Source organism: Pituophis catenifer, unplaced genomic scaffold, assembly GCF_029215685.1.
Source record: "Pituophis catenifer annectens isolate HBS135680 unplaced genomic scaffold, rPitCat1.0.hap2 SCAF_3, whole genome shotgun sequence".
NCBI lineage: Eukaryota > Metazoa > Chordata > Lepidosauria > Squamata > Colubridae > Pituophis > Pituophis catenifer.
The window spans coordinates 71,218,052-71,352,846 of record NW_027256883.1 but is presented as its reverse complement, the minus strand read 5'-3'; the positions used below and the strand labels follow the sequence as shown (position 1 = coordinate 71,352,846).

At 40.8% G+C, this 134,795-nt stretch overlaps 1 protein-coding gene and 1 pseudogene across 1 annotated transcript; both read left to right on the top strand.

Annotated features, from left to right (window-relative positions):
• Nucleotides 1-13,131: 13,131 nt before the first annotated feature.
• On the top strand, nt 13,132-64,939 carry LOC139315987 (lymphocyte antigen 86-like; annotated as a pseudogene).
• An 8,100-nt stretch (nt 64,940-73,039) lies between these two features.
• Nucleotides 73,040-97,628, top strand: LY86 (lymphocyte antigen 86). The gene is made up of 5 exons (XM_070942525.1): nt 73,040-73,163; nt 84,716-84,802; nt 87,631-87,759; nt 94,868-94,920; nt 97,158-97,628. Exons 1-5 carry the CDS (start codon nt 73,040-73,042, stop codon nt 97,239-97,241), a joined length of 477 nt encoding a protein of 158 aa, XP_070798626.1. The 3' UTR covers nt 97,242-97,628.
• The last annotated feature ends 37,167 nt before the right edge of the window (nt 97,629-134,795 follow it).

Here is a 134,795-nt window from a genome sequence, read left to right as displayed (position 1 = left end):
AGAGGTTATAGAAAAAATGTTTTAAAAAGGAAAAAAGGCCTCTGCCAATCAGGCAAGTCAGCTGGGATCGTCAGAGGCTTTAAAAAAAGAAAAAAGCCTCTGCCGATCAGGCAAGTCAGCTGGGTTCGTCAGAGGCTTTAAAAAAGCCAAAGAGGTTGTAGAAAAAAATGGTTTTAAAAGTAAAAAAAAAAAGTTGACCACGCCCACTCAGTCATATTACCACCACCACCACCAAGCCACGCCCACAGAACTGGTAGTAACAAATTTTACATTTCACCACTGGGCATAACTGTACTTAAAATAGTTGATTATAAACTGATTATTTCAAATTTGCAAAGCATTGGAAGAGATATAGCTCAATTAACTGACCCTGGCTATTTCCACATGGTTTTTTTATATACAGCTATTGGGAGGCAGAGCTAAGGTGGTGACAGCACGGAAGCTTTCTTGCTTCCACTCAGCCACCAAAATTTTTATATATATAATGTAAAAAAGCAACTTTCAAGGAAATTGTGTGACCCTTGTAAAAGATGTGCTTTAAAAGTTTAAAGGAAAATACTTTATTTGCAATCCCATGCACTGCAAAACACCTCTCTCAGCCTTATCAATTAAGAGTCAAATATGTAACTGTGATTCCATTAATAGAATTCTATCTTCCAAATCAGGAGAAATAATTGTTTTACTTTACTTTGTACAGACACTGTGTCAAGGGCTCAGAGAAACTGAAATAGTTTCAGAGAAGGACAGCAGGAAAAGAAATGCAACAAAAAGAAACTGAAGGAATTGTGAAAGTTTAGCTTTGGAGGGTGGATATGACCTCTTCAAAAATGTCACTGAAAAGAAAATCAAGACACGTTCTCTTGCATTGCTCAGCGTCCAGGATTTAAGTTACAAGAGGGCGGATTCTATTCATTTAAAAAAAAAACCTTTCCATTTGTAAAAGTACTTTAAGGCTGTAGTCATTATCCAAACAGGTGAGAGGCTTTCCTTTATTGGCTGTGTTCATGTAAAGACTAAACAACTATCTGTCAGGAATGTTTCAATTTGAATTCCAGCATTGAGCATCTATGCTGGACTCATTGGTCTAAATTATTTATTTATTTATTTTGTCAAGCATGTAATAGGTAACAGATATAAGTATAAACATGATTATGAATACATGAAATGGATACGAATAAAAGGACAGGGATGGTAGGCACGCTGGTGTGCTTATGCACGCCCCTTACAGACCTCTTAGGAATGGGGTGAGGTTGACAGTAGACAATCTAAGGTTAAAGTTTTGGGGGTATAGGGAAGAAACCACAGAGTCTGGTAGTGCATTCCAGGCATTGACCATTCTGTTACTGAAGTCGTATTTTCTGCAATCAAGTTTAGCGCGGTTTACCATAAATTTGTATCTATTGTGTGCTTGTGTATTGTTGTGGCTGAAGCTGAAGTAGTCATTGACAGGTGGGACATTGTAGCAGATAATTTTATGTGCTACGCTTAGGTCTGACCGAAGACGGTGAAGTTCTAAATTGTCTAATCCCAAAATTTGAAGTCTGGTGGCATAAGGTATAAGTCCTATCCATGTACATGGATGATGTATATTTCACAGAGCTGTGTACATATTCTATTTTCAAATTTTCCAGCCCTCACCTAGAATTATGTTCCCTCAGAAGGTCAGAGAGGACTAGGAACATCTCTTTAATAAAAAAATTATTTACACACATTGCTTAGTCCAAGCATAAAGATAGGGATTCTCATGATTAACATCCCTATAGATCCTTGTTCTATAACCAATTCATCGGGTAACCCATAGTGCCACCAAATTTTTGACGGACGACAGCATCAGCCTTCTGCCTCCTTTTCAGACATTGTTTGAGTTAGGTTTACTTTCTGATACTGATCTCTCTTATTTCATCTTCTTGACTAGGAAGAACAGGCAAATAATGGAAGAAAGACAAGATCTCTCTGATCATCACCTATCTTAGGTAATCTTAATTACCTCTGATCAGGTCCTAAGAAATTGTGCAGTATTCTCACAATCGCCTTACATAAATGTTAGAGCCAAGAATTAACAAGCTAGAGAGCTTCCCTTGACTACTCCATACCCATAGCCAGTATTAGGAATGTGATATGTGTTCATATTGCTGAACCATGCAAGTGCTGTTGTGCTGGAAAATAGTCTGTTCCACCTGGTATAACAAGGAAGAAGTTGAATGGATAGGGATTGATCAGGAACACTGATGATGTAACTTTTAATATCCACTAAACAGTCAAACTTCTGCCCCCATTCATAAATATAACTATGTAAAGGTGTGCAGAAGAGGCAGACCTCTGATATAATGAGGCCCACACTTGAAGCCAGCCTGTTCTCCCAGCTCACTAAACCTTATTGAAACAAATCTATACCCTTTGCTTTTGCTATCATGCATCATTCAAAACCTGAAATAGTTCGTGCAAACAAAGGAGAAACTGTGGTTTGTGCCTTACTTTATGGGTAGGTTATTAGAAAGATAACAGAAATGTTTGAGGAAAGGAAGAATAGAGATGGATGGGAGAGAAGAGCAGACCAGTAAAGAATGAACAAACCTGCAAGGTCGATAATGATAAAGAAGCATAGGATTTTATAATCGTCTAGAAAGCATAGAATGGTTAAGCAATAGACGATAACCACAAATTATTCAATGCCAAACTTGGTAATTAATATTTCTCCCGTGGGTAGAAAAACTCAGTCAGGACACCACAATACTCTTTCACATTTACACCATTGCAACTTGAACAGTAACTGTCGTCTTAAGCAAATTTGACAAAGTATATAAGCTGGATATTAAAATCTCCTATTAATGCTGGTCTCCGGAGCCTTTGCCTCCAGAACAATAGAATTTGCAAAACCGTTGTATGCCATCATGAATAGCAATCAAAAAGCTGCTGCAGATTACGATTGCAGACTGTAAAAAATGGCCCCTTAAATTCTCACTGATTCTTCAAACATGATGTCTCCTACGATAGATGATCTTGATATTTAAATACCAAATATCCACTGGTAGGATTTTCCCTGCTCAAAACACTGAAATGAATTCCCTTCCTGATAAGAGTTCTTAGTCTTGCTGTGAATGGGAAAGTAGATTTTGCAGATTATTTATTTAAATGGGCATTTGTTTGTGGATGGCGGTTCCCCAAAGCCTTGTACACTGCCAAACAACAGCTAATTTAATGCAACAACTTAAACTCAATTTATGGACTACAAATAAAAGAACACTTTTCCAACAGTGACCACAGCATGATAGACTTTTGTCTCAATATACGCCCTTACAAAAGTCACCATAATAATGGGATACCCAACTACAACTTCAAAAAAGCCAACTATGATCTCATAGACACCGACCTCTCATCTCTTGATTGGCAAATTCTATTCTCTAACTGTAACATTGCCAAAGACCATTATAATATTTTCTTGCTCAAAGTCAATAGAGTTATTAAACTATATGTACCACTAATCACCACCAAAACCAGGAAAAACAAATTACCTATATCAATAAGAAAGCTCCAATCCCCCAAAAAAATCCCTCTGGCGAAAAAACAAAACTGGCTATGTAGCTAACTTTAAAAGACGCTACAAAAATATATGCCACCAAATAAAGACTGAATGCACCAATTACCACATCAAAAAGAAGAAAACCTTCTGTGCACAAAATCCAATCGCACCTTCTATAATTTTGTAAATAACAAACTTAAAGACTCGAGATCCATCCCACCCCTAAAAGGACCTAATGGTAAAGAATGCAATGATGAAGCAGTTAAAGAAACTTCTTTAACACATTCTTCAGCTCAGTCTTTGTTAACAACAATGGCTCATGCCGAACATTCCCTAGTCATACCACTAATGACTACAAGGATCTAACACAAATAGATTTCACAGAAGATAATGTTGAAAAGTCACTATGTAGACTGAAACCATCTCTATCTATTGGGCCTGATGGACTATGTGCATACTTCTTTAAAAAGTTTTCACTGTTATAGCAGAACCCCTAAGCATAATCTTTGAAAAATCTTTCAGGACCAGCTCCCTACCCAACCTATGGTCACTAGCCATGGTTATCCCTATCTTCAAAAAGGGAGACCCCAGCCTAGTCAAAAATTATAGTCCAATCTCTTTATGTTGTGTCACCTCAAAGTCATGGAATCAATCATCAACCAATCCATTACCCTCCACCTAGAAACAAACAACCTACTCTCTAATAAACAATTTGGTTTCAGAAAAAAATTATCCTGTAATCAACACCTTCTACACTGCAAAAACATATGGACTACAAATCTTGATCAGGGGAAAGCAATAGATGCAATTTACATAGACTTCTGTAAAGCATTTGATTCAGTGGTACATGACAAACTACTTCTAAAACTAAAACCCTACAGCATCTCCAGACCCCTCCATAATTGGATAACTGTTCCTGTCAAACAGACAACAAATGGTCAAAATAAGGAGCACTCTATCAAATTCTGCACCTGTTAATAGCGGTGTCCCCCATGGCAGCGTTCTAGGAACAACACTCTTCATATTATACAAAAATGACCTTTGTGATCATATTATAAGTAATTGCGTTCTCTTTGCCGATGATGTTAAACTATTTAACACTACCAACAATGCTGATAACCTTCAAAAAGACATTGACTTTGTGTCAGAATGGTCAAACAATTGGCAACTCCAAATCTCAACCAACAAATGCTCTGTCTTACACATTGGCAAAAAGAATCAGAACACAAAATACAAGCTAAGTGGACATGACCTTGTAGATGACCCTCACTCTGTCAAGGACCTTGGAGTACTCATATCAAATGATCTAAGTGCCAAAGCCCACTGTAACAACATCGCTAAAAAGGCATTAAGGCATTAAGGCATTAAGGGTTGTAAACCTAATCTTGTGTAGCTTCTTCTCCGGTAATATTACACTACTAACCAGAACATACAAAACATTTGCAAGACCAATTCTCGAATACAGCTCATCTGTCTGGAACCCGCACTGCATATCAGACATTAATACAATTGAGCGCGTCCAGAAATATTTCACAAGAAGAGTCCTCCACTCCTCTGCTCACAACAAAATAACTTATGCCACCAGACTTGAAATTCTGGGTTTAGAAAATTTAGAACTACGCCCCTTCGGTATGACCTAAGCATAGCTCATAAAATCATCTGCTACAATGTCCTACCTGTCAATGACTACTTCAGCTTCAACCACAACAATACACAAGCACACAATAGATACAAACATAAAGTGAACTGCTCCAAACTAAATTGCAGAAAATATGACTTCAGTAACAGAGTTGTTAATGCCTGGAATGCACTACCTGACTCTGTGGTCTCATCCCATTTTTTTATATTGCACTAAATCAGGGGTCCTCAAACTACGGCCCCTGGGCCGGATACGTGCAATGAATGTTTGTGTTGCTGCAGAGAGTCTTCCCCTTCGGGATCTTTTTGTGTGGGTCGGAGGGGGACAGAAATTCCAACTTCAGCCTCCTGGTATGGGGCTTTGGGCGAAGGCTGGAGGGAAGTGCCGCTGGTGGCAAAGAGCTGGAGGACCTTGTTCCAGTGGGATTGCATCATGGCTTGGAACTGGCTGACCATCTCAGCCCGCTAAGCTTCCAGGTGCCAGTACCTGGCCTTGCACTTCTGCTTGGAAAGCCTATGCTCATAGTCCTCAGTGAGGTGCTTCTGCTGAGCCTCCTTCTTGGTCAGATCCAATTTGAACTGAGCTGTTTTGCCAACTCTTTCTCATGGTGGCTGCTTAGTTCCAACAACTGCTTCCTGTTGGGGCCCTAAGGAGCCCAGGCGAGGAGGCGAGGAGCTGGCCATGCCCACCCAGTCACATGACCACCTAGCCATGCCCACCCAGCCAGTCATTAGGCAGATCATAATAGTGGTCCGTGGGATTTAAAATTATGAATTTAGTGGTCCCTGAGGTCTGAAAGGTTGGTGACCCCTGCTGTAAAGCACTGTAAAATGATATATATCTAAGTGCTATTGCTATATAAATAAAAGAAATAAACCTTTATCAGAAGGAGATTTATCACAACATTATTTCTCTTAAATAATTGCCTCTACTTTGAGGAAGTTGTCAAGAGATACAAATAATGGCATGATGGATGCCTTTGGAAACTAGTCTAAATGTTACTTCTAGCTTTGGAAATGCTATTTTGCAGGCGGATTTTACCCCTTTTATAGGTTTTTCTCTCTCTTCTCTTTCTTTCCTCTTTTCAGTAATTCTTTCCCCTTGTTTTATTTCTACCCATTTTGTTCTTCCTGTCCTGTCTTGCCCAGTGTCATAATTCTCTTTTTCTTCTCCTATCTCCATCCTGATAGTTTTTCTTATTATTTGCTGTTTCCTTTGGAGGAACAGGAATGAAGATGAAAAAGTACATTTGTATGTTTCTCTATGTGAGTATAGTTTAGGCACAGAGGGATCAATTAATGTTTCAGAGGAGGAACCTTATTTTACAGATCATTAATTATAATCACTAATTATTCATTCAGTTCATCGGTTTGTTTATTTTTGTTTGTGCTTGCCCTTTTTAGCACAACTCCAGGGCTGGTGTAAACTGGAGTGGGTAATCCTAGATTGACAAGGTAGAGTTATTGGGGGTTGATCAGAACATTTGTTTGTGTTTATCATGTTAATCTCCCTGCTCTTGTATTGAGGGAGGCCCATCTTCAACTCAGATTCATCTTCCTTTTGGCAGGTTAGGTCACAAACACATCTAAAAAAACCCCAAACCACAATCGGTATAATGCAAGGGGTCATAGAAACCAGGGTCATTAACTACGGTGACACTGACCAAGGGAGCTGCTATATTTCAGATTTGTCTTTTTCAGAGGCCAGGGCTTAGATTAAACGCTGTCATTTAACGTGAAGTATCACCCAGTGCTATTTCCAGAAATCAACATCATGGCAGTAAGAAGAAGGATATCCATAAACTTCAAGGTTCGAAAATGGCTTCCAAATGCATCTTTAATAAGATTATGTCCCAGATGGTTTTAGAGATCATTTGAGACACAAATCAGACTTTGTCAATATAGAACTACTTATAAAGCCCACAGATATCTGATTATACATAGGATGACATCGGATTAGGTAGCTGTCGATCAGAGGTGGGTTTCAGCAGGTTCTGACCAGTTCTGGAGAACCGGTAGCAAAAATTTTGAGTAGTTCGGAGAACCAGTAGTAAAAATTCTGAAACCCATGTAACCTTCCCATGGAGTGGGTAGTGTTGGAAGAAATATCCTTCTGGGTTCTGCTCCAAGTGGGGAAACAGACACTGGAAACATGGAGACTGCTTAGAAAGATGGTTTAATGGTGGACAGGATCACATGGCTTGAGTTCCTGAACAGAAAAGGGGCAGATACAGTAAATCCTCGAGTTTTTATGCTCTCTCTGGCTTTGCATTTCTTGGGGCCCCAAAAGAGTATCCTGATTGGTTGTCAGACTCCCAGGGGGTGAGGGTCTTAGCTAGTCTTGCTGGCTGATGGTCACATGTGCTTCCCAGATCACATGTGGTGAGTTTTGGTTGCTAGATGGGGCCCATTGTGTTAGTTTCTGTTCCTATTGTGTTGCAAATGTCCTTTGACAAAGGATTGGGTTCCTGCCTCTGGCCCATTAACAAAGGGTGGGGGGCAGGAAGGTGGGAGCTGCTTTGTCTGTAAAATATGCTTCTCCATTTCTCATCCAGGGAAATATAATATTCTGCCTTTTTCATATTTCCTAAAATATTTCACTCTTCCAGGAAAGGGGTGGGTGCTAACTTCCTACAGTGGGAATGGAGATGTTACAGTATCCTTCCCCTGCCACGCCCACCAAGCCATGTCACACCCACCAAGCCACGCCCACAGAACCGGTAGTAAAAAAATTTGAAACCCACAACTGCTGTGGATCCTATTTGGAGGAGATCTTTAGGTTGTTACTTAAAGATCTGTCAGTATGAGCATACTTGGTTATCTTAGGTGGACAAAGATTGTAGACGATGGACCTTTTTCTTTTGAAACCAAACACAAAAGTGTTGTGTTCATACAGGCAACTGAAGGATACTACCTAAAGTAAGCACAAAACTTCACCGCAGACTTTTGTATGGGGGAAATGGCAAATCAAGAGGAAAGGCCTCTGCATGGCTATCATTCAGATCCAGCTGCAAAACCACCAATTTTTTATTGTTTTTAAATTATTTTTATTGTTTTAATTGTTTGTATAGTTTTGAAATTGTAAGCCACCCAGAGTCATTCCCTGAGATGGGGTGCCTATTGCAATGAATGACTCTGAATTGAATGAATGAATGAATGAATGAATGAATGAATGAATAAATGAATGAATAAGCAGAATAGAAACTGAATAAATGAAATTAAGGGGGGGAAAGAACAAGCACGAGCCCAATTTGTCTTTATGAGGAGCATCTGTTGGGATTGTTTTCTTTTTTTGTAATACTTGTAACACGTTATCCTTACAGATTAAAATGTCTCTAAAAATGAAAAAAGATTTTTGGATTTGGTACACTAGCTCATAGACAAGTCTGTTTAATTACAGCAACAGTCACTTGATCGGGCCATTATTGCCTGGGGCAATTGTGGCTAAATAAAGGATGACCATGATGAGTGAACTTCTTGTCCCCTTCTTGTTCTTCATTTTGTTACAGTCACATTGCAATGGGGACTCAGTGTACCAATTCTAAAACAGGGAAATCCTTGAACTGGGCTGCATGATTACACTTGTTGGCAGCTACCTCTTAATTTTTACTGAAGAAGTCCACACTGAAATAAAGGTGATCTCAGTACAAACAAGCACTTTATAAATGTTGTACCAACTCAGACACAGAGCCACTGCTAGAAAAAAACAGTTTATCTAGCCCAATGCCTGAAGTGGCACAGCTACCCGGTTCAATATGCTTCGTTCCTCAATAGGAAATAGAAGAGGAAGAAGGGGGAAAGCATTTGGTATGTCTATAACAGGGGTCCCCAACCGGCACTGGGCCACGGTATGACCGAAACCGTGCCGCACAAACAAGAGAAGCTCCATCCATGGGATGCAGGCAGCACACGAAACCACACCCCTCTGGTCCCTCTGGAAAAGTCTTACATTTGCCTTTAACTCTGATATCTCAATCAACACCTTTTTTTTTTTTTTTTGCTAACAGATGCATTAAAAATAAATACCCCTGCATTTCAAATGAAATTTTTATCAATTCTGGCTCTGAAACTGTCAACCAAAAATGAATATTGTAGATGTAACAGATAGGATTCTGTCTTACTTCTGTCCTACTTCCAAACAACACCGTTTAATCGGGGAATGGGATAGGGGTGTATATTTCCCCTAAAAGGGAGGCAGAAACTCAGCCCCCACCCCACCTTTGTCAATGGGCCAGTCTATTCAATATAACAAAGATCTACCTCCTTCAGGCAGAGCCATAATAGGAATTGCCCAAAGCCAGTGGTGGGATTCAGCCAATTCGCACCACTTCGGGAGAACCGGTTATTAACATTCTGAGCAGTTTGGCAAACTGGTTGTTGGAAGAAATCATTAGGGCAGAGAACCGGTTGTTAAATTACTTGAATCCCACCACTGCCCAAAGCCCTTTCATCACTCAGCAAGACTCAAACAAACTCAACACAGAGACAACCTAAAAAGCTAGCAATGACTTTTGACAGCAGCCAATCAGGATACTCTTCCTATGCCCCAGGAAGTTCAAAGACAGAGAGGGTATAAAACCCAGGGATTCTCAGCATCTCTTCCCTTTTTGCCCAGGACCTCAAAACTATGTGGTCCTGTCCACCATTAAGAACCATCTTTTCAATCAGCCACCATGTTTCCAGTGTCTTTCTCCCCACTTGGAACTGAACCCAGAAGGATATTTCTTCCAACAGCATAAATGATCATTTTTAATGATCCAGAGTGTCTTAGCTAAGCTCCCAACAAGGTTAGGGCTAAATTCATTCCCCAGCCCAGCCCTCTCCTCTCAGGAAGTAAATCATCAGATTTTCTTTCAAGGAATGGTTTCACACTCTTCATTCCCAGGACTGAGACAATAGCCCAGAGAAGCCCCGAGGAAGCAGAACCTGTCTAAAAACCCCTATGGTTGCCTCCACAGTAGTTTTCATCATCCTGGGTCATGGTAGGGTAAGAAGTTGCAGAAAAGAAATACTTCATTTACACACAACCCTTTGGTATTGTTGGAAGAAAAATCCAGTCCAGTTCCAAGTCGGGAGAAAGAGGCTGGAAATAAAATGGAGGCTGATTGGAAAGAAGGACTGTTTATTGATGAACAGAACCAACAACAGCATGTAGTGCTGGGACAGCTGACAAATTTGTTTGATGAGTACATGTATTTTTATAGGGTTGTGAGATGCTGCTAGGGGGTTGCGCAATGTAGTAAGCCTGGTGTCTTTTGCTATTCTAATGGTGGTGGGTTAATCCTAATATGTCCTAAAGGTCATGTCGTGTTCTTAGAATTTGGGTGGAGGATGTAGATTTTAATCCCAGCAACTGGAGCTGAAGGTGTTTTGCTTGTGAATAGGCTGACCTGGATTTCTTAATGGGCACAAAATATCCACCTCTAAAGACTTTGGGCATCTGCTGGAGGCTATTGGGGCTGCTTTCTGCCTTTGTTAAGATGTTTCCTCCTTTGGGGAAATATAATATTCTGCCTCTTTTAATATTCCCCAAAATATTTCATTCTCAAGGGGGGGGCTTCCTACAGTATGTGGGGGGGGGGAATCCACCTATAAACCATCTATGGAGACTCTCAATCGTTCAAGTCATAGTTGTTCCAAAGGCCTTTTCAAAAGGCAACTGGACATCTTGAGCTTGTGCCACACCACAGCAACCCCCTCCCAACTCATGTACAGCCTGAGCTGGGTTTTCCAGGGCCTCCAGCATCTCCTTGTGATGCCCCCATGCTCTTTATTTGGGATTCCTTCTGCTTCCCACATAATGACTTTTACCTGTCTGTAGTTACAAGAACAATCAGGACTGCCCGGGTTTCCCTCACTAAGCATGTGGTGTCCCACTTTATGACTGCATTGCTTAATCCTCTTGTTATTTTAGCTTGTATAAATTTTAATGTTTTATTATTGTAACTTTTAATAAAATTACATTTTTTTAAAAAAAAAAAAAGGTCCATTGGTCCATGGAAATGAAGGCAAGCATTCATCATTAGTATATGATGCCATACTAATGTCTGCTGCCATCCTGTGTCCAAAAGTCTTTTCTTCTGTCCTTTTTTTTTTTTTTGCTTGGTCATATTCCATTCTTTATAATATCCCGCAAGAAAAGCTATATAGAGACTTTTCTCTGATAAGAATCTTCCATGATTATTGAAAGGTAGATAGGACATAAACCATTTCACTGGAAAGTCTTGATTTGATTTTTTTTCTTAAGGATCAAAATAAACATTAATACATTAAAAGCTTGAAAAAGAGTTTTTCTTCTATCTAAACATGGACTTGAAATATATTTGGCAGGGAAAGAAGGTGAGGATAAAATTAAAGTTGATACAAGATGCTAAAATGAGGGGTGGTTTTGGTTTACCTAACTTGGAACTTTACTATCAAGCAACAAGTTTGATGTGGATTAAGTAATGGATAACTTCGAGAAATACTAGATTATTGAATTTAGAAGGACATGATTTGTTGATGGGGTGACATGCTTTTTTATGGTATAAAGGAACAAAAATACAGGGGTACTTTAGAAGACACCAGATACGAGAAGCCTTATTGTTGAATTGGGAGAAGGTTAAAAAACATTATTATTTGAAGATTCCAGTCTGGGTATCTACAATTGAAGCTTTTTCATATTCAGTAGTATTTAAAAGGGAACAAATTATTAGATATAGTGAACTATTGGATGAAAAGGGTGAACTCAAATCTAAGCAAGAACTAGAAGATCAGGGATGTAAGATGGATTGGTTTTCATACATGCAAATACGTTCTAGATATGAAGATGATCTTAAACAAGAAGGTTTTTTAACGTTTTAACTAATTTAGATAAGATTCTAATGGGTTCTGATGATCATGTAATTAAAAAATTATATGGATATTTATTAGAGGTAAAATTGGAAGAAGAACAAGTTAAAGAATCAATGATAGCATGGGGGGAAAATTTTGGTCATGGTATTGATTTAGCGAAATGGCAAAAATTGTGGTTGCATAATTATAAAATGACAATGTCTACAGCATATAAGGAGAATTTGTATAAGATGTTTTACAGGTGGCATTTACCCCCAATGAGGGTTGCCAGAATGTTCAAGAATAAATCGGAGAAATGTTGGAAGTGTCATCAGACTCCAGGATCATATTACCATATGTGGTGGACATGTGTAGAAGCTAAGAGATATTGGACTACGTGGTTGGAAAAAATGATAAAGAGACATATTGACTTTAAACCAGAGATATTTTTATTAGGGATCTTACCAGAGACATACAACAGAGAATTGCAATATTTAATTGTGAATGTTTTAACAGTGGCTAGAATTGTATTTGCCAAAAATTGGAAAGGAGAGAAGATACCTACTGATGAAGAAGTTATTAAGAAAATGATGGACTGTGCTGAAATGAGTAAATTGACATTTGAAATAAGAGAACAGGAGGACAAACAATATTATTTCATATGGGATTTGTTTTATCAATGGATAGATAATAAAACATGGAGATGAAATATGAAATATGAAGTCGAAGTAAATATAAAATATGTAAAGTTCTTTTCTATGAAAAATAAGCTTTGGTCATATATTGATATTTTGAAGATGGGATTGAGCACAAAAGGATGTTAACCGATCGATACACTGTCTGTAATTGTTCAGAATGATGATGGTTTTATGTTTTGTTTTTGTTTTAAAATAAAAAAAATTAAAAAAAATAAATAAGCATGAATACATTAAAAGCTTGAAAAAGAGTTTTTCTTCTATCTAAACATGGACTTGACATGTTGGTGAGGAGCCTATTATGGATTCTTCATTATTAGCAGAAACCAGTATGAAATTGAGTACAGAAAATAACTAACCTGGCTTATCTGCATTTATATTAGAAAGAGGAAGTGGGCAGGCTAACTATCAACCCTGACGACAAGAAAGGCACCATTATTACACAGACTCTCCTCCACAGAGATCATGAAAGCGCTCCAGGTTCTTCCTGTCCTCCTTTCATTGATTAATACCACCATCAGCATCAACCTATGGCCTACAGACATAATCTGCAAGAACAAAAATTTGGAAGTGAGCTACAGAAGCTGTGGTGAGAGCTCATACTTCTGTTTAACTTTTTACAATGACCTTGTTTTGTACTAATACCTAGTGCAGTAGATTGCGCAATAGACTGTTTGCTGGACGTATTTGATACTTCAGGTCTGGATGAAGACTGATTTGGGGCAATTCTCTTTCGGCAGATTTCATTTCCATGAGACTAAAAAAATATGAATAAGACATGATTATGAGGACCCCGATTGTTGGGGGCAATATGCTGACTCCGTAAAACCGCTTAGAGTGGGCTGTAAAGCACTGTGAAGCAGTATATAAGTCTAAGTGCTACTGCTACTTTGTATAATGGTAACAGAGAATAAATAATGTGTGACAAACCTGCTCATTTTAACCTTATCGTATATTCTCCCAGTCTAACATTTCAGAATCTATTCATATATTCTCCAGTCTAACATTTCAGAAGCATTTTTAATAGAGAAGACAAAACTCTGATCTGGTGAATGGAGCTTTAATGCAGATTCATCTTACGCGAACCAACACCCACCCCAAATACTCAGATTCATCTTACACTAACCATCACCCCCACCCCCACTTGGAATGGTGAGAATCCTGATTTTTCCGTCTCCTCCGCCATCTTCTTCTGCCCCTACCTGAGTAATAAACAAGGCAGTGGGGACGTTTCCTCAAGTCATGCAAATCTGATATTTCCCTTTTCAGTCAGCCTGAATCTGCTTTAATGTGTAACTCAGGAAGGGGCCCTGTCATCAAAGGCGAGTCGCCAGGCTTCCCCCATGCAGTGAGCTTCTTAGACTGGCAGCACTTCCCATAGACAGTTGGTTTTTCTAATCTGCTGGCAGAGAAAAGGAGCAGGCACCTCTGAAATGAATGAAAATGAATCTGCTTGGCAGTGCTTCTTTCCAAAGCTTTCCAGCTTGACTGGCTCTGTGCCTCAGCTGCGGCCCTGATGCAGAGGGGATGAAGAGAATGAGCTTCACGGACATCTCATTCTTCTTTCACATGCCCCAAATAAAGAAAAGAACTGGAAATCAGGCTTCTACATATCAACTATTTTGTGTTTAGCTGAAATGTCATCTAATTCAAGTGAATGCAATCTTACGTTCACCAACTTGGAAACACGTCTCACTGAAATTCATGGGATTATTTCTCAGTAAACAAGTTAAGCTCAAGATGTTCATGCTTTTGTAAAGTGTTACTAGCAGAGCCTGTCTTCAGAAAGCTGGAGATTTACCCAATATAATAAATTTAACTTTGGGACTCAGTGTTTCTTGTATGTAAGCATATTGCAATGGGCTAAGTTTTTTTAAAATATTTTTTAAACTCTACAGATTGGATACTGAATACATAAAATGCACAAACTGACTTTAAAGTAGCCTTCAATTTATTGGGTAATGTAATTTGTTCCTTTAATCAATGGGCATTATCAAAATGACTGTAAATTATCTTAATGAGTCACTATTGATATACTGAGTTTATACTTGATTGTTCAACTAGAGAGCGGTAGCCAAGGTGACTAGCAGTAATAAAAATAAAATATAGAAAGCCACTTTATTTAAAATCATAATAAAAAGTGTTTGGGGTTTTCTTAATTAAAAACCTACAATTATACCACTTCAGTTTATTCACCAAAGGGTGGTCAGAACAGAAACGGGTCCATTTGTGAGACAGTGATAGTCAAGAGAACTTGTTTAAAAAAAATATGTTTTTTAAAAAAAACAGCTAGAAGCTACGTCTCCCTAACCTCCCAATGTATTAGAATTACAAACCCTCAAATTCCCAAATGGCACAGTTGCTGCAGTCACAACAGTTATGGACAGCAGCCGCCACAGATGGTTACAAATCTCCCTGCTTCTCCCTGCTCTTATATCGGGGGAGGCCCATCTTCAATTCAGATTCATCTTTCTTTTGGCAGGTCAGGTCACAAACACGTATTTAAAAAACCCAAACATATCGAACCAAACCAAACCAAACCGCAATGGATATATGCAAAGGGTCATAGAATCCAGGCTCATTAACTATGGTGACACTGACCAAGGGAGCTGGTATATTTCAGATTTGTATTTTTCAGAGGCCAGGGCTTAGATTAAACTCTGTCATTTAACATGAAGTATCACCAGTGGTGGGTTCCTCCCGGTTTGGCCCGGTTCCCCCTATTCTCCAAACAAGCAGAATAGAAACTGAATAAATGAAATTAAGGGGGGGAACAAGCATGAGCCCAATTTGTCTTTATGAGGAGCATCTGTTCGGATTGTTTTCTTTTTTTGCAATACTTGTAACACATGTTATCCTTATTGATTAAAATGTCACTAAAAATGAAAAAAGATTTTTGAATTTGGTATACTAGCTCATAGACAAGTCTGTTTAATTACAGCAACAGTCACATGATCGACCCACAATTGCTTGGGGCAATTGTGGCTAAATAAAGGATGACCATCATGAGTGAACTTCTTGTCCCCTTCTTGTTCCTCCTTTTGTTACAGTCAGATTGCAATGGGGACTCAGTGTACCAATTCTAAAACAGGAAAATCCTTGAACTGGGTCGCATGATTACGCTTGTTGGCAGCTACCTCTTAATTTTTATTGAAGAAGTCCACACTGAAATGAAGGTGATCTCAGTGCAAACAAGCACTTTATAAATGTTGTACCAACTCAGACACAGAGCCACAGCTTAAAAAAACAGTTTATCCAGCCCAATGCCTGAAGTGGCACAGCTACCCGGTTCAATATGCTTCATTCCTCAGCAGGAAATAGAAGAGGAAGAAGGGGGAAAGCATTTGGTATGTCTGTAACAGGGATCCCCAACTGGCACTGGGCCACGGTATGACCGAAACCGTGCCGTACAAACAAGCGAAGCCCCATCCATGGGATGCAGGCCGCATGCGAAACCACACCCCCTCTGGTCTGCGGAAAAACCTCTCTCCACAGAACTGGTCCCTGGTACCCTAAAGGCTGGGAGCCACTGCTCTATAAACAATTAGGTCTTAGTGGTTTTGCTGGGGTAGGGACCCTTTAGATGCACTATGAAGTGTATAAGCAAGAACACTCTGACTCACATCACTAAGTGGAGATATTGTCTCCAAAGTCTTGCTCTTGTGACAGTATAGAAAAAGTGTGTCCAACCAGTGGCCCATAGCCCAATGAGGCCCTGGACAACTATTAATATGGCCCCCACAAGATTGTAAACTTTTAATATTATTTATATGTAAATATGCATTAATTATATTATATATTGTATATGTCAGTGATGGCTAACCTTTTTGCCGTCGCGTGTCAAAAGCGGGAGGGAACAGGGGGGGTCATGTGTGCACGTGCCCACACCCATAATTCAATGCACCCAAACCCCCCCAATCCATGCACGTGTGACCCCCCGCACTCCCCCAGCTTTTGGCACACAATTGCATGGTGGACCTGGTAAGCCAATTTTCACCCTCCTCAGGCTCCAGAGCCTTTCTAGGAGCCTGAGGAGGGCAAAAACAGCCTTCCCCATTCTCCCTCAGAGGCCCTCCAGAGGCCAGAAACGGCCCATTTGCTGACTACTGGTGGGCCCAGAAGGCCCGTTTTTCACTCTCCCCCGGTCCAGAGCCTTTCTAGGAGCCTGGAGAGGGCAAAAATGGCTTCCCCACCCCCAAAGAGGCCCTCTGTTTCCCGACTTCCAGTCCCACTGGAGCTGAGCTAGGGCAACACTCACGTGCCCACCAATATGGCTCTGCGTGCCAACTGTGGCACGCCTGCCTTAGGTTCGCCATCATGGGTATATGTGGCCCAGACAATTCCTCTTTACACAATGCATCCCAGACAAGCCAAAAGGTGGGACATGCCTATAGAGAGTAATTTAGCAGAGTCAGAGAAGGGAATTCAATTTGCTAATATCTTGCCATCATATGTACATAAGCAAGGTTTCCCTAAATATGCTTATAAGGCTACAAATCTCTTTTTTCATGATTATTCGTTTAATTTTAGAAGATCTTTAAAAAGATCTTTAAAAACCAAGAAGAAAAACAAAGAAAAATGAGACTTATAAACATTACAAGATTAAATAAAAACCCCACTGTATATTAAAATAACTGATATCCATTTATAAATTCAGAACATTATTACAAGTTATATAACAATTAACAACAGCAGACAGTCTAATATGAATTATAAATCACAGTGAGAAATTATCAAAAAAAATTATGTCTAACCTAAGAATTAATTCTGTTTTTATTTTGCAAATCAAAGGTAAGCAAAAATTTTAAAGCCACATTTCACAGTTCATCTTATAGAACTGTAATCCAAGCATGATTTCTCAGTTGAATTCTGTTTTCCAAAGGTTCTTTGAGGGAGAAAAGGAGATTTTTTAAAAAATAAAGATGGCACCCAGAGCCACTCAGTCAAAGCCTTGTTCTTTTTTATGTGCGGTGCATGCAATGTACATAAAAGAAGCCGGGGCTTCAATAAAAAAGTTACGGCCATCATCTAGATATTTTTTTTCATCCTTTCATGATATCAATACTTTGAGGTAGTCTTGACCAGGAAACCAAGTCCACTCCTTTAATTAGAATTATATTTATAGATAGACATTTTAGGAACAGAATCTTGAAAGCCTAAACTGTGTTTTTCCTTATATCCCAAAGAATTTGGGCAGAAACAGACTGAGTTTCTTCCTAATGTTTTGTTTCCCAGACTTAAGCATGTTTTTGTACATATTCTTCTAACCATCTTTGCATAGGTTCTCCAAGGTCACCCCTGGGCCTCTCTACCCATGGATACCCTGCCCACACCACTTGATCCTTGAGGCAAAATACAAAATTGTATGTGCCTTCTCCTTTCCATTTAGAAAGTCAAAGCACCTGAGGGTAGGACAAGAAGCAATGGGTGGAAACTAACCAAGGAGAGAAACAATTTAGAACTAAGGAGAAATTTCCTGACAGTTAGAATAATTAATAAGTGGAACAACTTGCCTGCAGAAGTTGTGAATGTTCCAACACTGGGAATTTTTAAGAAGATATTGGATAACCATTTGTCTGAAGTGGTGTAGGGTTTCCTGCCTGGGCAGGGGGTTGGACTAGAAGACCTCCAGGGTCCCTTCCAACTCTGTTATTCTATTCTATTCTATTCTATTCTATTCTATTCTATTCTATTCTATTCTATTCTATTCTATTCTATTCTATGAGCCCAATTTGTCTTTATGAGGAGCATCTGTTGGGATTGTTTTCTTTTTTTGTAATACTTGTAACACGTTATCCTTGCTGATTAAAATGTCTCTAAAAATGAAAAAAGATTTTTGCATTTGGTACACTAGCTCATAGACAAGTCTGTTTAATTACAGCAACAGTCACATGAGCGAGCAACAATTGCCTGGGGCAATTGTGACCATCATGAGTGAACTTCTTGTCCCCTTCTTGCTCCTCCTTTTGTTACAGTCAGATTGCAATGGGGACTCAGTGTACCAATTCTAAAACATGGAAATCCTTAAAATGGGCCGCATGATTACGCTTGTTGGCAGCTACCTCTTAATTTTTACTGAAGAAGTCCGCACTGAAATAAAGGTGATCTCAGTGCAAACAAGCACTTTATAAATGTTGTACCAACTCAGACACAACTACCAGATTCAATATGCTTCGTTCCTCAACACGAAATAGAAGAGGAAGCAGGGGGAAAACATTTGGTATGTCTATAACAGGGGTCCCCAACCGGCACTGGGCTACAGTATGACTGAAACCATGCGACACAAACAAGCGCAGCCCCATCCATGGGATGCAGGCAGCACGCAAAACCACACTCCCTCTAGTCGGAAAAACCTCTCTCCGTGGAAACGGTCCCTGGTGCCCAAAAAGTTGAGAACCACTAACTAGACTAGACTAGACTAGTGTTGAATAGAATAGAAAAAGGAAAAAAAGGGAAAAAAAGAAGGCTGCTGGTGCTGCAAAATTACCTACACTGTCTACGTGCAAAGGGGAATGCCACAGAACAGTTTGTCACTGTTCTGTGGACAAATCTGCTAAAATTAAACATAGCATCTACATCAGTGGTGGGATTCAAAATTTTATACTACCAGTTCTGTGGGCATGGCTTGGTGGGCATGGCAGGGGAAGGATACTGTAAAATCTTCATTCCCTCCCCACTCCAGGGGAAGGTTACTGCAAAATCCCCTTTTCCTCCCGATCAGTTGGGACTCGGGAGGCAAAGAATAGATGGGGGAGGGGCCACTCAGAGGTGGTATTTACCGGTTCTCCAAACTACTCAAAATTTCCATTACCGGTTCTCCAGAACTGGTCAGAACCTGCTGAATACTACCTCTGATCTGTATCTCCACAGAATAACAGAAAAGAAAAACTACAAAACATACAAGTATAAAATTATTCTGTATAAGGAAGTCAGAGAAATTTCTGAGATTGATCTATGGGGCTGATATTTAAAGGGAGATCTGAGAAGGCCAACTATCCTGGAGGGTCTGCCAAAAAGAAATTGAGGAAGAACTTGGAAAGTTGGCGGGCTTCTTTGGTGGTCCAGTCACATCCTGAAGAGGCAAGGTGCTTCCTGTTTAAATTTCAACACTGGCATTGCAGAAGTGACATTTCAGGGCAAGCTGCAATGAAAAGTCTGGTCCTCCACATTTGCTTCTACTCAGGAAACTTGGTTGCTTAACCGAGTTATGATGTCAAGAGGACAAGGGCCACAGGCTTTGAATTTCCTTCCCTGTTGAATCTCCCAGACAGAAAGCCGAGTGATCCACAGAGATCACGTCCACAGGAACTGTGAACATGATTGAATTGAAAGCAAGTTTAAGAAATATCTTTCTGGTGTTTTATTATCTACACTATTATAAATCTTATCTAGACTACTGTAAAATCAATCACTCCTGGTTTGTATCTTATTTTTCTCTGCAGATCCTCTGCAAGATGTTGATTTTAGAATTGACAGTTGCACTTATGCCCCCGGCAAAATTTTTACCATGCGATTAGCAACTTTTTAAAGTAAGTACAGGAATTCACTGCTCTGTTGTGCTGCATCACAGTACAAATGGGCAGTTGTTCAATGGTTAAGAGACTACTTTGGGTCCTGAATTAAAATTATCAGCTACAAATTATTTGTTTTCTCATTAGATTTTGGTTCTAAAACAATTCTGTGCAGCTGACAAAATCAAAGAGAAAACAGAATAAAAACACAGTAAATAAACATATGTCATCCAATTGGTCCGTACACACGTGTACAAAAACTTCATTCAACACAGGGAGGGGGGCAATTCATCCTAATCCAAAGCCTGGGGGAAAAGCCAGGTCTCAAACAGTCCAGCCTTGCTAATTTTTGGAGTTCAGTCTGTGGATAATGATGACAAAGATGCAGTAGTACAGAGAGCACCAGTTGCACATTGTCTCTTAACATTGTTTGCAACCAATTCAGTCTCTTAAAATCTGAAATTAAAGTCCATTTTTATTAATTTGTTTGCTTAAATCAGGTTTTGAAAGGTGACTAGGATTTGGAAAACAGAAAAAATGTTTACACAATGTACAATTAAGCTTTGGAATTTGCTACACTGGATGTGGTATGGGCTACAGGCATGGCTGGCTTCAAGAAAAGATTGGGCCAATTCATAGAAGTCATAGGCATCAATGGCTATTAGTCTTCCTGGTAGTGTGACTGCCTGAAGGCTTCCTTCAGGGAGACTGGTTTTTTTCAGATCTAGCCATACCTCCTACCTTGACTTACCAGATTTCAGTTTTGTTCAACTCTGGTCTTGCAAGAATCAAATAGGTTTTTAAGCCAGTCTGAACCACACTATAATTTTGTCTCAAACATGAAAATTACTGGGGATGAATTTTGTACTTGTTTGATCAAAACCAAACTCCTACTACATCCCAAATGTACCGCATAGCTCCCAGCGACCGGTAAGATCCCACAGAGTTGGTCTCCTCTGGGTCCCATCAGCTAAACAATGCTGGCTGGCAGGCCCACAGGGGAGGGCCTTCTCTGTGGCTGCCCCAGCTCTCTGGAACCAGTTACCTCCTGAGGTCCGGATCATCCCCAGCCTATTGGCCTTCCGAAAAGCGGTGAAGACCTGGCTTTTCAGGCAGGCCTGGGCCGTTGATCTTGCTCTTGCTTGATACCATTCATGGCGAGATCCAGACATGAATGGTATGAATGAGTTTTAATGTTTTTAATTTTTAAATGTTTTTTATTAGGATTTTAAATGTATTGTGAGCCGCCCTGAGTCTTCGGAGAGGGGCGGCATATAAATTGAATTGAATTGAATTGAATTGAATTGAATTGAATTGAATTGAATTGAATTGAATTGAATTGAATTGAAATGTAGATATTTCTCTTAAATCATTGAATGTAAGTTGGAATGTCCACTTGCTTTAAAGTTGGGGATTCACAGTAGGTGAGACATGTTGTACAAACCACATTTCGCACAGACGCGTGCATTATCACTCTCTCTCCTTTCATGAAAACTAAGCAAAGTGGCAAAGCCTTGTTCTTGTGTACTTCCTGATAAGATTCACATCTATTCTACAGGGCACCCCATCAATGAACTCTATGTGGATATCAATCTTATTTCTACTTCAGGGCTTATACCACTATACACCAAACAAGTTTGTGAATGAAATCAGCCCCAGTATCATTTCTGTGGAAAGAAAAAAGGAGGTAATTTTTTTCTTCATAAACACGGCATTGAAAAAAAGTGACATGACCATTTTTCACACTAAGGACTGTTGCAGCATCCCCATGTTCACATGATCAGAATTTAGATCCTTGGCAACTGGCATGTATTTATGTCAGTTACAGTGTCCTGGCTCATGTGATCCCCTTTTGGGATCTTCTCACATGCAAACTCAATGGGGAAGTCAGATTCATTAAACAACCATGTTACTAATTTAAAAACTGTAGTGATTCACTTAACAACTGTTAAGGCAAGAAAGGTCATAAAATGGGATAAAATTCATTTAACACCTGTCTTGCTTGGCAACAGAAATTTTAGCCTCAATTTTGGCCATAAGTTGAGGACAACCTGTACTTTCATAAAAAAAAACCCAATTCTGCTCTTTGAGATAAGTGACTTGGCAGTGGCAGACCCAAGCTGAATTCTTGACTCACAAACAAAGTGCTCCACTACTTCCAGTATATTCCCCAGGATATTACTGCCCTTAGCTTCTACCAGGAGAGGTGTGCATACCATTTCCTATAATGGCTGCCAGACAGTGGTGGGTTGCTCCCAGTTCTCCCCGGTTCAAGCGAACCGGTAGTGGCAGCAGCAGGAGGCTCCGCCCACCCACCCAGATGTCATCAAAAATGATCTGCACATGCGCAGAAGCTCTGCGCACTCACAAAGCGAGCACACGTACCCATGCGCTACCGATAGCAAACCCACTACTGCTACCAGAATGCTTCCTCTCGCATTTCAAAAGTCTATTAAGAAACCAGTCCTGTTTCTGAATGCTTGTTTTTTCACTTATTGGAAGTTGTTACTTGCATTTTGCTGATTGTGTTTTATTCTGGGATCTTAATATAGGTGATTTTATTGATTTGTGTTATGTGGCGGTTATACTGTGTTTCTTATGTTTTCATCTCACCTTATTCAGAATCAGTTGTAACAAAGAACAGCCTGGAAATTCTGTAAATAATGAAAAGTAAAGAAAATAGTTAGTAGAAAATTTCAGATAGTCATGTATCCTAAAGAAATATTCTCAAGGCAAATGCTGTCAGCAAAAATATCGGTTGATTTAAGACAGGCCCGTGAAAGTTCTAGCTACTGAGAGAGATTCCTGTTAAGCCAAACGCTTAACAGCGTTTGTGTTATCCAAAGAAATGTCACATTTGGACAATACTAATACATAATTGAATACATAACTGAAAACATAATATGTTAATAGCAATTTTTAACTATCAGTGAGGAAACTGGAGACATCCATCAACAAGAGGGATTTATCAGTGAGCTCAGAGGAACCCAAAGATCTTCAGAGGGAAAGCCCTAAGAACAGGGAAGGAGCCAAAACAACCCACTAGTGATTGAACAGGAACCTTGCAATTCTGGCTAACTGAGGTACAAGAAATACAACCAGATGGAAACATAGAATGCTATATACAGGATGAGTTTCCACTTATATTGCAGTGATGGTTGAGCATCTCTTGAGAATCAAGAACATAAAGTGTGGTGAAGAATACAAAAACAAATAGTTTATCTCTTATTAACTAGGCCCCATCCTGGCTCTGGCCAAACACTGAAGGGAACAAGAACATTTGGGTGGGAATGTAAGGAACTTCTGAGCATCTATGCAGCATGACCTACCCCAGAATTATAAATAGCTTTATGATGATTAAACAAAGAACCTAACTCCCTCAGTGCACTTAAACCGACAATTAATTGAATCATATAGTGAGAGTAAGGTATCTTGGTTGAAACAGTTACTGCAATGCAATGCAATGTTATCTCACTATTACATAAAAATGCTGATTCATTTTGTCATTCATCTGTTTAGAAATCTTATCTGCTTACAGGCAGACATATTTTAAGCAATATGTGCTTGCAGTTTTTACACTTCCTAGAATATTCTGTCCAACTCCACTTTCCTTCAGTGACTGTATTATGACTCTATTACTCCATACCTACAATTATTCCTTTTATGTTTATTAATTTTTCATTCAAGGGCTGAAGACAGCACATAGAGCTTTCCCACATTATATTTTCCTCCATTTTCTGCATCTTGGTAGGGTACTTGCTCTATTCCTTGCAGGATGCTAATGGCATTACAGCATCAAATACAGAGGATCAGAAATATTTTGGATTATCTGAATCCCTTCCAGGAAGAGTTCATTCCTGGACATAGGACTGCAACCACTGAATATCCTGAGTTAGGCCTTTTATAGAGCAAGTGTGCCTAGGTAGAGTTTAGTAGCATTCACCATGATATCCTTTAAACCATTTGTAAGGGTTGGGGTCAGAGGCACTTTCACATGATTATTCTACTCCTTTCTCCTTTCTGAGTGGGTAGTTCTAGTTGACAGTCCTGAGAGAGGAATAGTCAAATTCCTGGTCACTCCACTCATTAGAAATCTGGAGTACCACCTTAGACACAAAGCCATCTGGGGGACCTTGGGCCGGTCCCTCCCTCTCAGCCCTAGGAAGTAGGCAATAGAAAAACCTGAAAAACCTTGCCAAGAAAACGGCAATGATTTGTCCAAGCAATCCCTGAGAATCAGACACGATTGAACGGAAGGCAAAATATCATCAATATATGGATGATACTCTGTTTTATATCACCACCCCGTGGGCCAAAGTGGACATAGTTCAAGTCTGCAGGCTATGAGCAACTGAATGGGACAAAACAAGTTTAAATTGAATTCCAAAAAGATGGGGATACTGTTGGTATGTAGGCTCTCTTCTGGGGTGGGTCACAGTCCTCCTGAAAGAGCAAATTCATGACTTGGTTCATCTCCTGGACTTATGTCTCTGCTTAGGCAGCAGCTAGAAACCATAGCTAGGTGCATAATATCCCAGCTTCAATTGGTGCACGTGTTATAGCTTGCTTGGGCTGGAAAGTCCTACAGCAGAGATCCGTGCCCTTCTACCATGTGATTAGGCTATTGTGAAAGACAATAAAGGAAATTGAAAGACTAAGAGGATGAGAGGCTGCAGATAGACCTCAATAGTGGTCCAGACATTATAAAATAGCTCCCCAAAGATACATTGGCCTCACAGTGCTAGGGGTTCATTGAGTGACAAAAACTATTCCCTTGAGATGGACACCGGGGCAATGGTGGTAGAATTGAACTGCTGCCTTATTATTTCATTAGACTTTTTGGCTTGAGTTACGTTCTCAGTAACCTCTATGCTGACTTATTGCAGGGTCATTATAGGGTTGTGTGGAGGAGGGATTGCCTTTTAAGATTGTCTACATGTGCAAAGAATTAAATATCTATTATTTTTTAAGGCTTGGAAATTTTGATATAATGGAGTCAGTCGGAAGTGGGCTATTGGCTGTGATTTGAAAAACCACTGTAAATAATGTTCATTTGTTAATAAATAATATTATTAACCTTACACAAAGAGACAGGAACAGTACTGTTAAAAAAATTCAGCAGCTCATTATTTCAGAGAGCAAAAGTCAACGTGTCAAGTCTGTATTAGAATAGTAATGTTGCATCTAAATTAATTACTGAGCTGGGATCTGATTCTTGGTTTCCATCCAAGAGAGTGTTTCCCTGTGTATGCATGTGGGGTGTTTTAATCATAGAGGTTATTCATGGGATTCATTGTATAAAATAGGTGCGGCCTCACCCAGTTTTCTTGCTCATCACTGGAAATGTTTGTTTTGCAGACTATGTTTACTACTCAGGGCCCATCTTCCTGAACACGAGCAAGATCCCAGAGGTAAATTCTTCCTAATTCCTTCTAAATTTTATAAAGGAAAAAAAACTATTATTTGTCAAATGTCTAATTGGGTGCAGTAATGCTACTTTTAGAAATGAACGTATTGGAGAAGTAAGACATGTTAAAGAGGAATGTGGTTGTTGCAACATTATCTAGTAAAATGTCATGCATAAGGATCATGTATTCTCATATGACAGCTTGGGAGCAATTGATATCATTGCTCGGCAACTGCGCAGGATAGAGGTACATAGCCTGACTCCCGGGGTTATTTGAATACTCTAGAGATAACTGTTACTACAGTGCATTGTAATTTTTAATGTGGCAGACAAAGATAATTAAAAACATCAGAGGAGAATCATTAACAATTTTAAGCTTTCATTAAGTTTCAGTGTAAATTAAAGCAAATCAAATGTAGATCTTGTCCAAACAAATTGTGAAGAGTGGCTCCAAGTGTGGCATTCAATGACAAATAGCATTTTTGGCTTGGAAAAAAAAAGGAATGGTTGGAATTTTATATTAGAAAATGCTAAAACCATAAGCCAGACTAAAGAAAATTTTGGTTTGATCAGCAGAGCACTTCATAGGAGATCAGTGAAAGCATATGAGCAAATGATTTACTGGTAACTCTCTAATGCAATTGTGGAGAACTTGTGTTGTCAATGACTATTGGTCTTTCACAAGTCATTCGACAGTTTTACTTTTCAGTTTATTTCAATGCCAGTCTCCCTTGCAGAATTGCTTTCGACAATTGCCATATATTGGGTTGTTGGCTAATTTAACTAATTAAAAAAAAACAGCCACAGTAACATTCTGGACGAGAAGTGGTAGTCTCCACAAATTAATTAATTTCTTCAGAATTTATTCATTCCTTTCTTTTTCTTACAGGGAGAAAATCATGTAAGAGTTCTGTTTATCAACGAAGACCATAATACAATCATTTGTATTGACTTTTATGTCAATAATCAATGAGAAATTGATGTTTGCTGCTTTTCGAGCTAGCATTGCCTAGACTAGGGCTTCCCAAACATTTTCTTTCACTACCCAAAATCATTTATTTTAAAAAAATCTTATTGAACTTTGAGGACCAGCTGTAAGTCCCTTCTTTCAGCACCATCATAACTTTGAATGGTCACTGAAGGAATGGACGTAACTCAAGCATCACCTGTATCATAAAAGCAGTATCATTAAATGAATTCATATTATTTTAACAGATTACCATTCACAATTTCATCAATTTTTGTCTTAATGGGAATACTTTGGGAGATTTTTGAATATATTTTAGTACACATGACCATCTTAAAGTCAGTTTAAATATCCCCCTTGTCAGTGGTGGAATTCAAACTTTTTCATTCCTGTTCTGTGGGCGTGGCTTGGTGGGCGTAGCTTGGTGGGTGTGGCAGGGGAAGGATACAGTAAAATCTCCATTCCCCCCACCACTCCAGGGGAAGGATACTACAAAATCCCCATTTCCTCCCCACTCCTGGGGGAAGGATATTGCAAAATCTCCATTTCCACCCCACTCTGGGACTAGCCAGAGAGTGGTATTTGCTGGTTCTCCGAACTACTCAAAATTTCCGCTACCAGTTCTCCAGAACCTGTCAGAACCTGTTGAATTTCACCCTTGCCCCTTGTGATGGGTAATGGGCTTGAATATTATTACCCCAAAAAAACCCACTTTTACCCAATTTGGGGTACAGGGTAGCTCTTGACTTACGACCAGTTGCTTAGCAACCATTCAAAGTTATGACAGACCCCTCCCAAAAGGTACTTAGAACCCAGTTTCATTCCAACTTTCCCCCCAAGTCACATGATTGCATTCTTAACAACCTGTCCGCATTTATAGCTATTTACAGTCACATGACTGCAACTTATGTTTTGCCAGAGACTGGCATTTACTTCAGGTTTCTGGCAAAAAAACACCCATTGGCTAAAGCGGTTTCGCTAAGTGATCGCCGTGTTCACCCAAAAACTGTCACAAAAAAGACAGTAAAATTGGCCGCAGTCACATAGCGATGTCCTTAACAACCAGCATGATTTACTACTGAATTCAACTTTACATAATTCATAAACTGAGGGCTACCTGTAATTTATCTAGCTTTGAGAAGAACAAACCTAGGCAGTTAAAATCAGCCTAAGCTTTAGAAGATCAAGGAGCGCTTACTTCAATCTACCCATTATAACATGTTGAAGCAATGGAAACGGAGGCTGATTCAGTTCAGTTGCTTTTTAAAAAGTTGAATGAACTTGATGTATTCAAAATAATTCAGCATTATACATTTAATTTTACTTTCTGTAAAAGTCTGCTTCCTTCTACAAAACACTTTATTAAAATTGTATGTGTTGTGCCTCTATTAGGTTTATTCACAATAAATGAATTTCCCAGAGAAATTCTCTTTTCAAATTGCTGTAACTCTCTTCCTGGGGGTTCATTTTCCGATTAATTCCCATCCCCATCAAAGCAAGACTGAATGCCCTTTTTTCCCTCATCAGTCCAGCTCAGATTTAATATTTGGGATTTATGCAGGAACACCCAAGGATGGTCAAAAGAGTCAAGATGTGGCTACCACTGTGTGATTAAGACTGCCATCTTGGTTTTTTTGACCATGTCTCCAGGGCAGGCAACCCTGCGTGAAAATGAGTCTTTTGGAAGAGTAAGAATGACCGAGATCCACGCTCCTACGAGTCTGCAGCACTACATTGAAAACATCTTGCATTGAAAAACAAGGCCTGGACAAAGCAAGCTAATGAAGCCACAAATGGGCAACTGTTAATATCTACAGCCAGCTGGATCAATAAACGAGCAATTTTGCCCTCACCTTCTTCCAGGAAAAAAGACGTAGCAAGCTGGTCTCATCTGTGCTTGTATGGAGGGAATGCCATTTTGGAAATCCACTGCAATGTTGGACCCTCTCTGAACATACCTCAGCCAAGAGATTAGCTTAGTCAGATGGAGGACTGCCATTTTGCTCAGGAGACATGAGGGGAAATTACCTACTTACCATAATTTTGTTCTGGTTTCCTGGGCTGAACAACAGGGGTGGGTTCCACTTACCTTCGCTACCGGTTTGCAACCGGAGCGTGCGCACACTTCTGCGCGTGCGCAGATCATCCATGATGACATCCAGGCGGGTGGGTGGAGCCTCCCACCACCGTTACTACCAGTTCGCAAGAACTGGACCGAACTGATAGCAACCCACCACTGCTGAACAAAATAAGAAATTAACTCTGGCTGTTTCCCCACACAAAAGCTACAATTTATTACCTTGCCACATTATTGAATAAAAGGTTCTTTTCTGGAAAGGATTGTATTCTGTCAAATCTCATGGACAAATAAATAAATATATCAGCTGAAGAGAAGGATTCCATTCACAAGAATATATATATAAAAAAGGCTCTCTGTCTTCGATACAGAAGACAGATTGCTTAGTTCTCTACATATACAGAACTAAGCAATATACAATATATAACCTTTATATAAAAAGTTAGTTAGATTTAATGAAAAGTTCACAGCTATGAAATAGTTTTCATTTGGGGTATTTGTCAAATGCTAGTCTCTTGCTTTGGAGATGCATGCATTTGTTTTGTTTTGTTTTTTATGTTAGTATTTAGTTAGTATTTTAGTTCAGCTTAAAGTTGTGCATGTGGTGCTTTTTCCTTCCGTTTTCCCCCACCACAAGAGCTAGGTTGGGCTGATAAAATGAAACTGGTTCAGTCGTATAATGAACTTCCAGCTTCAGGGGGGGGACCTCATTCTGAGTCTCCCGGTGTCAACCCACACACCTCAATTGTTACATTGCACACCCGAATGGCGACACATATTTTGTTCATTTTATTCATTTCCTTCTTCCCCCACAATCAGTTTCTCAGGAAAATGTCTAACTGGATGTGTTGGTTCGAGAGCCTTTTAAGGAGAAAATCCTTTTCTTATAACAGCTTCATAGCATGTTTTAGCACAATGAACAGTGTCCACTGTTCCCTCCAAGAAACAAAACTAACACTGCTAATGAAGTGGCTTCAGAAGCAAAAAGGAACACTACAGGAGACCCAGCACTGTTTTTGAATCACAAAAAGTTATCTTCTTCCAACTTGAGTCTTTGATCCATGTAACTCTCGATTGTGTATGCGGGTTGACAGTAACAACCAGGTCATAGATCCAGGCTCATTAACTATGGCAGGGGTCTGCAACCATAAACATTCAAAGAGCCATTTGGACCCATTTCCAACAGAAAAGAAAACACTGGGAGCCACAAAACCCTTCTCGTGCCTGACTATTTCTTGAGCGGCCACAAAACTAGCATATGTAGTTGAATTAAATGTTCTGTTTTCTTCTGAAACTTTTCTTGGATTTATCCATGGTTGGACTACCGGGGGTTGAAAAGCTCAATAAATCACGTGCTGGCAGGTGTCGTACATTGGTGGTTGTGATGCATATTTTGAGTGACAGGGAGCCACAGCAGAGGGGTGAAAGAGCCACATGTGGCTCCAGAGCCGCAGGTTGCTGACCCCTGAACCATGGTGACACTGATCAAGGGAGGTGGTATATTTCAGATTTGTCTTTCTCAGAGGCCAGGGCTTAGATTACACTCTGTCATTTAACATGAAGTATCACCCAGTGCTTGGCTATCTTAGGTGGACCAAGATTGTAGATGATGGACCTTTTTCTTTTGAAACCAAATACAAACGCATTGTATTCATATAGGCAATTGAAGGATACTACCTAAATTAAACACAAAACATCACTGCAGACTTTTGTGTGGGGGAAATGGCAAATCAAGAGGAAAGGCCTCTGCATGGCTATCATTCAGATCCAGCTGCAAAACCACCAATTTTTTATTGTTTTTAAATTATTTTTATTGTTTTAATTGTTTGTATAGTTTTGAAATTGTAAGCCGCCCAGAGTCATTCCCTGAGATGGGGTGGCTATTGCAATGAATGACTCTGAATTGAATGAATGAATGAATAAATCAATGTATCTATGAATGAATGAATGAATGAATGAATGAATGAATGAATGAATGAATTTGTTTGTTTGTTTGTTTGTTTGTTTATTTAATTTTATTTATATAAAATCCTTCTCCCGAAGGACTCAGGGCGGTGAACAGTCATAATAAAAACAATGTACAAAATATAATTTAAAAGCAGATTAAAATAATTAAATCATAGGCCGAATTTAAAACTCTCATTTTAAAACCAATTTTAAAACCCCATTAAAACCAAATTAAAATCATTTATCCCATCAGAGCGGCTGGCTGGAATAACAGGGTCTTCACTCCATGACGGAAGGCACGGAGGTCGGGGATCTTTCGTATGTCCGGGAGTAATTCATTCCAGAGGGCAGGGGCCCCCACAGAGAAGGCTCTCCCCCTGGGGGTCACCAGTCTACATTGTTTGGCTGATGGCACCCTGAGGAGGCCCTCTCTGTGTGAGCGTACCGGTCGGTGGGAGGCAATCGGTGGCAGAATGCGGTCTTGTAGATAGCCAGGTCCTAAGCCATGGAGCGCTTTAAAGATGGTAACCAACACCTTGAAGCACACCCGGAAGACCACCGGGAGCCAGTGCAGCTCACACAAGAGGGGTGTTACATGGGAGCGACGGGTCGCCCCCATTATTACTCATGCAGCCGCATTCTGGACCAATTGGAGCCTCCGGGTGCTCCTCAAGGGGAGCCCCATGTAGAGAGCGTTACAATAGTCCAGACGGGAAGTGACGAGGGCGTGAGTGACTGTGCGCAAGGTGTCCTGATCCAGAAAGGGGCGCAACTGGGAAATCAGGCGAACCTGATAAAAAGCCCCCCTGGCCACGGCCGTCATATGATCATCCAAAGACAGCCGTGAGTCCAGGAGGACACCCAAGTTGCGAGCCCTCTCTGAGGGGGGTAAGATCTCATCCCCAATAGTCAGCGATGGTGTGAGCTGGCTATAGCGGGACGCCAGAAACCACAGCCACTCAGTCTTGGAGGGGTTGAGTCTGAGCCTGTTCATCCGCATCCAGATCTGCATGGCCTCCAGGCAACGGGACATCACATCAAGGGCATCATTGGGGTGGCCTGGGGTTGAAATGTACAACTGTGTGTCATCAGCATTTAGTTGACACTTCACCCCAAAGCCACGGATGATCTTGCCCAGCGGCTTCACATAAATATTAAACAGGAGGGGCGATCCCTGCGGCACCCCACAAGTGAGGAACCTCGAGGTCGACCTCTGCCCTCCCATCAACACAGACTGTGTACGGTCAGAGAGGAAGGAAGAGAACAACTGTAAAACAGTGTCCCCCACTCCCAACCCCTCTAGCCAACGCAGCATGGTACCATGATCAATGGTATCAAAAGCTGCTGAGAGATCTAGGAGGACAAGAACAGAGGAGCAACCCCTGTCCCGAGCCCTCCAGAGATTATCAACCAATGTGATCAATGCCGTTTCCATGCTGTAACCCGCCCTGAAGCCCGACTAGCATGGATCTAGATAGACAGCTTCATCCAGGAATCGAGGAAGTTGCCTTGCCACCACTCTCGACAACCTTCACTGTGAAGCGAAGGTTGGAGACTGGACGATAATTAGCTAAAACAGAAGGCTTCTTGAGGAGGGGCCTCACCACTGCCTCTTTCAGGGCAGCTGGGAAGACACGCTCATCCAGCGAGGTGTTGGTAATCTACTGAAACCAGCCTCGTGTAACCTCCCGGGAGGCCGGTACCAACCAGGAGGGACACAGGTCCAGTAAACATGTGGTAGCGTTAAGCCTCCCCAAAATCCTGTCCATGTCCTCAGGAGTCACAGGGTCAAACTCCTCCCAGATAACAGTCTCAAGATTTGCCTCTGTCATCCTGCCCGAAACTATCCAATCAGAGTCCAGACAGTGCCGAATCTGAGCGATTTTATCATGCAGATACTGCCCAAAATCCTCAGCTCTACCCTGCAAATAAGCAGAATAGAAACTGAATAAATGAAATTAAGGAGGGAAAAGAACAAGCATGAGCCCAATTTGTCTTTATGAGGAGTATCTGTTGGGATTGTTTGTTTTTTTTTGTAATACTTGTAACACATTATCCTTACTGATTAAAATGACTCTAAAAATGAAAAAAGATTTTTGCATTTGGTACACTAGCTCATAGACAAGTCTGTTTAATTACAGCAACAGTCACATGAGCGAGCCATTATTGCCTGGGGCAATTGTGACCATCATGAGTGAGCTTCATGTCCCCTTCTTTTGTTACAGTCACATTGCAATGGGGACTCAGTGTACCAATTCTAAAATAGGGAAATCCTTGAACTGGGCCGCATGATTACACTTGGTGGCAGTTGTCTCTTAATTTTTTCTGAAGAAGTCCACACTGAAATAAAGGTGATCTCAGTGCAAACAAGCACTTTATAAATGTTGTACCAACTCAGACACAGAGCCACTGTTAAAAAAAAACAGTTTATCTAGCCCAATGCCTGAAGTGGCACAGCTACCAGATTCAGTATGCTTCATTCCTCAATAAGAAATAGAAGAGGAAGAAGGGGGAAAGCATTTGGTATGTCTATAACAGGGGTCCCCAACCGGCACTGAGCCACGGTATGACTGAAACCGTGCCACACAAACAATAGAAGCCCCATCCATGGGATGCAGGCAGCACGCAAAACCACACTCCCTCTGGTCCATGGAAAAGTCTTACATTTGCCTTTAACTCTGATATCTCGATCAACACCTTTTTTTTTTTTTTTTTGCTAACAGATGCATTAAAAAGAAATACCCCTGCATTTCAAATGAAATTTTTATCAATTCTGGCTCTGAAACTGTCAACCAAAAATGAATATTGTCGATGCAACTGATAGGATTCTGTCTTACTTCTGTCCTACTTCCAAACCACACCAATCTGGGAATGGTGTAGGGGTGTATATTTCCCCTAAAAGGGAGGCAGAAACTCAGTCCCCACCCCACCTTGTCAATGGGCTGGGCTAGTCTATTCAACATAACAAACATCTATCTCCTTCAAGCAGAGCCATAATAGGAATTGCCCAAAGCCCTTCCATTATATCATCACTCAGCAAGACTCAAACAAACTTAACACAGAGACAACCTAAAAAGCTAGCAATGACTTTTGACAGCAACCAATCAGGATACTCTTCCTGTGCCCCAGGAAGTTTAGGAGTCTCTGGAGGCTGGGGACAGCAAAAAAACGTCACTTCCTGTCCCACCGGGAGTTGGGAAATGGGCCATTTCAGGCCTCCGGAGGGCCTCCGAGGGAGTGGGAAAGGCTGTTTACACTCTTCCCAGATGCATAGAGAGGATCTGGAGCCAGGTAAGAAAGAAAAACAAGCCTTCCCCATGCCCACCCCCAGGCCCTCCGGACGCAGGAAACAGCCTATTTCCCTACTTCTGGTGGGCCCAGAAGGCCCGAAAATCAGCTGGCAGGTGTGTGCATGCATCCCAGAGCTGAGCTGGTGTGCCCACGGATATGGCTATGCATGCCACCTGTGGCACGTGTGCCATAGGTTTTGTTACTAATTTCCGAGGATCTGACCCAATAACTCCAGCACACAAAGCAGATATTGAATCAGTAAGTCTTTATTTACAACATGTCTATCTATTACAGGTGATCAGCTGGAACAACCTCTGGATTTTGGAACAGCAATTTATATACCTGAGAGGTGGGGTCAAGGTAAGAAGGAGTTAAGGGTGAGATCATGTGGGAGTGGTTTGTGTTAACCCTTACTTTGCCACGCTGTCTGCCTCATGTACTGTGCGTTAGGCATTTATATGTGACAAAACCCCCTCTAAATACCTAACGGGTGATGGTGTGGGTGTTGGTCAAGATGGGAGTGTGCTACAAGTGAACACATAGTTTTGAGGTTAAGTAGGCGTGTTGTTTATGCTGTAGAGGTTTGGTGAGGATATCAGCCGTTAGTTCTACAGTCTCACAATGCGTAGCCTTGATGAATCCAATGTTCGAAAGTTGTCTGACATGTTTGTGTTTAATGTCAATGTGTCTTGACCTGTGGCCTATGGCATCTGCCTTGGATATATCGATGGCCGCTTTATTGTCCTCGTGTATGACGATTGGGTATGTTGGTTTGGCCCAGATGCTGGAGAGTAAGTCATCGAACCAAGTTAAATTGTTGGCCGCCTTGGACAGGCATATGTATTCTGCTTCTGTGGTGGAGGTGGCCACTAATTTTTGCTTGCCCGTGTACCAATGCACTGGACTATTATTGATGAAAAATATATACCCGGATGTACTCTTTCTGCTCTTTACATCCCCTGCCCAGTCTGCATCAGCGTAACAAGTTAAAATTGGCTCTTTAGATTTTTCTGGTTCCAGACATAAGCAAGAGTCTAGACTGTGTTTCAGGTATCTGAGTACTCGTTTGATGGCCTCCCAATGATATGTGTTAGGTTTGCTGACATGCCTGGATAGGAGGTTGACGGGCAGGGTGATATCTGGCCTTGTCCAATTCGCGATATACAGTAGAGACCCTATGGTGGATCTGTAGAGTGTGTTGTCATTGAATGAGTTGGCTTCGTTATGCATATTTTTTAAGTAGTCTGGTTGCATTGGTGTTTCACTGGGCTTTGCATCCATCATATTGCATTTATGTAAGAGCTCCAGGATTTTTTCTCTCTGTGAAAGTCGGAACCCTTTTTCGGTCTTGTTGATTTGGACTCCCAGATACTTGTTTACTTTTCCTAACATTTTTAGGGTGAAGTGTTTACCTAGTTCATCAGCAAATTCATCGCATTTGTGTTTATGGTGGCCAATGTATAGTATATTGTTCACATAGACAAGTACATATTCACTGGAAGTACCCCCTCTCTTGGTGAAAAAGCAGATGTCTGCTGATGTGGCTGTGAAACCCATTGTCCTGAGAATTTTGGCTAGGCACTCGTACCACCTTTTCCCTGATTGTTTCAGTCCATATAGGCGTTTGTTCAATAACCATGTGTCTCCCTTTAGTGTGTTTTTTCCTGGTGGGGCCTTGACATAAATTTCTTTGTCAAGTTCTGCGTATAGGTAAGCAGTCTGTACATCAAATTGATATACCTCGAGACCTAAAATGGATGCTACCACCAATGCACTTTTAATACTCTCAGCCCTGACGGTGAGTATGTATCCATGCAGTTGTTGGGATATTTTTGTGCATAACCTTGCGCCAGCAATCTGGCTTATATAGTGCCTTATTGTCCTCTAATGCCTTGATTTTAAAGATCCTTTTGGTCCCAATTGGAGTTTTGTCGCTTGGGACCTTGGATAGGGTATATACATTTAGCTCCTTGAGACTGGCCATTTCCCTTTCCATGGCTTGCTCCCATTTGACCCTTTCCTCTGGTGGTAGTTTGAGTATTTCTTCGTAATTGTTAGGGTTTAAATTGTTAGTTTGTATCGACAATATATAGTCCTCAAATCTTTTTGGGGTTTTATTCCTGCTTGTCCTAATTGGTCTGGTTGGTTGCGTTTCTGTATCGTGTAAGTATCTGGCTTCCTTTTTTGTGAGTGTGTTTAACTTTATGATGGGGTGGTCTTCCTTCCACTCTCTGGTATTTACGTCTTGGTGTTTTGGTTTGTGTTTACCTCGCTCCTTGTTGCCTGCCACAGATTTTCTAGTCTCTTCTTTTTTGTCATTTGTCTGTCCCTGTTTGGAGTATACTTCGTTTAGATGTATCTTTGACCAATTGGTATGTTTGTGAAATACTGCTGTTCTGGATATTATAAATCTATTGTGTTTGTCAATGAACCTGAATCCCTTTGTCCCAGGTGGTGGTGGCCATGCTCTTGCTATAGAACAGACTAAACATTTTTTGTATTAGTTCCGGAACGGTTAGGTGATGATTGATGCTGGGGTATATACTGGGTGAAATGCTAGCTATTAACATATAATATGCTTTGTGGTGCAGACAGTCTAATTCAAATGTCCATGGCTTTTCAGGAGGGTCAGTGATCAGGAATAGCAAGTTCTCCCTTAAGAAGATAACCTGGAGTTGTTGGTTCCACTCTAGGAGATTTGTCCCATCTAATCTTAACTTAGGAAAATCATTTGGCAATGTCCCTGTGCTGTGTGCGAGGCTACTTACAGGCTGTCGCTGTCCATGGATTTGGACGTAAGGGAACTCGCAATATGGCACGGGTATGCTTGCTGTTAGTCTGTACTGACTTGCTTCTATGGTCTTTTCTTCTCTCTTTGTAGGTGGATTCTGCGCATGCTCAGGATTCATTCTCGTCCAGGAATCGCTGGGGAAGGAGCTTGAGGCCCTAGTTCCTGGGTGGAGGCCCCATTCGATTGGATGGGTCCCCAGCTCGGTCTTGAGCAGTCTCAGGTGGTCGGTGGGAACTTGGGATGTCATCTGGATCGCCGGGGTGCTCCTTGGGCCGTTCTGGTGGCTCGGATGGCTCGCGGTAGTTGGGTGAAGGAGCAGGAGGCCTGGTCCGGCGTGGTAGCTGCAGGCTGGGATGGGGGTTGGGGTTGGGGCCTCTGGATTGGTGAGTGCCCGATATGTCCTCTTGGTTCCGGAGTGGGTCTAGGTGGCAGCGTAGTGAGGTCCCCGGTGGGTTGCGGTTGTAGCAGCATCCTAGTTCTGGCGGTCGCGTCCCCTGAGTAGTTTATGGTGGTGGTCTCTTGCGTGTCAGCTGCCTTTTCGGGCCCCTTATTTTTGTGCCGAAGGCCGCAGTTAACACCCATATGGCCTTATCAATGTCAAGCTCGGTAGGCGAGCTTATTTGGTTGGATTCTCATTCATCCCCTTCTTTTTCCCAGTTGCTCGCGAATAGGCCTCGGCTCCCACCTTGTAATTCAAATCTCGGGAGCCCCTTGGTGATTGGTCGGCCATTTTTGGTGATGTCACTGTCCAAGATGGCTGCCGCAAAAAAGATGCAAATTCGGCCTCGGCTCTTTCTGTGGGGGTATAGTAAGGGGGCATACTTCCTACCATGTCAATGTTCGTGTGGTTCGGTTCTCTCCAGTCGCTGCTCCGCAGTCCTTGATCAGGCCTCGGAGGTTCGCGATGAGATCCTGGTTGGTTGGAGCCGACTCTATCAGGTTCAGCAATTTTCTCCTGAGGTCGCCTTCCTCGCTTGCGGTGGCCTCGGTGTCGTTTTCTTTTTCGGTTTATACTCTCCCAATTTTGGCTGGGGTGCCTGGGTTGGAGATCTGCTTGTTCGTGTCCAACATCTCTCTTGGCATAGCTCCCGCAGGCCATAGCTGTGCTGCCATTTTTTTCGTGAAGGCTCGGGTGTTTGCTCTTCCCCTTGCTTCAGGCAGTTTAGGTGTTCCCGACATACCTTGGAGTAATTGGGCTAGTAACCATCCTCTGCTACCATATTGTTACTAATTTCCAAGGATCTGACCCAATAACTCCAGCACACAAAGCAGATATTGAATCAGTAAGTCTTCATTTACAACATGTCTATCTATTACAGGTGGTCAGCTGGAACAACCTCTGGATTTTGGAACAGCAACTTATATACCTGAGAGGTGGGGTCAAGGTAAGGAGGAGTTAAGGGGGAGATCATGTGGGAGTGGTTTGTGTTAACCCTTACTTTGCCACACTGTCTGCCTCATGTACTGTGCGTTAGGCATTTATATGTGACAGGTTTGCCATCATGGTGGTAGGGTAAGAAGTTGCAGAAAAGAAATACTTCATTTACACACAACCCTTTGGTATTGTTGGAAGAAAAATCCAGTTCAGTTCCAAGTCGGGGGAAAGAGGCTGGAAATAAAATGGAGGCTGATTGGAAAGAAGGACTCTGTTTATTGTTGAGCATGTAGTGCTGGGACAGCTGACAAATTTATTTGATGGGTACATGTATTTTTATAGGGTTGTGAGATGCTGCTAGGGGGTTGTGCAATGTAGTAAGCCTGGTGTCTTTTGCTATTCTAATGGTGGTGGGTTAATCCTATTATGTCCTAAAGGTCAGGTCCTGTTCTTAGAATTTGGGTGGAGGATATAAATTTTAATCCCAGGAAACTGGAGCTGAAGGTGTTTTGCTTGTGAATAGGCTGACCTGGATTTCTTAATGGGCACAAAATATCCACCTCTAAAGACTTTGGGCATCTGCTGGAGGCTATTGGGGCTGCTTTCTGCCTTTGTTAAGATGTTTCCTCCTTTGGGGAAATATAATATTCTGCCTCTTTTAATATTCCCCAAAATATTTCATTCTCAAGGGGGGGGGCTTCCTACAGTATGTGGGGGGGGGAATCCACCTATAAACCATCTATGGAGACTCAATCATCCAAGTCATAGTTGTTCCAAAGTCCTTTTCAAAATCTTGAGCTTGTGCCACACCACAGCAACTCTCTCCCAACTCATGTACAGTCTGCACTGGGTTTTCCAGGGCCTCCAGCATCTCCTTGTGATGCCCCCATGCTCTTTATTTGGGATTCCTTCTGCTTCCCTTTTACCTGTCTGTAGTTACAAGAACAATCAGGACTGCCCGGGTTTCCCTCACTAAGCATGTGGTGTCCCACTTTATGACTGCATTGCTTAACCACAGCAATTCCAGTCGTAACTCAAGAATTACCTGTATATTCTTATTTTTTTCCTCTCTTGTCTATTTTTCTTTTCATTTTTTTCATTTTTTCATATGCACTTTCACTTTTTAATTTTTAATCCTCTTGTTATTTTAGCTTGTATAAATTTTAATGTTTTATTATTGTAAGTTTTAATAAAATTACATTTTTTAAAAAATGTCCATTGGTCCATGGAAATGAAGGCAAGACTCCAAAGCTTTCATCATTAGTATATGATGCCATACTAATATCTGCTGCCATCCTGTGTCCAAAAGTCTTTTCTTCAGTCCTTTTTTTTTTTTTTTTTTTTTTGCTTGGTCATATTCCATTCTTTATAATATCCCGCAAGAAAAGCTATATAGAGACTTTTCTCTGATAAGAATCTTCCATGATTATTGAAAGGTAGATAGGACAAAAACCGTTTCACTGGAAAGTCTTGATTTGATTTTTTTTTCTTAATGATCAAAATAAGCATGAATACATTAAAAGCTTGAAAAAGAGTTTTTCTTCTGTCTAAACATGGACTTGAAGTGTTGGTGAGGAACCCATTATGGATTCTTCATTATTAGCAGAAACCAGTGTGAAACTGAATGCAGAAAATAACTAACCTGCTTTATCTGCATTTATATTAGAAAGAGGAAGTGGGCAGGCTAACTATCAATCCTGACGACAAGAAAGGTACTATTATTACACCGACTCTCCTCCACAGAGATCATGAAAGCGCTCCAGATTCTTCCTGTCCTCCTTTCACTGATTTACACCACCGTCAGCATCACCATATGGCCTACACACCTAATCTGCAAGAACAAAAATTTGGAAGTGAGCTACAGAAGCTGCGGTGAGAGCTCATACTTCTGTTTAACTTTTTACAATGACCTTGTTTTGTACTAGCACCTAGTGCAGTAGGTTGCGCAATAGACTGTTTGCTGGACGTATTTGATACTTCAGGTCTGGATGAAGACTGATTTGGGGCAATTCTCTTTCGGCAGATTTCATTTCCACGGGACTGAGAAAATATGAATAAGACATGATTATGAGGACCCAGATTGTTGGGGGCAATATGCTGACTCCGTAAAACTGCTTAGAGTGGGCTGTAAAGCACTGTGAAGCAGTATATAAGTCTAAGTGCTATTGCTACTTTGTATAATGGTAACAGAGAATAAATAATGTGTGACAAACCTGCTCATTTTAACCTTATCGTATATTCTCCCAGTCTAACATTTCAGAATATATTCGTATATTCTCCAGTCTAACATTTCAGAAGCATTTTTAATAGAGAAGACAAAACTCTAATCTGGTGAATGGAGCTTTAATGCAGATTCATCTTACGCGAACCAACACCCACCCCAAATACTCAGATTCATCTTACACTAACCATCACCCCCACCCCCACTTGGAATGGTGTGAATCCTGATTTTTCCGTCTCCTCCGCCATCTTCTTCTGCCCCTACCTGAGTAATAAACAAGGCAGTGGGGACGTTTCCTCAAGTCATGCAAATCTGATATTTCCCTTTTCAGTCAGCCTGAATCAGCTTTAATGTGTAACTTAGGAAGGGACCATGTCGTCAAAGGCGAGTCGCCAGGCTTCCCCCATGCAGTGAGCTTCTTAGACTGGCAGCACTTCCCATAGACAGTTGGTTTTTCTAATCTGCTGGCAGAGAAAAGGAGCAGGCACCTCTGAAATGAATGAAAATGAATCTGCTTGGCAGTGCTTCTTTCCAAAGCTTTCCAGCTTGACTGGCTCTGTGCCTCAGCTGCTGCCCTGATGCAGAGGGGGTGAAGGGAATGAGCTTCACAGATATCTCATTCATATGTGGCACGTGATATGAAAAGTGATCAGCGGCATATGAAAGCCCAAGTGTTTGTTTTTTTCAAATTCATCCAAATACAAAAGCTTCCCTCTGTGAGTTTGCCTCCTTCCCTGAAGCTCAGGCACCGCTTTCTGTACCTTCGCGGAAATTAAAACAAACATGGAAAAAAAACAGCGAGGGACACAAGGAGTAAATAAATATTTGGAATGAAATCTTTTACTAGTCAGTTCCTAGGAGACGAAATCAGCTTTCATCTTATTATAAGCGGATTTCCTGTAGTAGACACAGGACAGCTTATCATTGAGGAGGCAAAATAAAGAAGGCTCCTTTTTATGAGTCAAACGATGACTTCATTTTAGTTAAAATGCTGTCTACGCCATCTGTCTGTGTATCAATATGTGGCTGCAATCCATTTCTAGCGCCCTCAGGAACTGACATTCTACATGAGATCCAAATGTTTTATTGCTAAGCTATGGACCCCAACTCAAAATAGGACCATTTCTCCTGAAGAAATCAAACCTTGGTTTTATGTAGGCTACTATATTGCTGAGAAAGAACAGATAATAGCAGTAACAGATGCATACAATCCATTGGTTCATTCACAAGGAATAGAATGGTATGGCATGGCATGCCATGGCATAGCAGAGCATGGCATGGCATGGCATGGCATGGTATAGCATAGCATAGCATAGCATAGCATAGCATAGCATAGGAATAGGATAGGATAGGATAGGATAGGATAGGATAGGATAGGATAGGATAGGATAGGATAGGATAGGATAGGATAGGATAGGATAGGATCTGAACAGGACCTTGGAGGTCTTCTGGTCAAGCTCCCTGCTCAAGCAAGAAACCCTATTCTATTTCAGACAAGTGGTTATCCAGTCTTTTCTTTAAAACCTCCAGTGATGAAGCACTCCCAATTTCTGAAGGCAAACTGTTCCACTGATTAATGGTTCGCACTGTTAAAAAGTTTCTCCTTAATTCCAGGTTGTTTCTCTCCTTGATTATTTCCATCCATGGTTTCTTGTCTTGCCCTCTGGGGCTTTGGAAAATAAATTGACCTCCTCTTCAACTACAGCTGTTAGAAGCTATTCTTTTTGCATTATTCCCTCATTCACATGCCCCAAATAAAGAAAAGAACTGGAAATCAGGCTCCTACATAACAACTATTTTGTGTTTAGCTGAAATGTCATCTAATTCAAGTGAATGCAATCTTACGTTCATGAACTTGGAAACAAATCTCACTGAAATTCATAGGATTATTTCTCAGTAAACATAGTTAAGCTCAAGATGTTCATGCTTTTGTAAAGGGTTACTAGCCAGAGACTGTCTTCAGAAAGCTGGAGATTTGTCCAATATAATAAGTTTAACTTTGGGATTCAGTGTTTCTTGTATGTAAGCATATTGCAATGGGCTAAGGTTTTTTAAAGTATTTTTTAAACTCTACAGATTGAGTACTGAATACATAAAATGTACAAACTGACTTTAAAGTAGCCTTCAATTTATTTGGTAATGTCATTTGTTCTTTTAATCAATGGGCATTATCAAAATGACTGTAAATTATCTTAATGAGTCACTATTGATCTACTGAATTTATACTTGATTGTTCAACCAGACAGCGGTAGCCAAGGTGACTAGCAGTAACAAAAATAAAATATAGAAAACCACTTTATTTAAAATCATAATAAAAAGTGTTTGGGGTTTTCTTAATTAAAAACCTACAATTATACCGCTTCAAAATTCAGTTTATTCACCAAAGGGTGGTCAGAACAGAAACAGGTCTGTTTGTGAGACAGAGAACAAGCATGAATATTGCATTCAGTTTTGGTCGCCACGATGTAAAAAAGATGATGAAACTCTAGAAAAAGTGCAGAGAAGAGCAACAAAGATGATTCCGGGACTGGAGGCTAAAACATACGAAGAACGGTTGCTGGAACTGGGTATGTCTAGTTTAATGAAAAGAAGGACTAGGGGAGACAAGATAGCAGTGTTCCAATATCTCAGGGGGTGAGATAAAAGAAGAGGTAAGAGATAAAAAAAAGACTCAAGCTATTCTCCAAAGCACCTGAGGGTAGGACAAGAAGCAATGGGTGGAAACTAATCAAGGAGAGAAGCAATTTAGAACTAAGGAGAAATTTCCTGACAGTTAGAACAATTAATAAGTGGAACAACTTGCCTGTAGAAGTTATGAATGCTCCAACACTGGGAATTTTTAAGATGATATTGGATAACCATTTGTCTGAAGTGGTGTAGGATTTTCTGCCTGGGCAGGGGGTTGGACTAGAAGACCTCCAGGGTCCCTTCCAACTCTCCTATTCTATTCTATTCTATTCTATTCTATTCTATTCTATTCTATTCTATTCTATTCTATTCTATTCTATGAGCCCAATTTGTCTTTATGAGGAGCATCTGTTGGGATTGTTTTCTTTTTTTGTAATACTTGTAACACGTTATCCTTGCTGATTAAAATGTCTCTAAAAATGAAAAAAGATTTTTGCATTTGGTACACTAGCTCATAGACAAGTCTGTTTAATTACAGCAACAGTCACATGAGCGAGCCACAATTGCCATGCTTCATTCCTCAACAGGAAATAGAAGAGGAGGAAGAGGGAAAGCATTTGGTATGTCTATAGCAGAGGTCCCCAACCAGCACTGGGCCATGATATGACTGAAACCGTGCCGCACAAACAAGTGCAGCCCCATCCATGAGATGCAGGCAGCACACGAAACCACACCCCCTCTGGTCCGTGGAAAAACCTCTCTCCACAGAACCGGTTCCTAGTGCCCCAAAGGCTGGGGGCCGCTGCTCTATAAACAATTAGCTTAGTGGTTTTACTGGGGTAGGGACCCTTTAGATGCACTATAAAGGGTATAAGTAAGAACACCCCAACTCACATCACTAAGTGGAGATTTTGTCTCCAAAGTCTTGCTTTTGTGACAGTATAGAAAAAGTGTGTCCAAACAGTGGCCCATAGCCCAATGAGGCCCTGGACAACTATTAATATGGCCCCCACAAGACTGTAAACTTTTAATATTATATATATAATATTAAAAGTTTACAGTCTTGTAATATATATATATATATATATATATATATATATATATATATATATGTGTGTGTGTGTGTGTGTGTGTGTGTGTGTGTGTGTGTGTGTGTGTCTTCTTAAGTTTTCGCGGGTGTGTATATGCAAAAAATTAAAATCTCGGGTGTTTTCCCGCGTCATGTTAAATAAGTTAGTTAAAATGTTTAAAACTCTGGTTAAAATCCTATCTTAAAATCTTCTAAAAATTCTTACAGAGCACTCTGCAAGGTCCTTTAAAATCTTAGCTAAAATCCTACCAGTACCTTAAAAGTTTTTGTTATAGCAACGTTTCGACAGGCTCACAACCCTGTCATCTTCAGGCTCTTATTTAGTTTAGAAGCTGTGGGTGTGTTGCAAGGTCGGAGCTGTCGCTTTTCTATGTTTGCTGCTGCTGACGTATGCTGTTTAGCCTGTAACTCTGTGTTGTGATTGGAGGACAGCAGTTTTTCTTCCTGCTTCCTCATCCTGGCTGTTTGGCTACGTGTTACAGGCCTAACTTTCTCAGGTTCTCTATTATTATCTGTCTGCTGTAGAGGGGAAAGGATTCTGGTAGGCATCCCAGCACCCTTGATTGTTAGTTGAGATCTCAGCCTATCTTCTGGCTCGAATCCCTCTCTCTCCCTATTGCTAGCCACCCTCTGCAAAGAAGGAAGAATTCTGGCAGGCCTTACAACACCACTGGTTGCTTGTTGGAATCTCTGCCTGATTCCAACTCTGATTTTAACCAGAATTTTAAACTTTTTAACTAACTTATTTAACATGATGCAGGAAAACACCCGAGATTTTAATTTTTTGCATATATATACACATATTAATTATATTAATATGGCCCCCACAAGATTGTAAACTTTTAATTATATATATATATATATATATATATATATATATATATATATATATATATATATATATATATATATGTTTTCTCAGGTTTTCGCGGGTGTTTGTATGTAGGTCTTTGGTTATTCGGGTCTTCTCCCACATAAAATTGGAAGTGTCTTGGCGATGTTTCGACGAAGTCTCATTCGTCATCTTCAGGCTGGTGTTCTCGCCCTAATCAGAAATGAACTCCACAGAAAAAGATTCCTCCTAGACCGAATCAACAAGGATCTCCTCACACTTCACCTCAAACTCAGCAACAAGATCCACCCCGCACTTTGGGACAAATCCAAACAACTTGCCGTCTGGAGAGCCGAAACACAGACCACCCACAAGACAGACACACACACCAACAAACTCCGAAGACTACAAGAACGCCAGAAACAATCCCCTCCACCCTCACAGCCACACATGAAACAAACAGTGCATAACATCTCAGATAGGATCCTCACCAAAGCCGAAACCAATGTCCTTTCCAAAGGTTTCAACTTTGCAGTCGCTCCCAAAAGCATCCCCACTGAAACCATTATATGCGGAGTTGAAACCAGCCTGACCAAAATCAACCCCGACGACGCAAACAGAATCAGACTCGAAATCACCAACATCCTCTGCACCAGCAAGCCACCCAAAAGTAACTTACCCAAAGAGGAACAGACAGCACTACTTAACCTGAAAGAAGACACCAGCATAATAATCCTACCAGCAGACAAGGGCAATGCCACGGTGGTTATGAACACATCTGACTACCAAACCAAATTAACCAACCTACTCCAAGACTCCATATACAAACCCCTAAACACAGACCCCACCACCTACCTGGAAAAAACCACCAGATCCAAAATAAAAGCCTCCCCCATCAGCGAAGAGATTCAGCAAAGAATCATTCCCAGAGAGAAATCATCCACATGCCCTAAGCTTTATGGTCTCCCCAAGATACACAAAGAAGGAACCCCACTTAGACCCATAGTCAGCTCCATAGGCTCACCTCTACAAAACCTAGCCAAATTTCTCGCCAAACAACTACAGCCCTATGCAGAATCCATCACCTCATACGTAAAAAACTCATTCCAGTTCATAGACATTGTCAGATGTAAATGCCTTATTCTCTAATGTGTAAATAGTATATGAATGGGGTATCAGGGGTTAACTTATTCTTCACTTCTTAATGTATTCATAATTCACCACTCCCACTTATAGCTCCACCCATTGTATATATAAGGAGCTACCTACACCCTTTTCCTGGCTTCTATCTGTGAATATTCAGTGAATATAGAATGCCTATTGTAAATAAAAGGAACTCTATTTAAACCGTTAACTCTTACTGATATTATTGAGTCTGATCCAGAAAAATATTGCAACAGACATCATAAAGCAACAAAACTTACAGCCCAGTGACCTACTCGTGAGCTTCGATGTCATATCCTCTTCACCCAAGTACCAATCAAAGAAGCCTTGACAGTTATCCAAAACAAATATAACCCCCCCAAGCACATATTAGATCTGACCAACCACTGCCTATCCAACACATACTTCATCTATAATGGACAGAAATACAAACAAACAGAAGGAGCACCCATGGGATCACCCCTCTCACCTGTCATTGCCAACCTCTATATGGAATACTTTGAAACCCAAGCTCTAGAAAAATCTGATCACAAACCCAAACTCTGGCTCAGATATGTGGACGACACCTTCATAATCTGGCCACATGGGAAAGAAAAACTGGACAACTTCCTTACACACCTCAACAGCCTACACCCCAAAATACAGTTCACCATGGAAACAGAAGCGAACAACCAACTTCCCTTCCTGGATGTCTTAGTCTACAGAAAATCCAATGGCTCCCTAGGACACACTATCTACCAGAAGAAAACACACACAAACCGCTATCTGCACGCACTCTCACACCACCACCCTGCCCAGATCAACTCTGTAGCCAAGACACTCATTTCCAGAACAAAACGCTTAGCTGACGAACAACACCTAAAAACCGAACTACACACTCTCACTAACGTACTAACATCCAATGGATTCCAAAGAAATAAGATCACCAACCTAATCCAAAAAGAAACCCCCACTAAAATCCAAGACAGAGAACAAGAAAACGGCAAAGCCCTCCTCCCATACATAAAAGGCACCACAGACAGAATAAGCAAAATCCTCCACAAACATAACATCAAGACAGCATTCTGCACAAACCGAAAAATATCCATTATCCTAAGGAACCCCAAAGACAAAATTGAGTTAGAAAATCAAGGAGTATATGAAATCCCATGTACCGCCTGCCCCACCACATACATCGGACAAACCAACAGACGAATAAGTGCACGCATAGAAGAACACAAGAACTCAGTCAGAAAAGAGGAACCAACTTCTTCCCTGGTCCAACACCTTAAAGCCACAGGACATGATAAAGACCAGAACTATCGCCAAAACTGAACACTTTAACAACAGAATAATCAGAGAAGCCATCGAGATAGAAAAACGCCCACACAGCATGAACAAACGAGACGATACCTCCCGCCTACCAGCCATTTGGAAACCCGCCCTTATTGACAAACGAGTCCCTAACACGACGAATGACACCAGACCCACACTCACGAGAGCCGCACAGGATGTCACCACCACACATCCACGCAGAAAGCAGACTCAAACCCACACTGATAATGAGCCATGACCAAGGACCAGAAGCCAGACCGCAGCTGCATCATTAGCCACTTTAAACCCCTCCAATCCATACATGAAGCAGACTGACACCCACCATGAAGAGCTCGCACGGCCACAAACACGAAGCCAAACAACAACAATGCAGCTCACCAGCTCAAATCCCCCTGCAACTCAGACTAAGCTGAGCACAACCAAGCCCCCACCCAAACAGAACACACCCCCAGCCAATCAGAGCACAACCAACCCCCCATCCAATCAGAGCACAGACAAGCCCCTAACCAATCAGAACACACCTCCACCCAATCAGAACACAGCCAAGTTCCCACCCAATCAGCTCACACCCCCACTAGCAGTTAAAAGGAAGAGACAGCTGCGATCTCACATTGCTCCTGGAAGCACGAAGTTGAGAACACCAGCCTGAAGATGACGAATGAGACTTCGTTGAAACGTCGCCAAGACACTTCCAATTTTACGTGGAAGAAGACCTGAATAACCAAAGACCTACATATATATATATATATATATATATATATATATATATATATATATATATATATATATATACATACATACACACACACATATACATATATATACACACACATATACATACACACACACATATACATATATATACACACACATATACATACACATATTAATTATATTGTATATTGTATATGTGGCCCAGACAATTCCTCTTTACTCAATGCATCCCAGGCAAGCCAAAAGGTGGGACATGCCTATAGAGTGTAATTTAGCAGAGTCAGAGAAGAGAATTCAATTTGCTAATATCTTGCCATCATATGTACATAAGCAAGGTTTTTCTAAATATGCTTATAAGGCTACAAATCTCTTTTTTCATGATTATTCTTTTAATTTTGGAAGATCTTTAAAAAGATCTTTAAAAACCAAGAAAAAAAAAAGAAAAATGAGATTTATAAGCATTAAAAGATTAAATTAAAAGCCAACTGTATATTAAAATAACTGATATCCGTTTATAAATTCAGAACATTATTAAAAGTTATATAACAATTAACAATAGCAGACAGTCTAATATGAATTATAAATCACAATGAGAAATTACAAAAAAAATATGTCAAGCCTAATTTTAATTCTGTTCTTATTTTGCAAATCAAAGATAAGCAAAAATTTTAAGGCCACATTTCACAGTTCATCTTATAGAACTGTAATCCAAGCATGATTTCTCAGCTGAATTCTGTTTTTCAAAGGTTCTTTGAGGGAGAAAAGGAGATTTTTTAAAAAATAAAGATGGCAGCCAGAGTCACATAGTCAAAGTCTTGTCCTTTTTTATGTGCAGTGCATGCAATGCACATAAAAAGAAGCCAGGGCTTCAATCATGAAGTTATGGCCACCATCTAGATATTTTTTTTCATCCTTTCATGATATCAATATTTTGAGGTAGTCTTGACCAGGAAACCAAGTCCACTCCTTTAATTAGAATTATATTTATAGATAGACATTCTAGGAACAGAATCTTGAAAGCCTAAACTGTGTTTTTCCTTATATCCTTATATCCCAAAGAATTTGGGCAGAAACAGACTGAGTTTCTTCCTAATGTTTTGTTTCTCAGACTTAAGCATGTTTTGTACATGTTGTTCTAACCATCTCTGCATAGGTTCTCCAACATCACCCCTGGGCCTCTCTTCCCTAATTTCTCCTTAGTTCTAAGTTGCTTCTCTCCTTGATTAGTTTCCACTCATTGCTTCTTGTTCTACCCTCAGGTGCTCTGGAGAGTAGTTTGACTCCCTCTTTGTGGCAACCCCTGAGATACCGGAACACTGCTATCATGTCACCCCAGTCCTTCTTTTCATAAGACTAGACATATCCAGTTCCAGCAACCGTTCTTTATATGTTTTATCCTCGAGTCCCCTAATCATCTTTGTTGTTCTTCTCTGCACTCTTTCTAGAGCCTCAACATCTTTTTTACATCATGGCGACCAAAACTGGATGCAGTATTCCCAGTGTGGCCTTACCAAGGCATTATAAAGTGGTATTAACACTTCACATGATCTTGATTCTATCCCTCTGTTTATGCAGCCTGGAACTATGTTGGCTTTTTTTGGCAGCTGCATCACACTGCTGGCTCATATTTGATCCTTCCTCTTTGCCTGGCTGGCAGATTCCCAACAGCCATGGGGGTTCATAGGGTGATTTTAACCCAGTTATAGTCTTTTGGCTCAGCTAATCTATATATTTATATATATTAAGAGGGAGGAGTATTATGTACATAGCCTTGAATCTCTAAAGCAAAGAAAGGATACACATCTAACAAATAAACAAATGAGATAAATTCCTATTTGAACATTTGATTCAATTTAGATTTGCTGTGTAATTCAGTTCATTCTTTCCAATCAAACTATCATCAGTGCAGTTTGATTCAGATAGTTGAACTACTTTGGAAACAGCATTTCTAAAGGCACAGAATCCAGCATCAGAATGCCTGATTTGAGTCAGATCACTTTGCTAATTCTGTTTGGAAATATACTTCAGTTTAGAGATCCAATCAAATCGCCTTTGAACTGAATTACCAAATCAAATATTCAAGAATGAAGGTGTTTTTTTAAAAAACAACAACAACAACCCACAGACAACACATCGGGAGGGGGATTTTATAAAACAAGTGGTTCTGAAGAAAAAGGTCTAATTTGGCAAGTGGCTCTGGAAAAAAAATGCATAGAGAGAAATCTAGAAATTCAACAGGGCTGTCTGTTTCTCAAGCATGGATGGGAAATGAGAGGTTGAAGTACAGCATAATTTCCTCCTGGGAAAGGAAGAGAAACATTTTGACTCTGTGAGAATTCGGGAAGTGTACATTTTCAGCCTGCGGATAGATTGATGGATGGGTGGGTGGATGGAACAGAGTAACTCAGCAAGCAGTAAACTGGACGTCACCACCACCCCTCACATCTGTCCATTTTTCCGGCACAACTTATTCTGCACCAGTTTTTGGAACTGGTGAGACAATAAAGAGGAGAGAGAGTTTTAGAGTCTTTTATCAATTCATTCCCCCCACCCAACCTGATATTCAGACAACTGGTAAAACAAGGATGGCTGACAAGTTAGACATCATAAAACCCAGACTAACACCATCAACATCTAATATTTTAGAAAGATTATAAAATCATTATATCACCTGGCTAGCCCCCCCAAGCTCATAATCATGTGTGCCATCAGCTGCCTGCAAAGGCTCAAATTATCCAAAGCAGCAACATTATTGGAAGGAGGGGAAAAAAACAAAAGCACAAACTGCAAATACACAGACAACAATTTGCCTTTTTCTAAAAAGAAAAAGGGGAAAAAAGGAAAAAAACAGAAAAAACAGAAAAAACTTCTTTACTCTATCTAAAAAACAACAAAACAAAACCAACAACAAAACCAACCAACAAAATACCAGCTGCTGTACATCTGTTCCTATTGCAGGAATATAACTAATCTATAATATAACCTTGAAGACTTGATTGCAAAGTCTGAAAATGCTACAAGTGACACCTGTAGCAAACATGTCCCTTTATAGACCATTTTCTATACTATATCATCTGCAGGCATGAATGGGGGAGGGGAGGAGAAATATTTTTGTGCAAATCTAATCTAAAACCAGCTGAGGACAAAAAGGGGAACTGATAGCACAGAAAAGAGATGTCAAGAGGTTGGTGTTAGAAAATGGTTACATAACCTACTCATGATATCTCAGTGATGGTGGGATTGCAAAATAATTGTCGAAAGCGTTAAGGAAGCAAAAATATTAAACAATGCTCTGTTAGCATATAATGATAAAACAAAAACAAAACTGACTTTGACAGGTAGAGAAGAAAGCACAAAGGATTCTATTCCTGTTTCCTTACAATACTATCTTCCTTGTTACTTGTGGCTTTGTTTTGATAATCAAAGCAGAAACTTTTATTAAAATAGATCTTAATGCTTCCATTGGGGCAGAAACTGCATCTGTTGGTGAGAGAGAGATCACAAAAATATATTTTTAAAGGCATAAAGAAAACTTCTGATGCACAAGGTTATATGTGCTAGGTCTGTTTTCAACTATCAGATGAATATGTTATAAGATATTATGCTGGTGTTCTCTATTTGGGGTCTCTTTCTCTCCATTCATCCTATGTGCCATGTAGTCACAGAAACAGGCCACTCATTTTCATGAAAACAAGGCTGCTGGTGCTGCAAAATTACCTACACTGTCCATGTCCAAAGGGGAATGCCACAGAACAGTTTGTCACTGTTCTGGGGACAAGTCTGCTAAAATTAAACATAGCCTCTACATCAGTGGTGGGAGTCAAAATTTTATACTACCAGTTCTGTGGGCGTGGCTTGGTGGGTGTGGCAGGGAAAGGATACTGTAAAATCTCCATTCCCTCCCCACTCCAGGGGAAGGTTACTGCAAAATGCCCATTTCCTTCCGATCAGTTGGGACTCGGGAGGCAGAGAATAGATGGGGCAGGGGCCAGTCAGAGGTGGTATTTCCCGGTTCTCCAAACTACTCAAAATTTCCGCTACCGGTTCTCCAGAACTGGTCAGAACCTGCTGAATATTACCTCTGATCTATATCTCCACAGAATAACAGAGAAGAAAAACTACAAAACATACAGGTATAAAATTATTCTGTGTAAGGAAGTCAGAGAAATTTCTGAGATTGATCTATGGGGCTGATACTTAAAGGGAGATCTGAGAAGGCCAACTATCCCTGGAGGGTCTGCCAAAAAGAAATTGAGGAGGAACTTGGAAAGTTGGAGAGCTTCTTTGCTGGTCCAGTCACATTCTGAAGAGGCAAGGTGCTTCCTGTTTAAATTTCAACACTGGCATTGCAGAAGTGGCATTTCAAGGCAAGCTGCAAAGAAAAGTCTGGTCCTCCACATTTGCTTCTACTCAGGAAGCTTGGTTGTTTAACCGAGTTATGATGTCAAGAGGACATGATTCATTTTGTCATTCATCTGTTTAGAAATCTTGTCTGTTTACAGACAGACATATTTTAAGCAATATGTGCTTGCAGTCTTTACGTTTCCTAGAATATTCTGTCTGACTCCACTTTCCTTCAGTGACTGTATTATGACTCTATTACTCCATAACTACAATTATTCTTTTTATGTTTATTAATTTTTTCATTCAAGGGCTGAAGGCAGCACATAGAGTTTTCCCACATTATATTTTTCTCCATTTTCTGCATCTTGGTAGGGTAGTTGCTCTGGTCCTTGCAGGATACTTGCATTACAGCATCAACTACAGAGGATCAGAAATATTTTGGATTATCTGAATCCCTTCCAGGAAGAGTTCATTCCTGGACATAGGACTGCAACTGCTGAATATCCTGAGTTAGGCTTTTTATAGAGCAAGTGTGCCTAGGTAGAGTTTAGTAGCATTCACCATGATATCCTTTAAACCATTTGTAAGGGTTGGAGTCAGAGGCACTTTCACGTGATTATTCTACTCCTTTCTCCTTTCTGAGTGGGTAGTTCTAGTTGACAGTCGTGAGGGAGGAATAGTCAAATTCCTAGTCACTCCACTCATTAGAAATCTAGAGTACCACCTTAGACACAAAGCCATCTGGAGGACCTTGGGCTGGTCCCTCTCTCTCAGCCCTAGGAAGTAGGCAATAGAAAAACCTGAAAAACCTTGCCAAGAAAACTGCAAGGATTTGTCCAGGCAATCTCTGAGAATCAGACATGATTGAACCGACGGCAAAAATATCATCAATATATGGATGATACTCTGTTTTATATCACTACCACTATCACTGTGGGCCACAGTGGAGGTAGTTCGAGTCTGCAGGCTATGAGAAGTTGAATGGGACAAACAAGTTTAAACTGAATTCCAAAAAGATGGGGTACTGTTGGTATGTAGAGTCTCTTCTGGGGAGGGTCACAGTCCTCCTGAAAGAGCAAATTCATGACTTGGTTCATCTCCTGGACTTATGTCTCCACTTAGGCAGCAGGTAGAAGCCATAGCTAGGTGCATAATATCCCAGCTTCAACTGGTACACCTGTTATAGCTTGCTTGGACTGGAAAGTCTTACAACAGAGATCTGTGCCCTTCTACCATGTGATTAGGCTATTATGAAAGACAATAAAGGAAATTGAAAGACTAAGAGGATGAGAGGCTGGAGATAGACTTCAATAGTGGTCCAGGCATTATAGAGTAGCTCCCCAAAGATGTATTGGCCTCACAGTGCTAGGGTTCATTGAGTGACAAAAACTATTCCTTTGAGATGGACACCGGGGCAATGGTGGTAGAATTGAACTGCTGCCTTATTATTTCATTAGACTTTTTGGCTTGAGTTACGATTCATGTTTTAGGTTATGAGATAATACATTTGATTGGGAAGATTATAATTTTATTGCGTCTATGTAATAAAGAGACAAAAACAAAGAATGCACGTTCTCAGTAACCTCTGTGCTGACATATTGCAGGGTCATTACAGGGTTGCGTGGAGCAGAGCCTTTTAAGATTGTCTGACATGTGCAAAGAATTAAATATTTACTTTTTAAGGATTGTAAATTTTGATATAATGGAGTCAGTCAGAAGTGGGCTATTGGCTGTGATTTGAAAAACCACTGTAAATAATGTTTATATGTTAATAGAATAGAATAGAATAGAATAGAATAGAATAGAATAGAATAGAATAGAATAGAATAGAATAGAATAGAATAGAATAGAATAAACAGAGTTGGAAAGGACCTTGGAGGTCATCTAGTCCAACCCCCTGCAGGGAAACCCTACACCACTTCAGACAAATGGTTATCCAACATCTTCTTAAAAATTTCCAGTGTTGGGGCATTCACAATTTCTGCAGGCAAGTTGTTCCACTTATTAATTGTTCTAACTGTCAGGAAATTTCTCCTTAGTTCTAAATTGTTTCTCTTCTTGATTAGTTTCCACCAGTGGTGGGATTCAGCCACTTTGCAGTACTTTCTTAACTTTCTGAGCAGTTTGGTGAACTGGTTGTTGGAAGAAATCATTAGGGCAGAGAACCGGTTGTTAAATTATTTGAATCCCACCACTGGTTTCCACCCATTGCTTCTTGTTCTACATTCAGGTGCTTTGAAGAATAGTTTGACTCCCTCTTTTTTTGTGGCAACCCCTGAGATATTAGAACACTGCTATCATGACTCCCCTAGTCCTTCTTTTCATTAAACTAAACATACCCAGTTCCTGCAACCGTTCTTCACATGTTTTAGCCTGCAGTCCCGGAATCATCTTTGTTGCTCTTCTCTGCACTCTTTCTAGAGCAGTGATGGCTAACCTTTTTGCCATCGCGTGCCAGGAGAGGGGGTGAGGGGGAGGTTCGTGCATGTGCGTGCCCACACCCATAATGCTATGCGCCTCCCCTGCGCATGTGTGCGCAATCCCCGTTTCCCCCCCCCCCCCCGCTCCTGGCACGCGATGACCTTGTAGGCCCATTTTTCTTTCTTACCTGGCTCCAGATCCTCTATATGCATCTGGAAAGAGCGAAAACAGCCTTTCCCACTCCCTCGGAGGCCCTCCGGAGGCCTGAAAGGGCTCATTTCCCAACTCCTGATGGGACAGGAAGTGACATTTTTTGCTGTCCCCAGCCTCTGTATCAATTAATTCTCTGTCCCCACTGTTCAGTTTAAATGTTTATCCAGAAAATCTGTGAATTTATTGCTAAGTAACTCAGTCCCTTTCTTTGATGGATGCAATCCATCTCTTTTGTACAGTTCTTCATTGGACCAGTTGCAGACGTCATGACTAATAAAACCAAAGCCTTCCCTTCTACACCGCTCCTTTAGCCACACATTAAACTCTGCTACACACTGGCCTTTCCCTTTTTGTTCCTTATATACTGGTAAAACCTCTGAAAAGATAAGCCTACAACCTATAATACTAAGTTCATACCCCAAGCTCTGGAAATCATTCTGCACAGAAAGTACATCCTTTTGGGACAGATCATTTGTGCCAAGATGTATAATACATTAATGTCACATTCCTTACTGGCATTCTTGACTATCTTAAGAATACGTTTCTTGTATCTGCTGGCAGTAGCACCTGGCAGACACCTGACCTCTTTCAAAACCTCCATATCTTTTCCTAAATTTACATCCCTTACAATTGAATCACCAACCAGAAGGTGGCTTCTCTTTTTGGATACCGTGCTCTTCTTGTGTGACCGATGTGTAATACCTGGTTCACACTTTCCCCTTTCCAAAGTAAGTTCTTCATCTCGGACCACAATCCCCTGCTTATTTGAGTTATCATTATCACAACTACCTTAATCTGTCACTTTAGTGTCTCTATTATGGTCAGCAAGGGCACTGTATCTGTTTTGCTGGGACACAGCAAAAGCTTTGTGTTTATGGTTCACAGCTCTCACCCTGCCAGATCCCACGGTTGTCCATACTGCCCTTCTCATGCAGGATCTTTTTGGTAGAGGGGACTGATGGCGTGGCAGCTCAATAGAGTGGAATGGCTGATTTGGGCACCTAATTTCTGCTTGGAGAGCACAGATTAGTGATTCTAGATAGGTAATCTGTCCACATAGACTACTAATTTGTTTACAAAGAGGACAGCACCCAAATTTGAAAAGAGTACTGCAAAAGACAGCTGCAAAATAAGTATTACACTGAACTAAGCCGGTCACTTTGAAATAGAATAAAATCACAGCCTCAAGTGCACTAACCCTGAATATATTATTGTTATTTTTGGTTTATAGTTATATGATTATTTATTTATTTATTTGTTTGTTTGTTTTAATTTGTATACCGCCCTTCTCCAGCCAGGACTCAGGGCGATGAACAGCCAGAATAAAACAGAACATACAAAATTTAAAAACAGTTTAAAAATGATTAAATATTTTTGGCCGCAATTTAAAACAACCCAATTAAAATCAATTAAATTTAACCAAAACAGTGGGATCAAGCCAGCCCGGCTAGGTGAAATAAATAAGTTTTCAGGGCCCAACGAAAAGTCCGGAGGTCTGGTATTGTACGTATCTCTGGGGGAAGGTTGTTCCACAGGGCGGGCACTGCCACAGAGAAGGCTCTCCCCCTGGGGGTCGCCAGCCGAAACTGTCTGGCGGACGGCATCCTGAGGAGGCCCTCTCTGTGCGAGCGTACTGGCCGGTGGGAGGCTATTGGTGGCAGAAGGCGGTCTCGTAAATACCCCGGCCCTAAGCCATGGAGCACTTTAAAGGTGGTCACCAACACCTTGAAGCGCACCCGGAGGACCACCGGGAGCCAGTGCAGCTCGCGCAGGAGAGGTGTCACATGGGAGTGCCCTGTCGCTCCCATAATCCCCGCCCAGCCGCATTCTGGGCCAGCTGGAGCCTCCGGGTACACCCCAGGGGGAGCCCCATGTAGAGAGCATTGCAGTAGTCCAGATGGAAGCTGACAAGTGCCTGAGTGACCGTGCGTAGGGAGTCCCAATCTGGAAAGGGATGCAACTGGCATATCAGGCGAACCTGATAAAAAGCCCCCCTGGCCATGGCCGTCATATGCTCTTCTAAAGACAGCCGTGCATCCAGGAGGACGCCCAAGTTGTGAGCCCTCTCCGTGGGGGCCAGTGATTCACCCCCAATAACCAGCGATGGCACCAGCTGGCTATATCGGGACGCCGGAAACCACAGCCACTCGGTCTTGGAAGGGTTGAGTCGGCGCCTGTTTCTACCCATCCAGGTCCGCACGGCCTCCAGGCACTGGGACATCACTTCAAGGGCATCGTTGGGGTGGCCTGGGGTGGAGATGTACAGCTGGGTGTTATCAGCGTACTGATGGAACTCCACCCCGAAGCCACAGATGATCTCACCCAACGGCTTTACATAAATGTTGAACAGAAGGGGCGAGAGGACCGACCCTTGTGGCACCCCACAAACAAGGCGCCTCGGGGTCGACCGCTGCCCCCCTGTCAACACAGATTGCGACCGATCAGAGAGGTAGTAGGAGAACCACCGCAAAATGGTGCCCCCCAACCCCAACCCCTCCAATCGGCGCAACATGATACCATGGTCGATGGTATCAAAAGCTGCTGAGAGATCTAATAGGACCAGGATAGAGGAGCAACCCCTATCCCGAGCCCTCCAGAGATCATCCACCAACGCGACCAATGCCATTTCTGTGCTGTGCCCAGGCCTGAAGCCGGACTGGAACGGATCTAGATAGCTTCATCCAGGTACTGTGGCAGCTGCCGCACCACCACACTCTCAACAACCTTTGCAATAAATATAACTAGCTACCTTTCTCCTCTGTACTCACTCAGACTCCCCCTCACAGGCAGTTGCCCCTCCCTCTAGCTCCTGTGAAGTGAAATGTAATGAAGGCAAGTTTCACTCTGCTTTTTCTCTGTACTCACTCAGACCCCTCCTCACAGGCAGTTGCTCCTCCCTTTAGCTCCTGTGAAGTGAAATAATATTATTAACCTTACACAAGGAGACAGGAACAGTATTGTTAAAAAAATTCAGCAGCTCATTATTTCAGAGAGCTAAAGACAACGTGTCAAGTCTGTATTAGAATAGTAATGTTGCATCTAAATTAATTACTGAGCAGGGATCTGATTCTTGGTTTCCATCCAAGAGAGTGTTTCCCTGTGTATGCATGTGGGGTGTTTTAATCATAGAGGTTCATGGGGTTCATTATATAAAATAGGTGTGGCCTCACCCAGTTTTCTTGCTCATCACTGGAAATGTTTGTTTTGCAGACTATATTTACTACACAGGGCCCTTCTTCCTGACCTAGGATAACATCCCACTGGTAAGTTTTTCCTAATTCCTAATAATAATAATAATAATAATAATAATAATAATAATAATAACAACAACAACAACAACAACAACAACAACATTGTCATTGTACGTGTATACACAGTATACCCATACAACGAAATTCACTTAACACCCAAAGACCAGGTCCAACACATATAACAATCCCCAAACACACTCCCACCCTCCCAATTCCCAACCCCTAAACCACCCAAACATCCACACAACAGACCAAGTAATACTGTCCAGCAGCTCACTGATGGTGGCCCTTTAGTTCATTGTTGAGTGCAATTATAGCTCTGGGATAAAAACTATTCAGAAAATGTGTGGTCCGAGTTTTTATTCTTCTGTATCTTCTGCCAGAAGGCAACAGTCCAAAAAGATTGTAAGCAGGATGCGAAGAGTCTCTGAAAATGTTATGCAACTTTCCCAAACAGCAAGATTCGAAGATGTCGTCCAGAACTGGTAGCTGGAGTCTGATGATATTCTGGGCAGTTTTAATAATTCTCTGTAGAGCTTTCTAAATTTCTAAATTTTATAAAGAAAAAAAAAACATTTGTCAAATATCTAATAGGGTGCAGTAATGCTACTTTTAGAAATGAACGTATTGGAGAAGTAAGACATGTTAAAAGAATGTGGTTGTTGCAACATTATCTAGTAAAATGTCATGCATAAGGATCATGTATTCTCATATGACAGCCTGGGATTAATTGTTAACATTGCTCGGCAACTGCGCAGGATAGAGGTACATAGCCTGACTCCCGGGGTTATTTGAATACTCTAGAGATAATTGTTACTACAGTGCATTGTAATTTTTAATGTGGCAGACAAAGATAATTAAAAACATCAGAGGAGAATCATTAACAATTTTAAGCTTTCATTAAGTTTCAGTGTAAATTAAAGCAAATCAAATGTAGATCTTGTCCAAACAAACTGTGAAGAGTGGCTCCAAGTGTGGAACTCAATGACAAATAGCATTCTTGGCTTGAAAAAAAAAAGGAATGGTTGGAATTTTATATTAGAAAATGATAAGAACAGAAGCCAGACTAAAGAAAATTTTGGTATGATCAGCAGAGCACTTCATAGGAGATCAGTGAAAGCATATGAGCAAATGATTTACTGGTAACTCTAATGCAATTGCAGAGAACTTGTGTTGTCAATGACTACCTGTCAATGACTACTTCAGCTTCAACTGCAATAATACATGGGCAAACAATAGATACAAACTCAAGGTAAACAGCTCCAAACTCGATTGCAGAAAATATGATTTCAGCAAGAGTAGTAATGCCTGGAATGCACTACCTGACTCTGTTGTTACTGTTGTGTCCTTATATGGGCATCCGCCGGTGGTTGGAAGTTTAAATAAATGTCATTGGCCGGCTAGCTTTCCGGAGCTGTATATAAGGAGAGCTCGGCAGCTCAGCCGGCAGTTCCGTATGAGCTGATTAAAGTGCTGAACGGACCTCTGCTGAGTCGTGTCTTCTTTTCCCTGCACCGATCTAACACTGGCGACAAAGGACACAAAAGAACCAACAGCATACCTCGTGGTACGATCGCCACAATCTACCAAGAGTTGAGTCACTTGAGCTAAGTCACTGAAACTGAACCACAGAACCATGTCTGGACCACAGATCTTGCTGGCTCCGTTCGATCCGAACCAGGAGAAATGGAAGTCCTTTATGGTCCAGTTCAGACAATTCCTGGCGGGCAGCAGGTTCACTGACTTGGACGACAACAGGAAGGGAGCCCTGTTCCTGGCCCACTGCAGCTCCGGGGTCCTGGAAATGGCCATGGATCTCGTGGCACCGAGGGACATTGAGCTGATGCCGTGACTGAACTACAGGAAGTCCTGCAAGAGCATTACGCTCCAACCAGCACCCCTTTAGCCAACTGGTTTGATTTCCACCAACGGAATCAATGGGACGGCGAATCCGTCAAGGACTTCGTATCTGCGCTCCGGACAATCACAGCCAGCTGTGAGTTCGAGAACATAGACATCCAACTGTGAGACCGGATCGTCTTCGGAATAAGGGATGTTTCCATCCAAAAGAAACTCCTCAGCCGTAAGAAGGTCTCACTGAGAGACGTGCTCAAAGAAGCCACAGCTGCAGAATCATCGGAGAAAGCAGCAGCTGCTATGAGGAGGTCTAAGGTGATCCATAAGATTTAAAGAATCCCCAACCTTCATCAGATGAGACCACCACGGGGTCAGAGTCTGAAGCCAAAATGGTCGTCCACAAGGTCCTCAGACCCCAACGGCGGGAAAACCCTCAAGATGGCGGATGAGAGGAATACTGTGCCAGCTGCAACGGGGATCATGTGCACGCCAGATGTCGATGGCGGGATGCGACCTGCCGGCATTGCAGGAGGAAGGGCCACATTGCCAAGGTGTGCAGAGCGGCAGAACCGGTCATGGAGGCTCCCAGAACCCGCAACCGCGAGAACCAGAGGTCATCCAGACGGTCCCAATACCCCAGGCATGAGGGAGAAAGCTACGCGAAGAGCAGAGGGGTCCATCAGACCACCATAGCGCACGCCGCTGCTGAAGGATCCAACAAGTTACACGTGACCATCCATGTGGAAGGAACACCATGTCCCATGGAGATCGACTCCGGATCACCCTACTCTATTATAGACTGGAGTCAGCTGAAGAAACTCAAGCCGCAGATTGCCAAAAGCCACCTCAAGCCACTGCAAGCGAGATTGGTGGATTTTGGAGGCCATCCAATGGGAATCCTGGGGAGGACCAAGCTCAGAGTCCAGTACAAAGACTTCTCCGGGGACCTACCCATCGCAGTTGTCAGGGAGACCCGACCTACCCTTCTTGGAGTGGAGTGGAGTGGTTCAAGCCTCTAGGGCTCACCATTGGCGGGATTAATCAGATCAGGCAGAGCAAACTCGACAAACTCCTAGAGGACTTCCAGGATGTCTTCAACGGGAGCCTAGGTAAAGTTTTGGGAAAACCCATAGCATTCAATTTAGATCCAACAATTACTCCAATTCGGCTAAAGGCCCGCAGGGTTCCATTTGCCCTCCAGCCTAAAGGTGATGCCCCGCTGGACAAATTAATCGCCCAGGGCATATTGGAGCCGATTGATCATGCTGCATGGGAGACCCCCATTGTGACCCCAATGAAGCATGATGGATCTGTGCACATCTGCACTGACTATAAATGCACCATGAACAGGGCATTACAGCAGAGTGCATACCCAGTCCCAGTGGTGCAACATCTGTTGCATTCGCTAGGGAGTGGAACCATATTCACAAAACTGGACCTGGCCTAGGCTTACCAGCAACTGCCAGTCGATGATAAAACTGCGGAGGCTCAGACCATTGTCACTCACAGGGGCGCATTCAAATGCAACCACCTCCAATTTGGAGTCAGCGCTGCCCCAGGCATCTTCCAATCGATGATGGAACGCCTTCTACAAGGCATTTCAGGGGTGGTGCCATACTTCGATGACGTCTTGGTCTCTTCACCATTGTGACGGACCACAAGCCGCTGCTGGGACTCCTCGCAGGAGACAGACAAACGCCCACCTACATGTCGCCCAGGATGACACGCTGGGCCATCTTCCTCTCCAGCTACTCATACAAGCTGATACATGGACCCAGCAAGACCATCTGCAATACCGATGCCCTCAGCAGATGCCCCATCCAAGAGCCAGTGGAAGAGCCGGCACCCACTCTCGGACGGTTCCATATAGATGATGACCAGTTGTGCCCAGTTTCATCCACCACCGTGGCAAAGGACATACAAAGAGATAAAACCCTCAGGCAAGTCATGTCCTGGATCCTGAGGGGCTGGCCGACTGGGAGAGTGGGCGAAGAGTTCAGTCCATTCGTTCGGAAGCAACACAAACTCTCCACAATGAAAGGATGCCTCCTCTGGGGTGAGAGGGTGGTGATTCCCCACACCCTCCAGAAGAAGACCTTAGAGACACTGCACAGCGGGCACCCTGGCATCGTCAGGATGAAGGCCCTGGCACGGAGCTATATCTGGTGGCCAACGCTAGACAAGGACATTGAGAAATGGATCACCAGATATGACCCGTGCCAGGAGGTGAGGCCGGCGCCGCTGCAAGCTCAGCCAATGGAGTGGGAGATGCCCAGCAGCCCCTGGTTGAGAATCCACATTGATTTCGCAGGACCAATAGATAGCAAGTCCCTCCTCATCGTGGTGAACGCCTTCTCTAAATGTCTGGAGGTAATCGCGATGCCCACCACCACGACGGAGTCCACCATCAGGGCACTCTGCCGGCTGTTCGCCACGCACGGCCTTCCAGACATCTTGGTCTCAGACAATGCCCCCAGCTCACTTCCAAGACCATGGAAGCCTTCCTAGTGGAGCTGGGCATTAGGCACGCCCTCATCGCCCCTTACAAGCTGGCAGGAAATGGGCAAGCGGAGAAAATGGTGAGACTCACCAAAGACACACTCGCCAAAATGAGCACAGGAGACTGGCAGGAGAAAATTGATAACTTCCTGCTCGCCCAGCAATCACTCCATACACCATCACAAAGAAGAGCCTGGCACAGCTCCTGATGGGGAGAAGACTACGCTCACCTTTGGATCGGCTGCACCCCCAATACAATCCCCAGCCGCCACAGACGTTCGGAATCGGAGACCCGGTTTTCGCACTAAATTTCCAGGGCCATCCGAAGTGGCTGAAGGGGCTGATCGGGAGAGTGACCGGCCTGAGGTCTTACGAAGTGGAGCTGGAAGACGGACGAACCTGCAGACGCCACATCGACCAGCTCCGGAAAAGGTGGAGGGGAGCTGAGGAAAACCAGCCAGATGAGGTAGGCCTGCGCCACCCCAACGAGGTAGGCCCACACCACCCCGGCAAGGCAGACTTCCACCACCCCAACGAGGTAGGCCTGCACCACCCCGGTGAGGTGGGCCTACACCATCCTGGCAGGGTCAACTACTGCTACCCCGACAGGGTCGGCCGGCAACAAACACCGCATCGACTGCAACCACAGCCACAGGGACACCCCGCCACAACAGTCCGCCTGAGGCCCAGAGCGCACGCCGAAGAAGGGAGGAAATAACCCAAAAACCTACCGGGGTTCAGCTGCACAACCTGGGTCCAAGGTGAACTGCAGCAGCCAAGTCTCCATCATCCTGGCCAGGGAGAGGGACTCCGCCAGGACAATCCATCAAACCCAGCTGGAGGCGCCAGACAGGACCCAGCGCACTCGACGGCCAAGTTCCAGACATTTCCACTGTGGGAACTGGAGAGGACAGAAGCCCGACCCTCTCAGGCCAACATCGACGAAAGAACTGAACCGCGCGGGTCAGGTAGAGCTATTAGACGCCCTGCCTACCTGCGTGACTACGTGACCTACATCGGCCACAGATTGACAGACTGACAACTAGGAGGGAGGGGTGTTGTGTCCTTATATGGGCATCCGCTGGTGGTTGGCTAATCCACTGGCGGGAAGTTTAAATAAATGTCATTGGCCAGTTAGCTTGCCAGAGCTGTATATAAGGAAGCCTTGGCAGCTCAGCTGGCAGTTCCGTATGAGCTGATTAAAGTGCTGAACAGACCTCTGCTGAGTCGCGTCTTCTTTTCCCTGCGCTGATCTAACAGTTACATCCTCAAACCCCCAAAACTTTAACCTTAATCTGTCTACTGTGGACCTCACCCCATTCCTAAGGTCTGTAGGGGGTGTGCATAACTATGACTACCGTCCCTGTTCTACTGTCCACATTTATTCGTACTCATTTCATGTGTTCATGTCCATGTTTATACTTATGCCTGTTTTCTCGTACATGTTTGAATAAATAAATAAATAAATAAATAAATAAATAAATAAATAAATAAATAAATAAATAAATAATACTAGCAGTGACAACTAGCATGCCAAGTAATAAGCGAAGCTGGGAAGTTTTGTTCACCAGCATTTAGGGGACTTCCTGTCCTGTCCTGCCCTGATAAAGTGATGGCAGATAACTCTGAAGTACAGGCAATGAAAAATAAAACCGGGAGAATTATGTTTGTAGAAAGACTTATGCAGACCGATGCTTGTTGGAAAATAAATATATAAAACAATCAACTTTATTTAGGAAAGTATGATACAAGGAGGAAAAGAAAAATGCAGGAAGTGCATGTGTCACACTGCTAGTTGTCATTACATTTATTACCCCAACAGTCCCAATATTATCCTGATATTTTAAGGTTTATAAAGTGCAGCAAACCAGCAGATGCAAATGATGAATCTTCAGACAATAGGATCCTCAGATCCCTTTGCTAAAGCAAATAACTTGGTCTTCCTTTTGCCTGTGAATTTATTGCTTGCAGCCTTCAAGGAATTATGCTGTAGCGGCATGAGGAAAAGAGCCCTTTCGCCCAGTTAAAACAATCTCATCTTATTGGTCTTTCACAAGTCATTCGACAGTTTTACTTTTCAGTTTATTTCAACGCCAGCCTCAGTTGCAGGATTGCTTTTGACAATTGTCATATATTGGGTTGTTGGCTAATTTAACTAATTAAAAAACAACAGCCACAGACTGGACCACAGGACAGACCACTGGACGAGAAGTGGTAGTCCCCACAAATTAATTAATATCTTCAGAATTTATTCATTCTTTTCTTTTTCTTACAGGGAGAATTTAATGTAAGAGCTCAGTTCTTCAACAAAGACTATCATACAATTATTTGTGCTGATTTTTATATGAATAATCAATGAGACATTGATGTTTGTTGCTTTTCGAGCTAGCATTGCCTAGACCAGGGCTTCCCAAATGGTCACTGAAGGAATGGACGTAACTCAAGCACCACCTGTATCATAAAAGCAGTATCATTAAATGAATTCATATTATTTCAACAGATTACGATTCGCAATTTCATCAATTTTTGTCTTAATGGGAATACTTTGGGAAATTTTCCAATATATTTTAGTACATGTGACCATCTTTAAGTCAGTTTAAATATCCCTCTTGTGATGGGTAATCGGTTTGTATATTATTACCCAAAAAAAGCTCAATTTTCCCAATTTTGGATACAGGGCAGAGATGGTATTCAGCAGGTTCTTCCCAGTTTTGGAGAAGCGGTAGCAGAAATTTTGAGTAGTTTGGAGAACCAGTAAATACCACCTCTGATTGGCTCCGCCCCCATCTATTCTCTGCCTCCAGAATCCCAGCTGATTGGGAGGAAATGGGGATTTTGCAGTAACCTTCCTCTGGAGTGGGGAGGGAATGGAGATTTTACAGTATCCTTCCCCTGCCACGCCCACCAAGCCACGTCCACCAAGCCATGCCATGCCCATCAAGCCACGCCTACAGAACCAGTAGTAAAAATTTTTGAATTCCACCACTAATACAGGGTAGCTCTTGACTTACGACCAGTCGCTTAGCAACCATTCAAAGTTATGACAGGCTCCTCCCAAAAGGTACTTAGAACCCAGTTTCATTCCAACCTTCCCCCCAAGTCACATGACTGCATTCTGGACATTTAACAACCAGTCCGCATTTATGACTATTTACAGTCACATGACAGCAATTTATGTTTTGCCAGAGACTGGCATTTACTTCAGGTTTCTGGCAAAAAACTGCCCATTGGCTAAAGCGGTTTCGCTAAGTGACTGCCATGTTCACATGAGCGCTTATTTCAATCTACCCATTATAACATGCTGAAACAATGGAAAAGAAGGCTGATTTAGTTCAGCCTCCTTTTTAGTTTCAGTTTGCTTTTTAAAAAGTTGAATGAACCTGATATATTCAAAATGATTCATCATTATATATTTAATTTTACTTTCTGTTAAACTCTGCTTCCTTCTACAAAACACTTTATTAAAATTGTATGTGTTGTGCCTCTATTAGGTTTATTCACAAAAAATGAATTTCCCAGAGAAATTCCCTTTTCAAATTGCTGTAACTCTCTTCCTGGAGGTTCACTTTTCCTATTAACTCCCATCCCCATCAAAGCAAGACTGAATGCCCATTTTTCCCTCATGAGTCCAGCTCAGATTTAATATTTGGGATTTATGCAGGAACACCCAAGGGTGGTCAAAAGAGTCAAGATGTGGCCACCACTGTGTGATTAAGATTGCCATCTTGGTCTTTTTGACCATGTCACCAGGGCAGACAACCCTGCGTGAAAATGAGTCTTTTGGAAGAGTAAGAATGACAGAGATCCAGGCTCCTAGGAGTCTGCAGCACTACACTGAAAACATCTTGCATTGAAAAACAAGGCCTGGACAAAGCAAGCTAATGAAGCCACAAATGGGCAACTGTTAATATCCACAGCCAGCTGGATCAATAAACGAGCAATTTTGCCCTCACACTCTTCCAGGAAAAAAGACAAGTCCACGTAGCAAGCTGGTCTCATCTGTGCTTGTATGGAGGGAATGCCATTTTGGAAATCCACTGCAATGTTGGACCCTCTCTGAACATACTCCTCAGCCAAGAGATCAGCTTAGTCAGATAGCGGACTGCCATTTGCTCAGGAGATATGAGGGAAAATTACCTACTTACCGTAATTTTATTCTGGTTTCATTGTGAGGTTTCCTGGGCTGAACAACAGGGGTGGGTTCCACTTACCTTCGCTACTGGTTTGCAACAGAGCGCACACGCACTTCTGCACATGCATAGATCATCCATGATGACGTCCAGGCGGGTGGGTGGAGCCTCCCACCACCTTTACTACCGGTTCTCAAGAACCGGACCAAACCGGTAGCAACCCACCACTGCTGAACAAAATAAGAAATTAACTCTGGCTGTTTCCCCACACAAAAGCTACAATTTAGTACCTTGCCACATTATTGAATAAAAGGTTCTTTTCTGGAAAGGATTGTGTTCTGTCAAATCTCATGGACAAATAAATAAATGTATCATCTGAAGAAAAGAAGCCATTCACAAGAATATATATAAAAGAGCACTCTGACTTTGAGAAGTACATATACAGAACTAAGCTATGAAATAGTTTTCATTTGGGGTTATGGTCTATATAACCTAAATCTGTATTTGTCAAATGCTAGTCTCTTGCTTTGGAGATGTATGCATTTTTTTTTTAATTTGTTAGTATTTATCTCCAGCTTTTAATTCAGGAGCTTAAAGTGGTACATGAAGTGCTTTCTCCTTCTGTTTTCCCCCACCACAAGAGCTAGGTTGGGCTGATAAAATGAAACTGGTTCAGTCATATAATGAATTTCCAGCTTCAAGGGGAGGACCGCATTCTGAGTCTCCTGGTGTTGTCCCACACACCTTAATTGTTACATTGCACACCCGAATGGCGACACATATTTTGTTGATTCCTAGTTTCCATCTTCCCCCACAATCAGTTCCTGAGGAAAAGTGTCTAACTGGATGTGTTGGTTCAAGAACCTTTTAAGGAGAAAATCCTTTTCTTATAACAGCTTCATAGCGTGTTTTAGCACAGTGAACAGTGTCCACTGCTCCCTCCAAGAAACAAAACTAACACTGCTAATGAAGTGGCTTCAGAAGCAAAAAGGAACACTACAGGAGACCCAGCACTGTTTTTGAATCACAAAAAGTTATCTTCTTCCAACTTGAGTCTTTGATCCATGTAACTCTCGATTGTGTATGCAGGTTGACAGTAGCAATCCAACGTTTTAAAAACTACTATTCCCTAGTGGAAATGTTGAAAGTGGAAATTAGGATATTTTCTATGTAAAACTTGTTGGCAGAAGCTGGGACAAGTAACGAGAGCTCACCCCATTACGCAGCACTAGGTATTCGAACCGCTGAACTGCCGACCTTTCAATCTACAAGCTCAGCGTCTTAGCCACTGAGACACAACTGCCAACCTAGCAGTTTGAAACATGTAAAAAATGCAAGTAGAAAAATAGGGGCCATCTTTGGTGGAAAGGTAACAGCATTCCTTGCGCCTTTGGCATTTAGTAATGCTGGCCACATGATCACGGAGTCGTCTTCGGACAGCGCTGGCTTTTCAGCTTTGAAAAGGAGATGAGCACCATCCCCTAGAGTTGGGATCGACTAGCACATATATGCGAGGGGAACCTTTACCTTTACTATTGGAAGGCAGAGCTAAGGTGGTGATGGAATGGAAGCTTTCTTGCTTTCTTGCTTCCGCTCCGCCACTAAAAAAAATTCTATATATGTAAAAAAGCAACTTTCAAGGAATTTGTGTGACCCTTGTAAAAGATGTGCTTTGAAAGTGTAAAGGAAAATGCTTTATTTGCAATCCCATGCACTGAAAAACACCTCTCTCAGCCTTATCAATTAAGAGTCAAATGTGTATCTGTGATTCCATTAATAGAGTTCTATCTTCCAAATCAGGAGAAATCATTGTTTTACTTTACTTTGTACAGACACTGTGTCAAGGAGTCAGAGAAACTGGAATAGTTTCAGAGAAGGACAGCAGGAAATGAAATAGAACAAAAAGAATCTGAAGGAATTGTGAAAATTTAGCTTTGAGAAGGTAGAGGGTGGATATGCCCTCTACAAAAATGTCACAGAAAAAAAACCCAAGACATATTTTCTTGCATTGCTCAGCATCCAGGATTTAAGTTACAAGAGGGCGGATTCTATTCATTTTAAAAAAACCTTTCCATTTGTAAAAGTACTTATTCTTATCCCATCTTCTTGACTAGGGAGAAAGGGCAAATGACGGAAGAAAGACAAGATCTCTCTGACCATCACCCATCCTAGGTCATCTTAGTTACCTCTGATCAGGTCAAGAAATTGTGCAGTATTCTCACAATCGCCTCACATAAATATTAGAGCCAAGAATTAACAAGCTAGACAGCTTCCCTTGTGATTATCTTGACTACTCCATACCCATAGCCAGTATTAGGAATGTGATATATGTTCATATTGCTGAACCATGCAAGTGTTGATGTGCTGGAAAATACCATCTGTTCCACCTGGTATAACAAGGAAGACGTTGAATAGATAGGGATCGATCAGGAACACTGATGGTGTAACATTTAAGATCCATTAAACAGTCAAACCTCTGCCCCCATTCATAAATATAACTATTTAAAGGTGTATTAGAGCAAATCTATACCCTTTGCTTTTGCTACCATGCATCATTCAAAAACTGAAATAGTTTGTGCAAACAAAGGAGAAACTGTGGTTTGTGCCTTACTTTATGGATAGGTTATTAGAAAGATAACATAAATGTTTGAGGAAAAGAAGAATAGAGATGGATGGGAGAGAAGAGCAGACCAGTAAAGAAAGAACAAATTTGCAAGGTCGATAATGATAAAGAAACACAGAATTTTATAATCATCTAGAAAGCATAGAAAGGCTAAGCAATAGATGATAACCACAAATTATTCAATGCCAAACTTGGTAATTAATATTTCTCCCGTGGATAGAAAAACTCAGTCAGGACACCAGAATACTCTTTCACATTTACACCATTGCAACTTGAACAGTAACTGTCGTCTTAAGCAGATTTGACAAAGTATATAAGCTGGATATTAAAATCTCCTATTAATGCTGGTCTCTGGAGCCTTTGCCTCGGGAACAATGGAATTTGCAAAACCGTTGTATGCCATCATGAATAGCAATCAAAAAGCTGCTACAGATTACAATTGCAGACTGTAAAAAATGGCCCCTTAAATTCTCACTGGTTCTTCAAACATGTCTCCTACAATAGATCATCTTGATATTTAAATACCAAATACTCATTGGTCGGATTTTCCCTGCTCAAAACACTGAAATGAATTCCCTTCCTGATAAGAGTCCTTAGTCTTACCATGAATGGGAAAGTAGATTTTGCAGATTATTTTTTTAAACAGGCATTTGTTTGCGGATGGCAGTTCTCTCCCCAAAGCCTTGTACACTGCCAAACAACTGCTAATTTCAAACTTACATCCCTTTTCATTATTGTGCCATTGAAAGGATAAATGCTTTCCTTCCCCAGCTAGGAAAAATGACAAGGGAGTCCTGTTTGAAAATAGGCTAGCTTTACTAACTGAGAACTAATAAGTAATTTCCTAACAGTTAGAACAATTAACCAGTGGAAAAACTGGCCTCCAGAAGTTGTGAATTCTCCAACACTGGAAGTTTTAAAGAAGAGATTGGACAACCATTTGTCTGAAATAGTATAGAGTTTCCTGCCTGAGCAGGGGGTTGGATTCAGGGTGGGTTCTAAAAATTTTTTACTACCAGTTCTGTGGCTTATTTTGTGGGCGTGGCTTGATGGTCATGTGACAATTCTTTAGTATTTAGCAGAGGTACTGGTCTACCAGGCTTTTAACTGCTTGCAGAATTGTACCGGTCTACCCATTTATTTTTTGCAGGCACTGGTCTACCCATTTATTTTTGCAGGCACTGGTCTACTCATGTATTTTTGCAGGCACTGGTCTACTCATTTATTCTTGTAGGCACTGGTCTACTCATGTATTTTTGCAGGCACTGGTCTACCCATTTATTTTTGCAGGCACCGGTCTACTCATTTGTTTTTGGAGGCACCGGTCTACCACCAAACTGCCTTTTACCACTGATCAGCTGTAGGGCGGCCCTTTGAAGCCCCGTGGCAAGAGTTTAAACAGTTTTTTTCCTGATAGCCCATTAGCTGGGACTCAGGAGGCAGCAATAGATTGGGGGTGAGGCCAAATAAAAGGTAAGAATAATGTGGGAGGTGCGGGGGGCAGGGGGGCAGAACCGGTTCGGTGACGTCATATCGTCACTGCTACCGGCTCGGCCGAACCAGGTGGAACCGGGAAGAATCCACCACTGGTTGGACTAGAAGACCTCCAAGGTCCCTTCCAACTCTGTTATTCTATTCTACTCTAAGATAATGTGCAAGTCTACTCTGATTTGAATTTAGTGGGCTCTTATATCAGTACTGGATTGCAGCACAAACAGAGGTGGTATTCAGCCAGTTTGGACCAATTCAGGTGAATCAGTAGTGGCAACCTGTGGGTGGGCCTGCCCCCGCCCACCCGGGTGCAATCCCATCCTATATCCTGTGTTTTTGATGCCACACAGATGTGGACGGCACGCATGAAAATCACTGTGTTGTTTGACGTTGCACGCATGGATGGACGAGCAAATTGCCGTGTTTTGTGATGCCGGTGCTGGGCGAACCGGTTGCTACAGTATATGAATCTGACCTCTGAGCACAGACATGCAAAGTCCCACATGGAAGTAATAGATCAACAGTGAAAGAATGTAATGGAAGAAAGATTCATTTTTTGTCAAAATGGTATACAGCGCATTCTCTGTAAGAGCTTCTCTTACAGAGAATCCATTACCTTGGATCGTTGTTGATCCTTTAATCAGACATTGCAAAGGTTGGATCAAACCAGGCTGCTTTGTGATCCCATATCCTTTTACAGAGCCTTGCCCTGTTCTATAAGTCACTCCATATCTGCTGACAAGAAGCCAATCTGCTCTTTGCAGCCAATGGGGAGGTTTCTGATTGCAAATACCAGCTTCAGGAAATATGTTCTCTCTTCAGAAACTCACCAAGGAAAAGTCTTACATTTGCCTTTAGCTCTGATATCTTGATCAACACCTTTTTTTTTTTTTTTGCTAACAGATGCATTAAAAAGAAATACCCCTGTATTTTAAATGAAATTTTATCCATTCTGGCTCTGAAACTGTCAACCGAAAATGAATACTGTAGATGCAGCAGATAGGATTCTGTTTTACTTCTGTCCTACTCCCAAACCACACCGTTTAATTGGGGAATGGGCAGTGATGGGTTGCTCCCGGTTCGCACCGGTTCTCAAGAACCGGTAGTAAAAAAATTTAATAGGTCGGAGAACCAGTAATAAGATTGGCTGGCCACGCCCCCGAACCGGTTCCCGGCCCGGTCGCCAGTCGCTTACCCCGCCCATTCCCAATCTATGCTGCCTCCTGAGTCCCAGCTGATGGCTAGAGGGAAAAAATCCTGTTTAAACGGAAATCGCAGGTGGGCCTCTCCTTGTGGTGCCCACATACTCTTTATTTGGGATTCCTTCTGCTTCCCACATAATGACTTCTACGTATCTGTAGTTACAACAACAATCAGGACTGCCTAGTTTCCCTCACTAAGCATGTGGTGTCCCACTTTATGAGCACATTGCTTAACCACAGCAATTTCAGTCGTAGCTCAAGAATTAGCTGTCGGGGGGGATGGGTGGGAGGGTAAGGGGGGAGGGAGGGGGGGAGGGGGGAAGGGGGGGAGAAAATGTTTGTATTTCCTATAAAACTTTTCAATAAAAAAAAGAATTAGCTGTATATTTTTATTTTTTTCTCTTTTCTCTTTTTATTTTTTCATTTTTGCACTTTCGCTTTTTTATTCTTAATCCTCTTTTTTATTTTAGCTTTTATAAATTTTAATGTTTTATTATTGTAACTTTTAACATAATTATATTTTTTTTTAAAAAAAAGGTCCATTGGTCCATGGAAATGAAGACAAGACTCCAAAGCTTTCATCATTAGTATCATTTTCTTCACACACAACCTTTTTTTTTTTTGCTTTGTCATATTCCATTCTTTATAATATCCCACAAGAAAAGCTATATAGAGACTTTTCTCTGATAAGAATCTTCCATGATTATTGAAAGGTAGATAGGACATAAACCGTTTCACTGGAAAGCCTCAATTTGATTTTTTCCTTAATGACCAAAATAAGCATGAATACATTAAAAGCTTGAAAAAGAGTTTTTCTTCTGTCTAAACATGGACTTGAAGTGTTGGTGAGGAGCCCATTATGGATTCTTCATTATTAGCAGAAACCAGTGTGAAACTGAATGCAGAAAATAACTGTCTGCATTTATATTAGAAAGAGGAAGTGGGCAGGCTAACTATTAACCCTGACGACAAGAAAGGCACCATTATTACACCGACTCTCCTCCACAGAGATCATGAAAGCACTCCAGGTTCTTCCTGTCCTCCTTTCACTGATTTACACCACCGTCAACATCACCATATGGCCTACACACATAATCTGCAAGGAAAATAATTTGGAAGTGAACTACAAAAGCTGTGGTGAGAGCTCATACTTCTGTTTAACTTTTTACAATGACTTTGTTTTGTACTAGCACCTAGTGCAGTAGGCTGTGGAATAGACTGTTTGCTAGACGTATTTGATACTTCAGGTCTGGATGAAGACTGATTTGGGGCAATTCTCTTTCAGCAGATTTCATTTCCACGGGACTGAGAAAATATGAATAAGACATGATTATGAGGACCCAGATTATTGGGGGCAATATGCTGACTCCGTAAAACCGCTTAGAGTGGGCTGTAAAGCACTGTGAAGCGGTATATAAATCTAAGTGCTATTGCTATTTTGTATAATGGTAACAGAGAATAAATAATGTGTGACAAACCTGCTCATTTTAACCTTATCATATATTCTCCCAGTCTAACATTTCAAGTAATGCTTGAAACATTTTTAATAGAGAAGACAAAACTCTGATCTGGTGAATGGAGCTTTAATGCAGATTCATCTTACGCGAACCAACACCCACCCCAAATACTCAGATTCATCTTACATTAACCATCACCCTCACCCCCACTTGGAATGGTGAGAATCCTGATTTTTCCGTCTCCTCCGCCATTTTCTTCTGCCCCTACCTGAGTAATAAACAAGGCAGTGGGGACGTTTCCTCAAGTTATGCAAATCTGATATTTCCCTTTTCAGTCAGCCTGAATCAGGTTTAATGTGTAACTTAGGAAGGGACCCTATCATCAAAGGCGAGTCGCCAGGCTTCCCCCATGCAGTGAGCTTCTTAGACTGGCAGCACTTCCCATAGACAGTTGGTTTTTCTAATCTGCTGGCAGAGAAAAGGAGCAGGCACCTCTGAAATGAATGAAAATGAATCTGCTTGGAAGTGCTTCTTTCCAAAGCTTTCCAGCTTGACTGGCTCTGTGCCTCAGCTGCTGCCCTGATGCAGAGGGGATGAAGAGAATGAGCTTCACAGATATCTCATTCATATGAGGCACGTGATATGAAAAGTGATCAGCGGCACATGAAAGCCCAAGTGTTTTTTTGTTTTTTTCAAATTCATCCAAATACAAAAGCTGCCCTCTGTGAGTTTGCCTCCTTCCCTGAAGCTCAAGCACCGCTTTCTGTACCTTCGCGGAAATTAAAACAAACATGGAAAAAAAATAGCAAGGGACACAAGGAGTAAATAAATATTTGGAATGAAATCTTTTACTAGTCAGTTCCTAGGAGATGAAGTTTTTTAAACTCTACAGATTGGGTACTGAATATATAAAATGCACAAACTGACTTTAAAGTAGCCTTCAATTTATTTGGTAATGTCATTTGTTCTTTTAATCAATCAGCATTATCAAAATGACTGTAAATTGTCTAAATGAGTCACTATTGATATACTGACTTTATACTTGATTGTTCAACCAGACAGCGGTAGCCAAGGTGACTAGCAGTAATAAAAATAAAATATAGAAAACCACTTTATTTAAAATCATAATAAAAAGTGTTTGGGGTTTTCTTAATTAAAAACCTAAAATTATACCACTTCAAAACTCAGTTTATTCACCAAAGGGTGGTCAGAACAGAAACAGGTCAATTTGCAAGACAGTGATAGTCAAGAGAACTTGTCCAAAAAAAAAATGTTGTTTTTTTTAAAAGCTAGAAGCTAGGTTTCCCTAATCTCCCAATCAGGAATGAAATGCTCCCAGATCGGATCGGATCACCTGATCTGATAGTGATCTTGGCCGGTGGTTTGGCAATCTGGTAGAAACGGTGGAGCATAGCTCCGCCCACCTGGCCGGGTGTCTTTTACCTTCTGCGCCTGCACGAACCAGTAAAGAAAGTAAGTTTCACCCCTGCTCCCAATGTATTAGAATTACAAGCCCTCAAATTCCCAAATGGCATAGTTGCTGCAATCCCAACAGTTCTGGAGAGCAGCAGCTACAGATGGTTACAAATGACGGAGGCAAATTATCAGCATCAAATTTCATGCCTATTTCAAAATGATCTTCCAGGAAAACTTGTGGCTGACCAGGCTGACCCAAACCAGGCATGTTTGGGTGACTCTTTGGTGGCCAAGGACCACTGTTGGAAGGGGGTTAAGAGCTGCAGAGTAGATATTTTATTTTATTTATTTATTTTATTTTATATTGGATTTCTATACCGCCCTTCTCCCTGAGGACTCAGGGCGGTGTACAGCCAGATTAAAAAACATGCAGAACAAATATTAAAAACAATTAAAAGATATATAAATTTGGCCCAATTAAAATTTGGCCCTATCCACCAGTCATTTGAAAGGATTTTTTTTTATTTGATTTATATGCCGCCCTTCTCTGGAGACTCAGGGCGGCTTACAATGCGTTAAGCAATAGCCTTCATACTTTTGTATATTTATACAAAGTCAGCTTATTGCCCCCACAAACTGGGTCCTCAATTTACCTACCTTAGAAAGGATGGAAGGCTGAGTCAACCTTGAGCCTGGTGAGGTTCGAACTTACAGTAATTGCAGGCAGCTGGTGTTAATCACAATGCTATCAGTCTGCTGAGCCACCAGGCTCAATTTGAATTTGTTGAGAAATTGCTTTTCCAAGGAGAATGTGAAAATTTTCAGAGCTTATACTACAATTTTCATGCCTTAAGCCATTTCTTCCCTGTCATTTACAACATTTTTTAGCTTCATCCAGTTAATCATTGAGGAGATTTAAAGCTCATCTGTTCCTGTTTTGTTATTTTGGCATAATAAAAGTTGGCTGGTTATAAAAGACCCTGTAAGTGACTAGGGTAGTGGCATTCACACTATTTCTCACTCAGAACAGTGGGAAATTGAGGCTTCAGCAACCATAATCACAGCTACTGCAAAAGGGTCATAGATTGCTCATTCCTGAATAAAAAAAAGAACCCCTATACTTTTGAAGACGAGTGATTTCAGGAGAAACCCATTCAGAGCAAAAATATCAGCAGAGAGACAAAAATACTTTCCCTTTTTCCAACACTATACAGGTAGTAAGTCTTGCATTCTGCATCTGTTGCAAAAAAAGCAACCTGATAAATGTGAAACAGAAATGCTATTTGTGTGTGGGGGGGGGGAAATACTCCTAGCACAACTTATATTTTCATCTCACAAAACAAAATTTGGTTCAAAACTTGTATTACCTTGTATTCTCAAGGTAAGAGTCTAGGGTTAGAAGTCCAGAGTCTCACTTAACAGAATGAGCAGGAGGGCTTCTAATACAGCAAAGCAGGCTTCCCATATTTTGGAATTATAATGAAAGTAATAATAGCATAATAAAAAGCAATAACCATCACTAGGGGACCACTCTAGTAAGAGCCATGGTGGCGCAGGTGGTTAGAATGCAGTACTGCAAGCTACTTCTGCTGACTGCCAACTGCCTGCAATTTGGTAGTTCGAATCTCACCAGGCTCAAAGTTGACTTGACCTTCCATCCTGAGGTGGGTAAAATGAGGACCCAGATTGTTGGGGGCAATATGCTGACTCTGTAAACCACTTAGAGAGGGCTATAAAGCACTGTAAAGCGGTATATAAGTCCAAGTATGATTGCTATTGCTAGTAAACACATATTTTTAATAGAGAACACCCTTCTCTCTGAAGAACTGTCAGAAAACAGTCCTCTGTTTGAAGATGTGTTGAATTTGATGGGCTAGTCAAACCCCTTTAGAGATAGCTATAGTTATGTACTATTGTGTCATAGCAAACATCTGCTGCCTCTGGATAAAAGTTCTTCAGGTTGTCCTATCTGTTGCCACATTATGGAGTTCTTGCAAGTGCCTTTCAATGACTTCCAGTACTCTTGTCTATCTGAATCTGTCAGCCTCATCTTCTCCTTCTGTCTTTCAATGGATCAACTCTTATGATAGGGTTTTAGAATAGAAAATAGAAATTATTATTTTTTTCCTGCCGGGTTCTGTGGGCGTGGCTTGGTGGGGGTCATGTGACTGAGTGGGCATGGCTATGAGGGACGTCAAGTTGGCCCCACCCACTCAGTCGCAGGAACCCCCCCACCAAGCCACACCCACAGAACCGGTAAGGAAAATTTTTAGATTTCACCACTGCAGTATACCTATTCCAATAAATGAAGATTTTGAGATGAAGCTGGTCTCGGAGTTTTTAATTGGAGTTGGGTTGTTCTGGAACGCTGACAAGAACAGAAACAGAAGTCAGAGCTGCCAGGAAGTAATATCTCAGGGGAGTTTATTTTATACATTTATTGATATCTAGAATTGGAGCAACACTTGAGAGTTTTGGTCTCAGGAGTCAATTTAATTTAATCTAATTTAAATATAAAATAGTTTCACATTAAAGTTTACTGGCTTCTTGTTATTTGAGTATCTTTTTTTCTGGCTTTGAATTTGAGCAAAGCTGCTTCTATAATAGCAAACAATCCCCGTGGGTTCTCACTTGTTATTTTTTTAGTTGCAGCGTTATTTTCAACAGTAGTATTGGCATTTTAGGATTTAAAATTTACTGTAACCAATAAATAAAATGATTTCCTGTAAGCATATATACTGTCTTTTCAGAAAAAGTATGCTTTTTTCCTCTCTTTATCTTTTTTCTTTCCACCTCACTGGTGCTCAAAGCTGCTGTTACAGAGTAGTTATTAGGATATAAAGCAGTGGTGAAATCCAATTTTTTTTACTACCGGTTCTGTGGGCATGGCTTGGTGGGCGTGATGTGGCTTGGTGGGCGTGGCTTGGTGGGCCTGGTAGGGGAAGTATATTGCAAAATATCCATTCCCTCCCCACTCCTGGGACCAGCCAGAGGTGGTATTTGCCAGTTCTCCGAACTACTCAAAATTTCTGCTACCGGTTCTCCAGAACCTGCTGGACTTCACCCCTGATATAAAGGTTCAAGAAGGAAGCAATCTAGTTTGAGGGGCCTAGATCAGTCAGAACCTAAATAACTTAAAACTAATTCCACTATTTCACCCTGTCCAATGATAAGACTCTTGTCTTGAGCAAGTGAAATGTGCTTCCAGTTCTAAATTTTAAAAGTCAGGATATGAGTGATCACTATGATAAATTTAGGGAACACTTATTTCCCTAGCTGGCATACCAGTGGTGAGAAAACATTTTAGCTGTGATTTTTTTTAATTGATTGTAATCATTTCCACCCCAGGACTGTGGTTAGAATTAATTAGAGGGTATCTTATTTAGGTCTCTGGAGGCAGAAAGCACTATGGAAATGCTAAGAATTAGTGTATTGTATTTCATTTTCAATTCTGCTCTACTATAGCACGAACCTGGAAAAACAGGAGCTAAAATAATCCACCGCTTTCCCATTATTTAACTATTCCCAGGAGCGAAATAGGGAAAGGCCAAAAGCGTTGATGTACTCTGCAGAGTAATGGGACACCTCCCCCGCCCCCAACCAAACTATGTGAACTCAACCAGATCAATGTCTGGAAACATGCAATTAATCTACTGGAGATTATTTTCCCAAAAATCATTTAAATCAATAATTTGTTAGAAAATTATCAACTAACTGTCCAAAAGTATTGAACCTGGAATGGCATGGGAATAAGTGAGAAGGGGAAAGGAAAATGAAATGTTTCATTTGTGATTTCAATATGATGGTTGGGGCCTATTGCATTGTCATCATAGAAACATCAAATATTCATTGTGTAGGATTTCCACTACTTGGAAAAACTTACTTGTTCAGGTAAACAGCTAAAACAGAATGTAAAGGAAGAATGGACAATTCCTTAATGCACAAAGACTAACACATTCTAGCTTTACAACTGAGGGTTGCTAAGGAGAGGCATATCAAGGTATAGTAATAATATCAAAGACAGATTCTTGGGGAAATTTAAAAGCATGAAAACAGCAAAACTCTTGCGAATAATGCCCCTAAAGATAATTCAGTTGTAACAATTTTGCAGAATTGATACTCAGTGACCATAAGAATGCTAGATGATCTATGGAAGACCCAGCTTTAACCAATTAAGTTGGTGATTTGTACAGCTAAATAAATTTTGCCACAATGTCAGTTGTCATAGATGGAGATCTTTTGGCAATATGGTTGAAACATGGCGCACCTCAACTATGGTTGATAAAATATTGTATTTTGCAAAGAACTGTAGAAATGAAAGTGAGAATAGTACAATGGTTAAGGCAGGGGTGAAATTTAAAAAATTCCCCTACAGGTTCTGTGGGTGTGGCTTGTTGGGGGGAGGTCATGTGACTGGGTGGGTGTGGCCAACTTGACATCACTCACATAGAGGGGCCCCTCCCCTCCCAGCCACTCCTTTCCTGCGAATGGCAGGAAAATGGGGAAGGGAATATTCCTGCCTACCATCCTTCCCTCAGTCTGTGCTGAGATTGAGGAATGGATGACAGGCAGGAAAAGTCCCTTCCCCATTTTCCTGCCTTTCATAAAAATGGCTCCATTCCAGCTGCTCCCCCACCCGTCACCCTCCCTCCTGGGGACTACCTTAAAAGGGACAGGCTGCTGCAGCTCCGTTGTGAATGGAAGGAGAAGAGTTAGCATTCTCTCTGCTACATTTAACACTGAATTCTGTGGAATATCGAGGTGAACGGTGACCAGCTGGGCGTGGGTGGGGCCAAGGAGGGGTAATTACTACCAGTTCAGCAAACTGATGTCCATTATCCCTAGCGGTTAGCCTGAACTGGTCCAAACCAGTAGGATTTCACCCCTGGTTTAAGGTATTAGGCTGGTATCAAAAAGATCTTGATTCAAGTCTAGCCTCAGCCACTGTCAAGCACAAGATCCACATGTGAAGGGTCCAAGTTGACTACTTTATTGTTGTCTACCTATAACAGGGGTCCCCAACTCCCAGTCCATAGACTGGCACCAGTCCATAGACTGGCACCAGTCCATGGCATGCCAGAAACTGGTCCGTGCAAAGAAGCAAAGCCCCATTTGTGGGATGCAGGAGAAACCACGCCCCTTCTGGTCCACAGAAAAATCTCTCTCCACAGAAACGGTCCCTGATGCCCAAAAAATTGAGAGCCACTGACTAGAATAGAGTAGAGTAGAGTAGAGTAGAGTAGAGTAGAGTAGAGTAGGGTAGGGTAGGGTAGGGTAGGGTAGGGTAGGGTAGGGTAGGGTAGGGTAGGATAGGGTAGAATAGGGTAGGGTAGGATAGAATAGAATAGAATAGAATAGAATAGAATAGAATAGAATAGAATAGAATAGAATAGAATAGAATAGAATAGAATAGAATAGAATAGAATAGAATAGAATAACAGCATTGAAAGGGACCTTGGAGGTCTTCTAGTTTAACCTGCTGCTTAGGCAGGAAACCCTACACCATTTCAGACAAATGGTTATCTAATCTCTTCTTAAAAACATCCAGTGTTGGAGGATTTACAATTTCTGGAGGCAAGTTGTTCCACTGATTAATTGCTCTAACTGTCAGGAAATTTCTCCTTAGTCCTAAATTGCTTCTCTCCTTGTTTAGTTTCCACCCATTGCTTCTTGTTCTACCCTCAGGTGCTCTGGAGAATAGTTTGACTCCCTCTTTGTGGCAAGCCCTGAGATATCGGAACACTCCTATCATGTCTCCCCAATCCTTCTTTTCATCAGACTAGACATATCCAGTTCCAGCAACTGTTCTTCTGTTTTAGCCTCCAGTCCCCTAATCATCTCTGTTGCTCTTATCTGCACTCTTTCTAGAGTCTCAACATCTTTTTTACATTGTGGCGACCAAAACTGGATGCAATATTCCAAGTGTGGCTTAACCAAGGCATTATAAAGTGGTATTAATACTTCACATGATCTTGATTCTATCCCTCTGTTTATGCAGCCTAGAACTGTGTTGGCTTTTTTGGCAGCTGCATCACACTGCTGGCTCATATTTAAGTGATTGTCCACTAAGACTCCAAGATCCCTCCCACAGTCACCACTATTGAGCAAGGTACCACATATACTGTACCTGTGCATTTTGTTTTTTCTTGCCTAAATAATACACCAGAATCTCTCCAGACTGCCTACCTTCTCTTGGGAACAACCAGAGAAAGTCTCGTGGAGCTAGGGGGGGCTCAGCCCTAGGTTTCTTGTCACTGTGCAAGGCAGCAACTCAAGGCAAATTCCCCACTTGATCCTTCCTCTTTGCCTGGCTGGCAGATTCCCAACAGCCATGGAGGCTCATAGGGTGATTTTAACCCAGTTATAGCCCCCCTCTTCTCTCTCTCTCCCTCTCTCTCTCCCATATATATATATATATGTGTGTGTGTGTGTGTGTGTGTGTGTGTGTGTGTGTGTGTGTGTGTGTGTTTTTCTTCTAGCCAGGTTTTCCCTACGTAGCCAAGGTTAGAAGAAAACCTGGCTAGAAGAAAAACACACATAAACCCTACGAAGAAGTAAGAAAATTTATATATATATATATATATATATATATATATATATATATATATATATATATATATATATATATATGTATGCATATTCTTTCTAGCCAGGTTTTACCTACGTAAACTTAGTTGTTCTACAGCCCTAGGTTCTGTGAAATCTCATTCACAAGTTTCTGGGCCTTTTTTCTGCTGACAAACTGCAACTCTGTGTTGCTCTCTGGGAGACTCAGATAGCTATTTCTGCCTCTTAAGGCGTCTTCGGTGAGCCACACCCACTTCTCAAATATCCTCCCTGTAAAGGTATAATGTATCTTTTTTCCTTTTTCGTAGGCTTTAAATATATATATATATATATATATATATATATATATATATATATATATATAGAGAGAGAGAGAGAGAGAGAGAGAGAGAGAGAGAGAGAGAGAGGGGGGGGGGAGGGAGGGAGGGAGGGAGGGAGGGAGGGAGAGACAGAGAGAGAGAGAGAGACAGAGACAGAGAGACAGAGAACCACAGAAGTGGTTCTGAAGAAAAAGCAGTGGTGAGTTTCAAAATTTTTTACTACCGGTTCTGTGGGTGTGGCTTGGCATGGCATGGTGGGCGTGGCAGGGGAAGGATACTGCAAAATCCCCATTTCCTCCTGATCAGCTGTGACTTGGGAGGCAGAGAATAGATACCACTACCGGTTCTCCAGAACTGGTCAGAACCTGCTGAAACCCACCTCTGAGAAAAAGGTCTAATTTGGCAAGTGACTCTGAAAAAAAAAATGCATAGAGAGAAATCTAGAAATTCAACAGGGCTGTCTGTTTCTCAAGCGTGGATGGGAAATGAGAGGTTGAAGTACAGCATAATTTCCTCCAGGGAAAGGAAGAGAAACATTTTGACTCTGTGAGAATTCAGGAAGTGTACATTTTCAGCCTGCGGATAGATTGATGGATGGGTGGGTGGATGGAACAGAGTAACTCAGTAAGCAGTAAACTGGACGTCACCACCACCCCTCACATCTGTCCATTTTTCCTGCACAACTTATTCTGCACCAGTTTTTGGAACTGGTGAGACAATAGAGAGAGTTTTAGATCTTTTATCAATTCATTCCCGCCACCCAACCTGATATTCAGACAACTGGTAAAACAAGGATGGCTGACAAGTTAGACATCATAAAACCCAGACTAACACCATCAACATCTATTATTTTAGAAAGATTATAAAATCATTATAACAACTGGCTAGCCCCACCAAGCTCATAATCATGTGTGCCATCAGCTGCCTGCAAAGGCTCAAATTATCCAAAGCAGCAATATTATTGGAATGAGGGGAAAAAAACAAAAGCACAAACTGCAAATACACAGACAACAATTTGCCTTTTTTAAAAAAAAACTTTTTCACTCTTATCTAAAAACATACCAACCAACAAAATACCAGCTGCTGCACATCTGTTCCTGTTGCAGTAATACAACTAATCTACCCTTGAAGACTTGACTGCGAAGGCTGAAAATGCTACAAGTGACACCTGTAGCAAACATGTCCCTTTATAGACCATTTTCTATACTGTACCATCTGCAGGCATGAATGGGGGAGGGGAGGAGAAATATTTTCGTGCAAAGTCAAACAGCTAATCTAAAACCAGCTGAGGACAAAAAGGGGAACTGATAACACAGAAAAGAGATGTCAAGAGTTGGTGTTAGAAAATGGTTACATAACCTACTTATGATATCTCAGTGATGGTGGGATTGCAAAATAATTGTCGAAAGCGTTAAGGAAGCAAAAATATTAAACAATGCTCTGTTAGCATATAATGATAAAACAAAAACAAAACTGACTTTGACAGGTAGAGAAGAAAGCACAAAGGATTCTATTCCTGTTTCCTTACAATACTATCTTCCTTGTTACTTGTGGCTTTGTTTTGATAATCAAAGCAGAAACTTTTATTAAAATAGATCTTAATGCTTCCATTGGGGCAGAAACTGCATCTGTTGGTGAGAGAGAGATCACAAAAATATATTTTTAAAGGCATAAAGAAAACTTCTGATGCACAAGGTTATATGTGCTAGGTCTGTTTTCAACTATCAGATGAATATGTTATAAGATATTATGCTGGTGTTCTCTATTTGGGGTCTCTTTCTCTCCATTCATCCTATGTGCCATGTAGTCACAGAAACAGGCCACTCATTTTCATGAAAACAAGGCTGCTGGTGCTGCAAAATTACCTACACTGTCCATGTCCAAAGGGGAATGCCACAGAACAGTTTGTCACTGTTCTGTGGACAAGTCTGCTAAAATTAAACATAGCATCTACATCAGTGGTGGGAGTCAAAATTTTATACGACCAGTTCTGTGGGCATGGCTTGGTGGGCGTGGCAGGGGAAGAATACTGTAAAATCTCCATTCCCTCCCCACTCCAGGAGAAAGTTACTGCAAAATGCCCATTTCCTCCCGATCAGCTGGGACTCGGGAGGCAGAGAATAGACGGGGGAGGGGCCAGTCAGAGGTGGTATTTACCTGTTCTCCAAACTACTCAAAATTTCCGCTACCGGTTCTCCGGAACTGATCAGAACCTGCTGAATACCATCTCTGATCTATATCTCCACAGAATAACAGAGAAGAAAAACTACAAAACATACAGGTATAAAATTATTCTGTGTAAGGAAGTCAGAGAAATTTCTGAGATTGATCTATGGGGCTGATACTTAAATGGAGACCTGAGAAGGCCAACTATCCTGGAGGGTCTGCCAAAAAGAAATTGAGGAGGAACTTTGAAAGTTGGAGGGCTTCTTTGGTGGTCCACATCCTGAAGAAGCAAGGTGCTTCCTGTTTAAATTTCAACACTGGCATTGCAGAAGTGGCATTTCAGGGCAAGCTGCAAAGAAAAGTCTGGTCCTTCCACTCAGGAAGCTCGGTTGCTTAACCGAGTTATGATGTCAAGAGGACAAGGGCCACAGGCTTTGAATTTCCTTCCCTGTTGAATCTCCCAGGCAGAAAGCAGAGTGATCCACAGAGATCACGTCCACAGGAACTGTGAACATGATTGAATTGAAAGCAAGTTTAAGAAATATCTTTCTGGTGTTTTATCAGCTACACCAGAGGTCTTCAAACTTGGCAGCTTTAAGACTTGTGGACTTCACAAGCATAGCTGGCTGGAGAATTCTGGGAGTTGAAGTCCACAAGTCTTAAAGCTGCCAAGTTTGGGGACCCCGATCTACACTATTATAACTCTTATCTAGACTACTGTAAAATCAATCACTCCTGGTTTGCATCTTATTTTTCTCTGCAGATCCTCTGCAAGATATTGCTTTGAGTGTTGACAGTTGCAGGTATGTCGCCGGGAAAGATGTTACCATCCGATTAGCAACTGTTTTAAGTAAGTATAGCAATTCACTGTTCTGTTGTGCTGCATCACAATACAAATGGGCAATTGTTCAATGGTTAAGAGACTGCCTTGGGTCCTGAATTAAAATTATCAGCTACAAATTATTTGTTTTCTCATTAGATTTTGGTTCTAAAACAATTCTGTACAGCTGACAAAATCAAAGAGAAAACAGAATAAAAACACAGTACTTCACAAATACTGTATTTTTCGGAGTATAAGATGAACCTTTTTTCCCCCAAAAAAGAGGGTGAAAATCTGGGTGCATCTTATACTCCGAATGTAGCCCCACCCAGCCTCGCAAATGGAGATTTCGGAGGCTGAAAGAAGCCCCTGAAAGAAGCTTCAGAAAAAAAGCCTCTGAAATGCTTTTATTTTAAATAATATGGCAAGCAACAAAAGAAGAATCAGTAAAGGTTCTAACCAACTAACTAATCTGGAGAATGACACAATAACCAACAGATCGGTAGAGGTTAATCTATATACCAATACCAAAGAAAGGAGATTGAACAGAGTACAGATAGTCCTTCAGAATAAAAGCCTCTGAAAGAAGCTTCAGGAAAAAAGCTTCCAAACAGAGCTTCAGAAAAAAAGTCTGAGGCAGAAAAAAAAAAGTTTTTTCTGAAACAGTTTCAGAAGTTTCAGAGGCAGAAAAAAAAGCAAGTCACAGAGTTCACAACCAATGAACCTGTTGCTATAATTCACCTCTGGGAACAGCTGATTGGGGGTATTCCGGAAGGCCAATCTACCCACCAATCAGCTTTTTTATTATTTTCCTCCCCAAAAACTAAGGTGCATCTTATACTCTGGTGCGTCTTATACACCGAAAAATATGGTAAGCGTATGGCATCCAATTGCTCCATACACACGTGTACAAAAACCTCATTCATCAAAGGGGGGGGGGCAATTCATCCTAACCCAAAACCTGGGGGAAGACCCAGGTCTTCAGTGCCTTCTGGAATGTGATCAGGGTGGGAACCACATGATCTGGAGCACCGGGGATCTCATTCCAAGGGCAGGTACTGCAATAGAGAAGGGTCCTAATAGATGCCATTGTTTAATCCAAGGGACGTGGAGCACACCAACTCTGCAAGCCTGCGCTGGCCAAGCAGAAACTATGGGATATTTGTGTTGCTAAGTAAGCTTGCTTCTGGAAAGGCATAGACTGGTACTCATCCTGAAATATCTTAACCAGATATATACTTCTAATAAGCTTATAACTGCCCCATATATTATAGTATATGTATCTTCACTTGCTGATTACATTACTGAGTAACTCAATAAAGGATTTGTGATGAATTAATGTTACATGACTTGATTAATGTTACATGATTAAGGATATTTCTGAAAGGAAAGTGTCAACAGTCAATATTTTCCTAGATTCCCACATCGCACCACATGGGCGTGATTTTGCAACTACTTCAGCTTTCTCTGAATGGCAGAGGAGGACAACTCCCATCAAATCTCCTCCATATGGCCAAGTTGTAGGATAATGAGGTTCAAAGCTCAACTGATCTGGAAGAGCACAGATTGCTGTCCCTTGGTATAAGCCAGGACTGCAAATATGATCTAGCAATATTCTTTTTGTGATTTTCCCCAAGCTCTAATTTAGGAAGGATTTAAAGGCTATACTGCCAGGTTTAAGACTCACAGAGGTTTAGAGCAGGGGTCCACAACTCCCGGCCGTGGCCCACTACTGGGTGATGGCCTATTCACAACTGGGCCATGGGCTGGTGTACACATGCAAATGTGCATCTTGACTCGCACAAGTGGTGGACTGGCGTGCAAGTGTATGCACATGTGTGCTGGCCAGCCACTCATGTGGCCCGGATCCCCTCTCCCCTCACCTTAACCGGACTGCCAAGCTACAAAGGTTGGGGACCATCGATTTAGGGAATCCATTTCACTCATTAATATACCTGAAACCCCTTCCTCAAACAGTCCAGCCCTGCTAATTTTTGGAGTTCAATCTGTGGATGATGATGACAAAGATGCAGTTGTACAGACAGCACCAGTTGCACATTGTCTCTTAACATTGTTTACAAGCAACTCAGTTTCTTAAAATCTGAAATTAAAGTCCATTTTACTAATTTGTTTACTTAAACCAGTTTTTGGAAGGTGACTAGGATTTGGACAAACAGAAAAATGTTTCCACAATGTACATTTAAGCTTTGGAATTTGCTGCACTGAATATGGTATGGGCTACAGGCATGGATGGCTTCAAGAAAAGATTGGGCCAATTCATAGAAGTCATGGGCATCAATGGCTATTCGTCTCCCTGGTAGTGTGACTGCCTCTGAAGGCTTTCTACAGGGAGACTGGTTTTTTTTTAGATCTAGCCATACCTCCTACCTTGACTTACCAGATTTCAGTTTTGTTCAACTCTGGTCTTCCAAGAATCAAATAGGTTTTTAAGTCAGTCTGAACCACACTATAATTTTGTCCCAAACATGAAACTTACTGAGGATGGATTTTGTACTTGTTAGATCAAACGTAGTTATACACATAAACAGTTGCAAACAGTAACAAACACAGCAAACAGCAGTAAATAGCAAACAGCAAAGAGCATCAAAGAGAAACAAACCATGTTTCTAGCTCCCTCTTAAGGACATTGGCTACAGAGCTAACCAATCAGGACACAGTATGATGCAATACAGCAATCTTAAAGCTATAATTGATGGTTTATATATTGCCAACCCAACAAGTTAGGTAAAATCATTTCCTAACAATCACTCTCTCTCTTTTTATGAAAACTAAGCAAAGTGGCAAAGCCTTGTTCTTGTGTATTTCCTGATAAGATTTATACTACATCTATTCTACAGGGCATGCCATCAATGAACTCTCTGTGGATTTCAGTCTTAATCTTAATGGACAGATTGTACCACTTTACAGCAAACAACTTTGTGAACAAAATAACCCCCAGTTTCAATTCTGTGGAAAGAAAAAAGGAGGTAATTTTTTTCTTCATACAACGGCATTGAAAAAAGTGACATGACCATTTTTCACATTAACGACTATTGCAGCATCCCCATGTTCACATGATCAGTATTTAGATGCTTGGCAACTGGCATGTATTTATGTCAGTTACTGTTTCCTGGTTCATGTGATCCCCTTTTGGGATCTTCTGACATGCAAACTCAATGGGGAAGTCAGATTCACTTAACAACCATGTTACTAACTTAACAACTGTGGTGATTCACTTAACAACTATTAAGGTGATAAAATGGGGTAAAACTCATTTAACATCTGTCTTGCTTGGCAACAGAAATTTTAGCCTCAATTGTGGCCATAAATTGAGGATGACCTGTACTTCCATTAAAAAAAAAACCAGCTCTGCTCTTTGAGATAAGTGACTTGGCAGTGGCAGACCCAGGATTCCTGACTCACAAACAAAGTGCTCCATTACTTCCAGGATATTCCCCAGGATATTACTGCCCTTAGCTTCTACCAGGAGAGGTGTGCATACCATTTCCTATAATGGCTGCCAGACAGTGGTGGGTTGCTCCCAGTTCCTCCCGGTTCAGGCAAACCGGTAGTGGCGGCAGCAGGAGGCTCCGCCCACCCACCCAGATGTCATTATAAATGATCTGCGCATGTGCAGAAGCTCTATGCACTCGCAAAGTGAGCGCGTGTACCCACGCGCTACCAATAGCAAACCCACTACTGCTGCCAGAATGCTTCAACTCTGGTTTTTCAAAAGCCTATTCAGAAACCAGTCCTGGTTTCTGAACAGTGGTGGGTTTCCCCAGTTTGGATCAGTTCACAAGAACCAGTAGTAAAACCGGCCAGAGGCTCCACCCACTGACCCGGACGTCATCAGGAAGGTTCTGCACATGCGCGCGCGCAGCCCCATTGCGAACCGGTAGTAAAGGTAAGTAGAACCCACCCCTGTTTCTGAATGCTTGTTTTTTCACTTATTGGAAGTTGTTACTTGCATTTCGCTGATTGTGTTTTATTCTGGGATCTTAATATAGGTGATTTTATTGATTTGTGTTATATGGCGGTTATACTGTGTTTGTTATGTTTTCATCTCACCTTATTCAGAATCAGTTGTAACAAAGAACAGCCTGGAAATTCTGTAAATAATGAAAAGTAAAGAAAATAGTTAGTAGAAAATTTCAGATAGTCATGTATCCTAAAGAAATATTCTCAAGGCAAATGCTGTCAGCAAAAATATCGGTTGATTTAAGACAGGCACGTGAAAGTTCTAGCTACTGAGACAGATTCCTGTTAAGCCAAACACAATTCTGTGTTATCCAAAGAAATGGTCACATTTGGACAATACTAATACATAATTGAATACATAACTGAAAACATAATATTTTTATTTTTATTTTATATCAAATTTATATACCGCCCTTCTCCCTGAGGACTCAGGGCGGTGTACAGCCAAAGTAAAAACATAAACTACAAACATTAAAATACAATTAAAAAGATATATATATATATATATATATTTGGCCCCACAATTAAAAGCAATGACAAAACAATTAAAAACATTTTTAAAAAGTGTTAGGCCAGCCCGGCTTGCTGAAAAAAGAAAGTTTTAAGGGCTCGGCGGAAGGCACCGAGGTCTAATATGCTAATAGCAATTTTTTAACTATCAGTGAGGAAACTGGAGACATCCATCAACAAGAGGGATTTATCAGTGAGCTCAGAGGAACCCAAAGATCTTCAGAGGGAAAGCCCTAAGAACAGGGAAGGAGCCAAAACAACCCACTAGCGATTGAACAGGAACCTTGCAATTCTGGCTAACTGAGGTACAAGAAATATAACCAGATGGAAACATAGAATGCTATATACAGGATGAGTTTCCACTTATATTGCAGTGATGGTTGAGCACCTCTTGAGAATCAAGAACATAAAGTGTGGTGAAGAATACAAAAATAAATAATTTATCTCTATTTTATCTCTTATTAACTAGAAAAAAAAAGACCTTGACTATAAGAAGACAGAGAGTCAGTCTGGTGTAGAAGCATAAGATACCAAACTAGAAACCAGAACCCCATGAGTTTTAGTTCTACTTAGGCAAACAGCCAGCTGATGATCTTGTGCCAATCACTTTCTTTCAACCCTCAGAAGAAAGCAATGGCAAATGATGTCATGAAAAATGCAGGGACTTGCCCAGGCAGTCACCAGAAGTTTAAAAAAAAAAAAAAAAGTGATTTGAAGGCATGAAAAAAGAGGAGGCAGAGGACATAAAACAAAAAAGCAAATTAGAAATAAGAGCTCTGAAAATATAAGCTTTGGTCTATTTTCATAATTAGAAAATTGAAGAGAATTGCATGTTAATAAAAAATTATAATCTCCCTTGAGATTAATAACAAAGTCAAATGAGTCAAGGAGCCTTGGTAGCGCAGCAGACTAAAGCACTGTTATTAACATCAGCTGCCTGCAATTATTGCAAGTTCAAATCTCACCAGGCTCAAGGTTGACTCAGCCTTCCATCCTTTCTAAGGTAGGTAAAATGAGGACCCAGATTGTGGGGGCAATAAGCTGACTTTGTATAAATATACAAAAGTATGAAGGCTATTGCTTAACGCATTGTAAGCCGCCCTGAGTCTCCAGAGAAGGGTGGCATATAAATCAAATTAAAAAAAAAAACCATCTGTGTTATTTTCTTATCAATAATGTAAAACTAATTAGCGTTATCTTCTTCCAGGATATTTTCAACTTCTTATTCTTGGGCTTTCCTGATGGTTTTCCATTTGAGTAATAATCAATTCTGTGTCTGACCCTGCTGAGCTTTTTCCAGATCAGCCAACGTTGAAAAAGTCTCTTTTCTGCAGGATGTGTGCTACTTCAGTACACCCAGATGCTTATTTGCTACTTGCTTTCTTGCCCCAAATCAAATGAAAGGGGTAACAAAAGTGGGAGTGGGGGACTCAGATGCTTATCTCTGCTAAAAGTACCCATAGCCCCCAAAAGGCTTTATCAACAGATTTAGGAATTTGGGTTAGGAATTAGAATTGACCGATCTGCTGTTTGATTAAACAGCTGATTAATATCACCTGCTCTGCTTAATAATTCTGTTTCACCTATATGGATACATAGATAGTGGAGCAAACGCGAAATGAGCATCATTTATAGCACAATAAGGCAATCAAACAGATTCAAAGGTATCTTAAGTCTTCCATGTTGACATCTTAATCAGAGTTATAATCATGAATACAGTGTTGTGAGCTTCGTGCTGATGCCACAATCCATCCATTAAGATGTGCTCTGAGGATCTGCTAGCACAATTTTTATGTAGCTCGAAGATAGCAGACAGTAATAACCAAATGCTACCTAAGCACACAACCATGCAAGTTTTGGATATGAGACTGATGTCAAACTTAAATTCTCATAAATTCACAAATCTCCCTGACAGCTACCTCATTCTGAGAAAATACTTAATTAAAAAAAACCTCTGGAAAATTCAAGAGAAAGAGACAATCTATTGAAGAAGCCACACAAAGTCACTTATGCAGACAAGGAGAAAGTAGAAAGGAGAGAGAGAGAGAGAGAGAGAGAGAGAGAGAGAGAGAGAGAGAGAGAGAGAGAGAGAGAGAGAGAGAGAGAGAGAGAGAGAGAGACTGTCAAACAGGGATCACCTCAATTTTAGAACTCAGAAGTTCTGAATCTTGAAAAGGAAATGAAATTGTAATAATGTATACTATAACATGTTATTTCTGATTGGATTACATGAATCAATTGAAGATATAACCAAAAACATCTTTATTAGGACCATAAAAACTAATAATGCTGTTTATTGGTTTATTAAAATATTTAGTCACAAATATTTTTTAAAATCCTTCTAAGTTAATTAATGTTCTGCCATAAATTTTATGCACTCATTCATTAGTTACTATAAATCTAGCAGGTTTTGCATGTCCATCAATACATATAGTCTTCAACTTACAACAGTTCATTTAGTGACCATTTGGAGTTACAATGGCACCAAAAAAAGGGATTTATGACTATTATTCACATTTACAACCGTTGCAGCATCCCCATGGTCACGTGATCAAAATTCAGATGCTTGGCAACTGACTCCTGTTTATGACAGTTGCAGTATCCTGGGGTCATGTGATCACCTTTTGCGACCTTCTGACAAGGAAAATCAACCGGGAAGACAGATTCACTTAACAACCATGTTACTAATTTAACAACTGCAATGATTCACTTAGCAACTGTGGCAAGAAGGGTTGCAAAATGGGGCAAAATCCATTGAACAAATGTCTCGCTTAGCAACAGAAATTTTGGGCAGAATTGTGCTCGTAAATCGAGGACTACATGTCCTAGACAACCTATCCTCTAGATAAAATGGGGGTCTTTTCAGGAAGAATATTAATTTTTTTTAAAGCAACTTTAGTTTTATAGCACCCAGTTTGGTTAACTTTCTTCCTCTTGGAAACATCTGTAATATTCCATGAAACTTACACAGTGATTACATAAGACTGAAAATCCTATATATCATCTGGACAGACCATATTTCCAAGATCGGGGGGAGGGGGGGAGAAAAAAAATGTTAGCTACCATAGATTTTGAGAAGGTAGAAAACTGGCAAAAATATAATTATAATGGTGGGGGGGGAAGAACTTTCAGAGCTGAGCCAGCCCCTTTCCTGACATCCTTCAGTTCTGAAGTACCACATTTGGGGGTGAATAGCATATCTCTCCCTCTCTCCTCTCTCTGTCCCTCCCTCCCTCCCTCCCTCTCTCTCTCTCTCTCTCTCTCTCTCTCTCTCTCTCTCTCTCTCTCTCTCTCTCTCACACACACACACACACACACACACACACACCAGCCCTCTGGAGAACCAGCAGAAGATTGTAAAGGAAATCCTGGCCCCACCCTGGCTCTGGCCAAACACTGAAGGGAAACCAAAATGAGTCTGGAGCTTAGCCAAACTGAGGCGGCTGGTAGAAAGCCACCGGTCAGGACTGAAACAAAACATAAACTTTGAAGAGGTTTTTTGCTAGTAGACATTCTGCCTTTTGTTGTTGTTGTTTCAGGATGCCTTTAAAGTATGCATGAATAGTTCTGCTATTATTCTTTCTCTGTGGAAAAATCAAAAAGATAAACAAGAACATTTGGGTGGGGAATGTAAGGAACTTCTGAGCACATATGCAGCATGACCTACCCCAGAATTATAAATAGCTTTATGATGATTAAACAAAGAACCTAACTCCCTCAGTGCACTTAAACAGACTGTTAATCAAATCATATACTGAGAGTAAGGTATCTTGGTTAAAACAGTTACAGCAATGCAATGCAATATTATCTCACTATTACATAAAAATGCTGATTCATTTTATCATTCATCTGTTTAGAAATCTTGTCTGCTTACAGGCAGACATATTTTAAGCAATATGTGCTTGCAGTTTTTACACTTCCTAGAATATTCTGTCTGACTCCACTTTCTTTCAGTGACTGTATTATGACTCTATTACTCCACGCTTACAATTATTCCTTTTATGTTTATTAATTTTTCATTCAAGGGCTGAAGGCAGCACATAGAGTTTTCCCTCATTATATTTTTCTCCATTTTCTGCATCTTGGTAGGGTACTTGCTCTGGTCCTTGCAGGATGCTAATGGCATTAGCACAGGGGTGAAATGCTCCTGGTTCGGACCAGATTGCCTGATCTGGTAGCAATGGTGGTGGGTGGTTTGGAGAACCGGTAGCAAAAATCCCTGCAACACCCCCCTCCCCATGCCCAGCTGAGCCACACGATCATCAGAGGCTTTTTTTTTACTTTTAAAAGCATTTTTTCTAAAACTTCTTCAGCCAAAGAGGTTATAGAAAAAATGCTTTTAAAAGTAAAAAGAAAAAAACCTCTGATGATCGTGCAGGTCAGCTGGGATCGTCAGAGCCTTTTAAAAGCATTTTTTCTACCACCACTTTGGCTGAAGAGGTTGTAAAAAAATGCTTTTAAAAGGCTCTGACAATCCCAGCTAAGTTGCCTGATCGTCAGAGTCTTTTAAAAGCATTTTTTTACAATCTCTTCAGCCCAAGAGGTTGTAGAAAAAATGCTTTTAAAAGTTAAAAAAAAAAAAGTTGGCCATGCCCACCCAGTCACATTACCCCCCACCAAGCCACGCCCACAGAACCGGTAGTAACAGATTTTACATTTCACCACTGCATAAAGAGGATCAGAAATATTTTGAATTATCTGAATCCCTCCCAGGAAGAGTTCATTCTTGGACATAGGACTGCAACTGCTGAAACTGGAAAGTCTACAACAGAGATCCCTGCCCTTCTACCATGTGATTGGGCTATTGTGAAAAACAATAAAGGAAATTGAAAGGTTGGAGATAGACCTCAATAGTGGTCCAGACATTATAAAATAGCTCCCCAAAGATGTATTGGCCTCACAATGCTAGGGTTTCATTGAGTGACAAAAACTATTCCTTTGGGATGGACACAGGGGCAATGGTGGTAGAATTGAACTGCCTTATTATTTCGTTAGACTTTTTGACTTAAGTTATGATTCATGTTTTAGGTTATGGGATAGTACATTTGATTGGATTATTATTTTATTGTGTCTATGTAATAAAGATACAAAGAATGCAGATTCTCAGTAACCTCTATGCTGACTTATTGCAGGGTCATTACAGGGTTGCGTGGAGCAGGGATTGCCTTTTAAGATTGTCTACATGTGCAAAGAATTAAATATTTATTATTTTTTAAGGATTGGAAATATTGATATAATGGAGTTAGTCGGAAGTGGGCTATTGGCTGAGATTTGAAAAACCACTGTAAATAATGTTTATTTGTTAATAAATAAAATTATTAACCTTACACAAAGAGATAAGAACAGTATTGTTAAAAAAATTCAGCAGCTCATTATTTCAGAGAGCAAAAGTCAACGTGTCAAATCTGTATTAAAATACTAATGCTGCATCTAAATTAATTACTGAGCAGGGATCTGATTCTTGGTTTCCATCCAAGAGAGTATTTCCCTGTGTATGCATGTGGGGTGGTTTAATCATAGAGGTTATTCATGGGATTCATTGTATAAAATAGGTGCTGTCTCATCAAGTTTTCTTGCTCATCACTGGAAATGTTTGTTTTGCAGAATATATTTACTACTCAGGGCCCGTCTCATTGAACATGGAGAACATCCCAGAGGTAAATTCTTCCTAATTCCTTCTAAATTTTATAAAGGAAAAAAAACTATTATTTGTCAAATGTCTAATAGGGTGCAGTAATGCTACTTTTAGAAATGAACGTATTGGAGAAGTAAGACATGTTAAAGAGGAATGTGGTTGTTGCAACATTATATAGTAAAATGTCGTGCATAAGGATCATGTATTCTCATATGACAGCCTGGGAGCAATTGATATCATTGCTCGGCAACTGCACAGGATAGAGGTACATAGCCTGACTCCCGGGGTTATTTGAATACTCTAGAGATAACTGTTACTACAGTGCATTGTAATTTTTAATGTGGCAGACAAAGATAATTTTTTTTTTATTTCCAATGTATATACCGCCCTTCTCCCTGAGGACTCAGGGCGGTGTACAGCCAGAATTAAGAACATGAAATACAAATATTAAAAAATAATTAAAATATATATAAATTTGCCCCCAAAATTAAAAATCATAAACCAATTAAAACATTTAAAAATTTCTTCTTAAGCCAGCCCGGCTTGCTGGAAAAAATGGGTTTTAAGGGCACGGCAGAAAGCACTGAGGTCTTGGATTCTCCTTATCTCTGGGGGCAACTGATTCCAGAGGGTAGGTGCACCCACAGAGAAGGCCCACCCCCTGGGGGTCACCAGCCTACATTGTTTGGCTGATGGCACCCTGAGGAGGCCCTCTCTGTGGGAGCGCACAGGTCGATGGGAGGTCGTCGGTAGCAGCAAGCGGTCTCGAAGATAGCTAGGCCCTATTAATTAAAAACATCAAAGGAGAATCATTAACAATTTTAAGCTTTCATTAAGTTTCAGTGTAAATTAAAGCAAATCAAATGTAGATCTTGTCCAAACAAATTGTGAAGAGTGGTTCCAAGTGTGGAACTCAATGACAAATAGCATTCTTGGCTTGAAAAAAAAAGGAATAGTTGGAATTTTATATTAGAAAATGATAAGAACAGAAGCCAAACTAAAGAAAATTTAGTTTGATCAGCAGAGCACTTCATAGGAGATCAGTGAAAGCAAAAGAGCAAATGATTTACTCTCTAATTAGAGAACACTCTAATGCAATTGTGGAGAACTTGTGTTGTCAATGACTACCTGTCAATGACTACTTCAGCTTCAACCGCAATAATACACGGGCAAACAATAGATACAAACTCAAGGTAAACTGCTCCAAACTCGACTGCAGAAAATACGACTTCAGCAACAGAGTGGGCAATGCCTGGAATGCACTACCTGACTCTGTTGTTACATCTTCAAACCCCCAAAACTTTAACCTTAATCTGTCTACTGTGGATCTCACCCCATTCTTAAGAGGTCTGTAGGGGATGTGCATAATCATGACGACCGTCCCTGTCCAATTGCCCACATTTATTCATACTCATTTCATGTGTTTATTCCATGTTTATACTTATGCCTGTTTCTCGTACTTGTTTGACAAACTAAATAAATAAATAAAATACTAGCAGTGACAACTAGCATGCCAAGTAGTAAGGGAATCTGGGAAGTTTTGTTCAGCAGCATTTAGGGGACTTCCTGTCCTGTCCTGCCCTGATAAAGTGATGGCAGTGTCAGGTGTTGACAGGCAGTTAACTCTGAAGTACAGTACAGGCAATGAAAAATAAAACCAGGAGAATTATGTTTGTAGAAAGACTTATGCAGACCGGTGTTTGTTGGAAAATAAATATATAAAACGATCAACTTTATTTAGGAAAGTATGATACAAGGAGGAAGAAAAAAATGCAGGAAGTGCATGTGTCACACTGCTAGATGTCATTACATTTATTACCCCAACAGTCCCAATATTATCCTGATATTTTAAGGTTTATAAAGTGCAGCAAACCAGCAGATGCAAATGATGAATCTTCAGACAATAGGATCCTCAGATCCCTTTGCTAAAGCAAATAACTTGGTCTTCCTTTTGCCTGTGAATTTATTGCTTCCAGCCTTCAAGGAATTATGCTGTAGCGGCATGAGGAAAAGAGCCCTTTCGCCCAGTTAAAACAATCTCATTTTATTGGTCTTTCACAAGTCATTCGACAGTTTTACTTTTCAGTTTATTTCAATGCCAGCCTCAGTTGCCATATATTGGGTTGTTGACTAATTTAACTAATTAAAAAACAACAGCCACAGACTGGACCACAGGACAGACCACTGGACGAGAAGTGGTAGTCTCCACAAATTAATTAATTTCTTCAGAATTTATTCATTCTTTTCTTTTTCTTACAGGGAGAATTTAATCTAACAGCTCAGCTCTTCAATGAAAACCATCATACAATTATTTGTGCTGATTTTTATATCAATAATCAATGAGAAATTGATATTTGTTGCTTTTCGAGCTAGCATTGCCTAGATCAGGGCTTCCCAAACATTTTCTTTCAATACCCAAAACCATTTATTTAAAACATCTTATTGAACTTTGAGGACCAGCTGTAAGTCCCTTCCTTCAGCACCATCATAACTTTGAACGGTCACTGAAGGAATGGACGTAACTCAAGCACCACCTGTATCATAAAGCAGTATCATTAAATGAATTCATATTATTTCAACAGACTACAATTCACAATTTCATCTATTTTTGTCTTAATGGGAATACTTTGGGAAATTTTTCAATATATTTTAGTACACGTGACCATCTTTAAATCAGTTTAAATATCCCTCTTGTGATGGGTAATTGGCTTATATATTATTACCCCCAAAAAGCCCAATTTTACCCAATTTTGGATATAGGGCAGAGGTGGTCTTCAGCATGTTCTTCCCAGTTCTGGAAAACCGGTAGCAGAAATTTTGAGTAGTTCAGAGAACCAGTAAATACCACCTCTGATTGGCTCTGCCCCCATCTATTCTCTGCCTCCAGAGTCCCAGCTGATTGGGAGGAAATGGGGATTTTGCAGTAACCTTCCCCTGGAGTGGGGAGGGAATGGAGATTTTACAGTATCCTTCCCCAGCCACGCCTACAGAACCAGTAGTAAAAATTTTTGAATCCCACCACTAATACAGGGTAGCTCTTGACTTATGACGAGTCGCTTAGCAACCATTCTTAGAACCCAGGTTCATTCCAACCTTCCCCCCAAGTCACATGATTGCATTCTGGACATTTAACAACCAGTCCTCATTTATGGCTATTTACAGACACATGACTGCAATTTATGTTTTGCCAGAGACTGGCATTTACTTCAGGTTTCTGGCAAAAAACCGCCCATTAGCTAAAGCGGTTTCGCTAAGTGACTGCCATGTTCACATGAGCGCTTACTTCAATCTACCCATTATAACATGCTGAAACAATGGAAAAGAAAGCTGATTCAGTTCAGCTGCTTTTTAAAAAGTTGAATGAACATGATATATTCAAAATGATTCAGCATTATACATTTAATTTTACTTTCTGTAAAACTCTGCTTCCTTCTACAAAACACTTTATTAAAATTGCATGTGTTGTGCCTCTATTAGGTTTATTCACCAAAAATAAATTTCCCAGAGAAATTCCCTTTTCAAATTGCTGTAACTCTCTTCCTGGAGGTTCACTTTTTCTATTAACTCCCATCCCATCAAAGCAAGACTGAATGCCCTTTTTTCCCCTCATCAGTCCAGCTCAGATTTAACATTTGGGATTTATGCAGGAACACCCAAGGGTGGTCAAAAGAGTCAAGATGTGGCCACCACTGTGTGATTAAGATTGCCATCTTGGTCTTTTTGACCATGTCTCCAGGGCAGACAACCCTGAGTGAAAATGAGTCTTTTGGAAGAGTAAGAATGACAGAGATCCAGGCTCCTAGGAGTCTGCAGCACTACACTGAAAACATCTTGCATTGAAAAACAAGGCCTGGACAAAGCAAGCTAATGAAGCCACAAATGGGCAACTGTTAATATCCACAGCCAGCTGGATCAATAAACGAGCAATTTTGCCCTCACACTTTTCCAGGAAAAAAGACAAGTCCACGTAGCAAGCTGGTCTCATCTGTGCTTGTATGGAGGGAATGCCATTTTGGAAATCCACTGCAATGTTGGACTCTCTCTGAACATACCTCAGCCAAGAGATCAGCTTAGTCAGATGGAGGACTGCCATTTTGCTCAGAAGACATGAGGGGAATTTACCTACTTAATTTTGTTCTGGTTTCGTTGTGAGGTTTCCTAGGCCTCAAATAAGAAATCAACTCTGATTGTTTCCCCTCACAAAAGCTACAATTTAATACCTCGCGACATTATTGAATAAAAGGTTCTTTTCTGGAAAGGATTGTGTTCTGTCAAATCTCATGGACAAATAAATAAATATATCAGCTGAAGGAAAGAATCCATTCACAAGAATATATATAAAAGAGCTCTCTGTCTTTGAGAAGTACATATACAGAACTAAGCAATATATATAACCTTTATATATAAAAAGTTAGTTAGAAATGTTCACAGCTATGAAATAGTTTTCATTTGGGGTTATGGTCTATATAACCTAAATCTGTATTTGTCAAATGCCAGTCTCTTGCTTTGGAGATGCATGCATTTGTTTTGTTTTGTTTTTTATTTGTTAGTATTTATATCCAGCTTTTAATTCAGGAGCTTAAAGTTGTGCATGTAGTGCTTTTTCCTTCCGTTTTCCCCCACCACAAGAGCTAGGTTGGGCTGATAAAATGAAACTGGTTCAGGCATATAATGAACTTCCAGCTTCAAGGGGGGGGGACCTCATTCTGAGTCTCCCAGTGTCAACACACACACCTCAATTGTTACATTGCACACCCGAATGGCGACACATATTTTGTTCATTTTATTCATTTCCTTCTTCCCCCACAATCAGTTCCTGAGGAAAAGTGTCTAACTGGATGTGTTGGTTCAAGAGCCTTTTAAGGAGAAAATCCTTTTCTTATAACAGCTTCATAGCGTGTTTTAGCACAGTGAACAGTGTCCACTGCTCCCTCCAAGAAACAAAATTAACACTGCTAATGAAGTGGCTTCAGAAGCAAAAAGGAACACTACAGGAGACCCAGCACTGTTTTTGAATCACAAAAAGTTATCTTCTTCCAACTTGAGTCTTTGATCCATGTAACTCTCGATTGTGTATGCGGGTTGACAATAGCAATCCAAGGTTTTAAAAACTACTATTCCCTAGTGCAGTAGTCACCAACCTTTCGGACCTCAGGGACCACTAAATTCATAATTTTAAATCTTGTGGACCACTAATATGAATTTTTTAAAAAGATAAATAGTATTTAGTGCAATACAAAAAATGTAAATAATTTTTCTGTGGATCACCAAAAAATTTTCACGGACCACCAGTGGTCCGCAGACCACTGGTTGGTGACCACTGCCCGGTGACCACTGCCCTAGTGGAAATGTTGAAATTAAGGTCTTTTCTATGCAAAACGTAGTTGGTACTATTGTGAGCCACTCCAGCAGAGCTGCATATTCTCTTGCTGGTTTGGAACCTTTAAAGTAGGGTTTTCTTTATTTTTCTGTTATCAGCAGAACCTGAAGGGCTTATACCTTTTAGCACTACTGAAAGGTAAGCGTGCCAAAATATTGTGTTGCTTTGAGACTGAACCATCTATTGGCAAACCAAGGGAAAAAGCAAACCTAGAAGGCCAAATTCCAGGTCACCTTGATTCTCACAGTAGTCAACTATTAACCCAGTTGAATGTCTCAGTGAGAATGTTCTTACAGCATCTAGATCAGTGGGTCTCAACCTTCCTAATGCCGCGACCCTTTAATACAGTTCCTCATGTTGTGGTGACCCCCAACCATAAAATTATTCCTAAAACCATTGAAAATATGTGTTTTCGGATGGTCTTAGGCGACCCCTGTGAAAGGGTCGTTCAACCCCCAAAGGGGTCCTGACCCACAGGTTGAGAACCACTGATCTAGATCATGATTGCCCAACATTTTGGCTTGCTTGGGTCACACTGAGGGAAGAGGAATTGTCTTGGGCTGCATATAAAATATATAAGTTAATGTATATAAATAACAAACTTCCTTACTTTTTTATATTTGTCATTATCTTGTGGGGCTGCGTTACTAGCCATCCAGAGCCACCTGCAGCCCTTGGGCTGCAGGTTGGACCCTGATCTAGATCAAAAACCATTATTTTTAGAACACAAGAGTCCATGGCAGTGCCTACTACTAACCCTTGAATCCTGAGTCTGGAGAGGACTGACAAATTCTTATGTTATTGTAGCCCTTCTCCATTTGCCAGGCAAACAGTGACAGTAAAGATTACTGCAACTCTGCTGGTGCAGTGGTTAGAATGTAATATTGCAGGCTAACTCTGCCCACAGTCTGGAGTTCGATCCTGAATGGCTCAAGATTGTCTCAGCCTTCCATCCTTCTGAGGTCGAGGTCAAATGACGACCCAAATTGTTGGGGACAATATGTTGACATTTGTAAACCACTCAGAGAGTACTGTAAAGCACTATGGGGTGGTATATAAATCGTATTGCTTATTGCTATTGCAGCTGATCAAGATTTGGGAGGTACATTCTGTACATTGGCAGCATGTTTTTTATGAAGACAAAGGTTTGGTTTTTTTCAGCTGTTCTTCTCCAAATCTTTTTCTTAAAGGACTAGAGATGCAGAATAAATCAAGTAAGTCAGTTGACATTATTCCTATTCTTCAAGTGATTGGATCAAATTAATTTGTGTCTGACTGGGTCTGTTTAGGGTTAAGTCTTGTGATTTATTGACTAGAGGGATTAAGCCCTTTTACATGTTTACAAACCTCACTGTCTGACAGCTGATGGACTGTACAGTGCACCTTGTCTAATCCTCCAAATTAAGCAGGGTTTGACCTGGTTAATGCTTGTATGGGAGACAACCAAAAATCTTGACTAGCCTCTTATTGTCTTCTAGAGACAATAAGCCTCTAGAAGAGAGCAATGAATTATATGAATGTGTCTAACTGGGAGCTAAACTTCCTTTGAAGGAATTTTACTTTTGCAGCACATTAAAATAGTGAAATAAAGCTAATAACTTACTAAACACTTTATCAGAAGTGTTCAAGCTGTATGTAATAAAGTGAGTTGAAAAACAACACTCTGTCCCTTAATATAACTTTTCAACGCAAGTTCTTCAGTGATGGTTAGAGTGGTATCTTCTCTGCTACTATAAGCTTACTCCTTTCATAATTTATGATAGTAAAACCTTCCAAACGTAACCTTCCTTTAATAAATTGCAAAACCATCACGTTTTTACAATGGACTAGAAAAATCTTTCATGAATGCTTGAATGCAAAGCATGGATTTTTATGAACTCTATGCTCTAAATTATAGTATTCATATTCACAACATAGCAGGGACTTAAATGCTTGTAAAATTCATCCACTTCTTGTAATGTCTGTGTAATGATGAAGCATTTCATAGAACTTGAGCAGCATGGTGGCTTATTATAACCCAAATCTATCTTCTTAATACATTTTTGCCTTTAGGTTCTTTAAATCAGAAATAACAAAATCCAAGTCTATGAGCAATCCACATGGTGCTAGAGAACATCTGAAAATAGAACTACATTTTGCAACCCCAAATGTATGATCTCATCATGAAGACAACACATTGGGAGAACTACTGGACCCCCTTATATTGGGTGGGTAGGAAGTATAGAAAAATAGTAGTTCACTAATACTTGAGTTCACTGATTCGATTATTAATCCGGCTCTCTGTGCCCACCTGATTTTTTTTTATTATTATTTTCATATAAAAATAGCTAAATAGAAATCTGGAATGCAGCAAAATAAAGCACAGCATTTAGCATCATGATTATTTTCTGCAATGGTCAGTTTACAGCCTGATAAGGAGATAGCTTTTTAAACATCCACATGCAAGTTCCTTTATTATCAGTAAAATAATCTCTCATTGGTTCAGAGAAAGCTGTTGGAATGAAACTAAGGAAGTTTCCACCCAATTATATTGGTGAAATGAATTGATTGTAAGTTCAATTGCTGAAATTCTTAGTACTCTGTTCCCATAAATCTTGTTAAAGAAAACACCATGGCAAAGGTGGCATTCAGCCAGTTTGGACTGGTTCAGGCGAACCAGTAGTGGCAACCTGCAGGTGGGCCTCACCCCTGCCCATCCTTTCCCAACCATGCCCACCTGCTCAGATGCAATCCCATCCTATATCGCTGTGTTTTTGACGTCGCACGCATGCGTGAACAGTGCACGAGCGAATTGCTGTGTTTTGTGATGCCGCACGCATGTGCAGATGTGCTCACATTTCTAGCACGCGCTCACATTTCTGATGCTGGGCGAACCAGTGCCACCTCTGCACCATGGATATTTTGCTTGGAAGAATTGTTTTTTTGGATGAATTGACTGTTCAATAGCCTGACATTCCCAAGAATACCTCTGGGCCCAAAATGAGTTTGAAAAATCATTTCTAAAAAATAAGGCTATCAACAGCATAGAGCTTTGTCTGGAAGTGTTTAGTTTTGTCCAACAAAAAATAAATGTGGGTAGGTTGGAGTACAGTATCTTGGGGTACTAAAATACAAATTGAATAATAGAAAAAACAAGCCCATCGGTTCATCATTTGATAACTGCAAATTTTATAAAAGATCTCAAGCATCATGGCAGCAATTCTATTAAGAGCCAAGCTTCATCATGGCAGCACACATAACATGCTCAAAGAAAAGATTCCCACTGGCCTCCCAAATTACTTTCCTCTGGCCTCACCTATCTAAGCTCTCCAATATCAAAGATTTCTTTCTGTCAGAAAATCCTCACAAAATGATATCCCAAAGACTCAGAACTGACTGAATGGACAAGAACCAGCTATCCTCCACCAGCTGTTCCTTCAAGAGGTAGTATTACGTAGGTTTAAATCTTATCATTGCTTGGATGGGAAAACAGTTGGCCATCTCCCTGATTTCTAGTTTATTAAGAAGTTCTATTATAGATCAATAACAGGTTAAAGAAGAGAAATCGGAGAGAAAGAGTACATAGCAATGTCTGTGCTGAGTGGGTGTAAACTGTGGAATCCCAGAAGAATCTGTATTGGCACAGTGCTTTTAAACCAGTTCAGAAATTATCTGAAGTTAGGAATGAACAGTGAGATCATCAAATGTGATGCAACCAAATAAAAAGAATTTTAAATTTAATTAAATTTAATTTATTTTAAAGAATGATGGCAAAAGATTCCAAACCCCTCCCTGGGAATTGTAGAAAAGGGGATTAAAGTGACAATGTTGACTGTAATATGATCCACATTGGGGGAAAAACTCCTAATTTCACCTAGACACTAGCCTTGGTGGCACAGTGGTTAGAATATAGTATTGAAGGCTAATTCTGCTGATTGCCAGGAGTCTGATTCTCATCAGCTTAAGGTTGACTCAGCCTTCCATTCTTCCGAGATCAGTAAAATGAGAACCCAGATTGTTGGGGGCAATATGCTGTACCCTATAAAACCGCTTAGAGAGGGCTTTAAAGCATGGTGAAGCAGTATATAAGTCTAAGTGCTATTGCTATTGCTATTTTCAGTGAGATCAGATGCCCTTGTATTGTCTCCCTAGGCTGGAGAAAATGTATGGGAGGGAGCCAATAGGTTCACAACCTTTTCCTTGGCTTCCCAAAGACAACTGATTGATCCCTGGGAAAGTTGGACTAGGTTGAACAACAGATTGGAACTCTAATGAGTCTGTGAAAGAAAACTGGAATATAGCATGGGAAAACTAACTTGGAAGCAGAAGTTAAAATATCAGTAGTTTGCCAATGAATATCAGCAAATATAAGTGGGGTTAAATGCAGTTTTCTCCTCCCAGTTCTCCCCTAAAGATGCACTAATACTATTTTAACAAACGTGGGTGTGTGAACACACACTTGCCAAGGTGACATGTAGTTTCATCCTGATTTAGATCTCACTTAACAATGACTGTATCAGTCTAAAATAGATGTATAATAATATCAAACACAGCTAGGTCTTAGCAATTTAACAGATCTCAAGAGGAACGATGTCCTTGGGTGACACATAGCTCTTAGGAGGAAGGGAAACACTTTTACAGGAAGGAGATCTATGATCATCTACCTCCAGTTTCCTAAAAACATGGAATCTGGATCTGGAGAGGGTACTGAATGCTCAGGTATTTTATTCAAAGCTTTTCTTGGCTCTGGGAGTTTTGAAGTTAAATTTTATCATCTTTAATGCCGTTTTTAAAGGTATTACTGAATTTTGAAGCATTCTTTGAGGCCTCTCATTCTGTTCTTTTGTGAAATTTTTTGAATAGGACAATAGAGAAATTGAAGGTCGTAACTATCAGCTCTACAAGATGGAGCAGATTAAGAACCCTCTTCCATATAGGTCAAGGCTTCAGTATCTTTACAGTAACAGCTATAGTAACCGAATCATGGTAGTCTGAATATCCTCCTTCCTTCTGACATTTAATCTTCATGTGTGAACGAGAGAGGAGCTTGCCTGAGATGTTTTCTCATGTTACTTTCAAGCCTACTTTATCTGACAGTGCCTTAGTAGCAGCTCTTCCTCCTGTCTTTCTAGGCCATTCCAATTTTCTTCTATAATAATGGGTGGATAATCTTTTCAATACCTTTCAGAGTGGAAATTCTAGGAGTTATGGCCTGAACACAAAACCAGGGAAATTTGATATGCATGGTACAATGGAAATTAAAAGTTGGGGAAGATTAGGTCTCCTTCAAATTTCTGATAGATCAGGCATTGACTCACTCCTATCAATGACCAACAAGATAACCTCTAGGAGAAATCCTATAGTATAACTATAACACTATAACTATAACTATATACATACATATGAACACACTATAATTAAGGAGAAATTTCCTAACGGTGAGAACAATCAACCTGTGGAACAGTTTGCCTTCAGAAGTTGTGGAGGCTTTCAAGAAGAAACTGGACAGCCACTTGTCTGAATTAATATAGACTGTCCTGCTTGTACAGGGAGTTGGACTACATGATCTCCAAGGTCCTTTCCAACTACATGACCTCCAAGGTCCTTTTCAACTCTGTTATTCTATGTTCTATATTCCATTTCTGAACAAATATTTCCTTCTGAAGGAATGATGTAAAGAAGATAGAATCATTACAGCAGTGGTCACCACTTCTAAATTGGAAGAAATGAAAGACAAGAATAGAGCAGTAGTGGGAGGGGAGGGAACAAGGATAAAAATGCCTAGCAACAATTATGAATTTACTCCAGACTTGAGAGAATACTAAGCAATAGCAATGATGGGCAGCAATGCTCCAAGGCAGCATCAAATGGAACTTGGGAGAATGTGTAGAAGCTATCTTTTCTATTTCCCCTTAATTTTTAAAAAAATCTTCGATCTGGAGTTGTTCCAGACGAAGACAGAAAAGTCAGTCTTGCCCTATTAATGACTAAGCAGTGTTATAATTTTGAGTTTGCAGTTAAAAGCCGTTTTGAGCCATTTGTGAGCCAATGGCATTCTGTCAAAAAAACAAGGAGCTCCAATTTCAGGGTAGTGAACTGTCTTCAGAAAGAGAAGGCTCGAAAGAGTAATCTGTGCTCTCATTGGATGGGATTCTTGGCTCATCCCATCATTCAACTCCTGAGATCCCATGATAGCAGCATGCTGACATGATTAGATACAGCAGCCCAAATGCATCAAGTCAGCATTAAGAGCAATTTGTATTTATTTTATTTTTCTGAATAGAATAATAGATAGCAGATGCAAGAGCCTTGGTGGCGCAGCAGACTAAACTGCTGTTAAAGTAGCACTTAGCTGCCAGCTGCCTGCAATTACTGCGAGTTCAATTCTCACCAGGCTCAAGGTTGACTCAACCTTCCATCCTTCCAAGGTAGGTAAAATGAGGACCCAGTTTGTGGGGGCAATAAGCTGACTTTGTATAAAATAGAACACCGCTTAAGGGGGCCCAAAAAGCCCTACTAAGCAGGTATATACAAAAGTATGAAGGCTATTGCTTAAAGCATTGTAAGCTGCCCTGAGTCTCCGGAGAAGGGCGGCATATAAATCGAACTAATAAATAAATAAATAAATAAATAAATAAATAAATAAATAAATAAATGGAAATATATGGATAGAGAAACACTAAATTTAGTTTATAAAAACTTTAGTTTGCAATAACATGATGATAGAAAAGCCTAAATTACTTCTTTCTACATCTAAGAGCCAGTAATATGCTCTCCTTCTTAATGGAGAGGGTATGAGTCAAGTTTTTATTTATTTATACATTCAATTTATATAGCCACCCATATCATAAAAGTGACTCTGGGTGGCATACAATAAAAAAAACCAAACCATAAAATAAACATTAAAAAAACATTCTGCAATTAAAACATCCATCAGTGTTTACTATTAACAAATTAGTAAAGAGGATTTGATGTTATAGGCATTGTAGCCACCTCATACAACACAAGTTGGAGACAGAAGAGAAAGGAGAACTAAACTGAAGGGAATGATGAAAGTCTCAAGAATATCAGTTGAACCAATGGGAAACATGGTTACACAGAGACATGAACATTAAGTCTTTTTCAAAAAGAAAAGGATGTAGAAGTGCAAAGTTCCTCTGCTAAGTATTACTGTCTATTGACTTAGTGGTCAATAGGTTTATAGAAAGCTGATGGGTGCAAAGTTCAATTTCAACATAGAGTAAGCAAAGAGTTGAGAAAGATTAGACATTCAGTTATTGGTCAACAATTAAGAAAAGACTAACTGACAGTTCTCAGTGCTCAACTGTTGTTCCATTAGTGCAATAGAATGTAGGAGTGGCCTTGAAGAAAGTGGGGAAGAGATGCTGCCTAGGAGATAATCAGACAAGAGAGATAGGAGACACCAACAGATTAATGGTTAGAGGAAGAAACTTAGGAAAGACCTACCCTAATTGTCAGAATAGGAAACTCACCACAGCCAATTTGCCATGGCCCACTTGCCACAGGACAACTCACCATGGTCAATTCGTTGTGGGACAATTCACTGTTGGGTTCACTTTTATTTTTGTTGATCACATTTTCATCAAAATTATTTTATCTCTTGTATCAAAGGAAATCATTCCTGTGATTACCAGCTTTTGTAATGCTTTGATGAATAATAAAAAGAACTAATCCCTTGTTGAATTATCCCATGGCAAGTTGTCCTGTGGCGAGTTGGCCATGACAGATTGGCCGCAGCGAGTTGTCATAGATCCCCTAATTGTTTTGGTGATTAAAAACAATGGTGGGAATTTTGTACCTTAGACTTGCAAGATTCTGTTAATGTAGCTTTACAGTAAAGTCAAATTAGCTAATCTATTGTGTTTCCTGCCTGGTTACCTGGGAGAGCTGACAGTTGTTGCTTCTTTGCAGGCACCTGGCTTCCAAAATTGTAAATGTGCTCATTCTCAGATGGTTGTGATGCCCACGGAGTTCTGAAAATAGAGAAAACAGCTCAATCTCAAGTTTGAAAGGACTGGGATGGAGAAAGACTGGTGTCTGAAAGAGCAGTAGCTCATTCTGTGAGAGGTCTGGAAAAAGAATTCAAGGAATTCTCAGGTGATGATCAAAGGAATTCATGCACAGGAACAACCCCATCTACTCCCTTCTCTAAGTACTCAAACTATAGTCTTCTAGAGGGCTGAAAACCTAGTTCAAACTTTAATTTATAGTTTATATGAAATATTTATTGACTTACATATATGTGGGTAATAAATAATATAAATATATATATATATATATATACAATTTAAAACCTGCTAAAAGCAGTCCTAAAGCAAAGAATGAGTAATTAAAAAGAGTTTAAAATAACTTAACACATTTAATCTGTGTTCCAGTAAAGCCTCACTTAAAATAGTTCATGTATTTAAAACTTGAAAACTGCTGCCTACACTGCAAAGCTACAAAAATGCTAGCACAGGCTATCAATAAGAGGGAATGATATGGCATGCACACTGAACTTGAATTTATCTGGATGAACAATTGGGTTTTAAACTAGCATCACTTCTATTAAGAATGCCCTTTCAGGTTACTGCTTTGCACCCTTCTAGCAAATATTGTACCCTCGAGAATGCATCTCCACTAGCTGTTAGCTGATGTGTAAGGGAGAAATATCCCCATCTTAAACCATTGGGGGCTTTATATGTCATCACAAGTGTTTTAAGGTTAGCCTGACAGCCACCAGGCAGCCAATGCAGTGTGTTCAGAACAATGATAATGCGTACACAGTATTTTGCTGCAACATCTTTTATTAGCTATATCTTTCAGAAATAGTCCCACTGATAATGCACTTCAGTTACAACAATGCATGAATCACTGTTGTCAGGTTATCCTTGTTCAGAACGACTATAGCTATATACAATTAGATCCCATTTCAGGGTACAAAGTACAAAGTACAAAGCAGATGATTACCTAATTCCCATAGAAAAGAACTACTTCTTCACAATGTCTCCTTCTTGCTAACGTTCCATCTCAGCTGATTGACCCTCAGATAGTCTATTTTGAGATATAGAATAGAATAGAATAGAATAGAATAGAATAGAATAGAATAGAATAGAATGAGTTGGAAGGGGCCTTGGAGGTCTTCTAGTCCAACCCCTGCTCAGGCAGGAAATCCTATACCACTTCAGACAAATGGTTATCCAACATCTTCTTAAAAACTTCCAGTGTTGGAGCATTCACAACTTCTGGAGGCAAGTTGTTCCACTGATTAATTGTTCTAACTCTCAGGAAAGTTCTCCTTAGTTCTAAGTTGCTTCTCTCCTTGATTAGTTTCCACCCATTGCTTCTTGTTCTACCCTCAGGTGCTTTGGAGAATAGTTTGACTCCCTCTTCTTTGTGGCAACCCCTGAGATATCGGAACACTGCTATCATGTCTCCCCTAGTCCTTCTTTTCATTAAACTAGACATACCCAGTTCCTATTCCCATTTCTAGAGCTACATTATGAATGGTCTTATTTGAGATTTCTAGAAGATTTCTAGAATTACATTAGGAATGGGGTGGCGGGCTGTCATCCAACACTGGTTGCTTCGTGCCTGGATTTCCACCATCTCTGTTCCAGCCATTTTACAATGTCAGGGAATTGCGCAGCCCTTGTCCAAATGGAATCAGAAATACAGACAGTTTTATATAAATAAATATATTTACAGTAAATAAGATAGGCAAAGAGGAGCATCTTTGGTAAAACAACACAGCAGGAACAACATCAAATGACAGATAGCACACCCAGCACACAGAGGAAAAAGGTGGGAAACAAGAAAACTTCCCTTTTCACTCACAGCAACCAATCACAGCTTAGTTTATCTCATGCAGTGGCCAGCTCCCTTTAACCAATTAGCTATAATTGTGTGTTCTTACTCATTTTCCAACTCTTCACTGCTCCAGCTATTACATTTTAAATATCCTAACACGCAGTCTGCATTATCGTTCATACAAGTCCTCTGGAAATCAGAAGGACTGTGCATCAGCGGCCTGCATGATCTTGAATTTCCACAGCACCACAAAGGTTTCAACAGAATTGCCGGCCTGGAAAAGAAAGAGATTATGCTGTAACCTTAGAGAGAGAGCAAAAAACAAACACATTTATAACCACTCTGACAAAGTTGGAAGTCACTTCTTTATAACCTTTTATTTCTATCTATTTCTATTTTTTTTTCTTATTTCTTCACTGTTTTTCCTTATTGTTGTTGTTCTAATATTTTTATCTTGTTAAAACTGTCTTCAGTAAATATTGTATTTAAAAAGGAAATCTTTTGGATTCCATTTCCAAAGCAGGCCATCTTCACCTCCATTTCCCTGTTTGAAGTCAACCTCCTCTTATTCTACTTCAAAAAATCTACCTCCCTCGTTTCATACCCAGAGTCCTCTTGCTTCATGCCTAAACTACTCTCCTTCAAGCCTCACAGCAGGTGGCAGTGTTAACCTGCCAAAAATCACATGGACTTGAGGCAGCCATCAATTGTTTTTTGTATGCAAAGGCAAGTCCTAAGTCCGGACAGAGGCTATACATACAGTTAAGTAGGGATTGTTAAAGTAAAAAAAATTGAATGAAATGAGAACCTTTCAGAGTGGAGTGTGCATATTTTACACACACACACAAACACACTGAAGAGTTATATTTCTTAAGATAAAAATGCAAAATTAGAAGTCAGCATAATTAAACTCCTAAACTGTAGCTTCTGAAACGCACAAGAGGCTCACTTTTTTGCTAAAGCAAAGTAGGGTTACCTGTTTAACTCCCAGCCAAGAGGAGGGGGTAATACCCACAAGGAGGGTTAAAAAAAAAAAAGAGGCCAAGTTGGCAACCATAACTGTTTAGGTATGTAAAAGGGGGCGGGGCCTTGATCATTTGATTGTGGCCACCATCTTGACCATTTTTAAATCTCTCTGCCAGCCTTCCACCAGCATCAATGAAACAAGCAAGAGAAGGACAAGGAAGAACAGCAGAAGCATCTGCTTCCCTCTTTTTGCATATAAGTGTGGTAGAAACATCTATTTATTTCAACTACTTTTGAGCTGTTTCACTCATAAGGTCCCTAGCAGCCTGCAGCAATATCTTCACACAATATAAATCCGTGATGGCCATGCAGAATGTTTTGAAGAAAAAAATTCAATTTTCTCCACAATTGTTTTTATTGGGTATAGTTAAGGGTTTTACACTGGGTGAAACAAAATTGATATTGTATATGATAACAGCAGCAAGATTGTTGATAGGTAAATACTGGAAAAACGAAGCTTTGCCCACTATTGAGGAATGGACTTTGAAGATGGCCAGTTTTGCAGAGATGATGAAGATTTCAGCATACTTAAAAGATTGTTCACAAGAGACTTATGAATGGGAATGGAAAAAGTGGATAGAATATGTTCAGAACAAATATCAAACTAGGAAGTATCAAATAGCTTTTATTTGAAAATAATGTATTAGAAATATTTTAATGTAATGAAGATAAAAAGAAAAATTATAAGGGGGAGGGAAGGGGTTCAAGTTTTATACAAGTTTTATACTAAGGGGTTTTTTTTACCTGATATGAGTATATTGTGTGGAAGTCCGGGGGGAGGGGAGGGTTAGGGAGGGTTAGGGAGGTTGGGAAGTTTGGGGTGGATGGTGGTGGGGGAAAAAGGGGTGAAAATGTAATTGTAAAACTTTTGCAATAATATATATATATATATATATAAATCCGTGATGGCGAATCTAAGGCATGCGTGCCACAGGTGGCACATGGAGCCATATCGGTGGGCATGCAAGCGTTGTCCTAGCTCAGTTCTAGTGCGCATGTGCGTGCCGGCCAGCTGATTTTCAGGCCTTTTGGGCCCAACAGAAGTAGGGAAATAGGCTGTTTCTGGCCTCCAGAGGGCCTCCAGGGGGGGTGGGGAAGGCCCGTTTTTCTCTCTCCCGAGGCTGTTTTCCCCCTTCCCAGGCTCCTAGAAAGCCTCTGGAGCCTGGGGAGGGCGAAAAACAGGCCTACCAGGCCCACCGTGCTATTGTGTGCCAAAAGCAGGGGTCGCGCGGAGGGGTCACATGCGAATGCACAGGGGAGTGGGTCGCATTGAATTATGGATGTGGGCAGGTGCACACGTGACCCCCCCACACACACTCCCCCTGCTTTTGGCACACGACAGCAAAAAGGTTAGCCATCACTGATCTAGATCATTTAAAACTAAATCAATAGCATCTAAAAATAAAATCAATAAAATATCACAGACAAAAATCCTCTGCATAATCACATTCCATACTTGTATTAATGGCATTAAAATTCATCAACATTGCAAAAACCAGTGGTGGGTTGCCCCCGGTTCACATTGGTTCTATAGAACTGGTAGTAAAACCGGCGGGAGGCTCCGCCCACCAACCCCAACGTCATCAAAACGCTTCTGTGAATGTGCAGAAGCTTCTGTGCGAGCGAAGCGAGCACGCGTGTGCAGCCCCACTGCGAACCGGTAGTAAAGGAAAGTAGATCCCACCCGTGGCAACAACCATCCCAAATGCTCTCGGAATAAGTAGTTTTTTGGCAACTTGGTAAATGTCAGGGGAGAGGATCCAGATTTTACATCCTGGGGAAGAATGCTTTGCAGAAGGGAAGCCCCTGAAAAAAAATTCAAGTCTCCTCCCTTCTTAGCAAGGACTTCCAGCAAAAACGTTCCGCAGCCCTTGGGCAGCCAAGGGGGTAAATCCCAAGCCACATAGAACTTGAAAGGCCATAGCTAGCACTTGAATTGCACCTGGAAACCTACTGATTACCTCACTCTACCAGGTAATGCTACGCGATTACGTAGCACTACGAGACCGCCTTCTGCCACCAATAGCCTCCCACCGGCCAGTACGCTCACACAGAGTGGGCCTCCTCAGGGTGCCATCCACCAGACAATGTCGGCTGGCGACCCCCAGGGGGAGAGCCTTCTCTGTGGCGGCGCCCACCCTCTGGAACAACCTTCCCCCAGAGATACGTACAATAACAGACCTCTGGATTTTTCGTCGGGCCCTGAAAACCTATTTATTTCAATAGCTGGGCTGGCTTGAGTTAAATTTTAAATTGATTTTAAATTGGGTTGTTTTAATTTACGGCCAAAATATCTAATTATTTTAAACTGTTTTTTAAATTTTGTATGTCCTGTTTTTTACTTTGGCTGTTCACCGCCCTGAGTCCTATTTGGAGAAGGGCGGTATAGAAATTGAAACAAACAAACAAACAAACAAACAAACAAACAAATAAATAAATAAATAAATAAATAAATAAATAGCACATGGGCAATCATTTTCTACAATTTGCAGGAGCTCTTTAAGGGCAGTCCTGTCTATTACATTACAGTAAGCCAAACACAGGTATTCCTCAACTTACAACTTTTTGCAACCTTCTGACAAGCAAATTCATTGGGGAAGTTAGATTCACTTAACAACCGGGTTACTAACTTAACAACTCAGTGATTCACTTAACAACTGTGGCATGAAAGGTCTTAAAATGGGGCAGAACTCATTTAACTTGCTTAGCAATAGAAAAAAAATTATAAAAGTAGTTTTAACAATCCGGTGAAGTTGATTTCTTAGTTCGGTGTATTTACCGGGGCTAACACAGAACAATAAATCTTAGGAAATTAAGTGGCAACTTAGACACAACATCAAGTTGCTTGAGCAGGAATACTACAAGCAAGCAGCCCTCCAAACTGGTCCCAACAAACCAACCTTACAAGAAGAATCTCACATTCAGTATGTCTGGGACAATGCCTAAAGGCTTTCTGAGAGTCCCAGATAACAGCCACTCCTCCACCCCTATCTTTGAGTAGTAGCTGCTGCCACACCTGAAATCCCAGAAGCCACATTTCCCAACCAGCTTTCGGTGATGCAAGCCACCAATAATGATGAGCATGAAGCATGTAGGTAGGCAGAGGGATAGCAATGGTCAAAGACCCATAAAATGTGGTTCCTCACCTCCTGTTATTGGAAGGGGGTCAGAAAAGTTTTGGTTCTCTTCTGTTTGAGGACTGCCATCATCAGCCTTAGTTTGGAAAGAGCTGCTAAATGCAAGTAGGGCAGAGCTAAGTGGTACCAAAAGGAATTGATGCTCAAACATCGCTACTTATTCAATCTTTTCATATAAATAATCATAATATGGAGATATTTCTTGGTTTTTAATAACATCCTTTCTTAGGGTATGATAAAAATTGGTGGAACCATCAGGACATCTGGGGCTAATTTAGAAAAAAGTAAATAGTCATGGATATATTTAGTATTTAGCAATCCCAGGACTGTAGGCTACCCAGTGAAGTCAACAGGACAGGGCAGATGTGAGAGAGGGGAGGCCAAAGTTTTCTGGGCTTATCATGGACATTGGAAGAAGGAGATAAGATAAGAAAAACTTGAGCTTGTGTTTGGATTTAGAAATTCAAAACTTAAGAAAATTATACTATATATACTTGTTAGAAATTTGTGTTTCAAATCCTTGTGGTCTGTTCCTAGAGAGTATCTAGAACTTCCAAGGAGATAGTATCAACACTGTAAGTTTTCCTTGATGATCAACAGCTCCTTGTTAAAATCAACACAGTTTATCTTGGCTTGTAGGAGCTGCCAAAAAAATATACAGATAAGGAACACATGTCCACAAAGGAGAGGGTGGGATCTGGGTGACAGGGGATGGGCTAAAAAGTGAATGCCTGTTTATACTAGAGGAAGGCTTGATGGACTGGGATCAGAATCTCAATTAAAGGGAAGCCCATTCTTACTAATATGAGTCAATGGCGTAGTCAGTAAATCAAAATAAGGAACAAATTAACAGTAAACATTGGTAAAGCATCCAAAATGCATATGTCTGATAAATGGAGAGAGCATCCAATATGATGTGTATCTTACTTGGATCCACCTGAATTCCTTTCAAGGAAATGAAGTAGCCCAGATAGTCTAACATAGGCAGTTCAAATAAGTATTTCTTCAGCTTAGCTACAAAACCTTTAAAAAAAACTGCTTAAACATAAACTTTGGAAAGCAGAATCTTCAGAATAAATAAGCAGTTCATCTAAATAAAATATCAAGAGCTTATGCAGAAAATTGTGGAAATATATTCATAAACTTTTTAAATTAAATACTTTCATCATCGATCTTCATAAAGATCAATGATTAAAGTATTCAAATTAAAACCAAAGGCAATTTGGTTTTAGATTAGATTTGTAAATTAGATTTGAGATCCATTCTGGGTTTTTGTAACCATTCCAAGAGTTCGGAAATTAGAAGAGGGTAGTGATTCCTAATGGGTAGGGAGCTCTGGAGCAAGTAATCACAGACTACATGTAGGAAATGATTCTTGGCCTTGCAATAAAATAAAAATAAAATAAAATAAAATAGGAGCATAATAGACAAGGGAAAAAAGGCATATCCAAATTCTTGTCACTAAATTCCAACACATAGGTTAATTCTGCATATGATATTTAGTAATGTGGTTCACAAGATCTTGGATCTTGGGTAAAGGAATCTTCAAGTTACCTTTCACACGTGACCTCCAATTCACATAGTTTCTCAGATCCATGCTGCTCTTAATCAGAAAGAGAATTATCCCCTGTACAAGCTGTTAAGTTAATTCTAATACAGGTAGTCTTTACAACCACAATTGAGCCTAACATTTATGTTGCCAAGTGAGATGTTTGTTGACTGAGTTTTGCCTCATTTTATGATCTTTCTTGCCACAATTTATTTATTTATTTAGAAAAATTATATTGCTGCCTACTTTCATATGGTGACTCAAGGCGGCTTACAAGGATATAAAAGAAAGAAAAATAATAAAATAACCCCCCACACTCCGGCGACAACACACATTCATACTAGCCATTTAATGGGCTCCATCCCGTTCTGGGTTCCCCAGGCCCACTGGCAGAACCACATCTACAGGGCCTTCCAAAAGAGTGAGAGTGGGGACCAGTCTAATCTCTTGGGGAAAGGTGTTCCAGAGAGAGGGAGCCACCACAGAGACCCTTTGTCTGGGTCCCGCCAGATATATCTCCTTAGGGGAAGGGACCTGCAACATTCCTTGCCTCCTCTCTCTAGTGCAGGGGTGGGCAAATGTGGCTCTTTTACAACCTGTGGACTTCAACTCCCAAAATTCCTGAGCCAGTTTGGCTGTCCAAGCTGGCTCAGGAATTCTGGGAGTTGAAGTCCACAGGTTGTAAAAGAGCCACATTTGCCCACCCCTGCTAGTGGATCAGGTAGATGTGACCAGCAATTGTTAAGTGAATCACTGCAGTTATTAAGTTAATAACACAGTTAAGTGAATCTGGCTTCCCCACTGACTTTGCTTGCCAGAAATTTGCAAAAGGTGATCACATGACCCCAGGACACCGCAACCATCATAAATATGAGTCAGCTGACAAGTGTCTGAATTTTGACCATGTCTTTCTGGGGATGTGCAACAGTCATAAGAATCAAAAACAGTCATAAGTCATTTTTTTCATTGCCACTGTAACTTTAGCCATCCCTAAACAAACTGTTATAAATTGAGGATTACCTGGTAGGTTGGTGAGGAAATCTCTCAGGGAGACAAAGGGCTCGCACTGAAAAAGGTTGTGAATTTGCTTGAATAACTATATTCATCAGACAAGGAGTCAGCATCAAAGGGTTCAGATCAGAGGTGGGTTCTACTTACCTTTACTACCGGTTCACAACGGGGCCGCACGCAAGCTCTTCTGCACATGCGCAGAAGCATTTTGATGACGTTGGGGTCAGTGGGCGGAGCCTCCCACCAGTTTTACTACCGGTTCTATAGAACCGGTGCGAACTGGGGGCAACCCACCACTGGTACAGATGGTATAGCAAAGGCTCCATGGTCCTAGGCCTGGGATTGAGATGAGGACCACTGGATGCTGACTAGCTATTTCACTGCCTGGGCAAACTGGTCTTGCCACTTTGTTCTGAGATTGAAGCAACACCTTGGTTGAGAGATAAAACCGTTGGAGGAGGCAATAACCACCATTTCTTTGATCTTTGATCCCTAAATAAGTTCTAAAGGAATGTAGAGATAACTTTGGAGATACTGAAGGAATGAGTAAACCATTAAGAGGGAATTTTGAGAAAAGACTGCTCAGTTCTGAAAAAGAAATTCAGAACGCTGCCTTGCTTTTTGTTTAGTATAAAAGATAGGACAGACAGAAACTTGCAAAACTTTTCGAGATGTTGTTTCTCTACTGTACTGCAATAAAGATTATTCCTGAGATCTCTACCCTGCCTCTTTCCTTGAATGGCTGACACTAGGCAACCTCTCATAGCAATGGGAGTATTGATGAGAGAGTAAAGCTGAACACGTGACTGGGACTTTACAGGAAATCGCTGATCTGCTGACACTTTATGATTTAAGCTTAACTCTTTGCCTCCCCTCAGCAGTAAACTCTACGGATGCAGTTTGGCTAGATCAGTGTAGTAAGGAGCAACTCAGAGAATGAGGAAGAGAAATTAAGAGACCACAACCTCTTTAGGAGATAACCACATTCGTCTGTGAGATGGTTCTCAAAACACAACAGAGAGGCATTCTTCCTGCAAATCATTTCTCCTAGCAAGAAAGTCTCCAGTCATGCATATCTGCAGAAATATTTAGTTTGTTAGAAACAAACCTGACTAGGTGGCTCAGTGGCTAAGACACTGAGCTTGTTGATCAGAAAGGTCAGCAATTTGGCAGTTCGAATCCCTAGTACAGATCTCCTGCGTGAGCAGGAAGTTGGACTAGATAACCTCCAAGGTCCCTTCCAACTCTGTTACTGTTACCCCAAGCTTAGTGCCATCATGTGGCCATGCAACCTGCTGAGCCACAAAGCAACTGCAGAAGCTGAGAGATCAGCTTGTTTAAATGGTAGTTTTGCACAGCTGGGGAGTTAATTAAGACTATCCGGGCTGGTGTGAAGTTGCACCATCAAGGAAGTAAATATAAAAACTTGGGTTTCCTAGACAGGTTATTGAAAACAACCTGACCGTGAATTTTTCTCTCTCCTGTCTCAAAGAACCAGACTGTGACTCAATGTGAACTCTCTTCCCTATGGTCCTCATAGGTAGGAACTGGTTTTGTGATTTGGAATGACTTGGTTTCATCGTCTGCATATCATTCTTGTGGAAATTGTGAGGCTGCTCCATCAAAACCTGCAATCCCAGTCAGACTTCCCCCTTTAGGGCACCTTCTGGTCTGACCCTTTTCATGCTCACGTTCTTGCAGGAACTTACAGTGTGCTGTTCCAGGAGCTCACCTCTTTGCTGGTGGCATCCAGACAAACATTGTGGCACAGGGCGGGAAAGGAGAGCAACCTGTATAGATAGGGAATAATATCCTGAAGAATGGGAGTAGAACAGAAATCCTCCATGCCCCTTTCAGGCTCCATGATTTCGCAATGGAATCTGCAAAATCATGGTCTCCGGTGGCCAGAGAAGATGACCTAGGAAAGCCTTTTGGGGACAGCTTGCTTGCATACCAGGACATTCCCGAGATGTGCCAGGTCCTGCAAAGTTTTGCCCCGTTTTTGGAGGGAGTGGGAGTTGTTGGTATTAAGTAAAAGAGGGTGCCTTAATCTACCAGAGGCTTCCTGCATTCATTTAAGACTTCTTTTTAAGTACATTTTACCACAGAGCGAGTACGATTCCAATTTAAAACAGTCATTACTAATTCCCCTACCAGAGAAGCAGTGAGCCTGCTATTTGGGAACTGAGCCTGAGCACAAAGACTCCAGGAAAACCTCAGCCAGCCATGGCACAAATAACTATTTCACACAGTCTCAGCCTTTCCCTCTCTGAAAGAACTGCTGAGGGATTTGTTCCTTCAGGTAGCCTGAATTGCTGGCTTCTGCGGGTAAAATAAGCACCTTCCAGTCCTAATTATAGGCTTTACAGGCACATGATTTAGAGTGTTCTTGCCTTTGTTTGCAGTATTGGCTGGGCTTGCAAAACAGCAAGTAACACAATCCGGCTAGAGGACCAGAGTGTATGCAAGAGTAACCCAAAAAAAAAAGAGAGAGAGACAGCTTCTCTGAGAACTCAGGCAGCAGTAGCCAATGATGTTGCTCCACATCCTCCCCTTCCCATTCTTTGCCCAGCGGCAGAGCACACGGTGGCAAGAAACTCTTGGCTTAACTCCTGCATCATCTCTCTGCATTCAGTTTATTGCTGCCATTGTTTCCTTGGCAAGGCAAGTTGGCATTCCTGCTGGGCGGCTTGCAGAACCCAAGTCAGTTCTGCTCTCCATCTGATCTTGGACTTTGCCATGCTGCGTTGCAAGCTTTTCCCTGTCCAGTTGTTTTCCAACCCACCCACCCCATTCCAGAGAAGAGGAATATGGGGATCCTTTATCTTATCTAATTTTAAATTCATTGTGAAATCATTTGAATGCTATCCCTCCAAGGCAAACATTTTGCTAATCTAGAGTCACTTTGTAGGGGAGGTGGGCGGCATAGAAATTTAATAAGTAAATGAAAATTTGGATCATTTTAGGGGCAATGCTGTCACTAGATGAAATGAAATAATGGTCTCAGACAGATAGCTATAGCACTTAGACTTATATACTGCTTCACAGTGCTTTGCAGCCCTCCTAAGTGGTTTACAAAATCAGCATATTGCCCCCAACAGTCTGGATCAGAGGATGACTACTTCTGCTGAAAATTCCTCTCTGTTGGTGGACAGAGCGAGAGATAAATCCCAAATATTTGGCCTGCCCTGAGCCCCCACATCAGTCCGGGGGATGGTGGAAAATGTCATTCCATCACTAACAGGCCCTCGGCTAATGATAGTAAGATGGGAAGAGACCATTAGTTTCTTTGTTTTAGGGAGAAAATTGTTTGGGGCTTCTCATCGATTTGAAGCATATAAGGTGATGTATGTAATAAACTGTGCAGATCAGGAAATTACATTAACTTCTGAACAATGTGAAACAGCAGTTGGCTAGGTAGAAATGGGGCTTTGGAAATACTTTTTCTGAGCAACAGCAATGTGATGATTTCAACCATCCCAATCCTCTGCATATTTGTTTGAGAAGTCATATTAATAGCGCTCAATGGGACTAACCTTTCATCATGAGTACTGCATTGTTAAGAGAGCATACGGGCCTAACTAATGCCACCAGCACATTAGGATACTATGATAAATAAGTTTTAGATAACTTAGATAACTAGAAAAATATTAAAACCTCAATAATGGTTCTTAAGTGGATCTGTAACAAGACCTTACAATAATTTCTTCCTAAAATTGCAGGTGGCTGCTCTTCTAAAATAGTGTTTCTCTACTTTGGGAACTTTAAGATGCATAGACATCAACTCCCAGAATTCCCCAGAAAGCACATATATATAAAAAAAAAAAAAAACCAAAGGTGATATGAGGATAGCATATTGTGGGCGACTGATTGTCACTATGGCTTAGGGTAATGGGAATGGAATGGCAGTGAAAGACGATGTTGCTCATCTTTGCTTTAGAAGCATATTATTTCCCTCTTGCCCCTAAACCTTTGCCCTAAGCAACATCCTGGATTTTTCTGCCAAAGACAACTAGATTATATCTGGTCATTGCTCTCTCCATTTCGTTAGTCATTAACCCAACAACTGGTCTTTCTAGTTTCCTTCCTTTTCAGTTTACACTGTGCCCTAAAAATCACCTTGACATCTTAAGTCTTCGATGTTTGCCAAGAAAAAGAGCATGAGACACTCCCTTCCACAGACAAATGATCTTTGTGGTTACAGATGGTACCTTATTCCAATAAGAGCAGCTTCTTTAGCAAAGATTTGTGTGTGAAACCCTTGTGACTCAGCTCACCTAAGCAAGAAGGGATCTGATAGCTTACTGAGAATTTCTGTATATCCAGTTGCCTTATTCTTATCATCAAGTTTCTGGATAAAATAAATTATTTGTTAAATTTGACCTTGAATCAGCTTTTGAACAACTCCCATCTCAAGAAGCATAAAATGGAGAATAATAAACCGGTTTTCTTCCACGGTATTGATCCAGTCATCTAGGATTCTGAGCCCTAGTCTATTACCTATGAGTTCATTTCTGTAGTATCAGAATAGCAGACAAAATCAAGCAAACATGCTCAAAACAACAGAATTCTTGGTGGTTGTCTTTTTTTTAATGACAATCTACACTACAAGGAGGAGATTCTAATTAATGAATGAAGCTTCCAATAGAAATGCTGGAAATGATAAATCAGCTAAGAACATTTTTTCCATAAGATATATCAAATTTCCGAGTAAGCTTTTCTACATGATGTGCTAGAATTAAACAATTGGAAGAATCCATTGAGAGCATTTAGTCTAATCCCTTGGTCCATCCAGGAATCCAAATTAATGGAATCATAGTAGACAGCTATCTGGTCTTTTCTTAAATGTACTCAACTGGAGGGAGTGGGAACCCATTATCTCTCTGAGAACTATTTCCACTATCAAACTGCTCTTGGCAGTAGAATTTTTTCCTTTATGTTCAGTCTTTCTAAAGCTTGAGTACATCAATTCCATTCCTTGACAGAGATCTTCTGGGTATCATCTTTTCAGATACTTGACGGTCATTGTCGTATTTCTCTTTAGTCATCCCTTCTGTCCTCTGGCTAAACATTCCAGTTTCATCAGTATGTCTAGGACTATGTAGCTAATCCCTTGATCATTCTCTTTGTCTTTGTCTGAATCCATTTTAAGATATGATACCCAGCAGTGAGCATAGCATCCAAGGTAGGGTTTGATTTAAAATAAAGTGAACAGTTTCTTTCTTCCCATTGTTAAGAAATTGCACTTCTGTTGACTCAGCCAAAAATGGCATTGTTTTTAGAAGGACTTCACATTGCTGACTCATATACAATTTGCAATTAGTCACTATTCCAAATTCTTTTTCTCAAGTAACTAAGGTAGTGAATATGTGTAGCTCAGGATGTTGGCATGTTGCATTGTTGGAGGCGCCGAAGACTCATTGTGATACTGTACTATATATCACACAGTAACTTTCCACATCCCACCATCACACAGCAATCAACCAACATGCAGATAAAGTAGAATAATTTCCTTATCAACCTAATATCAAAACATCTATAATTCAACAATCACAGAAAAAGAACATCCTTCTAATGTGCAATATCATCACACAGCTATTAACACAATAAACCGGAAGCAGCCAACAGACAGATAAGACAGAACCACCACCTTATCAGCCTGATAGTAATTTACTAACAACAAGTATTAATCACTTGCACATCCCATCCTCCCATGTGCAAAGCAGGGAAAATAGAAGGATATGTAATGTTTGCCAACAATGAATCTCACCTCTTCAAAACTCCAAATGTTATAATTTGTGGGATCCTTCTTTTGCCACTTTATGAAGATATGGTCCTCTTCAGGTTTTATGGAACTTGATATGTTCTCCAAGATTTCTTGGCCAGAGGAAAATCAAGTTCTCAGTAAGTTCTTTCAATACCTTAATTATGAGATTCAAACTCATTCTAATAAATAATTATTTGCTGTTCATTTTTCCATTAATTTCTCATTTTAATCCTTCATTCTGTTCTTCATAATTGCCTTGTGGAACGTATACTCAGAAAAGACTGAGACAAAATAGGAATTTAATAATTTTACCTTTTCAATGCTTACCTATTTGATCTCTTCATTGAGAAGTGAACATACTGATTTGTTTCTCTTTAGCCATTTTTGTTGTTTGAAGCATTTATATTTTTTGCCAACTTCAATTTATTCTGTGCTTTAGTCTGACATTAAATTTCAGGTTACCTCCATTTATCATTCTGTGATGCCCCTGTTATATGTCCATTTCTTCAGATCTTCACTAAGTATTTTGTGCAGCTATGTGGACTTCTGCTTCTTCCATTCTTCTTCCCTCACTGCAATTGTGCTTTTAGGATCTTCGTTTTTAGAGAACTCCCACATATCTTGAACCTCTTTTCCCACTAGCTTTCATGATATGGAGCCTTATTCATGATTGGAGAAAGATTATTAGAATTCCCTTTTTTAAAGGAAGATAGACAACAAATCACATCCAAGTTTTCCAAAAATAACAAGAACATTATATAGTCTCTTTCTCCAATGCTAGATCCAGTTCCTCAACTAAGCCTAAACTAAATATTTGGTTAATTTGGCTAATTTCAAGATGAGTATCAATTTTCTGGAAGAACTTCATTTGGCATTCTCCCAACAATTGCTAGAGTAATTACATTTTTCCATCATTACCATTTCACAGCGCTTTAAAAGAGCACAAAAAGCAGTGTGATGAAGGAAATAAAGGAGTCAACTATACGAGGACGGACTAAAGCAGGGGTCTCTAAACCTGGCAACTTTACCTTTAACTTGGGGACTTCAGGCCTCAGAATTCCTCAGCCAGCAGTTGACTCTTAAAGTTGCGAAGTTTGGAAACCCCTGGGCTAAACAACATATCCAACAATTAATAAATACAGGGAAAGAAGTGCTTATGTGTCATACTTTACTAGCTACAAGTACTCTGTTTGAAGGGCTGTCGAGAAACAATTCATTTGAATGTTAAATGTATATATGTTACCCTTCAGAACAAAGATATTCCTAAAGCCTCATCCTAATTTAACAATTTGAGACCTGCAATTGCAACACATCGACTAATGTCTCTCGTTCTTTCATGCTGCAGTTGAAAAACTGGAGCTATAGTCCCTCTTTCTCTGTGTACATGAACTGGCCATCTCCTTTCAATTCATGGGGGAAAAGTGCTTGTGGCAGGAATTATTTCAGTCATGAAAAGTATATTCTATAAGAGCATCCAGAGGGACAAACCATTAGAGGGCAGCATGTTCTTAATTGTTTTAATTTGTTTGGTTCATATAGTAGTAGCTGGATTTAAGAGAGAGAGAGAGAGAGAGAGAGAGAGAGAGAGAGAGAGAGAGAGAGAGAGGGAGGGAGGGAGGGAGGGAGGGAGGGAGGGAGAGAGAGAATTGAATCTCAGATTAAAGGCATTGTTATTGGGTTATCTTTAATTAGTTAAATTAATCCATAGATCCTTAGGCAACTACTCTTTAGCTGATTTATTCATCATGGACAGACTGGTTTCATTTCAAGATTATATTTGTTTCAGAATGTCCACATAATTAAGAAGGGAAGGGAAAGCAGGAAAAAAAATTCTTTTCTAACTGCAGACTTCAGAGGTTGTTAATATACACATTGTTGAATAAGAGGCACATTTATCAATCGTTTTATATGTTTATGTTCATTTTAATATAATAAGATTCCCCTCAGACAATACAAGATTGCAATCTTAATCACGCCAGCTCTGCTTCTAAAGCATCCTATGCCAAAAATATTGTTTGTACTCCATTTAGGACAGTCGGTGTAGTTTGTCACCATTGTGGTGTTTATTTATTTATAAGTGAAATTTATAAGGCCGCCCAACTCATGGTGGCTCTGTGTGGCAATGTGCATGAAGGGCATTGAAAGAAAGAGGGGTTAAGGCTCAATTACACTGAAATAGCACTAAGTCATCCCTCTGAACAAATGCTGTCTATTTGAAGCCATTCTTGTTAAACATATTCAATTATTTTTAACCTGTAGTATAATCCCCATGGAAGCAATAATAGCTATATCTCACATTTTAAATTTATCCCCCTGAAATCAGTAGGACTGAAGCTTAGTCACTTTATGCACCACAAAATTCAAGATCTGAGGGTCCTATCAGCCTCTGTAAAGCAAAGAAAAAAGGAGGGGAGACGGCAGAAAGGGAATGAGCAGAGGGCCTGAGAGAAGGATGAGAGGAGAGAAGTGAGAAGTGAGAAGAGAGGAGAGAGAGAGAGGAAGGGAGAGGGGACAGGACAGGACAGGAGAAGGGAGAGGAGGGGAGGGGAGGGGAGAGGACAGGACAGGAGAAGAGAGAGAAGGACAGGGGAGAGAGAGAAGGAGAGAGAGAGAAGGAGAGCAGAAAGAAGAGGGAGGGGAGGAAAGAAGATGCTTCTGTGAGAGAACATTGAAGAAAAGATGGTTAAAAGGAAAAAAAAAGAAGTACAATCAGGAAAGGCCATCAGAGTATGGCTCAATTTCCTAGCATGAGACAATATTCTCTAAACATGGCAGGGAAGGGTAGATTTACCACATTTTGAAGTGAAATCATAAGCCAAGATATGGCTGTGGAGACCAGAGTTGAACATTGCCTGGGATGATTACTGGAGAAAAGCGGCAGAGAGGATTTAAGGTGGAGGAGGATCTGGAGTTAAAAAGAAAAGGAAAGATTAGTCTGGGGATTAGGATCAGCCAATGAGAGAAAGGTAAACAATTGGGATTGCATGAGTTTATTGTGGGATTATGTCCCCGGGCATTTATTAAACAAGTATAAACAGCAGATCTTTAGCATGCTGTTATTTCTCTTTTCCCTGTAATTGGCTTCTGAGGATAGACTGTTGGCAAGTGAGAGATTTGCGCTGCCAGTTGAATCAGGAGAGGGGATTGTCCTTCAACAAAATATATCCTGCTCTACAATTCACTCTCAGGAAAGAACAACGGAAACATCTTGATATGCAAATGCTTTGTGGCCATGACATTATACCAGTACAGATGAAACAGGAAAATTTGACCTTGCCACCTGGGTACAATCTTCAGTTTATGTGAATCTGACTCTAAATATGTTAGCTTGGCTGCTGGAGAGGTGTCTCACGCTTCAAGGAGTTTAACACAAATTGTTAAGATGATAACCACGAGTGGTCATCAACATATGACCACAACTGAGCCCAAAAGTGAGATATTTGTCAAGTGTGTTTTGCCCCATTTTACAACTGTTCCTGCCACAGTTGTTAAGTGAATCACTGCAGTTGTCAAATTAGTAACGTGGTTGTTAAGTGCATCTGGTTTCCCCATGGACTTTGCTTGTCAGGAGGTTGCAAAAGTTGATCACCAGGACACTGCAACTGTCATAAATATGAGTTAGTAAGTCAAGCATTTGGATGTAAATCACGTGACCCACAGGGATGCTGCAATGGTCATAAGTGTGAAAAATGGTCGTAAGTCATTTTTTTCAGTGCTGTTGCAACTTCAAATGGTCACTGAGTGAAACTGTTGTAAGTCGAGGACTACCTGTAGTGGCATTTTTTCCTGGTTAAGGGAGCTAATTTGCGTCAGCCTACTCTTTTGCTTTCTTTCAAAGGAGTAATTTCTTCAACGACCAGAGTAGGCAAGTGAGTCACTTCCAATAGTTCAGACTTCAGTTTTTACAACCTGTTGCCACCCTGGCTAAAATTTCTAGATGATTTAAATCCCCCAAATCTAGAAGAGACTGGGTTGCTTGCCCCTGTCTTTTCATTCATTCACTCATTCATTCCTCTGATTTATCTAGCTGCCCATCTGACATATGTGACTCTAATATGAACTAAGCATGAAGGTGAAAATACAATTAGATTGTTGTGAGTAAATTGCTGCATTTCTCTTCCCCACAGTCAGCAAACACCAATCACCCAAGCTTCAAGTCTACAGCTACAATTCTAAAATGAATTAGATGCGATATCCTTTCCGTCTGTAGTAAAATTTGGGAAATATTCCTCAGTATTCCCAAATACCATGTTATATGATCGTTTGCTTAACCAAAGCTTGAATGAAAACTGTGAATGAAAAGAATTTACCATATTTTTTGGAGTATAAGATGCACCTTAGTTTTTAGGGAGGAAAATAAGAAAAAAGCTGATTGGCAGGTGGATTGGCCTCCCGGAATACCCCCAATCAGCTGATTCTGTAACTCTGCTTCAGAAAAAACTTTCTTTTCTGCCTCTGAAAGCCTCTGAAACAGAGCTTCAGAAAAAAAGTCTCTTAAGCTCTGTTTGGGGCTTCTTTTCTGAAGCTTCATTTCTGATGCTTTTTTCAGCCTCTGAAACCTCCGTTTGAGAAGCTGGGCGGGGCTACATTCAGAGTATAAGACGCACCCAGATTTTCACCCTCTTTTTTGGGGGGGAAAGGTGCATCTTATACTCCGAAAAATACGGTAAGTAAACTTGAACAGTCAGAATATTAAAATGGTAAGGCAAACTTCTTTGTTTTTACTTGGTTACACAAACATACAGCTAGTCCTCAACTTACAACAGTTCACTTAATGACCATTCAAAGTTACAACGGCATTGAAAAAAGTGACTTATGACCATTTTTCACACAACCATTGCATCATCCCCATGGTCACACGATCAAAATTCAGACACTGGCAACAGACTCATATTTATGACAGTTACAGTGTCCCTGGGTCATGTGATCCTCTTTTGCAGCCTTCTAACAAGCAAAGTCAATGGGGAAGCCAGATTCACTTAACTAACCACTTCAGTGATTCATTTAACAATTCTGGCAAGAAAAGCCATAAACGTTTGGGCTCAATCATGGTCGTAACTCAAGGATTACCTGCATGCCTATACATACATATCTGATTATTTCTCAACAAATCAACTGCAAAGTTGACTGCACTGTCAATCAAATAATAGAGGATGGAAGGGAAAGCAGGAAAAAAAGAAACACCGTTCTCACTGCAGACTTTAGGTGTGGGTAATAAAAGATCTATTTTACATTGAAACGATTTGTTTTATATGCTGTTTGATGAGATAGCTTCATAAAGATCCATGTGTACTGGGTGGCTTTAAAACACTTGATTTTTTGTTGCTGTATGAAATAAGGATCACAGCATCCTTATGTCCATTTGCCACTCGTAGTTAATCCATCCTTTTTTTTTAGCAGTATAATGTTTCTTATTTCTTAGGGCCAACCTTGGACTGCCTATCTCTCTTAGAATCAAATTAGAAGTTGTTTTACATTTCAAATTTAATGTTGAAAAATGTAAGGTTCTACATTTAAGCAAGAAAAACCAAATGCACAGGTATAGACTAAGTCAGGGGTGTCAAACTCAATCCCATCGTGGGCTGTATCAGGATTTTGTTTGCCGATGGGGCCTGGTCATTGCGGCTGACTGGGTGTGTGGGCCAGGGTGGAGCGGGTCTGGGGCAGCACAGGCCAGTCCCACGCTGTCTCTGAGACAATCCCGTGAGACAAATCTGGGCATATCGCGGGCCAGATCCAGCCCACAGGCTGCATGTTTGACACCCCTGGACTAGGTGGTATCTGGCTAAACAGTAGTAACTGCAAGAAGATCTTGGAGTCTTTGTGAACAATCACTTACAAATGAGCCAGCAGTGTGCTGCAACTGCCAAAAAGGCAAATGCAGTCCTAGGCTGCATCAACAGAGGAATAGAATCAAGATCACAGGAATGTTAATACCACTTTATAATGCCTTGGTAAGATCACGTTTGGAATAGTGGATCCATTTTTGATCCCCATGATGTAAAAAAGAAATTAAGACTCTAGAAAAATACAGAGAAAAACAGCAAAGATGATTGACTGGAGGCTAAAACACATGAAGAATGGTTGCAGAAATTGGGTATCTCTCATTTAATGAAAAGAAGGACTGGGGTGACATGATAGCAGTGTTCCAATATCTAAGGGATTTCCACAGTGAAGAAGGAGTCAACCTATTCCAAAGCAGGATAAGAAGCAATGATAGGAAACTAATCAAGGAAAAGACCAAACTATAACTAAGGAGAAATTTCCTGACAGTTAGAACAATTAATCAGTGGAACAACTTGCCTCCAGAAGTTGTGGCTGTTCCAACACTGGACGTTTTTAAAAAGAGATTGGACAACCATTTGGTATAGGTTTCCTGCCTGAGCAGGAGGTTGGACTAGAAGAACTCCAAGGTCCCTTCCAACTCTTATTCTGTTATCGGTTAAACATATAAGAAAATCTGATGAAAACCTAGTGTTTTCTTGCCAGAATACCTAACAGATGTTTACTGGCAACAAAGAAGAGCAAAACTGGTTTATCTATGTGTTTTCCCTCTGAACAACAGTCACTGGGAACAACTGTGAGAGAGAGTTATTGTACTTGTGAATTTCTCATGGGCATCTGATAAGCTATTGGGAAACACAAATGCTGTTTCATCTTTTATTCTAAACTTTTTCATATATAGCACACAAATGTACAGCCATACGATGGGTGTGAAGGTCACTTTTTTTTTCTTTTATTCAGATTTATATGCCGCCCTTCTCCCGTAGGACTCGGGGCGGCTCACAACAATAAAACAACCCGACAATAGATAAAGATTAAATAATATTAAAAACCAATTTAAAATCCCCAAATCCCAAGTTAAAATCGACGGCAGATCAGGGAAGTTGCTGAAAGTAGGTCAGCGCAGAAGGTGCGGAGGTCGGGGGCCGTCCGGAGCCCGGTGGGCAACCCATTCCAGAGGGTCAGTGCAACCACAGAGAACGCCCTCATCCTGGGGACCGCCAGCCGACAGTGTCTAACCAAGGGGACCCGGAGGAGGGCAGCCCTATGTGAGTGCACTGGGCGGTAGGAGGCAGGTAGGAGGTGATCCTGCAAATACCCCAGGCCCAAAGCTTTTCTTTGTAGGGGTCCCTAGCAGGTTTCCAAATGTCACAAAAAGTGATAAAAAATTATTTTTTGCGACACAATACAGTTTGTAAACACAGTTTTGCATATGTTAAGCAAAGCAACAGAAGTAAACACATAATGTCAGTGTCTCCTGGTTTAACAGATATAATATTGTGAAACTGCTGCAGGGACGAACCATTACTCAACATTTCAGATCCAGGGTGTTCTTTTATGTGCAATGTGGAACCACAAAAAATCTATTCTCCAGCTTTTCTCTTTAAAGTTATCAAATACAAGAAGAAAAAGCCTATTGCATGTAAAATATTTGCAGCAAAGGAAATGTTGGTTGATGCACCTGTTAAGAGGCATTACACGTGCCAAAATTTTCACTTTTCCTAGCACAGCCACTTAGCCACATCCAAAACACAAATGCAGCCAGACTTTTGGTGGCGCAATATTGGAAGAAGGAAGAATTACCTACTATTGAAGAATGGACATTAAAAGTAGCTAACCTGGCGGAGATGGCTAAAATCTCTGCATATTTGAAGGATCGTTCGAATGAAAGATATGTATTGGAATGGAGAAGATGGATTGACTATATACAAAACAAATATGGGACTAAAAAGTTGAAAATAGCTTATGAATGAAATATTTAGATGATTTTTCTTCTTATTCTGATATTTTGGTACCTATGGGGGAGTTAAAGAGTAAGGGGGAGTTAAGAGTTTATAGTTAGTTTGTTTATGTTAGATTATGTTTGTTAAATGCAATACCCTGTATTTTGCTCTGGGAAGTCGGGGGGGGGGAGGGAGAAGGGAATGGGTGGGGGGAGGGAGGGGGGGAAATCTGTTTGTAAAACATTCTAAAACTTTTCAATAAAAAAAACAAAAAAAACAAAACAAAACACAAATGCCACAATGAAAGAAAACTTAAGATTCCCATAAGATTTGTGAATGGTTTTATATGCAACTATTAAATGATACAACCATTCTCTCCTTCAAATACCTTTGACGCTGCAGCCCACTTAAGTTGAGATCTACTTGTCAATTGAAATTCTGTTGCTAAGATGCATAACAATGTTCATGTTTTCTATCTTTTTGACCTAAGGGCTGTGCGGGTATGGTAATAATGCTCTAACAACTCCCAAAGTCACAGGAAATTTAGGGTGACTTTTATGGGGCAACTCCTCAACCCCTTCCCAAAGAAAATGACCCCCAAAGGTTGAACCTTAGCATTTTGTGGCACTCTGGAGAGACTGCAGATTGAGCAGTGAAAGGCTTTATACAAACTCTGCATTGCTCATTTCTGAGTTAATGATTCCCAGAGCAATTATGTGTATAGAGCAGTGGTGGGTTGCCCCCAGTTCGGACCGGTTCACAAGAACTGGTAGGTGAAACCGTTGAGAAGCCCCGCGTACCACCCCGGATGTCGTCATTGGCGATCTGCGCATGTGATCCGTTGTGAACCGGTAGTAAAGGTAAGTAGAACCCACCCTTGGTATAGAGGCATATAAATGCTGAACTTTTAATGTTGAGCTGGAATATGTTCGCCCTCAGTTGAGGGGGGGAGAAATTGTCCCTATTAGAACGGGTTCACAATTTGGGTGTCCTCCTAGACTCACAGCTAAGATTAGAGCAACATCTGACAGCTGTGGCTAGGGGGACCTTTGCACAGGTTCGCCTGGTGCACCAATTGCGACCCTACTTGGACCGGGAGGCTCTCCTCATGGTCACTCATGCCCTTGTCACCTCATGGTTAGATTATTGCAACACGCTCTACATGGGGCTACCCTTGAAAAGTGTTCAGAGACTACAGTTGGTCTAGAACGCAGCCGCACGAGCAGTCATGGGTGCACCTAGGTACACCCACATTACACCAATTCTCCACGAGCTGCACTGGCTCCCTATTAGTTTCCCGTCACAATTCAAGGTGTTGGTTATTACCTTTAAAGCCCTACATGGCTCAAGGCCAGGGTATCTTCAAGACCGCCTTCTACCACATAACTCCCAACGACCGGTAAGATTCCACAGAGTTGGTCTCCTCCCATCAGCTAAACAATGCTGACTGGCAGGCCCGCAGGGGAGGGCCTTGTCTGTGTCTGCCCCAGCTCTCTGGAACCAGTTACCTCCTGAGGTCCGGACCATCCCCACTCTATTGGCCTTCCGAAAAGCGGTGAAGACCTGGCTTTTCCAGCAGGCCTGGGGCCGTTGATCTCGCTCTTGCAATCCGGCGAGATCCGGCCATGAATGGTGTGAATGAGTTTTAATGTTTTTAATGTTTTTAATTTTTAAATGTTTCTTATAATGATTTTAAATGCATTGTGAGCCACCCTGAGTCTTCGGAGAGGGGCGGCATACAAACTGAATTAATAAATAATAAATAAATATCTTCAGAGTGTGGTTAAAAAAAAAGCAAGATGGTGGACAATATGGTGTGACCATAACTTCAATCAACCCATTGAAGACGCTTTTATTTCATCAAGCTGGCCTCGCCTAAATCTTCTCCCTTTTAAGTGTAAATTCTAAATTTTTAATGTATTTTAAAATATGGGTATCTTAAATTATGGGTATTAATTCAGCCAAATTTATTTAATTCATTTTATTCGATTTTAATTTTGTATATCTATGTGTTTTATTTCATGGCTGTGCACCGCCCTGAGTCCTTCGGGAGTAGGGTGGTATAGAAATTCAATAATAAATAAATAAATAAATAAATAAATAAATAAATAAATAAATAAATAAATAAATAAAAATACCCTACTTTGAAATGCAACCTTTGAGAAAGAACAACAGATTGTGAAGTAGCGATAGCATTTTAGGCTTATATATCACCCTATAGTGCTTTACAGCAGTTTCTGGCAGTTTACAATGTGAGCATTATTTGCACGTTGGCCCCAACAATATGGGTCCTCATTTTACCAGCCTCGGAAGGATGGAAGGCTGAGTCAACCTTGAGCCCCCTCAGGATCGAACTCCAGGCTGTGGGCAGAGTTTGCCTGCAATACTGCACTTTAATCATTATACTACCACAGTTCATTATTCCAATTTAATCCAGTCCTCCAATGAAAGAAGAATTTTACTCTGTGCTAATGGGAGGAGGGAGGAGGGCAAACTTCCCTAAGGGAAAGTCTGATTGGTTTCAATAGGTCACTCCCTCTTGAATATATCTCTGAGACAGAGATTTCATATATACAATGGCAACATCAAATATTCCTGTGCATCATGTACAAAGCATCTCTGCCAAACACAGTATGTTGTTAATCCACGTCAATTGGATCATGAATTGAAGCGCTTATAATTTAATCCGACAGCACAAATCAAGATTAAGAACCGCAGCTGCACAAATGCCCAATTGGGCACAAAATGGGAGCTGTTTGCTAAGAAGAAAGAAGCAGATGCTGGATTAATAAGGTCTACAGTAACATATCAATTTCCTCAAAAAGAAAAGAACAGTCTGCTCCCTTGATCCTTTTCTCAGCCATTATTTTCATCACCCCTAATCAGATTACTATTACCAAAACTCTCATATTCCAATATGTGAGAACAGTTTTCATATTCTGAACCCTAAAATATTATATTGGATAACAACAACAACAACAAAAATATGGAAGAATGAGTAGAAATATCATTCCTACTCAGTAGTGACATGTTTATTTCATGATTTATTTTGCAGTTATTTCCAAAGAATTATTAGGGAAGAAATTCTATTAGAAACATATTTCTATGTTTCCCAAGGCAATGCTTCTAGCACAGAGAAGTTTTAAAGCAGCAGCAGACAATTTATCCACCTCTCCTTGAAACCTAATAATCCACACAGATTTTGTACTCTGATTGATATAGTCCAACAACACCTCTCCATCAACCACTACTCTAGTTCTTTCACTGGCTTCAAAATGGCAAATGCTACAGGAGGGATCAAAGCCCTGCCTCTTTTTACATACACAGGAATTAAAAAGTAGTAGGGCTGTGATTGATCCGCCATTTTGATGCAATACTTCAGATTGCCCTGAAAATTCTGCCACTTTCTTATAGCAATAGCACTTAGACTTATATACCAGTTCACAGTGTTTTACAGCCCTCTCTAAGCAGTTTACAGAGTCATCATATTGCTCCCAACAATCTGGGTCCCCATTTTACCAACCTCAGAAGGATGGAAGGTTGAGTCAACCTTGAGCCTGGTGAGATTCAAACTGCCAAATTGCAGCAGAAGTAGCCTGCAGTACTGCATTCTAACCACTGCGCCACCACGGCTCTTATAAATCCATGGCTGCTATACTGATGGATTATTACCAAGGTAATCTGCTTTATTGGCACATGAAGATCTGGAAATCTACTTAATAGAAATATTTGTGTGGGTTTTTGTAAACACTTTTTAATAAACAGAAGTTTATTAAACCTTTATGCCTATCACAGACTATCATAGATTTCCTGCCAGTCTATAGAAAGACTCACAGAAACATGACCAAAACTTGAATTGGGATAGGTCCTCCAGATCCTGACTTGATACATTAGAACAATAATCCTGTTGTTTTATGCCTATAACTAAGTCCCACTGAATAAGTAAGCATAATCACAACCAGATTTTAGATATATCCGAAATACACAGTGAACTTACATTTCCTGTATAAACACGCCTACCTGCTATTCAACTAGAGAAGAAACAAATCCAGAAATTCCCCATTTCTTACCCCTTTCCATGCATTCCAAGGATGTCCACACAACTTTGCTTCCTCTACCCAATTTTTCTTCCCTGTGAGGATATGTTCATGGTGGAACATGAGCAAGGTTTTCATTCAGAGTTCAGAGGCTGATGGTCATGCACCTGTCATTTTGCAGAAGGAAGGTTAGCTTCATCTCATCACTAAGTTATGGATTGTTTTTACAGGACACATTTTAAACTGCATCAAGGATGACATTCCTTCGTCTCCGCGAAAGGATGTAGAGCTAATTGGCCCCAGGAGATTGTTAGGGTGAGCGGTATGTCAGTATGTGAAATAGAAAAGCTTTTTCGGGCAGCTCTTTTCAAAATGAAAAGCTTTCTGGTGGTTTTCCTACTACATCATCTTACATCTTTTCAAACCAAAATTCCATCTTGACTAGTGGCCATCCATCTTCTTCACTGATTTAAT

Bases quoted from the DNA above. Each gene is read 5' to 3' on its own strand.
- LY86 (XM_070942525.1), top strand. From the start codon at position 73,040: ATGAAAGCACTCCAGGTTCTTCCTGTCCTCCTTTCACTGATTTACACC. The intron at 73,164-84,715 runs GTGAGAGCTCAT...TTTTCTCTGCAG, and splicing joins AGTGAACTACAAAAGCTGTG to ATCCTCTGCAAGATATTGCT. The intron at 87,760-94,867 runs GTAATTTTTTTC...TTTGTTTTGCAG, and splicing joins CTGTGGAAAGAAAAAAGGAG to AATATATTTACTACTCAGGG.